General features: G+C 54.0%; 2 protein-coding genes across 6 annotated transcripts; both read left to right on the top strand.

The window, feature by feature from the left end:
- Positions 1-9,337: 9,337 nt before the first annotated feature.
- Positions 9,338-103,928, top strand: FAM178B (family with sequence similarity 178 member B). The gene is made up of 15 exons (XM_065928870.1): positions 9,338-9,577; positions 10,361-10,372; positions 10,567-10,628; positions 18,832-18,984; positions 26,731-26,836; positions 30,133-30,217; positions 51,178-51,292; positions 58,894-58,975; positions 59,221-59,397; positions 59,605-59,702; positions 72,272-72,359; positions 83,759-83,884; positions 100,582-100,659; positions 100,965-101,117; positions 102,754-103,928. Exons 1-15 carry the CDS (start codon positions 9,338-9,340, stop codon positions 102,784-102,786), a joined length of 1,608 nt encoding a protein of 535 aa, XP_065784942.1. The 3' UTR covers positions 102,787-103,928.
- Positions 103,929-107,787: 3,859 nt separating this feature from the next.
- SEMA4C (semaphorin 4C) lies at positions 107,788-117,165 on the top strand. Of its 5 annotated transcripts, none has more exons than XM_065929769.1 (15): positions 107,788-108,145; positions 110,096-110,241; positions 111,698-111,846; positions 112,167-112,229; positions 112,363-112,461; positions 112,534-112,630; positions 112,748-112,864; positions 112,948-113,099; positions 113,185-113,360; positions 113,645-113,789; positions 113,888-114,110; positions 114,238-114,350; positions 115,320-115,477; positions 115,566-115,636; positions 115,765-117,165. In XM_065929769.1, the coding sequence occupies exons 2-15, from the start codon at positions 110,133-110,135 to the stop codon at positions 116,592-116,594; spliced, it is 2,502 nt and encodes an 833-aa protein (XP_065785841.1). In that variant the 5' UTR covers positions 107,788-108,145; positions 110,096-110,132; the 3' UTR covers positions 116,595-117,165. The 5 variants fall into 5 exon arrangements, with proteins under 5 accessions (XP_065785841.1, XP_065785839.1, XP_065785842.1 ...); XM_065929767.1 differs by having other exon boundaries at positions 110,093-110,241; positions 115,765-117,164; XM_065929770.1 differs by lacking the exon at positions 107,788-108,145 and adding an exon at positions 108,380-108,832 and having other exon boundaries at positions 110,093-110,241.
- Positions 117,166-118,589: the final 1,424 nt, after the last annotated feature.

The raw sequence follows: 118,589 nt of genomic DNA on the forward strand, positions 1-118,589 counted from the left end.
TCATCTTGCTTCATCTTTCCCATTTTGAGCTGAGTCCTTGCTGATGGCAGCCTCTGCCCTGACTTAACATTCCTGAGCTATTAAATATTTGTTTAAAAAGACAGATATAAAGCATGGTGTTAGGAATATGGCATCTTGAAGAAGTGATCTTCATAAGAAGCACAGTTATATTCTGAGTTAATCTTGGATTTCTTTATATACCAAAGGCTCAAAACACTTTGGTACCTATAATTATTTGGCCTGGCAGTCACGTTTTAAGACAGATTGTTTTATTTTTCTTGTAGCCTGGAAAGTAAAAACAAAAAGAGTGAGGTGATGTACTGAAATCACACATGAGAGCATGCTGAAGAGTGGGAGAGGCTGGGAACAGAGGCCGAACATTAAAAGCTTTGGGCTTGGGTTTGAAGGACTTGGGGAGGCACTAACCCTGCAGTGGGGTGTGTTTGGAAGATGGAACCCCAGTTCCTGGGCTGGACTGGGGAGGAGGGAGCATGGCTGGACCAGGGGCCCATGCTCTAAGATGATTTCCTTTTAAAAACATTTATGTATTTGGCCACGTCAGGTCTTAGTTGTGGCATGCAGGATCTTCGATATTCGTTGTAGCATTCAGTGTCTTTAGCTGCGGCACGTGGGAGCTTGTTACCTTACCAGGGATTGAACCCAAGGCCCCTGCCTTGGGAACCTGGAGTCTTAGCCACTGGACTACCAGGGAATTCCCTAAGATGGTTTTCTTAACCTGGAAAGAATATGTGTGAGAACGAGGAGGAACAGGCCCTGGATGTTGGGTGGTTGGGGCTTGGGAGGGAGATAATCAGAATTAAAGTTTAGGCATTAAGTGTGTCTCCCTGTTTGACTGGCGCAGGGCCCTGACATCATCGCTTTTGTTCCCCCGTGCGTTCCTGTCTCGACACCTAGTACGCAGTGCTTGGAGCCTGGTGACTAACCATAATTATCCTTTTAATTGATTCTGGAATGCATCTTTGTTCACATTTTCACAGCTCGATGTTGAACTGGGTCCCGTGGTGGATGGTGACTTCCTTTGTGCCGTCGTTCACTTGGCAGCTTCTTATGTTTCTTTGTTGAACAGAAAGTCATGGTGCTTTTCTGTTTCTTAGGCACACCGAGCAACACGTGAGATCTTAGTTCTCTGACCAGGGAGACCAGGGATCAAACCAGTGCCCCCTGGTTTGTCTCAACCACTAGACCACCAGGGAAGTCCCCACAGGGCTTTTAAAATCAGAATTATCTTAGCTCCGATGAGTTGCAGTTTTCAGAGTTGGAGATTCAGGCCGAATGACCCCTTGTTAGACTGTACCATGGCTCACTTCTTCATTGAAGATGCTGGTGTTTTTAAGGAACTGGAGGGAGGGGGTTGCTAGAAGCCAGGAGCAACAGGTACAAGCATGAAAATGTATTCCTTTGCAGGTTGGAGAGGGAAGAAACAGCCGGTGGATGTGTCTCCTTTACAGGGAAAATTGGACTGCCATGCAACCACTGGCAGTGCATTAGCTTTGAGTGACAGGTGTTCTGCGGCAACCAGGCTTAGCTGCCCATTGGGCAGGTGGCCCTAGCCCACGAGCCTGCTCACAGCCAGCCAATCTGAATACATCTGTTGGGGCAGTGGGGCCCAGGCTCCATCATCTGCTGGAGTCTTGGTGACCCTGGGTTTGTCTCTTGGCAGTCACCTCCCACTGCTGCAAGTTCAAGGGCAGAGACCTTCTCTTCCCCTTCTTTGATGTCTGAGGGCTCAACACAAGGCCTGATGCATCAGACATGCTAAATTGGGTTTACTGAGTGGAACTGTACTGGACACGTTGGGGCAGGTTGTCTTCCAGCGCCCAGGTCAGCCTTCATCCCGTAGGAATCATGTTCTGGGCCAAGACTCTGTTCACGGTCCTCAGTCCTCCGTGCAGCTACTTTGTGGGCTGCTGAGTTTGTGAGCGAACCTGGAGGCTGTCTTTCTCTCCAGCCCTCATCTTTCTTATTTCTAACTCTCAGTTTTCAGAATGAGCTTTTGGGACTTCTTAGTCCATTTATGGGCTTCCCTCGTGACGCAGCAGTAAAAGGAAAAAAAAAAAAAACAACCCGCTTGCCAATGCAGAAGAATTGGGTTGGATCCCTGGGTCAGCAAGATCCCCTGGAGAAGGAAATGGCAACCCACTCCTGTATTCTTGCCTGGAGACCCGCATGGATAGAGGAGCCTGGTGGGCTACAGTCCGTGGGGTTGCAGAAAGAGTCAGACATGACTAAGTGACTAAAAAAACATAGCGAAAGTCCACTTATACATTTTAGAACCTGCTTCTGTGTCAGCTCACTTGGTGACTTTGTCTCCAGAGAGCCTGACTAGTTAAACCGCAGAAGAGCAGGATTCCAGCTGGTGTAGCAGGTTGTCTGTGCTGGGTTTGGTGTTTGAGCAGATGAGCAGGTCCCAGCCTGGGGAGAGCTACAGACAGGAGTGAGACTGTCCTGGAAACATGGGCCAAAGTTCATCTTCTTCTTTGTCTTCAGAGAAGACATGAGCTGACCCCAGGGCCCTCCAGATCTGCCCACCTTGATCCTGCCCCCACCCCATGTCCTGGGTGACCTTGTGTGCGTCTTCTAGAATGAGATGCTTTGAGCATGCCAACCGTCTTTTCTCAGCTTGCACCAGATTGTCTGCAGGTGGCTTGTACAGAAGTGGAGACTTTGAGGAGAGGTGATCTCTGTCTTCTTTGGCTGCCTTTCGAGCCTTCAGGGGAGGCTTACACTTTGCCTGAGAATGCAGCCACCTCCGGTGCCACCACCAGTTTGCTGGGTTTTTTGTTTGTTTTGTTTTTTAATCTCTGAAGAGGACTCTGAGGATGTTTTAGTGGTAAGTGTCTGATGATGGAAGAACTGACTCATTGGAAAAGACCCTGATGCTGGGGAAGATTGATGGCAGGAGGAGAAGGGGACGACAGAGGATGAGATGGTTGAATGGCATCACCGACCCTATGGACATGAGTTTGAGTAACCTCCCGGAGTTGGTGATGGACAGGAAAGCCTGGTGTGCTGCAGTCCATGGGGTCCCAAAGAGTTGAACATGACTGAATGACTGAACTGTCTGATGATCTTCCAGTTTCTGTTTGATTTGTGAGAAGTACTGGTTATTACTGTGGGGTTCCCTGGTAGTTCAATGGTAAAAGAATCTGCCTGCAAATGCAGGAGACACAGGAGACTTGGGTTTGATGCCTGGGTCAGGGAGAGCCCCTGCATCCACTCCAGTATTCCTGCCTGGAGAATCCCATGGACAGAGGAGCCTGGTAGGCTATAGTCCATGGGGTCAGAAAGAGTCAGACACGACTGAAGGGATTGAGCACACTGCATACACAGTGGTTGTTACTGTAAGATCTTTGCAAAATGTGAAGTCATTTAAAAACAAACACTAGTTTTCAACCGTCCCCGTAAAAATTGAGATGAGAATCCTCAATTGATGCTGAAACTAGGAAGTGAAAGTATCATGAGAAAGAGGGTGTTTACATAGTCTCAGAGGATCTTTTCATAAGATGTTGACTAATTACAGCAAAAAGAAAATGGTGATATGGTGGTGGAGATACCTGGCAGATATCAGCTTCGTCAGGAGATGAAAGTTATTAATAGCAACATCAGTAATGGAACAAATTGACATCTGTGCATTCTGATATGAGGCTCTGAAAAGGACATACCACTGCATCTGTATGTTCCTGCCCCAGACATATAATCTGAATCCAGTCATGAGAAAGTGTCACATAAACCCAAATGTATAGAATCTACAAAGTAGTCAGTACTCTTCAATGGTGTCAAGATCATATAAGTACACACACACATGCACACACACATGTTAGAGGTAGTGATAAAGCAAACATAATGAAATATTAACATTGAAGGGATTTGGATGCAGGTCATGTGGAATTCTTCGTCTCATTCATTTAATTTTGACTGCGCTGGGTCTTCACTGCTGCACTCGGGCTTTCTTCAGTTGCGATGAGCAGGGGCTACTCTCCAGTTGCGGCGCACAGGCGTCTCCTTACGGCGGCTCCTGTTGCAGAGCGAGGGCTTCAGGCACGTGGGCTTCCGTGGTTGCGGTGCATGGGCATAGTTGCCCTGAGGCGTGCGGAATCTTCCCAGACTAGGGATCAAACATGTGTCCCCTGCCTTGTCAGGTGGATTCTCAACCGCTTGGCCCATCAGGGAGGTCCCACCCATTCTACCTCTTGGTAATCGTTTGACCTTTTCTAACACAAATGAACATACCTATTCCTGTGACCCATCAATTTGACACCTAGGTGCATACTCAACAGAAATGCGTGTGGCTGGGTATGAGGGTATGTGGCTGTGTGTGTACAAAATGCAAGTGTAACAATGTTCATGGAAGCATTATTCATAGTGGTCAAAACCTGAAAACAGTGAATATGTCCGTCTGGAGTAGAAGAGTTGAGCCTGTATTCATACAATGAAACACTGCAGAGCAATGAAAACATGGCACTGAACAAAACAAGCCTGACACAAAAGAATCCACACTGTGTGATTCATTTGCACATTATTCAAAAAACGGGCAGACAAATCTGTGGTGTTGAGCAGAGGATGGCGTCCTGACTGGGAGGGAGTGTGAGGAGGACTCTGGGGTGCTGGTATATGCTATTTTTTGGACCTGTGTCGTGGTTACCTTGGCGTGCCTGGTGGGTCACTGGTAAAGAAGCCCCCTGCCAATGCAGGAGACATAGGTTTGATCCCTGGGTCGTCAAGATCCCCTGGAGAAAGAATTCTCTGGTATTCTTGCCTGGGAAATCCCATGGACAAAGGAGCCTGGTGGGCTGTAGTTCATAGGGTCTCGAAAGAGTCGGACACGACTTAAGCAACTAAGCAACAGCGACAACAACATGGTTACCTGGGTGTGTGTACTTGGTGAAAGTCCATCAAGCTGTATTCCCACTGTGGTTCCCTTGTCTGCATGTATATTGTCCGTTCAAGTTGATTCATTTTATTTGTGCCTAGAATGTACACAATATGATATGCAATGTTTAATATATTGCATATCACGAAGGACTGAACTGTGCCCGTCTCCCCCCCAAGTCCTTGCATTGAAGCCTTCACCCCCAGTGTGATGTTATTTGGAAATGGGGCCTTTGGGAGGAAACTAGGGTTAGATTAGGTCATGAGGGTGGGACCCCATGCTGCAGTTAGTGACCTTAGCAAAGGAAGAGACCAGAGCCCACACTTAGGTTCACTTTCTCTCCCACTCCCTGTCCCATGAGTCCATAAAAGAGAGGTCAAGAGAGATGGCAGTCCCGCCACAAAGCTCAAGAAAAGCCCTCGGAATGCAACCTGCCCTGCCAGCACCTGGATCTGCCACTTCCAGCCTCCAGAGCCGTGAGGAATAAATCTGTGGTTTAAGCAACCCCCAGCCTATGGTATTTTGTTAAGGCCGCCAAAGCTGACACATAAATGTACAATAGCATTGACCACCTAGTTTTTTTTTTTTTTTTTTTTCTCTTTTGGCTGCACTGCGTCTTTGTTGTGATGTGTGGCTTCTCTTGTTGCACGTGGGCTCAGCGGCTGTGGCACTCATTCTCTAGTTGTGATGTGTGGACTCTTCTCGTTGCAACATGTGGGCTTAGTTGCCCCAAGGCATGCGGGAATCTTAGCTCCCTGAACAGGGATCGAACCCACGTCCCGTGCATTGGAAGGGAGATTCTCAACCACAGGACGACCAGGGAAGTCCACCTAGTTTTCTGAGCTTCCTTCTGGGCTTGGCCCTGGGCTGGGCACTGGAGTATGGAGATGAGATTTCCTCTGTGCACTCAGGTGATGCAGGAAGAGCAAGGACCCCCCATCCCACCCCACCTCAGTGTGGGGATGAAAGTGCAGTTTCCTCACTCATCAGGATGGCGCACCCCTTGGCAACCGCATCATCTTCCCATCCAGAGCCCTGAACTGCTGAGCTGTCAGGGACCAGAATGAGCTGCTTGTCGTGATCTTGAAAGTGGAATGGCAGAAGCCAGTGACTCTGGACTGGAACAAAGGCTGTGCTGTGTCTCCTAAACTTAGTGAGCTCTGCATTGTTAGGAAGACACAGAAAGCACTTGTGCTCAGAAAAGAAACCAATTTGAAAGGGAGAACATAGCCTCCCCCTCCCACCCCCTCACCCCCCAGCCCCTCATTGCACACAGCTTTTTAAGTGGAATTGGTCTCCTTGTATCAGCAGTTTCTGATTCTTTTTATATTTTATCTTATCATCTCCATGGACTTCTGAGCACCAAAGCATTTGCTTGGTTTGGGGCAGTTTTCTTGTCATTAGATATTATAATGCAGTAACTCTGGAAATAAGAGTTGGCTGTTGCCATTGGCTATGAGTGGTAGTGTTCATGTAATGACTTTTCAAAACTATTTTTGTAAGTGAAAGTTGCCCAGTCATGTCCGATTCTTTGCGACCCCATGGACTATATAGTCCATGGAATTCTCCAGGCAAGAATACTGGAGTGGTAACCTTTCCCTTCTATAGGGGATCTTCCCAATCCAGGGACTAAACCCAGGTCTCCTGCACTGTAGGCAGTTTCTTTACCATCTGAGCCACCAGTGAAGCCCAAAAGACAATTATTTTGTTGTATGTGGTCACCAAAGTCACTGTTCCTTTAGCTTTATGGCCAGCTGGCGATTTTATAGATTTCCTGAAATGCCTAGAGCCCAAACAATGACGAAACTCTTCCAGGCTCTGCAGATTGGTTCTGAGTTGGAATCTCCCTTCAACACTTAGCCAGGCCTTTGGTAACTCTGCCTCACCCTTCAATCCCTGATTATGTGGAGCCTAATGAGCAGTCTCAGTGGTAAAGAGTCTGCCTGCCAATGTAGGAGACACAGGTTTAACCCCTGGGTCAGGAACATCTCCTGACGGAAATGGCAACCCACTCCAGTATTCTTGCCTAGAAAATCCCAAGGTTAGAGGAGCCTAGTGGGCTATAGTCTATGGGGCTGCAAAAGAGTTGGACACAATTCTTGTGTTGTTGTTGACCAAACAACAATAACAACAATGAACAGAGATGAAAGCTTATGGGTTTCTCAAGTCTTTCATTGGCATGTCTTAGTCCTGGGCGTGCATGTGGCTTTCTAGACACTCTGCTTTACATGGGGACTATTTATTTATTTTAGAAATTTGGAATACTTTTCTGTTTGGAATTTTCTCATTTTCTCTCACTTGCTCTCTCTCTCTTTTTTTTTTTTTGTTAACTTATATTTTAGTTATTAATCCGTTTTTTTTTTTTTTTTTTGGCCATATGACACTGGCATGTGGGATGTTAGTTCCAACACTGGAGATGGAACCCATGCCCCCTGCGTTGGAAGTGAGGCATCTTAACCACTGGATCACCCAGGAAGTCCCATGCTAGCTTTTAAAACTTCTTTCTCTCTCCATCATCTCCTACCCAGCCCTTCATTTTCCGACCGCTAGGTCTCTCTGGCCACTTGTGCCGCCTGTCAGTTCCCTGCCCCGGTGGCTGAGACTGGTAGACTTATCTTTACGTGACTTCAACAGATGCCACCCAGGACACTCCAGCCCTAAGACAGTTCCAGTGGGGGAGTGGGTGTGCAGCAAAAGCAAAACCCTGAGTTGATTCTTTGGGGAGCTGCAAAACAGGTCAAACACACAACCACCGTTCTTCAAGAACAAAGTTTGTGTTGCCTCGCTGGCACCAGCAAGCCACACCACTCTTGCCGCCCCCACCACTGCCCCTAAGCTGGGCGCTGGGGGTGTTGGGAAGGTCAGATCAAAAGGCAGATCACAGACTTACTGACATCTAGCAGATCCTGCTTCTTTTAACACTCCCTTCATCATTGTTAGTTTTTTATTAGATTTCAAGAGTTCCATAAGTGTTGGTCCTGACGGGTTTTTCCAGCTTAATTATTGCATTTGTGGAGGGACAGATTTCCAGGGTTCCTGACTGCCTGATTTGAACATCTCGCAGTGATTTTTGTATCGTTTGATTGCTCTAGAAAGAATACTCCAGTTAGACAGTGCTAACAGTCATGCATGTCTTCATAGCCATGCCAGCATTTGTTGTTACAAATTTTTAAGTTTTTGATTGTTTTCTTATTATTGAGTAATACTTCATAGTCATATTGATTTAGGTTTCTTTTATTATTGTTGAGTTTGAACCCTTGCTGAATGAGTGAGTGAGCTTTTTTTGTAAACTGTCATTTCCTTTGATCATTAGTCATTCAGACATTAGCCTTTCATCTGTGTTTCAGGTTGTCTGAGCCCAGGCCTGCCGTGATGAGAGATGTCTGTGTATGTGGCTAGGTCCACCTTAGCTGAGGACAGGCAGCTGCTAACACAGGAGGAGGCTTATTGGAGCCCCGGGGTCTCTTGAAATCATTCATTCATTCATCCAACAGAAATGCACCTAGCCTACCATGTGCCAAGTCTGTGCTGATGCTGGGGAGATGGCAGGAACCAGATAGCCCTGTCCAGCCCCCTCTTAACAACACCCTCACAGGGGTGACACCAAGCAAGCAAAATGCACAGGATGTCGTTTCATGTTTATTTTTTTGGCCATTTTGCATGGCGTATGGGATCTTAGTTCCCTGACCAGGGATCAAGCCCACGCCCCCTGCGTCGGAAACACAGAGTCTTAACCACTGGCACCATCAGGAAAGTCCCAGTATATCGTTTTAGAATATGGCCTTTCCTCGGGGCTGTGCTGGTTTTCATTTCATACAGGTTTTAAAAATGTTGATGTCTGTACACTTGGCATCGCGTCCTTGAAATGAGAGGTCGGGTGGAGCCTCCTTGACCTGAACAACTTGATGTTCTTGGAGCACGTGCTGGGTCCCTGGTGTGGAGCTGGAGGAGGGCAGTTCCTTCCCGGGCACTCGGGGGCCCAGGGTCTTCCTCTCAAGCGCTCGGCCCTTTTGAAGGCTAGCCTCACCTGACAGGTGGTTCCTTCCAGGATAAAACTCCCAGTGGCTTGCTGATGGCTGGGCCCGAGAAGGCAGTGCTAGACCTTCCTTGGAGAGAAGGTAGGTATCTCTCACCTGTGCAGGTGAAGCCCTTCTGAGGTTTGGGACCATGAGGGAGTGGGAAACCCAGTTGATAGGCTCCCCTTCCTTGCTGCCCGCTCCTCGGTCTGAGTGGCCCGGGGGCTGGGAAGGTGGTGGGCCACTGGGGACACTGCAGCTCTCTGTCCCATCCACAGACGTCCAGGCCACCACCACCGGGCCCATCCTCCTGCCCAGCCTGAAGGGCAGCTGCTTTGACCATCCCCTGTACCAGGGGCTTCCGCACCCCACCCGGCGCCTCTGCAGTCCCACCTCTGCTCCAGCCCCCAGGTCGTCAAAAAAGCCCAAGATGCAGGCCGCCGGGAACACGTTCCCCAATGACTGGAGCCCGCCGCCTGTGGAGTTCCTGAACCTGAGGGTCCCACAGGCCAACGCGGGGGACCTAGCCCCAAGGCCTCGGGGCCTGAGGAGGCTGGCTCACCAGTACCCCGAGGTGTCAGAGCAGGAGCCCCAGGACCTGGATCGACTAGGAGGCCTGGCCTCACTGAAGGAGCCATTCTGGACCATGGCAGGGACCAGCCCAGAGGCTGCAACTCCCGGGATGGGTGCCCACACCTCGGTAAGCCAGGGGCCTCCCCTCCTTGCCACCCCTCTCTGGCCACTTCTCCAGAGTCATCACCAGGCCATCCCTCCGTGGCCACTCCTCTTCAGCCACACCCCAACTACCCTCCTTCGGGCCCCTCCCCTTGACCACAGCTTGTTCTCCACACCCTCTGACCTCTCCCCAGCCCCTGGCCCTTGTGATTGGGAGCTTGGGCCCCCGAGGCTGGGCTGTCTCCCCTTTCTGCCCCTAACTCCTGACAGAAATGCTTGGGGTGGTGCGGGGCCCCTCAAGGCTTTCGCAGCCAAGGTTGAGGTCATGGATCTGGGCTAAGTCAGGCACAAAGCCTCAGGCTAACTGTGGTCCAGCGACTTGGGAATTCCAAAGTGGAAACTTCAGTGATGAACTTCAAACTGGGAAAAACCCGTGGTCGCTGGGAGGACTTTGGGGACGTTTGAGCGCCAGTAGATCCAGAAAATGTATTCTAAGAATAAGACCTATTTATTTGTAATAGCCCAGGATTGCCAATAACCAAAATGCTTATCACTAGGGAACTAGTAAATTACGTCATTATCGTACTTCAGAATACCATGGAAGTGGTGTCTTTTAAATTATCTCTTTAGTATTGATATGGAATGACCCTGAAGACACACTGTTAATTGAGAATCAGAGCTCAGTACAGAATAGCAGGTATACTGCACTACCATTTGTGTTGAAGGAGAGTCTGATGCGTTCCTGATTGCTTCTCCTTGTGAACAGGGTCTCCAGCAGGGGACACCTGAGGTCACCCGGGGGCCAGGGGTGCAGGTGAGGCGAAGTCCTCGTGCTGTGCGCCCTTATGTTTTCCAACGGTTTTAATCAAGCAAGTGTACTACCTGTTCAGAGAAGTAAGCTAAATAGAAGGCTTAACATTGATCAGTCTTTTTTTTCTCCTTCTGTCTTTGTCTTTGACGCCCATTCCCGCATGGTTTCGCCAGCTTGCCTCTGGGAGCTCAGGGTGCTATGTCAACAGCTTGGATTACTTACTGCGGGAGAAGAGGTGAGCGGGGAGGGTCTTCATTTCTTTGAGGTTAGTGGTAATATTACAGTGCTCGGACTCGGACTCAGAGCAAATTCCTCCCAGGATAAAGCAGCCTACTCCCCTCCCTGCCTCAGCGTGCCTCGCAAGTGAGTGCCCCGTGTGCCCTGGTGAATAACCAGCGCTCGGAATGGTAGGGGGTCAGAGGACAGCTTCTCCGAGGCAGAGGGTGCTGGACCGGACCACGTACAGAGACCTCGCTGCTGGTCCTCTCTTCACCTGAGCACCGTTCTGCCCGATTCATGCCAGTCTGGGGCTCATTCAGCTCCCATGCAAGGGTTTGAGGGAAGTGGGGGGAATAGACAGCCTTGATGCCGAGACGTGCAGCCCGACACTGGCTCTGACAGTGCCGGGGGTCAGAGGGAGGTGTACGGAGCTGGCCTTTCCGCTCGCCCTGTCCCAGGCCAGCCCCTAAGCAGTTTTCCTGTAGTACTTGGTCTAGTTCAGCTGCCCTCCCTCTGGCGTTACAGTGAGCCTGTCTCACATAGAAGTAGGTTTCTTTTTTCCTTTCTTTTAAAAAAGGTTTGTTTAGTTGCAGCTATGCTCTGGGTCTTCACTGTTGCTCACGGGCTTTCTCTGGTTGAGGTGAGCAGGGGCTCCTCTCGCGTTTCGGTGAGCCAGCCTCTCACTGCGGTGGCCTCTCTTGTTGCAGAGCACGGGCCCCAGGGCACTCGGGCTTCAGGAGCTGGGGCTCCCGGGCTCCAGAGCGCAGGCTCAGTAGTTGTGGCACATGGGCTTAGTTGTCCTGCAGCATGTGGGGTCTTCCTGGGCCAGGGATCGAACCCGTGTGCCCGGCATTGGCAGGTGGATTCTTTATCACTGAGCTGCCAGGGAAGCCTGAAGTTGATTTCTTAAAGCAAAAGTCACATGGGATCAGAACCAGAATCCCTTAGGAAGGCACAGAGGGTGGTGGAAGCCAGTACAAGTGCTCTTTCTCCCCTGGGAAGCAGGTGACGTGGTCGGCTTGCACCGAGGTCCTGTCTGCAGTGAAGACACTAGAATCCCACTCCTCCATTGTCCGTGAGGACTGGAGTGGCCAGGGCACAGGTGGACTTCACCCTGGACCTGCTCTTAGTCTGACGGGAGCGCATTGTCCACAGGCTTATTGTCTGTGTCCTCTTCCCATCTCTCACGTTGTTTTTGCTCAGTGCCTGCACACTGCCTTTGTGGAAGGTACACGTAGAAACAGGCAGTGCTGTTGTCGGATGCTCGGGTTCTTATCGGAATAACATCTCATTGGCCTCTGTTTTTCCCACCCCCGTGTTCTTGCCCCACTGGAGAGGGTTAAACACATGTGTGGCATGCATTATCCTATTTCCCCCTGGAAACTGAACGCACTGATTCTAGTATTTCACAGCCCAGGTGGCGCTGGTGGTAAAGAATCTACCTGTCAGTGCAGGAGACGCAAGAGAAACAGGTTCAATCCCTGGGTTGGGAAGATCTCCTGGAATAGCAAATGGCAATCCACCCCAGTATTCTTGCCTGGAGAATCCCATGGACAGAGGAGACCTCCAAGAGTCGGGACACAGCTGAGTGACTGAGCACACACACAGAGGGGGCCGAAAAAGGGGCATCTAACTCAGCCTGAAGGTTAGGACAGGATCCTCAGGGGGATCCTTGTCCTTGGACCGTGCAGGATTAGATTTGGGAGGGCAATGGGAGCGACCACAGGTTTAAAGGCATGTAGGACAGACGATGCTGGGACTGGAATACTGTGTCAGAGTGTGGGCGCAGGCCAGAGCAGGAGCTGCAACCAAGATGTGAACCGGGGCCTCGTGAACACAAGGTCAAGTCACGGATGGGTTTCAAGAAGGTCAGGATGTATTTTCCCATGTATTTAAGAGAGACTGCCCAGGCGGCACTGTGGAGAATGGACAGGAAGTGTGAGAGGGAGGAAGAGAGTGGTGGTAAGCTGGCTCCTGTGGGACCTGTCGCCCTGGGTGACTGGGGCCTGTGCTGGGACGAGGAATTCAGAATTGGGCACCTGAGGTCCAAGGGCTGTCCACCTTCGGCTAGAAATCATCCAGCTAGCCCAGTCCAAGACGGCGGCTGGGCAGGAGACAAAACCTTTGAGAACCAGGGACCTGTGGGCAAAGCCAGGGTGAGCCCACAGCGGGCAGGGCCGATGGCTGGAGGGGTAGGGCGCCCAGGGCTCCCTCAGCAGCCGGAGGGAATGAGAACGCAGAAGGTCGAAGCTGGAACTGATGCCCCTCGGGGTTTGTGTGTGGTCAGGGCAGAAGGTGAGGGAGCTGATTTCTGCAAAATAATGGTCGGCTCATAGGGCCTGCAGTGGGGTTGGCAGAAAGGGGAGGTGAGGCACTCAGGGCTTACAGGAAGAAACAGACTGAGGGGCAAGCACGTGTAGGAGGGAAGGAGCAGGCCCGGGGGAGCTGTGGGCACAGGGGCTGCTCCTGGTCAGGGAAGCTGGGCCCAGGAGGAGCAGAAGGGCAAGGCCCAGGCCCCAGTGTGGTGGTGTTCAGTTGCTCAGTCGTGTCCGACTCTTTGTGACCCAATGGACCGCTGCACGCCAGGCTTCCCTGTCCATCTCCAACTGCGAGAGTTTACCCAACCTCATGTCGATTGAGTCGGTGATGCCATCCAACCATCTCATCCTCTGCTGCCCCATTCTCCTCCTGCCCTCAATCTTTGCCAGCATCAGGGTCTTTTCCAACGAGGCAGCTCTTCACACTGAAATTGTGTGGTGTAAGTTGCCGTCCTTCAGGCCCTCTCCCCTACCCCCACCCCCGTTGCTGGAATCTGAGTTTGAGAGCTTCTGTGCAGGGACAGGGCCCTGGGCTCCCAGGTCCCTTGCCCAGGCCTGGCCGTGCACCAGGAGGCCCTTGGGGCCCTGTGATGGAGCGGGATGAACAGGCCCTGGGCCGACCCTGGTTGACACCTCTCACCTCCTTGCAGGGAGCAGGAGCAAGAGAAGCTACTTCTTCTGGACTGTGCTGATCTCAGAGCCTTGGATCTTAATGAAGACAAAGTGCTGCTCACACCTGAGCACAGGTAGGGGGGTGGGGACAGGTGGGGGGAGCAGGCAGCCTCAGGAGGGAGGCTCTGCCCACTCAGGGCCCAGTCCACACACCCGCCTCTCCAGACAGAGGGTTTCAGTGCTGACCTGTTCTTTGTTTTGGACAGCTGCTTTCTTTTTTAATATTTGTCTATTTGGCTATGCTGAGTCTTATTTGCGACCTGTGGGATCTTTGATATTTGTTGCGTCGTGCGACCCACTACAGCCTGCTTGCCTGGGAAATTCTATGGACAGAGGAGGTCACAGAAGAGTTGGACACGACTGAGCGCAGCTGAGCACACACACAGGCACGTGGGATCTTTAGTTGTGATACGTGGGATCGAGTTCCCTGACCAGGGATTGAACCTGGGCCTCCCTTCACTAGGAGCACGGAGTTTTAGTCCCTGGACCATTTCACCCAGCGGTTTGTGTGCTGTTGATGGGTTCTCAAACTGCCTCCTCCTCGTAACCCCACATCTGTTCATTAATTCGAGAAATATTTATTCTCTCATGTGTCAGGGTCTAGTGTGGGCCTTTGAGGACACACAGGTATAAAACATGGCCTGTTCTTCCCTGACTGTCTGCCCAAACTCGGACCAGATCTCAAGCCACAGTCTAAAAGAACACTGCTTTTGAATGAGAGAGTACAGTCACCTGACACTTTTGTCCTCCTCTGTGTGGGGAAGGGAAGTGGCTTCTGTCAGAGGTATCATCTGGGCTGGAATCTCCTGGCCTATTGGCTGGAACCAGGGCGGGATTCCTCTATACCATGGAGATGCCCAAGGACACAGTTGAATCCATCTTCAGGGCCCCCGGTCTTCCATTCATCCGTTTGTCTATCCGTCTTTCTCTCCATTTGTTCGTCTATCCAATAAGCATCTATTATGTGCCAACTTTGCATCAGGCTCTGTGGAGATGGTGAAGGACAGGGAAGCCTGGCATGCTGTAGTCCATTGGGTCACAGAGAGTCAGACACGACTTAGCGACTGAACAACGACCTGCAGACACCCTGGGGTAGGACAGGAACAGAGCCAGACCGAGGTCTTTGCCCGCGTGCTGCTCCGGGTCAGGGCCAGAAACCAGCAGTGCGGTGGTGAGTGCAGGAAGCTGGACACCAGTGCTGCTGGGAAAGGATACAGTGGGCGTCAGCGGTGTTGGGGTGCTGTGAGAGCTGGGCGATGGGTCAGGGACTCCGAGAGCAGATAAGTTTTCAGCAGAGTCCTGGAGATGGCGAGGGGTGGCCCTGGGAGGGCCTTGCCGTGGGAGCAGTGAGGAGGGGGCGGAGGTGGGGAGTGGAGGTTGGGGGGCTGCGTGAAACTGGCTGCCACTCATCTGAGCTGGGTCTGCTGCTACTGCGTCCAGGGTAGACTGGTGGGGGTACAGGGGGCCATGGTAGTGATCCAAGAGAGTGAGGACAGGTGAGGAGGAGGAGGCACATTCTGGGTAGACTTTCAGGCTAGAACTGACGGGGTTTGCCGACGAGCTGGGTGGGGCCGTGGGACAGAGAGGAATCAGAGTGGACCCCCCGAATTGAGGCCTGAGCAGATGGATAGTCGGGGTTGACTCTAATTGGGGAGGGCTGAGTGACGCAGGCCGGGGGTGGTGGCAGGCACGGGAACAAGTGTTCACTTGTGGGACCCCTGGGGCGAGACCAAGACAAGGACCTCCTTGTCTGGAGAGACCAGCTTGGGAATCACCATGTGTAGGTGACATTTAAAACCGCAAAACCAGATGAGATCACCAGGGAAGGCGGTGTCGAGAGAACGGCTGAGGGCGCAGCCTGAAGGTCACGGTGACCTGGACAGGAGCCTCCCCGGTGGGTGACCAGGGGCGAGCCTGCCTGGACTAGGTTCAGAGGAGACGGAGACTGGGCGACAGCTGAGGGGGAAAGTGGAGCCAGGACAGATCCTTCTGTCTGTCTGTCTGTCTGCCTGCCTGCCTTCCTTTCCCTTCTTCCTTCCCGCCCTCCTTCCCCTCCCTCCCTCAGGAACCGCGTGCCCCCATGTGACCCAGGGGCAGGCTGGTCCACACGCCCTGGACTGTCTGCCTGTCCAGGCTTCGCCTTCTCTGTGTGTCCGGGTGACGTCATTCAGGCCTGAGCTGGGCGGTCTGGTTGGAATGCCCACACTGAGTCAGCATCCTGTGTCCACCCACACACACAGACTCCCCGGGGCCCCCTCTCTCAGGACCCCGTATGGTTCCCCCTCAGATCGGGGCTCAGCAGGTTGTCTGTAAAGCGTATGAGCTGTAAATAGTTCCTTCTGGCTCCGAGGGCCTTTGCAGCCTGCTTGGCTGTGCTGCTTGGAAGCAATGGCGAGCTTGCTTGTGTGGCAGCAAAAGCCTCATTTATTGAAATGGGCAGGAGGAGGCCACTGCTGCTGACCCTTGGCCTGGATTAGGGACCTCTGCCTCCTAATTGGTGGTCCAGAATCCACCTCTAATGCAGGAGAGGCGGGTTCGATCCCTGGGTTGGGAAGATCCCCTGGAGGAGGAAATGGCAACCCATGCCAGTATTCTTGCCTAGAGAATCCATGGACAGAGGAGCCTGGCGGGCTGCAGTCCACGGGGTCACAGAGAGTCAGACTAAAGAACTAAGCTGCAGCTGCCCTGTAGCTGGTCCCTGTCTCCACATGCTGCCCAGAGGCAGGGAAAGGATGCCTGACGGCCACGCGGTGCCTCTGGCACGTGGAATCAGCAGGTTTGGGCTGAGGCTTTGAAGGCATCATGAGTAATGAAGCAGTTTTCTCTCTCTGTCAGGGCTGGGGATTCGCTTCCCAGGGTCCCCACTCCCTGGACGGAGAGCCTTGGAAGTAAGTGGTTTGAGACATCTCTGTAACCTGGATAATCTCTCTAGCTCTTTCCCTTCCTCCCGAGTGCATCCAGGATTTTGGAAGTTGTGGCCTGGATGCTTTTAAAATTCCCCACAGAAAGGGAGTTAACCTGGGCAGCTGGTGCTCCAGGCTTTGGAATTGCTGATAGTCCTCTGGGCACATGACCTTTTCAAGTAGTACTCTGAGACAGCCTCTGCTGACAACAGCCACTTTGAGGTGGTGGTTTTGATGTGCGATCATCTTGATGGGTCAGTTCGGTTCTCTGCTTCAAAGAAAATTACTCACTGATGTACAAAGCCCGGCAGCCTCTTCCATCCCTGAGTGGGGCCAGGGCTGGGTGGGAGGGGCCATGCAGGAGTACAGGTCCAGAAGGGGTGAGGCCCAGGCCGGGGGGCTGGCCCCCATCTGGTGGACAGGTCGCCTGTGACCAGAAGTCACGTAACCCCCCACCCTTGCCCGGCAGAGAAAGGCCCACAGTCATCCCGAGCCGATCAGCTGCTCCTGCTCCAAGGGTAGCCTGTGTCTTGAACAGACAACATCCTGCATTCTCTAGTCCTTAAAGTTAAAAGCCCTTTATGTGTGTGCCAGTGTCAGGGAGGGGAGGATATTTATACCACAGCATCATCCTTTATCCTCACTTCTGGGCTGCACAGGAAGTCCTCAATTAGAGTCATCTCAGAGCTCTTAATAATGCACATACATTGTATTTAATATCACAGAACTCCCTTTGAGCGATGGTTTGGGGTCATGAGCCGAGAGCTTTTTACAGATGAATCTGGTTCTTACAGAGTTTTAATAATCTATACTTTTTCTAAAATTATAAAAGCAGCCTAGGCAGCCGTTGTTGTTCTGTCACTCAGTCGTGTCCAACTCTTTGCGGACATAGGAAGCCGTAGAGACTCAAAAACTCAAATGGCTAATAAATTAACAAAACATTTGTTATGGTGGTTTGCTGAGATTGTTTCCGAAGTGTGTGAGATCAGAATCCACCCGGTTTTCCGATGTAATTCCCATCTGTTGTGCCGTTTCATCCTTAGGATGACCTTCCTTACCTTGGGTCACTTGGCCAGAGAGTGACAGGTTTCCTCTGGCAGCTGGTGGGCCCCCAGCTCAGCTTGTCCACCTCCGGTGCTGGCTGCTGGGTCCCAGAGAACTCACAGGAGCCCCTGGCTGTGTCCCCTCCGTGTTTACTGTCTCAGGGCCCAGCTGGCAGTCTGGGTACCGGCCTTCCTCTGATGAGAAGAAGGGGTGCAGTGCCTGTGGCTTGCTTTATTTTGTTATTATTACTGTGGAGTGTATGTTATGTTAGTGCAGAATCAAGCCAAACACTGTTGTTTGAAGTAAACAGGAAATGTCTCCCCTTCCTTCCCCTCCCCCATCCTGTTCCCTCGGGATGACCCTGGACCATGGTTGGGTGTGTCAGATGTGTGCAGGCTGCTGTGTGTGTCTAAGAACAGGTGTGCATGTCTGTTTACCTGCAGCACACACACACCCACTCTTGCTGTTCTGTGGCTTGCTGTGTTCACCCACTGCCTTCTGTATAAGGGAGACCCTTCCGTCCTGCACCGCGCTGCGACTGGCCTTGTTCTGAGGAACACTCTGCCCCTCCTCCCTTAGACACATCCCCGTAGAGCTGGAACGTGTCCCCCTTCTTCTGCCTGTTCCTTCCCTATCTGTGGGGCCTAGCTCTGGTTCACTAAATGACTCTCCGAGCAGGGCGGGCCTGGCCCTCGGCATTTCGCAGGCTTGCTGGGGAGTCCTCCTGCTCAGGAGGCTTTGAGCATGCTGCTCAGAGAAAGAGCCCTGGCTCCCTCATGGTGGTGCAGGGGCCCTCCCGGACCTGCCGCACGCACCCGGGGCTTCTCTCCCACGCCTCTCCCAGTGCCGTGTGGCCGCTCTGGGGCTGGTCCACTCGCTGGAGGGCCTCGCTGTGATCGCGTTACACTGTCCTGGCCGAGCATGGGCAGCCCACACCTGCCTTGTGCTTGAGCACCTGGCACCTGCAGGCGTGGCACCCAGTGGGCCTTGGCGCAGAGCCCACAAGTAGGGCAGGATTTGGGGCCGGGACTTTCGGCTCCTGCACCGAGGCCCTGAGAGAGGGGTTGGGGTCCAACAGGGGGTGGGGGAGGAGAGAGCCCCTTTGTCTGCACGTGGCGGGCTCTCCCTCCGTCAGCAGGTGGCGCTGTGCCCCCGGTCTGGTTCCCACCGGGCGGGGGCTGCGGGGCGGGGGCAGCCATCTGGCCTTCCCTGGCCTCCCTCCAGACTGCAGACAAGGTGCGCCTGCTGATGCCCGGCTCTCCCCTGCCCCTTGATTTGCCAGGAAGCTGGTGGAGAGGTTCTCCGTGCCCCTGCAGGTCATCCCAGCAGTGCATCCGGGCGAACCCGTGTTTCTCCCCAGGCGCCACCCCGTGCCCTGCCTCCTGGACAGTTCACAGCTGAAGCCACGGAGCCCCCTGGAAAAGCTGTTCCTCAGGTAAACATCCGTGCGGCTTGACCAGGCCCCTCCCTCGAGGAACGCAGTGGCGAGGACCACCCCAGAGGAGGCCGTCGGAAGCTGTGTTTTGCCGGTGTGGGTATGTCAGCCTTTAGGGAAATACGCAGGACACACGTGTCTGCGTGTGGTGTTGTCTCCACTAACTTGGATGTATATCCTATACAGAGTCTTACCCTGTAGTGGATATTTGACATCTGTCATGTGCTGCTTTTCCCTTCCTGTGGCCCCGTCGCGTGGTCAGACTCATCGCACGTGCCTTCGGGGTTATGTCTCTGTCAGCACTGGGGCCACTTTCCTGGCTGTCCAGCAGTTTCCCAGAGCCCGTCATCCCTTCCTCTCTTCCTCCTGGAAAGTTTGTCCCCGGCCACAAGTACAGCTCAGCATAACATGAGGACAGCTGCCCTGGTCCTCTTTCGGTGGGACTTGTTCACAATCATCACAAAGCCCCTGACTGTGTTTGGTTCTTTTAGGGGATTTGTTAAAACTTTACCGCAATAACATGCAACTCTTGGATTGTGAGTTCACATGTCTAAGGATAAGAGCGAGAAAGCCTGCAGGATTGAGCCCATCAGCCCTCCACTGCGGGCTGGCGCCCTGCTGTGCCCCGGCCACTTGGGAGATGAAGGTGAGACCACCTGACCGCTCCCCACAGCCCATAAGGCACATGGAGGTTAAGGACACATTAGGATTAGAACACAAGAACCTTGTTCTCTTTTCCGACTAGCCCATCTTATTTTATAACAGAAAAATAACGGTGCTTTGATGTGTTTCCTTTAAAGCTTTTTATCATGGAAAGTTTCAAACACACATAGAAGTAAAGGGTACCTATGTGTACCTACCAGTCAGCACCGGTTACTGACTCGGAGCCGGTCTTGCTTCTTCTGTATACCTACCCACTCACACTGTCCCCTCAAGATCATTTTTAAGCAAGTCCCAGACATATAGAATTTAATTCTTTAAGTCCTTCAATCTGGGTTTCTAAAATACTCTCTTTAGACATAACTTCAATACGTTATTACGCTTAAAGAATATAGGCACATCTTAATATCATACATATCGATCAGCATTCAGATTTCTGTGATTGCTTCTAAGTGGCTTTTTTTAATACATTGTTGAAATAAAAATCTAAATATAAGGCCCAAATGTTGCAATTAGACCAATGTTGAGATTATACCTCACTTGTCATTGATGCCTGACATATTTATCCGTTTTTTTCATTTTTCTCCACATGTAGGTGGTTTCCAACTTCCCCCCATAGTAAACAGTGTGGTGGAGAGTGTCCTTATACAAAAACATTTGTCAGTGGTCCTGGAATAGATCTCTGGATGTGATGTGAGATGACTGGGTCTTAGGGTATGGACATTGGTAAAATTTCCCATTGCCAAATTGAAAATATATCTAGGGACTTCTCTGGTGGTCCAGTGGCTAAGACTCCGAGCTCTCAATGCAGGGGGCCCTGGGTTTGTTCCCCGGTCAGGGAGCTGGATCCCACATGTTGCAACTAAAGATCCTACATGCCACAACTAAATTAGCCTAGGGCAGCCAAATAAATAAATACTTTTTAAAAAGCAAATGTATCTCATAAAGAGATGATGAAAAGGGGGCAGGGGAAGAAATGAAGGGAACAACGACAGATAGTGGAGGCACAGAGACAGAGAAGCGGCTGGACCGGGAGGACATAGCAGGGGAGAGGCAGGGGACTTCCTGAGCTGTTTCTCCTCGGGATTTGGGGCCAACAGCAGGTGTTCTCTCCCGGGCTGGATGGCGGGCAGAAAGTGTGTGACAGAGGAGATGGCCCGTGGCGTGGTGGCCTGGGATCAGAGCAGCTGTGCCAAATGGGGCTAGGTGGCCGGCCAGCCTCTTGGAGCGGAGAGTCCAGACCCTCCTCCCTCAAGTTTGCTAACGAAGCAGAGCGGAGATGGGGCCTGGGGCCAGGAATGTCCGTGCCCTGCCCGAGGCCAGGTCAGGGGACACCTGCCAGGCGCTGGGGAAGGGCCACTTCCTGAAGGTCGCCCTTTAGCCTGTGGGTCATCCTTTATTTCCTGTTTGTGCCAAAGACCTCAAGTCGAGACCGAGAGTGGGAATTACTAGCCGTTCAGTAATTAGTGCACTGTGGGCAGCCAGAAGCGCAAGGACAGAGGGAGAGGAGGTCACTGCATCTCTCAGAGCAGTGTGGCTCAGCTTCTCACCTTTCAGAAAGGGAGTCTCACTCTGTGAGGTTGCAGGTGACTCTCAACCTCCTCATTAGACTCCTCTGTGTTTTTACACTTCTTGTAATCATTAGTGGTTTGGGGGGAGAATGAATTCAGTTTTAAAAAATCACTTCTTGGGCTTGCATGGTGGCTCAGTGGTAAAGAATCTGCCTACCAATGCAGGGGATGCAGGTTCAATCCCTGGAAGTTCCCCTGGAGAAGGAAATGGCTACCCACTCCAATGTTCTCACCTGGGAAATCCCATGGACAGAGCGGCCTAATGGGCTAGAGTCCATGGGGTTGCAAAGAGTCGGACACAGTGCTGAATGAACGAAAAGTATACAAAAGTAAAAAATCACTTCTTGAAGTAGATTCACCTCTGCTTGCTGTCTGGTGAAGAGGGATGTTATCTTTCCACTGTACAAAGTGGGAAATGTTGGCACAGGTTAAGCCAGCAGTTCATCTCAGAGCAAGAGCAGGCAGTCTCGGTGTCTGACCCAGGCTGGTCCTCCCGGGTTGGACCTACACAGGTTTACATGGGCCTCTCCTGCCTGAGTAGAGGAGTACATCAAGGCTGTATGTTGTCACCCTGCTTATTTAACTTATATGCAGAGTACATCATGAGAAACACTGGGCTGGAAGCACAAACTGGAATCAAGATTGCCGGGAGAAATATCAATAACCTCTGATATATGATACCACCCTTATGGCAGAGAGTGAAAAACTAAAGAACTTCTTGATGAAAGTGAAAGAGGAGAGTGAAAAAGTTGGCTTAAAGCTCAACATTCAGAAAACTAAGATTGTGGCATCTGGTCCCATCACTTCATGGCAGATAGATGGGGAAACAGTGGAAACAGTGGCTGACTTTATTTTTGGGGCTCCAAAATCACTGCAGATGGTGATTGCAACCATGAAATTAAAACACGCTTACTCCTTGAAAGGAAAGTTATGACCAACCTAGACAGCGTATTAAAAACCAGAGACATTACTTTGTCAACAAAGGTCCATCTAGTCAAGGCTATGGTTTTTCCAGTGATCATGTATGAATGTGAGAGTTGGACTGTAAGAAATCTGAGCGCCAAAGAATTGATGCTTTTGAACTGTGGTGTTGGAGAAACCTCTTGAGAGTCCCTTGGACTGCAAGGAGATCCAACCAGTCCATCCTAAAGGAGATCAGTCCTGGGTGTTCATTGGAAGGACAGATGTTGAAGCTGAAACTCCAATATTTTGGCCTGATTTGAAGAGCTGACTCATTTGAAAAGACCATGATGCTGGGAAAGATTGAGGGCAGGAGAAGAAGGGGGCGACAGAGGATGAGATGGTTGGATGGCATCACTGACTCAATGGAAATGAGTTTGGGTGAACTCCGGGAGTTGGTAATGGATAGGGAGGCCTGGCGTGCTGCTGCAGTTCATGGGGTTGCAAAGGGTCGGATATGACTGAGCAACTGAACTGAACTAAACTGAACTCCTCCCTGAACTGCAGCTATAGGACCAGAGGTGGCCTGGACCATCCTCTCTCATTTGTCACCCTGCTGGACGTGTGACCTCAGGTCGCTTCCCTGGGACCAAAGTCACATGCTGCTGTGACAGAAGCTGGTACGGAGCGGGGGAGGGGGGAGGGGAGGAGGAGGGAGGCTGAACTCTTTCCTCCTCCCCTGACAGCAGTTCAGCGGGAAATCCAAGCCTCATGACCGGGCCTATGCCCCAGGGCAGTTCTAAGACAGGAACCAGGGCCTCAGGGGTGGAGCTTGCCCTCAGAAGCACCCTGGGTCCTCCTCGTTCCCCCCCTCCACCCCAGTGTGGGTGGGGTGTCAGGACCCACCCTTGTCCTCTGGGTGCACCTGCCGTTTGCGCTTTGCTCTCAGGATGCCGGGGACGCCAGTGGGGCCCTTCCTCGGCAGTGGCTTCAGCAGGCGGGGGCGGGGTGGGTCCGAGTTCAGTGATGTAAATGGTGCTCAAGCATCAGACCTCCCTGAGGCCCAGGCCCCAGCTCCTGTTTTGCCAAGACCTCCTTCTCGTCTTCCTGGCAGGCAGGGGAAGACTGGGTGAAATAAATCCAGGAGCAGGGGCAGCATTCAGCCGCCCCGCTGCCTGCGCCTGCCCCCCAAATCCAGAGCAAGTGGGAGTGGCCCTCCAGGCAGTTGCTGGGATCCCTGGGCTTTGGACCAGTGTGGCTCTCATTGACTTTTTTTTTTTTAAGCAGTCTTTTTTTTTTTTAACCTTTTTTACAAAATTATGTGTTTTTGTTTGGCTGTGCTGGGTCTTTGCTGCCGCACTCAGGCTTTCTCCAGGGGCCGTGCTCAGGCTCTGTCTGCAGTGGTCTCTCCTGCTGGGGAGCACGGGGCTCTCGGGCTCACGGACTCAGCAGTTACGGTGCCCGGGCTTAGTTGCTCCGTGGCACATGGCATCTTCTGGATCAGAGATCGAATCCGTGTCCCCGAATTGGCAGGTGGATTTTTAACCATTGGACCACTAGGGAAGCCCTCTGCTCACTGATTTTTAAACAAAGGCAGGAAAAAGAAGAGCACTGGGACCATTACTGGTTATTCTCCCTCAGCGTTTCACTTAAGCTTTCATCTTAGTAGCCTGGCAAAGGCGCAGAAGCTGATACCCTCTAAATGACGACACTCGGTGTTTATCCTTCTGCCATCACTTGGGATTACCGAGGCGTTTAGAGACTTTGTCCCCTGGGACTGCTGCCCGTAAACTAGACCAGAGATGGGGGCTGGGAGACCCTGACGTGGGCCTTCCCAGGAACACACAGCCCACGCAGAAGGTAAGCTCTGCCAGGAGCCCAGTGTGCTGACTGAGGCCAGGGCCTTTGTTCTGTGTGAGTCCCCCTTCTTGCTGATGCCCCACCCTGTACCCTCTCTTCCTTCCTTCTCTTCCTACTGCCCCGTGTCCTTGCCACCACGGCTGGGGGTTAGCACACTCTGACCGTGGCCTCTCCTCGTTGGGGTGGGGACCTCCCCTCCCTGGATCATCAGGACTGGCAGCTGCGACTTCACGCCCAGCTGGGCCTGAGCGGCATCTGCCTCCATGAGGAGGCTCTGCTCCTCCCTGCTCGCCCTGTGGCATTCTGACATTCTCAGGATAACTTCCAGCCTTGGCGCTGGCTTTGCCACAGGCACAGGCAACCACTCGGACCCAGTGTCAGCATTCTCAGTTTGTGAACCTGCCAGGGATTTTTATAAATCTAACCGCAGTGGATTCCGTAACCCGCTCACCTTCTCCCCCTGCCCCGGGGCCTCCCTACTTGCAGACTGTCCTCCTCCCTCAGATCAGGGTGGTCTCTGCCTGCCAGGGCCCTCCCTGCGCTTCCACCAAGCAAGAGGTCCCTCCTGCCATCTCTCTCTCCTTCCCCTGAAGGGTGGCAGGGCTTGCGGTCCAGCCGAGGCAAGGCAGCAGTGCCCTTTCCCCGAGCACACTCACAGGAGATTCCTTGCATCTCATCTAGCTGAATTCTTCGACAGCCATTCGCTTGCAGGCCTAGCTGGACGATGCCCTTTGCTGCCTATCTCTGACCCCTTGTCCTACACACCAAGCCTAACTCCGCAGCAGTGAACCCCGAGGCAGACCGATCCTTCCTCTGGCAGAAACCGCACTACCAAGTGTGTGGCAGAAGGGAGACATCGTCAACCGAGAGGCATCTCTCCCTCTGAGCAGCAGTTGGAAATGTGTTGATCTGAGCTGACAGGGGCTTGTAGAATCCATTCCCCTACAGAGAAGCTGGCGGGTGCCCCCTGAGCAGAATGCCAGAGCCAGCGTCGTCTTAGAGTCCCTGGAGTGTCGGCCTCCTTCCACGTGGCCCCCGGCCAGGCCCTGCCAATCTGTGAGGTCCTCCAGACTTGGCTGGCTTGGCTGTTGTCTGCATTTGAGGGGCTGTACATGAACCACACAGGCATCGCTGGGGTCAGCCCATGAACGTGGCTGTGTGACTGAGCACGTGGGGCAGAAGTGGCGTGTGCCAGCAGCCCTGGGGTACACACGTGTTTGTATGTACAAATAAAGGTCTGTTTTAGAACGGTCAGCTTCACAAACAGGAACAAAGCTGCTTTCTCCTCTGAACTTAAATGATTTGGTGGCGGGGGGTGGAGAAAAAGTACACAATTTGTAAATTGCCTGGATATGCTCAAAGAGACAGCAACTTGGCTTGGAGGAGCATCTTTGTTTTGGAGCATTCTGTTCCTGGCAGATTAAAATATGATGTCCTTTTTAAAAAGGAGGAGGAGGAGGGTGGGCTGACCGAAGAAATTTCTATCTAGAGTCATGACTTCAAATGCCATCCGAAATGTTCTTTGCCTGGATTTGGTTGTTAGCAGAATGGACATGAAGTTAACGGTTTCATTTATCTGGAATCCTTATTAGTTGCCTTTAGGACATTATCTGGAAAGAGAGCAAAGAGGCGTTCACCAGACTCAGAGAGAGTATTAGGTTGCTGTTTTTCAGTCACTAAGTCGTGTCGGACTCTGTGACTCCATGGACTTCAGCATGCCAGTCTTCTCTGTTCTCCAGGGAGAATCCTACCCCAAACCCAACTTCCCCAGAATGCCAGGAGCACAGGACAGGGGTGAAGTCCAGCACCTCCCACCAGAAGCCCTGAAATCACACGAAATATATCAACTCCTCGTTGTCCAGGGATCTAGGGTCCCATGGGTCCAGATGATCTCCTAGGATGACAGTGAGCTCAAAGCAGGGCTCCTCCCCACGCCAGCAGCTCAGGGCAGAAGGGTGAGGCCTGACAGCTCGCCATGGCCGAGTCGTGGCCCAGCAGTCGTCGCCCCAGAAGCACGGGGGGTCCCCCTGCCCCGTCAGGACCCTTGCTGTTCGCATGGTTTCCCCAGACTCCTCTGCCACCCTCAGTTATTTCCTTCCCCAGATTTCCCCATCCTGGGCCCCCGTCTGTTCTTTTCCCGTCTTCTCAGGTGTCCCCTTTGTTTTGGAAAAACACAAGATGGGGCAGACATGCTCTGTGTAACCAGACCCAGACGCCGGCCCCACGCCGCCTGGTGGGTAATCCTGTCCCCCGGCTGCAGCCGGGCTGAGGCGAGGCGCCTGGGCATGCTCTTCATCACAACCCAGACTCTTCTCAAAACTGGTCAGCACCTCAGTTTCCCCCTCCATCATGCTGGAAAAACAAACTGTGCTCCCAAGTCCTCTGTGTAAAACACTGAGAGGGGATTTCTCTGGCACTCCAGTGGTCCAGACTCAGCACTTCCACTGCCAGGCACCCGGGTTCTAGCCCTGGCGGGGAAGTGAAGATGCTGCAAGCCTGGCAGGGCAAGGCCGAAAAAAAAAAAAAAAGCAAACGACATTATGAGATGTGTTCGTGGACAGCAGATGATTCTGAATGATGCTGTGGGTTGTTTTCTGTTCCAGCAGCTGCCTGCACTGAGTGTCTTTGTCCAGAGCGGTGACCGCTTCTGGTCCCGGGGAAGCTGAAATCCGGACGCCCCCGCTCAGCCTCACTGAGAGGGTCACAGAGGAGGGTCGCCTCCCTGACCTCCCCCTCTGTCCTTCTGCCCCCGCAGCTCCTCACCGGCCCGGCAGCTCACCTTCCTGCGCCAGGGCCTCCTGAGCAGCATCTACCTGCCCGAGGGCGACCACCCCATGCCCCTGCTCCGGTGGCTGTTTCAGGTGAGGACCGCAACTGCCGCTAGGTGGCGGGAATGAGTCGGCCCAACACCGAGGGAAGGGCCGCTGGCCGGCGGGGCTGGGCCCCCATCCTCCTCCTGCCCTTGGGGGCTGCTGGGTTGGTCCTCGCTGAGGCTGGAGGAAGGAGGGAGACTTGTGATGAAGGAGTCAGGAAGGTGCAGGCCCCGGCCTGTAGCCTCACACCGGGACCCCCCAGAGTGTGTGCCTTGCAGGGTGTTGCCTCTCTGATTCCCACTCACCAGGTGCTCCCATTGTGTGCAGGCTGTTCAGGTCCCAGGTCTGGGCCCTCGTCCCACGGGCAGCGACATTGCAGGTGTGAGGGCCCTCCTGGATTTGGAGCTGGGGTGCTCGCTGTGGAGTTGTGGGTCCGCTGGAAAAGTCTGGAACAGCTGCTCTGTCTTCCCCTCCCTTCCTTTCTGGTCACTGCCAGAACATTTTGCCCTGGGGGAACATGCTTTCTGCCCTAGGCTCAGAACCTCCACATGGAGAAAGACAGTGAGGAGCGGACAGCAGGGAAAGCCTCGGCACCAGCTGCTGGGATCTGAACGCAGGGCACGGGGATGAGGCCTTGGCCCCCACTCCGGACCATCTCTGCCGGGGACAGCAGGTCCCAAGCTCCAGCTGGTCTCATTCCTGCCAGTTGGAGCCTGGACCCCAGCTGTAAATTAGAGCCGCCATGCGGGGCGGATCGTTCTTGGGACTCCTCGGCCTCAGCAGACTGGCTGCCTTCCAGAAACAGCCCTCCAGCTCTCTCTCCTTCCCGCTGGTGTGCTTCCCCACTGCCCCCCCCCCCCCCCCCCCCGCCGCTGCCCCAGGCCCCGGGTGACACAGGGGACACAGTGGTCACTCGCCCCTGTCCCGTCCGTGCGGCTTCTCTGTCCTCGCACAGCACACGACAGACACGGAGCCAGTCTGCGATGCCGGCCACAGAGGGTCCTTGTGTGACCCTGGCACGGCATGGAGGCGTGCCCGAGCCCGGCCTGGTCCCTGCCCCAGCCGCTGTTGCCTGTGGGGGGAGGGGTGCAGCAGCCGAGGACCCCCAGCCCTGCTTCTCCACCCGGTACTGTGTGACGTGGGCCGTCATTTAATAGCGGCTCCGTGTCTCCATCTCTCCCTCCGTAAGCTGGGCTCAGCAGTCCCGCGTGAAGGTCGAGTGGGGAAATCCCGTGGCCCCCTGCTCTGCCCAGGGCCTGAACGCCATCGGGAAGGAATGGTGTCAACCCAGAGGTCAGGCTCTCCATCCTCAGGAAAGAGAAACAAAAGCTGAAGTCGGATCCATGCAAAGGGTGCACCTAGCCTTGGGGACGTCTTCTCTGGGAGACCCCACCCAACATCTCTGTCTCTGGAAGGAAAGAAGGAGCAGGGCGCTGACATATGCCCCTCACGTGACCACCCTGCAGGCCTTAGGATGGGCTCTGATGCTTCACTTCCGAGGTTTAGGTTCTCTTGCCGCTTGGAACTTCCCCATGGGCAGAGGAACCTGGCGGGCTACAGTCCATAGGATCACAAAGAGTCGGACACGACTGAGTGATTGACATGCACACACATCCCAGGTAGACATGGCTCCTGTGCTTCACGCTGTTGGGGAGGACTCCAGAGAAGCACAAATCCATGGGGTATCCCCGAAGGTGCTGGGGGCCTCCTGTGAAGCTGCAGGGGTGGTTCGTGGGATCCAAGGTCAGGGATAGTGCTGGACCTCACAGGACCTGGAATCACACTGAAGACAGGTCAGAACCCTAGGACAGACTTCAGCTTCTCTCTCTGCCCAAATAAACCCTCAGGAAGAAGAGTCTAATTGACCTATGAGGGGTTAAGGGACCACCCCCAAGCAAAGGCAGCTAAGGGAGCAGGGCCATAGGGCTGCTGGGGGCCCACACACATACCTGGGATTAATGCTAGAGACAAGGGTTGGGGGTTAGACGTCTCCAACCCTGTTCCCTCAACTACATCTCCGGAAGGGTCATCCTGAGTCCCCGTGGGAACCAGTTCCTGCTGCCTGCCAGCCTCCCTACTCCTGGGGCTTTGGCGGGGTGAACAGTGGACACTGGGGGAGTAGGCTTCAGCCTTGCATGCATGCTCAGTCACTTCAGTTGTGTCCGACTCTTTCCACCCCTATGGACTGTAGCCCACCAAGCTCGTCTGTCCATGGGATTCTCCAGGCAAGAACACTGGAGTGCCATCCTCTAGGGGAACCTTCCCAACCCAGGAATTGAACCCGGGTCTCCTGCACTGCAGGTGGATTCTTTCCCGACTGAGCCACGTGGGAAGCTTAGGCTTCAGCATTAGTGCTCACCAATTATGTAAGCTCGTCTTCGGAGTTCTAGAGTGGACTTCCCAGGTGAGCCTTGGAGGCCAAAGCCTGGAAGCATACGCTGTCGCTGAATTCATGTTCTTGTTGGGGAGTGATCATGTGTTTAGCTATGAAGAAGTTAGGAGAGGAAGCGGGAGCCAGATTTCTGGTGTCTTAGATCTCGTGGAAGCAGACAGTTTTGCCTGAAGGAGGCAGCAGGTGGGGGCAGAGAGGGAAGCCGAGGAGCAAAACTAATGCAAGGGAGGTCACGGCTGGTCCTGGGCAGTGGGGCAACGGCCCTGGAATGGGGATTACTCTTTAGAGTTGTTCCAGTTGAGGCAAGGGTCCTCGCCTTGGAGCCCCTGAGTTGGCGGTTATCAGGAAGACGGCTCTGGCGGGGGGCGCGGGGGTGGTGTGTGACCTTGAATGATTTGAGTGAGGGACTCTCCTTAGACTCAGCTCAGGGCCCTCTGCCAGCAGTACCTCCCAGCCCTTGAGGATGGGAGCCCTGGTCCTGAAAGATCTCTGCAGAGTCAGAGGTCATCCATGCCTGTGAGATAAGGCGCTGACCTGGAAGCCGTGTGAGCCAACTTGACCTTGTCCAGCTTACTGTAGTTAATGCTTCTGAGCTCTTTCTCTTCCCTACACGGTTGCCTACCCTGAGGGGCATGATCGGGGCCTCAGGGAGTGAGCGGCAAAAGGAACAAGACTCCCACGCAGGGAGGTGGCTGGAGCAGGAGCTGTCAGGTCACCTAGACCTGGGGTTGGATCCTGGCTTTGCTCCTTACTTGCTGTGACCCTGGGACAGTCGCTTTTGCTCTCTGAGCTTAGTTTCATCATCTGCAAAGTGGCAGTAATGACAGCATCCTTCTATCAGGTGCATTTGTGAGGATTAAATGGGACTTGTTTAATATGGTGTAATAAAGATTTACTACTGTTACTCCATAGTGATGACCCAACTAATTTGTTTTTTTTTTTTTCCTTTTAGCTGCTGACATGGCCTCCAGAAACTTCTTCAAGAGCCTTTGGTCTCCTGTGGGACCTCAGCCTGGACGGGCTCTTTCGTCAGTCCGGTTAGTACCTGACGGAAGTGCAGGGTGGTAGCTTGCACTCTGGGCGCCCAAGCTGGCAGCCCCACCCAGTGCTCAGCACTCAGTGCCCACCCCGACTCCGCCCCTAGTCCAGCCCACAGGCAGGTGCTGGTGGGAGTGTTGCATCACTGGGGGACATGTAGACAGCAGGCCTGCTCGGGCTCTGGCTCCAGCATTGGGAAAAAGCTGAGCCAACAGGCTTCCTGCCACCTTATCTGGCCTCAGAATCACGTCACAGGGGCCAAGTCCAGGCTGACTTCACAACCTTAGGATCCCAGAACAGTCTGGAAGGGGGGTTCTCTGGATTTATGGGGACAGCTGGCCTCCAGTTTCTTACTGAGAGCGCCAGTTTGCTTGGGAGGGTTGCAGGAGCCTCTGCATCGAATCAGGGAAGCTCTCTGAGTTGGAGTCACCAAGGTGGGGGAGGTTCCTGAAGTTGAGCCCCCAGCAGCAGCCCTCCTCAGTTCCCAGGGCATTGGCGGAGCCCCGAAGTTTGGACGGGGCTAGGGGGAGAGCCTTGAGTCTGTACCTCGGTCCTGACGTGTAAGGTGTACACTTCGTCGTTTTTATACTTCTAAGATGTTCAGAGTTGCGCAGACGCAATTAATTTCCTCTTTAGTGACTGCACCTTTCCCAGCCTGTCATCATTTGGTGCCTGAACCTAGACAGTTTGGCACCAAAAAATATCATGTAACCTATTGAAAGTTGCTTACGACAGACAGAGGGAGCGACCCACAGGTGTCCAGACTGCGCCCTTGCCCACTAGCTGCAGTCCACCCACACTCCCACTAAAACACGGGAGCAGTGAGCTCTGAAGGCCGAGGTTATAGACCCACGACATGCCGTTAACCACCCCCCACCCCACCCCACCCCACCCCCAGCGGCCACCAGCCCCTTGGATTTCTGCCTCTGCCTCCTCTCCTGGAGAAGTTGGCTGAGCTGGGGGCCATCTGTCAGATGAGAGCATTCCAGACTCCTCCGGCTCCCCCCTCCCCCACGCCCCACCCCCACTCCTGGGACCCCTCTCACTGAGGTCCTCTGAATAGCGCCAGTCTCAGCTTCCTCTGCCTTTACATAACCTCTGCCCCTGCAGTCCCGGCTGCCCTTTTGCGCCCCTGGGGCCGCCTCTGCGGCTGGCCTGCCCTTTTAGGGAACAGAGGCCTCCCTTGTCCCACTCTTTCTCCTCCTCACAGTGGTATGTGTCCCCTCAGAGACACGGAGGCAGAGGGGGCGTCCCATTCCTCTCCGTTGCTTGACCACATTGTCCCTGATTCGCTCTTGTCGGGAGGGGGTGGGGCCAAGTTGGCTTTCTCGGTCCCAGTCTCAGCTCAGCTTGGAGGGCCCCCTCCACTGCAGAGCAGCTCTCCTGGCATCAGGTGTAGGGGTGGGGTGGGGGATGTCTTTTTCCCTCCCCTTGGAATAAAGATTGACCCCCAGAATGCCATGCCCAAGGTCAAGATCTTGATTGATTTGGGCAAAGGTCTGATTCACAAAAAAACTGAAAACAGGAACTGGAGTAGATATCAGTAGCCCCGCCACCCCCCCACCCCCGACTGTGTTCACAGCGGCGAACTCTCCAGGTGGCGCTAGTGGTAAAGAACCCACCTGCTGATGCCAGAGACAGAAGAGACACAGGTTTGAACCCTGGGTCAAGAAGATCCCCTGGAGGAGGGCATGGCAACTTACTCCAGTATTCTTGCCTGGAGAATCCCTTGGGCCTGGTGGGCTACAGTCCTTGGGGTTGCAAAGAATCGGACACGACTGAGGTGACTAAGCATGCACACACACATGCACGTTCACAGCAGCATTACTCACTACAGCCCAGCGAAGGAAGTGACCCAAATCCCAAACGTCCACATGCATGGATAAGCAAAATGTGGCCTATACATGCAGCAGAGTATTAATCAGTCTTAAAAAGGAAGGAGATTCTCTCACATGCTGCGACATGGATGAGCCTGGAGGACATTATGCTAAGTGAAATAAACCAGTCACACACAAAAGAACAAATATTGTAGAATTTCTCTGATGTGAAGTACCTAGAGTAGTCAAATTCATAGAGACAGACGATAGAATAGTGGTTGCCAGGGCCTGGGGGAGGGAGAATGGAAGGGTTAGTGTTTCCTGGGTATGGAATTTCAGTTTGGGAGGATGAGAAAGTTCTGCAAATGGGTAGTGATGAAGTTTGCAGAACAATGTGAATGTACTTAACACTACTGAACTGTGCACTTGAGAATGCCTAAGATGGTAATTTTTATGTTACCTGTTTTTTACATAATTTTGAGAAACAAAAGGCCAATTACAGAGTCAAGAGTCAGGTGCCAGGAGAGAATCGACCAAGAGCTGGAACTGAAAATCAGCTGCCAGTTCAGGCAGCATTCGTATGGTTAAGTTAGACCCAGGCTCGATACAAAAGGAAGCTGTGCTTCTCAGAGCTGTCAGCACCTTGAGGGGCGCTGAGTGTCCTTGTCCCCTGTGGGGGTGCTGCCCTCCGGGGTCTTTGGGTCTGTGGTGGGGATGTGAGCTTTCAAGTTGCCTAGCCTTTCTCTTGTAAAGCAGAGGGGATTTGTATGTGTGTAAATTTCTGTTTTTTCCTGGACTTTGTGGTTGACCAGAAGTTCTCCCCAGATTATCCTGGGAGAGGTCTTATTCAATTGCCTTCATCCCCGCATGCTTCCTGAGTAAGGGACAAGTCCGGGCCTCTGGCAGGAGCTGGGATCCAGGCTTCAGAGGTGACTGTCCTAGGTGTGCCCCAGGTGACTAGGGCTGAGGGCTGAGAGCCCAGAATTCGCTAGAGCGTTGGAATAAGGTGGGAATCGTCTTCCTAGATTGAGAAGCAACACACATCACCTGATGAACTTGGAGAGTGGGATATTCTGGAACACCGACATTCTTAGTGGTAGGAGTGTTTATTCATTTATTCAGCAAACAGACCTTGAGTGCTTCCCGTATATATTCAGGGACTTCACCAGAGAGCAGGAGATACAGGGATGAATAAGGCATGGTTCCTGCCCTCAGAGGGCTGACAGTCAAGTGGGAGGGGATTAAATGTCCAATTACAATAGGAGACAGAAAGGAGGGAGAGATTGAACTGTGGGGAAATTACTTCTAGCTGGATGGGGTTGGGGTGGAGGAGGTGGGAATCAGGAAGTGCTTTGTAGAAGAGGGAGCAGTTGATCGATCCATCTCTGAACAGATGTGTAGGGCAGGGATTGCAAACTTTGTTGCAGTGGGGACCAAGTGAGACCAGTAACTAGAGAGCTCCTGCCCTCTCTAAAGAGGCTGGCAGGAACCATGTTGCCACATCTCTCCATTTTCAAGAGAAGCTGTGTCTTAGTTGGGATGTGCTCAGACTAAGTAACAGGTGTCCAGTTAAGAGCAGTTTATCATCTCACATGACAGGAAATCCAGACACAGGTTGTTCCATAGTATGTTCAACAGATTTATGCTCTCAGGGCTCTGGCTTAGCTTGTGTCCCGCTTCCCACTACTCCCTGTCAAAGTTGCAAAATGACTGCTTTGCTCCAAGCATCATCATGTTCTCACAAGACAGCAGTATTCAAGGCAGAAAGGACAGGGTGATAAGAGGTCATTGCTTCTTGTACTTTTTCTCTCTTTTTGTCAGGACATCCTTTCCATTTTGTTTCATTACACAGAACTGGATCACAGGCTTTAGAGGACCCTTTTCCTGTTTTCTAACTACTGGTACCCTTTGAACATGGACTAGGTCTGAAGAATTTTCAACCTCATGAATCCTGCACCTCCAGAGTAGAGTACAGCAGATTCATTTTTTTCCAACCTCCTTGCAAATATTTGGATTTTTAGTTTTGGGATTTCCATTTAGTTCTTTATTGTTTCTTTTTTAATAGTTTCTGTTTCTTTACTGGGATTGCTTATTTGTTCACTCAATATAAGCGTATTTTCATTTACCACCTTGAGCATACTTCTAACAGCTGCTTTAAAATCTTTGTCTGCAATTCTGACAGCTGAAGCATCTAATTCATTACATGGAAAATTAAATATGGAAGTGAGTGTTTACTGGGAATGAGTCAAGAAATTGTACTGGATAAATAACTAAATCCTGGGAGTCTCAGGGCCTTTTGCGCTCAATCTCTTTATAGGATACTTTTCAGAACTGTTCATGTTCACCTGCTGACTGCAGCTCGGGTTCCCTGCCTAACCTAGAACACTCACAGGGCCATGTAGGTGAGGTGCCTGGAGCTTAAGCTTCATGAACTTTAAGGTCAGTTAGTTTCTGACATATAATAAAACTGTTTTCTGCTAATACAGCCAGAGCCTGTTGCTGTTGCTGTGACTCAGAGCTCCAGTAGCCACCCTTAGCCATTATCTACAAAGATAAATGGCATGACATGGTTCCTCTGCTGGGGGGTGGACCCACTTTCCCTGAGCAGACACAAGGTGAAACCAGAGTTCCCTTTCTAGGGACGAAGGGAAGCCTGGCACCTAGATTGACAGCCAACAGAATCTCTTGTAGCCAGAACACGCATGTGTATGTGCAGTCTCCTGCTGGTTACAAATTCAGTTAAAAGATGAAACCCAGATAACCCCCACTGTGAGCCCATCTGCAGACTATATTCGACTGAAGGTGGAACATAGTTCTACTATTTGCAGCCCTGGGCATAGCCCTGGCTGTGGAGAGATGCAGGGCAAGCTGGGAGCAGCAGGCATGAAGACGAGGAAGTGGGGAGAGTGGGCCGAGTAGGAGAAAAGACTGGACGTTTGGGGCCATCTCTTGGAGGACGGTGGGGGCCGTTGCAGGCATCTTGAAGCTTTATTAACATTTGGCAAGACCAGGACAGATGGTTGTTGCCATTGTTGTTATTTAGATACAATTCATGTGCCATATAATTCACCCTTTTAAAGTGTATGATTCAGTATGATTCGGAGCTGTTCAGCTACCACCACTGTCTAATTCCAGAACGTTTTCATCACCCCCCGGAAGAAGCCTCTTACATCAGCAGTCCCGTCCCACTCCCCTGGCAACCCCAAATATGTGTTCCGTCCCAATGGGCTTGCTTATTCCAGACAGTTCTTATACATGAAATGATATAATATGAGACCTTTTGTGCCTGCTTCTTTTACTTGGCATGTTGTTTTCAAGGTTCATGCATGTTGTAGCATGTAGTAGTACTTTATTCCTTTGACGGATGAATAATATTCCATTTTATGGATATACCGCATTTTATCCATTCATCAGTTGATGGACTATTGGGGTATTTCCACTTTGAGGCCACTGTGAATAATGCTACTGTGACGGGTAAAGAATCTGCCTGCAATGCAGGAGACACAGGAGATGCATTTAGATCCCTGGGTCGGGAAGATCCCCTGAAGGAGGAAATGGCAACCCACTCCAGTATTCTTGCCTGAAAAATCCCGTGGACAGAGGAGCCTGGCAGGCTACAGTCCATGGGGTTGCAGAGGGTCAGACACGCCTGAGCGACTAAGCACACATGAACATTCCCACACAAGTGTTTGGGGACATATGTTTTTAGTTCTCCCCGGTATATGCTTAATAGTGGAATTGATGGGTAATAGGGTGACTCTGTTTAACTTTTTGAAGGACTGCAAAACCATTTTCCTAAGGGGCTGCATCATTTTACTTTCCCACCAGCAATGTATGAGGGTTCCAATTTCTTCACATCCTTGCCGACATCTGTTATTGTCCATCTCTTGATAGGCGTCATACTAGTGGGCTTGAAGTGATATCTCATTGTGGTTTGGCCTTGCATTTCTCTGATGACTAAGGACGTAGCCACCTGTTCTTATACTTATTGCCCATTTGTGTATCTTCTTAGAGGAGGTGTCTATTCAGATGCTTCATTCGTTTTTTGATTGGATTGTTTGCATTTTTCTGTTGAGTTGCAGGAGTTCTTTATATACGCTGGATACTAGACCCCCCCTGGTAGCTCAGCTGGTAAAAGAATACTCCTGCAATGTGGGAGACCTGGGTTCAGTTCCTGGGTTGGGAAGATCCACTGGAGAAGAGATAGGCTACCCACTCCAGTATTCTTGGGCTTCCCCAGTGGCTCAGCTGGTAAGGAATCTGCCTGCAATGCAGGAGAATTGGGTTCGATCCCTGGGTTGGGAAGATCCCCTGGAGAGGGAAAGGCAACCCTCTCCAGAATTCTGGCCTGGAGAATTCCATGGACTGTATAGTCCATAGCATTGCAGAGTCAGACATGACAGCAACTTTCACTTTCACTTACAAGATACGTGATTTGCAAATATTTTCTCCCATCTTGTGGGTTATCTTTTTACTGTCTTGGTGGTGGCCTTTGATGCACAAAAGTTTTTGATTTTGGTAAAATCTAATTTAGCTCTGTTTTCTATTGTTACCTGTGCTTTTGATGTCAAACAAGATACCATTGCTTTGTCTAAGGACACATGAAGGTGTCCTCTTATGTTTTACTCTGAGAATTCTGTAGCTGTAGCCTTTCTGTTTAGGCCTTTGATCCATTTTGAGTTGATTTTTGTATACAGTGTGAGATAGGGGTCCAGCTTCAGTCTTTTTCATGTGGAGATGCTCTTGTCCCAGGATCATTTATTGAAAGGCTGTGCTTTCCCACAGTGAGTTATCTGGGCACCCTTGTTGAAAATCAGTAAATCAAAAAAAAAAAAAAAAGAAAAAGAAAATCAGTAAATCAGTTGACCATGGATATGTGAGTCTATTTCTGGACTCTCAGTTCTAGTCCATCGATACATACATAGAATTGAGAGTTCTAGTCCTAATGCGAGTGCCACAAATTCTTGATTATCATCAGTTCAATTGCTCAGTCATGTCTGACTCTTTGTGACCCCATGGACTGCAGCATGCCAGGCTTCCCTGTCCATCACCAACTCCTGGAGCTTGCTCAAACTCATGTCCGTTGAGTAGGTGATGCCATCCAACTACTTCATCTTCTGTCGTCCCCTTCTCCTCCTTCATAGCTTGTAGTCAATTTTGAAATTGGGAAGTGTGAGTTCTCCAGTTTCACTCTTTTCAAAATCATTTTAGCTATTCTGGGTCACTTGTATTTCTGTATTAATTTTAGGATTGGCTAATCAACCTCTGCCAAAAATGACAGCTGGGTTTTCCATAGTGATTGTGTTGAATCTATAAATGACTGAGAGTTACTACCATCTTAATAATATTGAGTCTATGAACATGGGCTATCTCTCCATTTCTTTAGATCTTTTTTCATTTCTTTTTAAGATTGTGTTGTAGTTTTTGGTATACAAGTCTTGCACTTTTTTGTTAAATTTATACCTACTATTTTCTTCTTTTTGATATTATCATAAGTGGGACTTTTTTCTTCATTTTCTTTTCAGATCATTCCTTGCTGGTGTGTAGAAATACAACAGAGTATTTCTGTAATGACCTTATATCCTGCAACCTTGCTGAACTCGTTTATTAACACTAATAGTTTGTTTTTTTTTAATGGCAAAGTTTGATTTTGAAAGCAAACATGTTCTTGTGCAACTAATTGCTTGGTGAGAAATGACCTCATGTGTCTTTAACAAACACGCTTCAGTCGTGCCCATGTAGCACTGGCCAGTAACCCAGGGCAAATCACACTGAGTAGGCAGCAGTGCCTGGAGAAGAGGAGCTCTGTCAGTGAGATCAAAACCCTGGACAAGAAGTAAACCACGTGTAGTTTCTTTCCCATTAGTTTTCAAGACAGTGTGGTTCGTTCTGACCTACTCATTCCATTCCCTGCCAGCTTCTGTGATAGCTGTGTAGGAGGGAGAGAATATACCAAGATAAAGCGACCCTGGCTGGGACATTCTCTGGATATTTTTTGAAGTGGGTGTGACATTTAGCTTTCAGAACAAACTTGTTTTGTTTTCATGGGCAGTGTCTTCGGAAGCTTTGTCCTGCCTCCCTTGATCTTCATGCGTTTTCCCTTTGTCCCCAGAGCTCCAGGATCGTAGTCACTGCAAGTTTGGGGCTCTCTTGGACGTGCCCCATTTTGTGGGTGACTTTCTTTTCTGTCATTGCATCCTCTCTCCTTCCTCCTTTTCAACCCTCCTTCCTTCTTGCCTCCCAGAAAATATCTATAGGATTACTTCTTATAAGAAAAATAACAGGGACTTCCCTGGTGGTCCAGCGGCTAAGACTCCGCAGCACTCCCAATTCAGGGAGCCCTGGGTTCAATCCCTGGTCGAGTAACTAGATCCCACATGCCCCAACTAAGAGTTCACATGCCACCACTAAAGATTTCAAATGCCTCGATGAAGATCAGAAGACTCCGAGTGCTGTAACTAAGATCCAGTTCAGCTAAATAAATGATTAAAAAAAAAAAAAGAAGAATGCCAAAAGATGACCAATAATCTCAGTAGCCACGAAACCTGTTTTTATTTTCTCAGAAGTGCTCTACACATCAAGCGCAGAACATTCAAATAGGACAAGAGAAAGGTATTTGAAAAGCGAACGCCAGCTCTCCACCCATTCCCCACAGCCCTCTCTTCTCCTCATAATCAACAGCTTCTTGTAATGATTTTCAGGAGCGGAATTAATGCACAATCCACTTAGTGTGTGTTCTTGTATTTACGGGTTTATTTACACCATCTTTCTTCTGTCACTTTGACATTTATCTGCAGTTGCCTCCCGTGGAGAGTTACTCTTGTAAGAGTTTCCCCATTGTCTCCCGGATGTCAGGAGAGGCCACAGGTCACACGGCACAAGTCAGGCAGGGTCTTCTCCAGAGTGGAGGGAGGTGAAACAGCCATCCCCCGCCCTGGGTATGAGAAGGAGCCAGACAGGGTCCTCTCCAGAGTGGAGGGAGATGAAACAACCCCCACCCCGGGTGTGAAAAGAAAACATCAACACTTATATTTACGTTTTAACTCATCTTTTAAAAGACAGTTTTGTTGAGGCATAATTTACATACCTTAACCTGTATGCATTCAGCATGCACCACTTACAAACAAAGCACAAACATAGACCCATAAAACTCTGACCACGATCAAAATAATAATGTCCGTTGTCCCGGGCTCTCAAGCTTTGTGGTGCCTCTTTGTCATTAATCCATCCCTCTCCCCTTTTATACCTGGGAAACTATCAATCTACTTTCTGTCACTCCAGATTAGCTTGCATTTCTTACGCGTGCACGCGTGCTAAGTCGCTTCCGTCGTGTCCGACTCTCTGCGACCCATGGACCATAGCCCGCCAGGCTCCTCTGTCCATGGGATTCTCCAGGCATTTTCCATAGTTTTGTATAAGTGGGACCATGCAGTAGGTACTGGTTATTTTATCTTGCTTCTTTCCGTTACTTTGAAGTTCACCAGCACCGTTGTGTGTATCAGTAGTTGGTTCCACTCGCCAGCTTTGTGGTGCTCCTTTGTGGGGCAGTCCCACAGCGTGTTCATCTAGGCACCGCTCGTTGGACATGCTGGTTGCTTTCAGTTTGCTGCAGCTGCTGGGTCGCTTCAGTTGTGCGGCAGCCCACCAGGCTCCGCCGTCCCTGGGATTCTCCAGGCAAGAACACTGGAGTGGGGTGCCAGTGCCTTCTCCAGGCTTTCAGTTTGGGAGCTATTAAAATAAAGTCGATAGAAATGTTCTTACCTAAGTCTGTGTGTGGACCCTTAGGGTAAACATCTCTGCGTGAATAGGCTGGGTCATATGGTCGATGTGTGTTTAAGCTGTTAAGACAGTGCTGCCCTATTTTTCTCTAAAGTTGTCGTACAGTTCCCCCCCAACCGTGCTCCAGTTGCTCCACGTCTTCCCCACCACTGGGTTCAGTCAGTCTTTTTAAGAGGTATGTAGTGGTAGCTCATTGCAGTTTAATTTGCATTTCCCTATAGCATGATGATCTTTGCATTGCCTCGGTTGCCATCTGTATATCTTCTTTGGGCTCCCCTTTGTATATCCTTCTTTGGGCTTTGGGTGGGGAAAACCATGCAGCAGGTCCGGGCTGCCTTAGGACCCAGGTGGAGTTCGGCAGTCAGGTACCAGGTTCTCACCTGAGGGGCAGGCGCTGAGCACTGAGCGTTCTTCTCAGTGTTAGCGGTGTGGTGCTGGAGAAGACACTTGAGGGACCCTTGGACCGCAAGGAGATGAAAGCAGTCACTCCTAAAGGAAGTCAGCCCTGAGTATTTACTGGAAGAGCTGAAGCTAAAGCTGAAGCTCCAATACTTTGGCCACCTGATGCAAAGAGCCAACTCATTGGAAAAGGTCCTGATGCTGGGAAAGATTAAAGGTAGGAGGAGAAGGGGACGACAGAGGATGAGATGGCTGGATGGCATCACCAACTTAATGAACATGAATTTGAGCAAATTCCAGGAGATAGTAAAGGACAGGGAAGCCTGGCGTGCTGCAGTCCATGGGGTCGCAAAGAGTCGGATACAACTTAGTGACTAAACAATAAGTGAAGCATATGTGAAGCACCTGGTATACAGTGGGCTTTCAGAATGATAGCTAGTATCAAAACCAAATATAGGAAGTTCCCTGGCCATCCAGTGGTTGAGACTCCGAGCTGCCAATGCAGGCGTTCAGTTCGTGGTGAGGAACTAAGATCCCACATGCCGTGCAGCACAACCAAAATAAATACATTTTTAATGTATTTCTTTATGAATCAGCAATCATTAGATAAACCGAAGGAGCTAAGCAGCACGAATGTTCTAAATACTCTCTGTACTTCCCCTTAATTTCTGTAGTGTTTTATTTTGGCCATTTATCTCTCACCCTATTCTCAGATGGCTGGGTTTTGTTTTTCTTTTTTCTGTTTTCTCACATGGTTTTTAAGCAATCAAAAACTTCTCGTTCTCTAGATCCGGTTGACACTGTCTGCTCTTCGCTGCCTTATGAGTTGTTCCCACTTCACCTGCTCCACCTACCACAGTGGGCCGGGTGGTCTCCCGGTGCGGGGCTGGCGGGGGGCAGGGGAAGCAGTCCATTCAGAGCCTCCTGGAGCTGAGTGGAGGCCCGGACAGCTGCGGACAGCTGCCCCTTGGGTCTCCCACAGCCTTGTTGCTTGTGGGTCACACACAGGCAGGGAGCACTTCTGTACGGGGTCCAGGGCCCACTCTGTGTTGGTATGTGGGTGCCGTTTACTCCTGAACTTCTCAGGGCAGCTGCCCCTGTCCCCAGGCCCAGAGAGACAGGCCAGGAGCCAGTTCTTTCTTAAAGACTTTTTTTTAATGTGGATTATTTTTTTTTTAAGTTTTATTCAATTTGCTACAATAGTGCTTCTGTTTTAGGATTTGTTTTTTTAGCCAGGAGGCATGTGTCATCTTAACTCACCAACCAGGGACTGAACCCACACCTCCCTGTATTCGAAGGTGAAGTCTTAACCACTGGCCCACCAGGGAAGGCCCTAGGGACCCAGTTCTGTGGGCCAGCTGCACTCAATCTCCATCCTGACCCTGATGATGCCGCACGAGTGTCATGTAGACCCAAATGGGCAGGAAGACACTTTGAGGACCACCCAGGAGACCCACCCCCTACTCCCCGGCTCCCTTGAAACTGTCATTGGCTCAGCACAGCCCCTCCAGAGTCCCCAGTTGGAATGCAGCAATAACAGTAATTCAGCTTCATAACTGAGCCTCGTTTTTGAAACATATTATTGTCTGCTGTGATGATAAATGTGATTTCATTAAGAATAAGAGCTGACTTTTCTAGAGAGCTCATGCTAGCCCCTGAACCCTGGGCTCTGCCTATCATTCAGTCACCACAGCCATCCAACAAGTAGATCCTGTCATTTTCCCATTTTACAGGTAGTCAGGGGACTTAAAGGGGCTTCCTGGGGGCCCGGATGGTAAAGAATCTTCCCACAATGTGGGAGACCCAGGTTTGATCCCTGAGTCAGGAGGATCCCCTGGAGAAGGAAATGGCACCTCACGCCAGTATTCTTATCTGGAGGACTCCATGGACAGGGGAGCCTGGCGAGCTACAGTCCATGGGGTCACAAAGAGTCAGACTCGACTGAGTGACTAACACTTTCACTTTCAGGGGGCTAGAAAGACTGAGCTTCACAGTCTTCGTATGAAGTGCACAGTCTCCTGTGTGGTTAGCCTGACCCCCGATCCAGCTCATTTTATCTTTTTCTGTGTCTCACCGCCTGTGCTCCAGCCTCACTGCCCTTCTCTCTCCCCATTTGTCCTCCTGCTACAGGGCCTTTGCACGTGTCGGTTTCTCTGCCCAGATCTCCCTTCCCACCTCCCAGCAGTTCCGTGGCTTCTGCATTTTCCACCCCTCCTCTCTGATGCTGCCTGCTGACATTGCCTCTTTAGGGTGGTCTGTGCTGCCCCCGCCCCCACCGCCTCTCCTCTGCTCTCACGCTCCTTTCCCAGCCTTCGTGGCCCTGCTTATAGCTGATGCGCGGATTGTTTGATTCATGTCATCTCTCCCAATGAGCTGTGAGCCCCAGAGCTCAGGGACCACGTCTCCGCTTGTTTTTGTTTTAGCCTTCGCTTGTGTTCCTGGCAGGTCCGAGAGCCGAGCACACAGCTGGACATGGACTAGACCCATTGAATGGGTGGATGCGTCTCAGGGACCATGTGTGTTGCCCACAGCGGACATCTGCATCCCCTCCCACCAGCTTCTCCCATCCCATGCGGTCAGTGGTTGAAGAGGCTGCCTGTCTGCCCCTCCAGCGTCGGGACACCGGGTCCGCTGGCCCCATGGGGGCCGCATTGCACATGTGCTCTGCCCTCACTCAGCCAGCATCTTCCAGGTTGATTCTGGCTGCTGCAGTTCTTAGCTATGCCTGAGCTTTACTAAGTATGGGGCTGAGGTCCGGTCCTCCAATACTGGTCTGGATGCAGCCTGGGCCGCAGGTACCTTAAAACCTCCCTAGATGATGCCACAGGCAGCTGGCTTGGGTGCAAAGATGGAAGCCCTGGGTGTGATGTGGAGCTGGGGCTTCCTTCCCTTGATTCCTCCCCTACCCCACCCACACTATCTGCCAGAGCAGGTGAGGATGCGCCCCACGGTGCCACGGCTCTTCTTAGCTCAGTGGTTCCTGAACTTGGCTGATATTAGAATCACTTGGGAATTCTTAAAAATTCTACTGCCCAAGCCACACCCATGCTAATTAAACCACAGTCACTGGGGGTGGGACACAGGCAGCAACTTTTGAAGCTGCTCCCTGATTCTAGGGACTTGTCGGGAGACAAGTCCGGGAAGCACTGTATTAGGTTCCCAGTGGGGCCCCAATCCAGAACACACCGCCGTCCCTCAGACCATAGGGCTCTACTGCTCAAGGTGCTGTGTGGGGAGATCTTTTCCTCTCTTGGTTTTGTTTTCTTAGAGCTCTTTGTGTTGTTTATTTTTTTAGAGTAGCTGTTGTTCAGTTGCTAAGTCACATCCAGCTCTTTTGCAGTCCCATGGACTATAGCCCGCCAGGCTCCTCTGTCCATGGGATTTTCCAGACAAGAGTACTGGAGTGGGTTGCCATGCCCTCCTTCAGGAGATCTTCCTGACCCAGGGATCAAACCCACATTTCCTGCCTTGCAGGCAGATTCTTTACCACTGAGCCACCTGGGAAGCCCTAAGAGTAGTTTTAGGCTTACAGAAAAATTGATGGGAAACTACAGAGTTTCCCTCTATTCCCCCACCCCAGTTTCTTTTAGTAACATCTTGCATTAGTGCAGTATAATTTGATCTATTACTGATCCATTGTTTTTTTTTAATAAATGAGAGAACTTAAAAAATTTTATTTATTTATTTGGCGCAGTAGGCTTCCCTGGTGGCTCAGATGGTGAAGAATCTGCTTGCATTGGGAGCATGGAGTCTTAGCCCTGGACCACCAGGGACGTCTCTGCTGAGCCATTATTATGAATGGAAGCTCACGGTGTGAACTGAGGTCTGCACTCTGCCGCACAGCGTATGGCGTGTGTCCATCCTGCCACGTCTCTGCCGCACAGGGTGCGTGCTTCAGTCATGTCTGACTCTGTGCAACCTTATGTGCTCCAGCCCACCAGGATCCTCTGTCCCTGGAATTCTCCAGGCAAGAATACTAGAGTGGGCTGCCATATCCTCTTCCAGGGGATCATCCTGTCCCAGGGATCAAGCCCATGTCTCCTGCGTTGGCAGGTGGATTCTTTACCACTAGCACCACTGGGGAAGACCCATCAGATAGATTAGTTTCTATCTAAAAATCCTCTGTGCTCCTCCCTCCCTCCCTACCCCTGGTAACCCCTGATCTTTTTACCATCTCTATAGTTTGCCTTTTGCAGAATATCATATAGTTGGAATCATACAGCATGTAGCCTTTTCAGACTGGCTTCTTTCTCGTACCAATGTCCATTGGACGTTTTTCCATCTTTTCATGGCTTGATTGCTTATTGCTCAGTGGGTTTCCATTGTCTGGATGTAGTTTATTCGTCTATTGAAGGACATTTTGGTGGCTTTGGTGTGTCATAGCTTTTGACAGTTATGAATAAAGCTGCAGCTTTATTCATGTGCAGTTTCTGAGTTCATCTGGATAAATAGCAAGCAGTGTGGTTGCTGAGCGGTCTGGTAAGAGCATGTTTCGTTTTGTAAGAAGCTTGTCAGGCTGTCCTCCGAATCGGTCATACCATCTTGCGCTTCCGTCATGAGTGACTGAGAGTTCCTGTTGCTCCACATACTCACGAGCATTTGGGGTCTTCTTCATTTCATTGTAGACCTCAGGACCATTCCCAAAATAGCAGGTTCAGGAATCCAAAGGTGGAGAGAACTGGTCGGCCTTGCGTTCAGGGGTGTTACTGGGAAGCTCTTTGTTTGAGTCTGAATCTGTCTCAAATTCTTGCTTTTGAAACTTAAGAGGGCAGTTTGCAGCTGCCTTCCTGACTCACACTGAGGGGGCCTGGCATCCTCACAGACAGCGCAGGGATGCATACTGAAGTGGCGAAGGGAGGAAGTGGTTGCCTGGAGGTGAGATGCAATGGCTGGCCTCTGGCAGCCATCCTGGGCCACCAGGTGGTCCCGAGAAGAGGCACCTGTGGAGTACAACAGAGCCGCAAAGTCATTGAAGATCCCACACATCAGTCAGTCCCTGCACACTGTGGCCCACCCACCTCCAAGCTTCTCTTACACCAGAAAGAAATGAAACTCCAGTTTTGTTAAGCCCAGGTGGGTTTTTTGTTTTGTTTTGGAGCTCTTTGTTACTTGCAGCTGAACCTAATTCTAGCAGATACCAGGGGTTCAGTGGTTTGGCACAGAGCAGGTCTGTCCTACACATGGGCCTGGAAGGCTCTCAGTAGTGTTACAAGACGGCGACACTGGTGTGAGTTACAGAGGGTAGCAGGGAGGAGAGGTGGCCTGGGGACAGCCTCACGTGCCCCACACACACCCTCAGCTTATGGATCAATGGACCAGGAGCTGATTGAGCCCCTGTGTGTGTGTGAATAAGTGGTATGTGTGTGGAGATGTGTGAGTGGTGTGGTATGTGTGGGCGGTGTGTATGTGTGATACGTGAACAGATGGGTATACATGTGTGTGGGGATATGTGAGTGGTGTGGTGTGTATGTGTGATACGTGAACAGATGGGTATACATGTGTGTGGGGATGTATGAGCCCTGTGTGTGTGTGTGTGTGTTGTGGGATGTGTGTGTGAATAAGTGGTTTGCATACATGTGTGTGGAGATGTGTGAGTGGTGTGGTGAGTGGATGGATGGGTGTATGTGTGTGGTGGGGGTGTGAGTGAGTGGTGTGTGTGTGCAGTGTGTGCTGAGTGGATGGATGGGTGTGTGTGTGTGTGTGGTGGGGATGTGCGTGAGTAGTTTGTGCTGAGTGGATGGATGGGGGTGTGTGTGTGTGGTGGGGGGTGTGTGAGTGGTGTGTGTGTGCAGTGTGTGGTGAGTGGATGAATGGGGGTGTGTGTGGTGGGGGGTGTGTGAGTAGTGTGTGCTGAGTGGATGGGTGTGTCTTTGTGTGGTGGGGGTGTGTGTGAGTGGTGTGTGTGTGCAGTGTGTGCTGAGTGGATGGGTGTGTGTGTGGTAGGGGGATGTGTGAGTGGTGTGTGTGTGCAGTGTGTGGCAAGTGGATGGATGGGGGCGTGTGTGTGTGGTGGGGGGTTTGTGAGTGGTGTGTGTGTGTATGATGGGGTGTGAGTGAGTGGTGTGTGCGTGTGCAGTGTGTGGCGAGTGGATGGATGGGGGCGTGTGTGTGAGTGGTGTGTGTGTGTGTGATGGGGTGTGAGTAAGTGGTGTGTGCGTGTGCAGTGTGTGCTGAGTGGATGGATGGGGGCGTGTGTGTGTGGTGGGGTGTGTGTGAGTGGTATGTGCGTGTGCAGTGTGTGGCAAGTGGATGGATGGGGGTGTGTGTGGTGGGGTGTGTGTGAGTGGTGTGTGTGTGCAGTGTGTGCTGAGTGGATGGATGGGGGCGTGTGTGTGTGGTGGGGGGTGTGTGAGTGGTGTGTGCGTGTGCAGTGTGTGGCAAATGGATGGATGGGGGTGTGTGTGGTGGGGTGTGTGTGAGTGGTGTGTGTGTGCAGTGTGTGCTGAGTGGATGGATGGGGGCATGTGTGTGTGGTGGGGGGGGTGTGAGTGGTGTGTGTGTGTGTGATGGAGTGTGAGTGGTGTGTGCGTGTGCAGTGTGTGGTGAGTGGATGGATGGGGGTGTGTGTGTGTGGTGGGGTGTGTGTGAGTGGTGTGTGCGTGTGCAGTGTGTGGCGAGTGGATGGATGGGGGCGTGTGTGTGTGGTGGGGGTGTGTGAGTGGTGTGTGTGTGTGTGGTGGGGTGTGAGTGAGTGGTGTGTGTGTGTGCAATGTGTGCTGAGTGGATGGATGGGGGTGTGTGTGTGTGGTGGGGTGTGTATGAGTGTTGTGTGTGTGTGCAGTGTGTGCTGAGTGGATGGATGGGGGAGTGTGTGTGTGGTGGGTTTGTGAGTGGTGTGTGTGTGTGTGGTGGGGTGTGAGTGAGTGGTGTGTGCGTGTGCAGTGTGTGGCGAGTGGATGGATGGGGGTGTGTGTGTGTGGTGGGGTGTGAGTGAGTGGTGTGTGTGTGTGCAGTGTGTGGCGAGTGGATGGATGGGGGTGTGTGTGTGTGGAGGGGGTACAGGCTGTGTTACGTGCAGGGAGGCTGTGGGGGGAGATGGCCTGAGCCCCAGGGTCGCAGTGAGAAGAGGGAGAGTGACGGGGCTGGCAGTGAGGGTTGCAGAGCTGAGGAGGAGCAGGAAGGAGACCAGAGCAGAGCAGGTCTGGAGGGGAGACAGGTGTGAGAGCCGGAACGGCAGCAGTGAGTGGCCTGGGTCAGGGTGCGTTCCTCGAGGCCCTGGGGTGTGGTCCTCTGGGGTGAGCCCTGAGGGCAATGAAATGCTCGTGTTTTTGGAATGTGGACTTGATGGGATTTTGTGTTTCTACCATGTATGTGGCAGATTGCTCTGATAACATCCCCTTTGCCCTGGAACCCAGGGGACAGGCCCGTCCCCTCCCCTCCCATGTCTCCCCGTCCCCACCTCGCCCTAATCCTGACCCACCCCTGGGCCTGGCACCAGCTCCAGCACCACAGGCTCCTGGCTAGACCCAGGCTTCTGCAGCGCTCTTCCTCCCGACCGTTACATCACTCTGCACCACGCTGACCCCCTCCCCTTCCTTACACGCCATTTACATCTCCTGGTACAGCGTGGTTAGCTTCCACCACATGGTCTGTTTCCTCACCAAACCTTCAGCTCCATGAGACCAGAACTTCAGTCACCTCTGTTCTCTTACTGTTTGTTGACTAAATAACTTTTTTTTTTTTAGCTGCACTGAGTCTTAGTTGTGGCTCCTGGGATCTTTGGTCTTCCTTGCTGCATGCAGGATCTTTAGTTGCCATACATGAACTCATAGTTGCAACATGTGGGATGCAACAGTTCCCTGACCAGGGACTGAACCTGGGCCCGCTGCATGGGGAGCTCGGAGTCTTAGACACTGGACCGCCAGGGAAGTCCTCTGAATAACAATTTTATGTGATGAAGGCTAGAGCTGATTGGCTAAAACCCGTGATACAGAGCAAGTTTAAATACAAAAGTGCTGAAGGAAGTTAAGTAATCCGAGTTGGGAGGATGAAAAACAGTAAGGTTTTAAGCCTCCCTTTCCCTGGTGTTTCATCGGTAAAGAATCCACCTGCAGTGCAGGAGGTGCAGTTTCAGTCCCCGGGTGGGGAAGATCCCCTGGAGGAGGAAAGGGCAGCCCACTCCGGTATTCTTGCCTGGAGAATCTCATAGAAGAGGCTGGCAGGCTGCAGTCCATGGGGTTGCAGAGTCAGACATGACTTAGTGACTAAACAACAATAAAAAAAATATGTCATGAGCCCCATGCTCGGGTGTGTGATGGGTCAGTAGCTCACGTTTCTTTGGGAATCAGCACTCCCATTTAAGGCTGATGGGGAGCTGTGGCCCTGTGGTCCTGTGGGGTCTCCGTGTCCAAAAATCGGGACCCCATCAGATGATGTCACTTGGGTCTCCCCATGGCAACACCCAGAGTGCGCATTAGCAGCTTGATTTGGGGGCAGGGTGGGCATGAACAAGGACAGATGTCTGCAGACCCTGCTCCCCTTAGGCCCCGGGTGGGACCTGGCGGGTGTGAGGAGGGGGTGCACTAACGGAGCCAGAAGAAGAGTGGCTACCTGAAGTCAAGAGGCTTCTGAGGCGCAGATGGAAAAGTTGCTCTTATTTCTGGCCTGTGCCTCTTTTCCCCGCCCCCGCCCCCCCACCTCCCCAAGCCTCCGCTCCGTCTCAGGAGAGCTTTCAGACTCAGCCTCTCAACCGAGCCCAGATGCGCTGGCTGTTGGGGCTGGCATTGGAATCAGCCCAGGGCCCCGGTGCTCCCCCGGGGGATCACCTCAGATGACCGCGCCGTGGGCGTACAGAAACCGAGTTCTTGAGACTTTTCTTCTGTGTCAGCTCTCCAGAAAACCCTCACTGGGGACGCACAGTGCTCGGGAGAAGCTGAGTGCCTGGCCTACTTACAGGCAGCGTTAATTACGGGCTCCTGGGGGCCTGTTGTCACTTAACCAGCTTCCCGGGCTGTCAGTTTGACGGGGACTGGTTTATCCTGGGGCCACCCAGACCCCTTTCTCTGGAACTTCTCCTGGCCCCTCAGCCCTGGGGGAGTGGGGCTGTGCAGTAAATGGCTGGACAGGCACACAGAAAGGGGTGAGGCCTGACTGGGCCCCAGGCCAGCGGGGTCTGCGATGCTGTCAAGGGCTTTAGAGGAGCAGAGGCACCTGCGGGGGCCACCATGGGCAGGGGCTTGGAGGCCGCAGGGGCAGGAGGCCGCAGGGGCAGGACGCCGCCGCCCAGCCGGGCCTCCCTGGGGCCGCGCCCTCGGCCGAGTCCCCTGCAGCGGGGCCCTCCCGTCCCTGGCAAGGTCCCCGGCCTCCCACACAGCCCCCTCCCACCCACTGCCCCGGCTCGGGCTCTGCTTGGGCACACAGCCCTCTCTCATTGTGTCTTGCAGCCTTCATTCTTCACAGCTTGATTGCGACTCAAGCTAGGGGTATTATTACCATTCTCTGACTTGTTAAGTTGCCCAAGAGGAAAAAAAACAAGAACGTTTTTCCTCCTCCCAGAGTCTCATTACCTATTGGGTGAGCCTCAACCGATATACGTTTCCAGAGAGAGACACTCAATGCCACCATCCCCGAAGACACGTCCCTGGCTGGGACCCAGACCCTCAGCGGGCCGCCACACAGGACGGTGGCCAAGACGCCTCAGTGCCCTGTTTCTGGCTAGACACGCCATGCTCTTTCACGCTCTCTGCCACTTCCGTCCCTTGGCCAGGCATGGGCTTTGTTTCTTACTGCCTCTGCTGTCTGCCCCCTGCCCCAGCCCCCAGTTAAGTCTCTCTCGCCTGAGCGGGTTCCCCACCTTTCACCAGCTCTGGGTTTTACGGCAACATACTCTGTTGTATTGATGTATCCACCTGGCTTCTCCGCCTCCTAGACCACAAGCTCCCTGAGGTCAAGGGGTCTCCTGGGTCACCTTTTAGTCTTTGGCAGCTGGCATGGTTCCTACAAATGGTGGGGTCCATCAAGGGGTGCCCATGGGAGGGGAGGCTCGCCCTCCACAATGGTGAAGGTTCAAGCTGGTGCTGCTCTTGGTTCTAGATTCCTGCAGCTCACCCTCCATCAGACCCTTCGTTGGTGTTCTCAAACACTGCCAGCCTGTCCTGTGACTTGTCACCAGTTTCCCTCTTAGTCGTCTGCCCCTTGGTCAGGTTTATGTAGGATGCAGTCATTCACTCCATCGTCTATCCATCCCTCCATCCATCCCGCTTCCTCCACACGCCAGCCACCCTGAGTCTGCAGGGAGGAATGGCAGGGACCTGGCCCCTGTCCTCGCGGAATGTACATTCTAACGGGGAGACACAGACAAGCGGCGAGCAGATCTGCAAATAAGATCATGTGGAGGAGGGAGAGCGAGGGGCCAGTGCGGGGGCCAGGAAACAGACTCCATCTTTTGCTTCTCTATTCTCCTAGTTTGGAAAATATCCTTAAGTTGAAGGAGGAAAGACCCTCCAGTCGTAAGGTTTTCCCCTTTTTTGAAGAGGTCAGATGATCGCTCCTGTCCTGTTAAGAAAGAATGGTCCTCAAAGCTCGAGTTTGCTGAGAAAACACCTCCAGGACTGTGGGGAGGCCCTCCGGCAGGATCAGTGCACCCGGCAACGCCCAGACATTGCCCTCAGGATGCTACTGAGAGTCCGTAGTAGGTGCCAAGCTGGACTTGGGCCTCGGTGGTGGAGAGTGCAGGGCTGGGGAGCCTCGTGTCTCCTCTCTTGTGGTTTGGAGACCTCTGGTTGGGGGCTCAGCACCTGGCTGAGCTCAGGGCAGCTGATGGAGCTGGTGAGGGCCTGTCCTCCCCAGGCCCACACGTCAAGGTGGCCATAGCCTGTAGACGGGAGAATGAGTGTCCAGGTTCCCAGAGCACCCGCGAGTGTCTGCAACCACTGAAGGCTTCACCCTCCAGGAAACTCCTGTGCCGCCCAGGAGCGCGCCCGCCCTGTTCTGCCCCCCGACCCCCGCCTTCTCTGCTCTGACAGGTGGGGACACGAGCCTGTGGTGCCCCTCACTGCAAGAGATCTCGGCCACGTTCCACAGCCTCGGAGCCCACAGCCCTGCTCTGCAGCCCCTGGGGCCCACACAGCACGCTGGGAGGTGAGTACTCCCCACTGTGGTACCCTTTCTCACATGGCCATGGCCACTGAAAGCAGTTCAAACCTATCGAATCGTGTCCATTAAACTTGTGCAGTACCAATTACACCTCAGGAAAAATGTAAAAAAAAAATGTATATATGTAACCCAAAAAGCAGACTCTTCTAAACTGGGTTGGGCAAAACATTAGGGTTTTTGTGTTACATCTTACAGAAAAACCTGAATGAACTTATCAGCCAACTGAGTACATTCATGCGCCTGATGCTCAGTCATGTCCTACTCTTTTGTGACCCCATGGACTGTAGCCCACCAGGCTCCTCTGTCCATGGGATACTCCAGGCAAGAGTACTGATGTGGGCTGCCATTTCCTTCTCCAGGGATCTTCCCAACCCAGGGACCAAACCGTGTCTGTTGCACTGGCAGGGGGATTCTTTACCACTGCGCCCCCTGGGAAGCCCACATATGCTTGCCTGGGAACACTAAAGTATTTCCTCTTCCGTAAATGTAGTACACCTGGCCGGTCACTGAACAGCGCTCCATTGACGTCGTTGTTGGTGATAGCCGGGGCTCAGTGAGCATTTTACTAGTTAGAGAAAGGAGAGATTTCTTCTGATAGTTTTTGGAAATTATGTGCATTTTTTTTAAGTTAAAAAGTCACCAGACTGGTGACTGCAGACTCCAGCCCAAAGAGGGAAGCACAGAGTCTGAGGGGCCACAGTGCGTCATACCACAGGTGATCGGCGTGTGAGTCCCCGTGCTCACAGCTCAGGGCAGCAATGGGAAGAACCAGGCACAGCCAGGTCTTACTGCCCTGGCGGCTGGCATTTGCTCCTGCCCCTTCCTGACTCACAGCTCTTGCTGCCCCTCCTCTTCCAAGACGTGTCCCAGTCCCTTTGGTCTGTCTCCAAGCCCCTCCTGATTACCTAATATCAGCTCATGGCCAGCCGGGCACAGTTTTACGTGGAAAGTCTACAATGCCCCATTTTGTGGTGTTGGAGCCCCCGTTGTGCACTGGGTTCGGGGTGGGTGGGACAGTGACGCTAACTGGTACAATACATAAATGACTCTTGTTGGATGGATGGCGGACTAGATCTGGGTTGTAAAGGCATCCGTTATAGCGCCATCCAGGCTTTTTGTTGAGACTTCTCTGAGCAGTAGGTTTGAGACTTGACTGTTTAGGGGGCTTCCCAGGTGATGCTAGTGGTGAAGAACCCACCTGTCAATGTAGGAGACATAGGAGATGCTAGTTCGATCCCTGGGTCAGGAAGATCCTCTGGAGGAGGGCATGGCAACCCACTCCAGTATTCTATTTCTGCCTGGAGAATCTCATGGACAGAGGAGCCTGGCGGGCTGCAGTCCATAGGGTTGCAGAGAGTCGGACACTGCTGAAGTAACTTAGCACACATGCATGCGCTAGTGTTTAGGACCCTGGACAGGCTGAGCCCCCTCCCTCCTGCCAACTAGCCCTGGGGCCGGCTGTGGTGGGCGGACGTGCCTCTAGGGCACGGCCAGAGCTTTCTCAAGAACCTGTTGCACCACTGTGTTTGGTAATTGTCTGCCAAGCCAAACCAGACCAAACCGCCCTCGCTCTGCTATAAATACCCTGTGCTTGTGCCAGCCTGTCCTGCCCCTCCCCGCCCCCGCCCCCCCCTCGTTCGTACCAGGTGTAATAAGTTACTTGCCTCTTCCCCAACGCGGAGCTTCAATTGACTCACCTTCTAGGAGGAAATCAGGGAGAGAATTACACTCAGAAAAAACAAATATCCATGAAGGGGAGGGCCCGGAGGGGCTGAGGATTCAGAGGAGCAATTTCCGACCACTTGGAAAGGGGTGCACACCTGGTGTCCACTTGGAAAGTATGAGGTGGCCCTAGAGGCTCTTAACCTCCCTGTTTACTCTGCAAAGAGCCACACCCCCTAACTTCCCCCTTCCCCCAGGGCCAGGTGATCTGTGGAAGTGTGGCCATTTCAATGCATCATTTAACGTACTTCAGGATGGCTCACTTGAGCGATAAAGCATCTGCCTGCAATGCAGGAGACTCAGGAGACCGGAGTTCCATCCCTGGGTTGGAAAGATCCCCTGGAGGAGGAAAGGGCAATCTGTTTCAGTATTCTTGCCTGGAGAATCCCATGGACAGAGGAGCCTGGTGGGCTACAGTCTATGGGGTCGCAAAGAATCAGACACAGCTGAGCAACTGAGCACGCTAGCACAAATACTTGAGAGCGAAACCCCAGCACAAAGGCTTCCAGCTTCTCAGCACCCTGTGGGAGCAAGGCAGGGCCCTGTGGTCCTAGGGCAAGGCCCAGAGTGCCGTGGCCCCAGACAGCTGTTCTGACACCCCTGCCCCTTTCCTTGGGCCCCCCACCTTGGGATGGCTGCTGGCACACGCTCTCCACTGAGGATTCAAAACTGGCCCAGAGCATCTGGCCAATGGATTGCCCCTTTAAGATTGCCCCCCTGTACAGATTGCAGCTCTATAAGAGGGGCTGGGACCACCCGCCAAGCCACTCAGCCTAGAGGCGTTCATTTGGGAATATGCCTCCTTTCAAGAAGCAAACAGGTCCAGGAGAGACCGCTCCCATGACTTCCCTGGGGTGGGGGATGGTGAAGTGCTGGCTTGCTTCTGTGTTTGGGAAACTCGGGGTGTCTCAGGGTTGGAAGATTCTTCTAGAGCAGTCAGGGAACATCAAGAAAGTTCTGGCATCTCCTCCACCAAGGCTGTGGCATCCTTCACAGCTCCATGGGCCACAAGAGCATCTTCGGGACAGGCGCTCCTCTCTGCATCGTCCTCATCCTCAGAAGCTCATCCCGTGTCCCTTAGTTCCGCACCAGGTGCCTCTCTGTTGACCTCCAGGGATGTCCCCATCCAGGGCTCCTCTGAGGCACCCACACGCTATCATGGCCGAGACTGGAAATGAGGGCACATGTGAGCCCATGGCTTGGCCATCTCTCCAGTCTCTACAAGAAAGACGGGTCTCTCACTGGCTGTTCCTAATCTCAGATTTCCTTGAAGCTCATCACCATCTCATCGAATGCTTCAAGATTTTCTTCTAGAAGGAAACAGCCCTGCTGCTGCCAGACCACGTGCATTGTCTGACGTCTGCTTTATTGCAGATAGAGTTGCCCTCTGCCCTGTGATGAGCCTGGGGAGGGAGACAGCCAGCAGAGGAGGAACCAGAGTGTGAACGCTTGGACAGGAAGCAGACGAGCGCCTGAGCATCCTCAGAGGGGACCAGTGCCACACTCAGCTATACAGACTGTTCATCAGGTGTCCCTGGTCTCACCTGGAAAGAGAGGGAGCGGTGGCTGGTCCCCTGGGCTGCTCCCTGACTGCGAAGCCCAGAGGAAGAGCCCTGGTCAGGTCGTGGGTGTGTGTGCACGCTTAGTTGTGTCCAACTCTTTTGCGACCCCCTGGACTGTAGCCTACCAGGCTTCTTTGTCCATGGAACTGTCCAGGCAAGAACACTGGAGTAGGTTGCCGTTTCCTACCCAAGGGGATCTTCCTGACCCAGGGATCGAACTCCCAGCTCTTGTGTCTCCTGGACTGGCAGGCAGATGCTTTACCACTGCGCCACCTAGGAAGCCCCAGATCACAGGTCCAGCCACTGAAGACCAGCAGCCCGCTGCTGTTGCCTGGGGCTGGTAGCCTTCATCCACTGGGTTCCCTGAGAGGGAAGCCTGGTGCAGAGGCCAATGGGCTAAATAAATGACAATCAATCCATTGAAAGGGCATCCTGTCAAGTGTGGGGGCAGTTGCCTTGGGACAGAGTAATTGGATCCAGGTAAAAGTTGCTCCCCTCCCCGCCGTCCCCCATTAGCTCAGCATCGATTCCTCTTCATTGCCTTGACCTCGGTCACTAGAGCCCAGCTGACAGCTCTGGTCTGGTTTAGCAGTGCCAGCCCGAGAGTGCGCCCTGCCCACAGGCTGTGTGGTGGGCCCCTGACCCCCAGCTAGACTCTCGGTTTTACCGTCTTCCCAAGGAGAAGAAGCAGAGGGTCACTTTCACTTTATTTTTTTTTCTCAAATAGTAACAGGGGAAAACAAATATAGAAGCCGACACGCTTCTCTTAAGAGTGGAGAACAACACCTTTGCAACCCAAACTATAGCTCCTGGGTGCTGGCCATGGGCCAGGAACCCTAACTCTGCCAGGCCGGTGTCAAGGCTGGGGCTGGAGGTGGGGGTAGGGGAAAGCTGCTTTGCTGGTGGGGCTGGTGGTGGGACCCTCAACTCGATTCCAACCTGCTGAGTCCAGGAGAGGAGTGGACTCCTTAGACTGTGAATTCCTCTTCTCCGCGGCGGAGGCCTAGGGATCAGCCGATGCCACTTCCCAGAATAGCAGTCTCAGATGCCACGTTCCAGGCGAGCGGCTCCTCAGAGAGGCAGGCAGGGAAGGGGAACCCGTTACGTTGCCTGCTGGCTGTTCCCAGCAGAGGCAGCCTGGGGAGACACTGGGGCACAGTGCACTGGGGGTGGGTGGTTGGGGGGGTGGGTAGCAGGGAGGCTATGTATCCTTCCCACTTGGAAAGCCTGGCATTCTGTCCATCCCCAGGAGGAGAGACCCTTGTCACAGACACACTTCCCTTCCCCAGCTCCGAGAAGATGAGTCACCAGCCCACAGTTTCTGCCCTCTTTCTCCCCCTGGCAGCACGGAGCTGTCTGAGAGCCACCTCCACTTGGGCAGAGTCACAAAGCTGGCTCTGAGGCTTCCCGCCTCTTCGGGCAATCTAAAAGCGTTCCCTCCCATGCTTGCATGGCCCCACGCAGGCTCACGGACAGGTATAAGCCAGGACTCCCCTGCGACTCTGACACAGGCCCAGTGCATGAGCCCCAGTCTCCCCCGTCTGTTCGTGTTCTCTGGCCTCGCAAATGCTGAGGAAGAGTGGCCTGGAGAATGGCCCAGCCCAGGCCTATCTAGGCCTCGCCCCACCCCTCCACTCCAGCAGTGATTTTTGACACCGACTTCCTGGGTGCCTAGAGACAGCATTTTTCTTCCCTCTCCGAGAAGCAACATAGACAAGTAAAGAAGAGCAGAGCCTGTTCACTGGAGCATCTGGGAACCGTGGCCAGGGCGGCGACCCCAGAGGCTGTTACTGTTGGCAGTGTTGTCCTCGTCACTGATGACTTCAATTGTAGGGAGTCCCTTGTTATCAGGAACTCCAAGCTAGTTAGTAAGATTGCAGGAGTGGAAGAGACGGCAAAGGGAGACTTGTCATAAAGTCATCCTACTTGGATTTCCCTGGTGGTCCAGTGTTTAGGAATCTGCCTGCCAATGCAGGGGGACATGGGTTCAATCCCTGGTCCAGCAAGATTCCGCATGCCATGGGGCAGCTGAGCCAGTGTACCACAACTACTGGGCCGGTGCTCTCAAGCCTGTGAACTGCACCTACTGAAGCCTGTGCCACGAGCCTGTGCTCTGCGTGAGAGAAGCCACCGCAATGAGAAGCCCACGCCCTGCAAGGAAGACCCGGCACAGCCAAAAATAAATAGCAAATTAAGTTTTGAAAAGCCACCTCACTTATTTGATGCCAACAATACACACGTGGCCAGAGAAAGAGCATCGTTGAGTAAGGACACCCCAGCTCGGCATGTCACCTGCGGAGCGTGTGGCAGGCCTGTGCAGAGGGTGATGTGAGTCTGCTGTGCTGCCAGCAGCTGCCTCCCTGTAGGGCTCTCGCCAAACTGTGCGTGACTCTGGTCTTTAAAGAGGGTGTTTTAAATGTGACCCTGGCCTCTGGCTTCATCCAGGCTGTTTGCTAAGAGGAATCTGGCCATGCCAGGCTTGTCTGTGGACAGCATGGTAGTGGAACACCTTTGGAGGGGTTATTGAAGATCTCTTTCAGTCTAATTTCACCTTACTTGCAGACTTTGGAAGCTAACCTGACATGAGCTACAGCGGAGTGTACTTTTCCGTTTATGCACAGACTCACCATACCTGTGTGGACAAAGAATGCTTTTAAATGAATTTCCTTTATTTTACTTACGTATTTATGTTTGTTTGTTTTTAGCTGCACTTGGTCTTTGTTGCTGCCAGCAGGGTTTCTCCAGTCGTGGCGAGTGGGGGCTACTCTGTAGTTGCAGTGTGCAGGCTTCTCATTGTTGGGGAGCTCGGGCTCTGGGCACAGGCTTCAGTAGTCGTGGTGCCTAATTGCTCTGCAGCATGTGGGATTTTCCCAGACCAGGGATTGAACCCTTGTCCCCTCCATTGCAAGGCAGAATCTTAACTGCTGGACCACCAAGGAAACTCTAAACAATGCTTTTGAGGAAGACTTTGCAGGAAGCATTGGAGTATGATTTTTCAGGCTTCCAAGCCCCAGAAAACTAAAGCTGGGGGCCCTCCTGGAGTGACAGTGTCGAGATGCCAGCCCCCGAGAGGCACCGGTGACTCCACAAGCTGGTGTTCACCCCTTGTGCAGCTGTCTCCCACCCTGAGTCAGACTGGCCCACGTGGCCAGGGGAGACCACAGAGGCAATGTCACCTCCAAGGTTAGGTTCTAAAAGGTTGCAGGGCATCTCCTCTCTGTCAGATCACTCACTTTAGAGAAAGTTGGGGCAAGTTAGGGGACCCTGGGGTGAAGCTCCATGGAAGGACTGAGGCCGGTGACCCCCAAGTGACCTGAGAAGCAGTTCCTCCAGGCCAGTCAAGCCTATGCTGACAGCAGGCACCCCCCCCACGAAAGCCTAGGGGGCAGCCTCCCCAGAGACCCTTAGTTAGAGCCCCCTGGCTAAGCTGCTTCTGGATTCCTGACCCTCGGAAACTGCACAGGATAATATGTATTGGTTGTTTTTAAGCCTCTCCATTTGGGGGGAGTAATTTGTTACATAGCAGTGGATGACCTTTTCATTGTGTTCATGACAGTGACATTTTATTGTCTTGGGCTTTAAAATCATTGCAGATGGTAACTGCAGCCACAAAATTAAGATGCTTGCTCTTTGGAAGAAAAGCTATGACAAACCTAGACAGCGTATTAAAAAGCAAAGACATCACTTTGCCAACAAAGATTCATATAGTCAAAGCTGTGGTTTTTCCGATAGTCATGTATGGATGTGATAGTTGGACTATAAAGAAAGTTGAGTGTCGAAGAATTGATGCTTTTGAACTGTGGTGTTGGAGAAGACTCATGAGAGTCCCTTGGACAGCACGGAGGCCCAACTAGTCCATCCTAAAGGAAATCAGTCCTGAATATTCATTGGAAAGACTGATGCTGAAGCTGAAACTCCAATACTTTGGCCACCTGATGCGAAGAGCTGACTCATTGGAAAAGACCCTGATACTGGGAAAGATTGAGGGCAGGCGGAGAAGGGGACAACAGAGGATGAGATTATTGGATGGCATCACCGATTCAATGGACATGAGTTTGGGTAAACTCCGGGAGCTGGTGATGGACAGGGAGGCCTGGCATGCTACAGTCCTTGGGGTCACAAGAGTTGGACACGACTGAGCGACTGGACAAGTGAAAGACCTGCGCACACAGGGCACTGGGGCCCTGGGTTGAATGGATCATCCGAGAACTCTCTTCTCCAGCAGCACGGCCTCCCCCTCTGCCTCAGTTCTTCCCTTGTACCTGCCTCTGACTGCTTCCCTTCGTTTTTGTCTTACGTTAGCGAGGCCAGCCTGAGCCGCAGTGAACAGCAGGACACCCTCCAGGAGATGGCGTTGGACAGCAGCCTGAACTACATCTGTAAGGTGAGTCCCACCCAGACCCACTCAGCATCAGATTCAGTGGCTCCCACTGGGCACCGTCACAGGCACTTTGCTGACTGCCAGGATCGATGCTGCAGAAGCTGGCTCCCTCCACGCCTGTGCCTGCCCCTGACGACCCCGGGAGGCTCGACTTCAGGCCTTGTTGCTTTTCTCAGCTCCTTCCTAGCACAGTTGGGGGCTCACAGTGCCAGGGAGGCACCCCTGCCCTCGCGCTCTCTCCTCTCCAGTTCCTGACACTGTGCGCGCTGGCCCAGCCAGGGGCCTACACCGACCAGGACCTTCTGGACCTGATTGGGCTGCTGTGCCGTGCTGGCCTGGACACCAGACTCCGCCTGCTGCCCAGGACCGACCTCCAGCAGCTCCTGCTGCAGCTCCTGGAGAGCATCCGCGAGTGGCCGGAACAGGTGCTGTGGGCCCCTGAGTCAAAGCCTCAGCCTCACCTCTGAGGCCCCCAAGGAGGGACCACGCTGCTCCAGCGGTCCTCCCCTGACCTGGCCTCCGTGACCCTCCCTCTGCTCTCCGGGCCTCCCTGCTGAGTGGGCTGGCAGGGCGGTCAGGGTAGGAGGCGCCTGCCTCTGGAAAGCCCACCTGGATGCCCTCTCACCCCGCAGCTCCGGCAGCTGTGCTGGGCCCTGAGTCGAGCGTCCGGTCACCACCACAACCTGCTGGCACTTGTGCAGCTCTTCCTGGACGTGAGCCCCCGGAGCAGGTGGGTACCACTCCACCTCCATCTCCCCGCCCTCTGAGGCTCATCCCCACCCCGGTGACGCCCTGTGGAGTGTGGGGGAAGTCCCCAAGGCCTCCCCTTCATGCCCAATGTCAAAAACCCAGGAGCAAGAACTAAAAATACAACTCACTAATGACTTCATTACCAAATGGGAAAAAAAGCCTCATTTTCTTAACATGGTCTTATTAGCAAAACAATTGCCTTGTGCAATTAGCCTCAGACTCAGCAGCATCCCCATCTGCCTTCCAGACTGCTCCCTCCCCAGTCCTCATGGAGGTAGGGTTCCTCCTCGCCATTCAGACGTTAGCTGCACAGTGTCCCCTCATCAATCCCCTTGGCGCCTCCCTCTCAAACTCTCCAATCATTATTCTATTTTCTGCGCAGCACTGATCTCGGCCAGAAATTTCTTTATATTTGTTTCCCTTTTTTTTAAATTTATTTGTGGCTGCGCTGGGTCTCCTTGCTGAAAGAGGGCTTTCTCTAGATGCGGTGAGCAGGCTTCTCATTGTGGTGGCTTCTCTTGTTGCAGAGCACAGGCTCTAGGGGCTCAAACATCAGCAGTTGCAGCCCGAAGGCTCAGTAGTTGCGGCGCATGGACATATTTGCCCTGAGGCATGTGGGATCTTCCCAGACCAGGGATCAAACCCCTGTCCCCTGCACTGGCAGGCGAATTCCTAACTGCTGGACCACCGAGGAGGTCCTGCTTGCTCCTTGTTCGTGGCTGCCTCTCGTCCTCATCCCCTCCAGTGAGCAGGCCCCTTACTGGGGTCACTGTCGTATCACCCCTCATCCAGAACAGAGCCTGGCACACTGTTGGCACTTTGTAAATTCTTCTTGAATGAATGAATGTGCCAAACAAACTTAGCCTGCAGGAAGATAAGAACCAATTTTCTGTACCTACTCCAGGCTCCCTTCTCCCCTCCTTCCTTCTCCCACTTGAGGGCACAGCCCAGGGAGTCCCTCTCGCTGCCCCGTGCAGGCCTCTCCCCACGTTCCCTCCTCTCCTCTCTAGGTCTATTTGCAGCTGCTCCTACCTAGAATGGCCCTTCCCTGGCGGCACGGCGGTAAAGAATCTGCCTGCCAGTGCAGGAGACCTGGGTTCGATCCCTGGGTCAAGCAGATGCCCTGGAGAAGGAAATGGCAACCCACTCCAGTATTCTTGCCTAGAGAACCCATGGCCAGAGGAGCCTGGCGGGCTACAGTCCATGGGGTGGTGAAGAGTCAGACACAACTCAGCAACTAAAGAAAAACCATCACCACCTAGAATGACACCTCTTCCCACCTTCCAACCAGGCTGTCCTGGATCCCCTCCAGGGTGAGCCGAAGCTTTCACAGACAGTCCCAGCTCCTCCTTCGCAGCCTGTCTGCTCTGCGGCTGCACCGGATTGTCATGGCTCTGCTTGGCCTTGCTCCCCATCGCCTGCACTGAGAAGTGCGGAGGGCTGAGCCTGGCCTCCAGGGCCCCTTGTGCTCCAGCTCAGGCCATGTGGTTTGTTTGTTGTTTTCACTTTGACATGTATGTATATTTACTTACATGTATGTAAGTGTGGCTATATACTGGCAGACCTCATTTGATTGCGCTTCACAAATACTCCATTTTTCCCAAGTGAAGCTTTGTGGCGACCCTGCATTGAGCGAGTCTGTTAGTGTCATTTCCCAACAGTATCTGCTCACTTCATGTCTCTGTGTCACATTTTGGTAGTTCTCAAAATACTGCAAGCTTTTTCCTTATTATTATATTTGTGATGATGGTCTGTGATCAGTGATCTTGGATATTACTACTGTGAAAAGATTAGGACTCACTCTCTGAAGGCTCAGATGATAGAGTTTTTTAACAATGGAATGTTTTTAATTAAGATAGGTACATTATTATTTCAGATGTAATGCTGTTGCACACTAATAGACTACAGAATTAATACAATTTTTGAAAAAAATTTATTGAATTATAGTTGAGTTGCAATGTTTTGTTTACTAATAATTTCTGCTTCACAGAAAAGTGACTCAGTTATACCTATGTATATTCTTCTTCATACTCTTTTTCATTATGGTTTATTGCAAGATATTAAATATATATACTGAGCTATACAGTAGAACCTTGTTTATCCATCCCACATATAACAGTTTGTTTCTGCTAATCCCAGACTTCCAGTACTTCCCTCCCCCCAGCTTCCTCCCACTTGGCAAACATAAGTTTGTTCTCTATGTCTGTGAGTCTGTTTTTGTTTGGTAGATATGTTTATTTGTGTCATATTTTAGATTCCACATAAAGTGATATCATATGGCGTTTGCCTTTCTCTTTCTGATTTACATCACTTAGTGTGGTAATTCTAGGACCATCCATGTTACTGCAAATGGCATCATTTCATTCTTTTTTATGGCTGAGTAGTATCCATTGTATATGTGTACCATATCTTCTTTCTCTACTCATCTATTGATGGACATTTAGATTGTTTCCATGTCTTGGCTATTGTAAATAGTTCTGCCATTATCATAAGGGTCCATGTATCTTTTCCAGTTATAGTTTTGTCTGGATATATCCCCAGGAATGGAATTGGTGGATCATTTGGAAACTCTATTTTTAGTTTTCTGAGGAACCTTCATGCTGTTTTCCATAGTGGCTGCACCAATTTACATTCCCACCAACTGTGTAGGAGAGTTCTATTTTCTCCACACCCCCTCCAACATTTATTGTTTGCAGAATTGCTAATGATGGCCATTATAACTGGTGTGAAGCAATACCTTGTTGTTTTGATTTGCATTTCTCCAATAATTAGCAATATTTACTATCTTTTCATGTGCCTATTTGCCATCTGTATATCTTCTTTGGAGAAATGCCTTATTTAGATCTTCAGCCCATTTTTCGATTGGATTGTTTGGGAGTTTTTTGTTATTGAATTATAGGAGCTGTGTGTATATTTTGGAAATTAAACCCTTGCCAATCACATCATTTGCAAATATTTTCTCCTGTAATGTAGGTTTAAGAACAACTTTTTATATGCACTGGAAAATCAAAAAATTCATGTGACTTGATTTATTGTAGTATTCGCTTTATTGTGGTGGTCTGGAACCAAACTTGTAATTTCTCCAAGGTGTGCCTGAACATAAGTGTGTGTGTATGTGAGATGAACTGCATTATTTTCCATAGCTGCATAGTATTCCCTGGTTGTGCACACAGCCGTTCCCTGGTTATGATATTTGTCCAGTATGCAAGCTTGTGCATCTAAGCAAATACTTCAATAGGATAAGTTCTTTGAAGCTGCAATCCTGAAGTATGAATATTTAAAATTTCGTCTCCAAAAAAGAAGCTGTACTAATTAATAATAGACGTGAAAATGCCTGTTTATCCACACTCTTATTAACACTCTCATTCTCAGTGTTGCTTTTAAGTTTTAGTTACTCTGGTAAGTGAAAAGTCTCATCCTGTGATTCTAATTTTCATTTCCCTGGTTGCCAGTGAAACTGAGAATCTTTTTCTGTGTTTCCTTTGGTGTAAATTGTCTCTTGATATTACTCACCCATTTTTCTATCTGGTAATTTTTCTTCTTCTTTTTTACATGTTTATTTATTTGGCTGCATCTCATCTTAGTTGAGTCATGTGGGATCTTCACTGCATCACCTTTTGTTGCAGCTCATGGACTCTCTAGTTGTGGTATGAAGACTCAATAGTTGCAGCGTCGGGCTTAGGTGCTCTGCAGCATGTGGAATCTTAGTTCCCCAACCAGGGATCAAACCTGTATCCCCTGCATGGCAAGGCAGACTCTTAACCACTGGACCACCAGGAAGTCCCTCTTCTTCTTAATTATATTGATTTGTAAGTTGCTTAGTACATATGTTTTGGGCACCATGTTTTCTCCTAAGCCTGTAAATTGTCTTTTTTAAACCTTTGTGTTTATCGTTTCACAAAATGATTATTTTTGCTTTTTCAGTAAACTTTTCATTTCAGAATAGCTTCAGATTTTCAGAAAAGTTACCATGCATAGTACAGAGGGTTGATTTGTAATTGACTTTTTCTAGCTTGAAAAGGAAGGCCTTCCCCACCCCAAGAGCATAAAAATATTGTGTTCTATTTTCCTTCAGTACTTATATAACTTTGTTTCTCTTGGCTCCTAATCCCATCTGGAATCCATTTTTTGTAGGTACAAAACAGGGATCTAACTTGATGTTTTTCCCCACCCTCAAAGAGCCAGTGACCCAACACCAATTCTCTTCAGTCTTAATAATCCGTCACTTCCCAAAAGATTTGAAACTGCTTTTGTCATATCCTGAATTTATGACATCCTTCATCTGTTAGCCAAACTGCGATTTCAGGTTCCAGGAGTCAGTGTCTTTCGGAGGGCGTCTGTTTGGAGCTCCCTTGCCCTTGGCAGATGCTTCTTGAATACTCAGAGTGAATATCGTGGAACAGACATACCTGCTTTCGAACAGACACTCCAAGTAGGGTAAACCCTGCTGTTGAGCACTTTGCTGAGAAAGAGGGCTCCTCACCAGGGTGGATATTATTTATTCATTTATTTAGAATTTGTATTTCTTTTTTCTAAATAGATAAAGCACTCCAATTGGACAAAATTTAACAAGGACCAGGAAGCGCCTCTAGAAAACGCACCCGTCCGCCTGCCCCCACGCCTGTGCCACCCAGCCTGTCCCCATGTCTCATCTGCTCTTGCATACAGCTTGTCCTCCCCGCCCCTCTTTCCACTTCAGCGCAGGTTTTGGCAGCCGTTCCACACTGGATCGGAAAGAGCTCCTAACTCTCTTCCACAGCTGCCCTGTGTTTCCTGTGGTCTTAGTTAGCTGCCCCCTCCCCTCACCATGCCCCCGTGTTGGTGGCCTTGTCCCCTCCCTCGCAGGCGGCTGCCCCGCTGGGCTCAGACCAACCCTGGGGAGGAGGGCGTATTATTGTACGAGGGCTGCCACTATCTCTGCCGAATAGTTAAGCACAAAAGATCAAGAACACTCACCAACACTGGTGTGATGCCCGCGCTCTCCCCGACCTCCTCAACCAAGGATGTGCTGTTATGCTGAAGGCAAAGTGGAGCTTAGCAGTGAAAAATGAGAGTAAAAAGCAGCCCCTTCTCCCACAACCGTCGCGTCTCCACGTCACCCTCCAAGGCTGGCCGCAACTTATAGTCTCCAATCTCTTGCCAGTTTGACCGTCCCCATGCTGCCCTGCGGCGGGATCTTGCTTCTGGTGCACATCTGGCCCTGTCACTCCTTCGCTTAAAATCCTTCGGACTTCTATGCCCAGGATGAAATTCAAACAGCCCTGCCTGGTGCACTAGGGCCTTCCTGCCTGCTTGTCACGTCCCTCCACGTTCCCCAGCCCCCCGGCCCCTGCAGGCTCCCACACTCCAGTCCTATCCTGAAGCTGTGCCGCTACACAAACCCACGAGGAGCAGTTGTCTCCGACGTTTCAACGCCTGTTCCCTCGTTGCCGAAAAGCCTCTTTGCCTGGTCGACGCTTTCTCACCCCCAAGACTAGGCTCTGAGGAGGCAGCTTCTCTTTGTAGAAACCTCCGGATGCAGAAACTTGGTTGTTGGTGCCCCCTTGGAATGTGAGCATCCTGAGGACAGGGACTGTGACTTCGAACTCTGGGTCCCTGGAATCCTGGTCCAGAAGAGGGAGCTTGCTTGTGGAGAGCTGGCTTCTGAAGGGCAGACTTCAAAAAGCAGAGAGAGCAAGAATTTTTCAGTAGCAGACTCCAAAGACAAAGTGGCTCATCTGGGCCAGTAGATCCTACAGTAAGACTTTGGACATGGATTGCAAATGGACCCAGTGAGGGAAAAAGCAGGAAGTATTAATATCTAGAGACAGCAAGGTCTGCACCCAAAGCTCATCATGCATGATCTCTGATCTTGAACGATATGGAAGAGAGAAGGAAGGGGACACAGGCAAGGCACATGGAAAAATAACATGAACCCGACGAACCGGTGACAGCTCTTTTGGGAATAACTAAAGCCCACAGAAGGAGCTTCTGTATAATTTTTTTTTTTCTGCTGCACTGAGAGGTATATGGGATCTTAGTTCCCTGACCAGAGATCAAACCCACACCCCCTGCAATGGAAGTATGGAGTCCTAACCACTGGACTACCTGGGACGTCTCCTGTGTAGTTATTCGTGATGCCAGGAGGCCTCTTCTGGGTTGACAGGGAAATGATAACCCTGGTGAAGAGAGAACAACACCACGTAATTCATGTTTTGTTTCTGTTTTCTTTTGTGAAGGAGCCTAATTTTTCATCTGGACTGGAGTATTGATCAAAGGGGACTGCAGCCTGTAACAGCAGGGGGAGACCGGATGGCAGCATCTAACTGGGTGGGATGAGTTGAGGTCCCCTTCACGTATGTCTGTCCTGCACGATGTGGGGGAGCCCTGACTCCACAGAGACCTCTGGGGAAGGGAGAGCTCCCCGGGGGATGAAGAAGAAGGGTGCTCTTCTTCATTCAGCTCTGTGGACTTGACGTGTTCCTCAACAGAACTCCCCAGGGGAAAGCTTGTGAGCACATACATAGAAAAGGAAGCCCTGCTTTCTAGGATTCCTAAGAATAAATCATACCAGCCTAGCCTCATTTAGTTTTTGATAGGCTAAGCAGAATACCCTGGAGAGGGCTGTCTGGGTTCTGTAGGGCATTTGATGGAGACGAATATCCTATCTTGCCATAACATAGCAAGCTGAAGCGTGGGCTGAAGAGTGATGTCCAGTTAGACGGACTCATTGTCAGAAGGTGCCACTGGCCATCAGAGTCTGCCTGGAGGATAGGTCTGGGCGGCACCCAGAGCTCTGTCTCCATTGACAGGTTGGCCAGCACAGACCCAAGGTCTTGAACGAGGCCATTAACAGAACAGTGGTCGGGTTCATGCATAACATGAAGGCAACTGACAGCAAAGATCCTCGAAGATCTCAAAAGACCATAACGATGGGCTGAGTGGGAGAGACCGAGCCGCACAGTGGAGAACAGGGTCTAGGAAATGGGATTTGACAGCCAGACGTGAGAACTAGACTTTGGACTCAACCTGTCAAGAGCGTAGCGTTGAGGGGCTCCCCCCAAAATAAGGGTCCACTTCAGTTCTGAGCGCCTTGCTTAATGAGAATGTCAGCAACCTCAAGGGCTTTCAGAAGAGGCCACCCAGAACGGCAAAGATTCCCGAAGACAGAGAAGAGTAGCTTGTTGCGCTCAGGGGAAGGGATAGTGTGTGAAGTATGGCGACTTTTTAAATAATTGTTTATTTGACTGTGCTGCGTCTTAGTTGCAGCACATGGAATCTAATTTCCTGACCAGGGATCAAACCCAGGCCCCCTGCTCTGGGAGCGCAGAGTCTTAGCCACCGGACCACCAGGGAAGTCCCTGGCGACTTTTCTCCAAGTATGTGGAGGCCCTGACTGAATGGACGGATATGCGGGTCCCAGGACATGAGACCAGGTGACTTTTCAGGTGTTTTTAGGGGTCTAGGTTTCATCATCATACCAGAAAGAGAGAAAGAGAGGGAGGGAGGAGGGGAGAGAGGAGGCTGGCAGTCCGGATGTGACTGTCTGAGTGAACCTGGTTCTTGTTTGGTTGTGATGTACACGCAGGAGAGAACATGTCAGAAGTGGACACTGCACTGCGCCAGGTGTCTGTGCAGCCACCACTGCGTCACCAGCCAGAAAGTCACCTGCTCCCCTAGAAGGTCCCTGGACCTGTCCCAGGCATGGCCTCTGCAAAAAAAGCCACTTCGGCAGCTTTCATCCCGTGGATTTGTTGTGCTGGGCTTCAGACTCAGGTCCCAGTGGGACCGTACAGGGTTCTGTTTCGTATCTGGCTCCCCTGGCATGGCCAGCACTTGTGGGCGTCAGTCATGGCAAAGCCAGCAATCATAGCTCCTTGGCGTTGCCCGGTGGGAGCCCCCTGCATGGGTCCGAGGCTGTCTGCATGCCGCCTTCTCTTCCTGTCCGTCCTGTGCTGTGTCCATGTTTGTGAGTGCCCCAGGGGGTGTGAGATGCCTGGGCAGACGGCTGAGGAGGCGACCCCCACCTGTGAGCCCAGGCCCCCATCTGCCTGCCTGGGTGACACGTGCTCACATGCAAGACAGGAGACTCCAGGGGAAGGACTGAGGGGCAGGTGGCATGAGAGCAGGCAGTGCCAGGTGAGGTGGCCTGAGCGGCCCGGGAGGGGTAGGCCCGCCGACACCCCGGGGCAGGGTGCTGGGCAGTGTTTCCACCACGAACCGGCCCGCTGTGGTTGCTTCCTGAACTGCCCTGGAGACACGGAAAAGGCCGTTCACACCTTTGGCCAGATGCCTGATGGCCTTCCCGGGCAGTTCAGCTTCAGCAGGGCCCGGTTCCCGTCTGAAGGGGCTGCGTTGACCTGTGTGGTGGTCCTGGCATCGTCCTGGCCCACGCGGGCTTGGGGCCTTTGCTGCTCCCCCGAGCCCCAGCAGGCTTCCCCTCGCAGGAGCTGAGGGGAGAGGGGCTGGAGGCTGGGAAGCAGCGCCTGCGCTCCACGTCCCACTGGGCTCTGTTGTCGGTTTGGAAAAGTCGTTTCCAAACCTCCCGGCGCCTTAGGCCCCTCCGCGTGCTGATCCAGCGTCCTGGTCTTGCAGCGGCCCACGGGGGTGGAGAAGGCAGGCCGCTGCAGGGGCCTGGCCTGGTGTGAGCGCAGTGGGCTGAGCCCGTTGCCTTATATGACAGTAGCTGGGAAGGTTCCAGGGCCTTCTGCGTCCTCCTTTGTCCGCCTGTTTTGAGTTGCCTGTTTTGAGTTCCCGGGAGGCCTCCCGGGTGGGGTCAACCTCCGCAGAGCCGCAGGCCTCGCCCCACTCCCACCCCCTTCTCCACCCCCCACCCCTGCTTGCGCCCTGCGCAGTTTGGGTGGTGTTTGGGCTGAGTCTTGGCTTTCCCTCCTCTGTCCAGTAACTTCTCAGTGTAAAATTGAAAACCGGTCCTGTCTCCCTGTCTGTGTGTCCCAGTGGGAGCTGAGAGGGCAGGGGACTGGTTTAGAAGGCAGAGCAGGGCCGTGGGGATGAAAGGCAAGCAGGGAATGCCGCCCTCTGATGCGGGTTTCTTTCATCCATTCGCCCCCTCGGTGCTCTTTCTTGTGCTTTTCTCTTTATTTTTCACCCCCGGACAACAGCTCTGTCCGCCTCTTCCCTCCTGGAACCAGACCTGGCTCTGCCTGCACCCCCATCCAGGGTCGGCCTCTCCCCTCCCGCTGTGGGCAAGAGCGCTCCCAAAGGCTCGGGTTTGGGTTAATGAAGCCCAGGTGCTGGACTTCTGACTCCCGCTGCAAGTTCGCCCCGCAGCAGCGGCTGGAGGGGCTGGAGGGTCCGTCTACCTCCCACAGTGCTCTGGCCCAGCTGCTTCCGGGCCAGGCTTGGGGGGAACAGCTGGAGAGCAGCTTCTGGCCGACAGTGCGGCGATGGTGGGCGGAGCCCAGGGAGAGACGGGGTGGAGCTCCGGATGTGGGGCGGGGCCCTGCCTGCCTTCACCCGTCGGAGGCTGGTATGAGGGGGGCGCTGGAAGAGGGTCTTCTGCTTTCTGTCACTTGGCGGAGTCCATGTGGGATTACCTCTCCCCAGGACTCAGGTGGTCGGTGGGAACACTGGCGCGCTCTGCAGAGGGAACCGGGGTCAGAGAGGGCCCCGCGCTGCCTAATGGCAGCCCTTCCCAGTCCAGGATGGCCGATCCCTCTCAGGGAGGCCAGATGCAACACAAAGATCACATGGGAGGAACTTATGCTAAGGAATTATTCCTTGTCTGTGGCATATTATTATTCCTTATCTATAAGGAATTCAAATTTAACTGGGCATCTTATATCATCCTATAACTCCGGGAGATAGTGAGGGACAGGGAGGCCGGCTTGCTGCCAGTCCATGGGGTCACAGAGTTGGACACCACTTAGCGACTGAAGGACCACCACTACCTATATTTTCATTGGCTAAATTGGGCAATCCTTACCCACCCCCACCCCGCTGGACTGCTTTAAGTAATCGTTTTATTGAGTTGGAGCGTACAAACAGAACACCGACTGTAAATGTGTGCTCAGCGAGTTTTCACAAGTCCAACACATGCAGCACCCAGAACGAGAGGAGGAGATTCCCTGGTGGTCCAGCGGTTAGGGCTCATCACTTTTCAGTGCTGGGCACAGGTTCAATCCCTGGTCGGGGAACTAAGATCCTGCAAGCCATGTGGTGCGACCAGAAAAAAAAACCCCAAAATGCGAACAGAACTAGCAGGATCCCCGTTTTTGCAGGCTCAGTCCTGCCCCCCCCCCCAAGTACTTCTTTAGGGAAATGTCATTTCCGAAGGCTGTCTGCAGCTAACCGTCCCCATGTGCCACCCTTCTGTTCCTTGTGGGGTCCTTCCAGGATAGGGGTGGGGGTGCCCGTGGGGTCCCTCCAGCAGTGTTGCTACTCGAGGGAATGTCTCCTCTATGGAGCTGGTTCTGACCCAAGTGTTTTCCACCACGTTCCTTTGGTTTCCTCCGGCCCTAGGACCTCACCTTTGCTTCCCCTGGAGTTAAGAGATTGTGACCACATTAGAATCCATGTCAGGGGCTGACCTCTGCTGCCCGTGGGGGCCACAAGTGTGTGGAAGTGTGAGGAAGATGTAACCCCCCACCCCTCCTCCCGTCGCCCCCTCCAACCTCTCCTGGCCACTGCCACCCCCAGTCCCATCCTCTGGTCTCTACTCCCCTCTTCTAACCCTTTACTCACCCCAGCCCTCAGGGACCCATGAAAGCCAGAGCCCGACTAAGTCAAAGATCTCTCTTCGTAAATGTCACATTGCACTAGAAAATATGTGGGTTATTTTCACATATCTTTTGATACTGATTTCTAATGTAATTCCACTGATAACAGACTCTATGATTTTAATACCTTTAGACCATGAAAATTTTGCACCTTGTTTTATGTCCCTGGATATGTTCCAGTATCTCCTTGTTAATAGTCTATGGAAACTTGAATAGAATTTGTATCCTACTTGTGTGAAAATTATGTAAATCTTAATTCTATTGAATTGGTTCGTGGTGTTTTCAGGTCTACTGTATCCCTCTACTTTTCTGTATATCCCTTCTATTAATTTTTGAGAATTTGATATTGAATCTCTGATTTAAAATCTTAATCTACTTAAAAATAATTGTAATAATAGTGGTGGTGGTGGTGGTGGTGGTTTAGTCACCAAGTCATGTCCAACTCTCTGTGACCCCATAGACTGTAGCCCGCCAGGCTCCTCTGTGGAATTCTCCGGTCAAGAATACTAGAGTGTGTTGCCATTTTCTTCTCTAAGGAATCTTCCCGACCCAGGCATCAAACCCTGGTCACCTGTGTTGCAGGTGGATTCTTTACTACTGAACTACCAGGGAAGCCCCAATATATTGTGGCTGCTGCTGCTGCTAAGTCGCTTCAGTCGTGTCCAACTCTGTTCGACCTTTTAGACGGCAGCCCACCAGACTCCTTTGTCCACAGGATTCTCTAGGCAAGAAGACTAGAGTGGGTTGCCATTTCCTTTTCCAAATATATCATGGAGCTATATGTAACTTTGTTCTGTATTTTCCAAGTCTCCTGTAAATGTGTTATCATATTTTCATAATTTAAAAAATAAAATAGAGAAAAAATTCAGAGCCATAAACATTAGCACCTGAAATCCCCATTATAAGGCTTTACTCCAGAAGAGAACCGGTACCCGCTCCACCCTGAGGAAATCAGTCAGGACTGGCGCTAGACTTAGAAGCACAGCTCAGACTTGCTGAAGAAGCAAAGGGGACTTTATTGGCTGAGCTACCCGACCCACCGACTGCATGGGTCTGGGAGTTGGAGGCTTCAGGCAGGGAGGGCTCTGTCTCTACTTGCTTCATCCTCCAGCCTCCCCCACTGCTGCCCCAGCCCCACCGAGAGGCAGGGTGGCCGCCAGTGACTGTAGGAGCCCCTCCCAGCAGAGCAGTGGCCCTGCTGGAAGAGAACGCACTCTACTGGTCCCAGCCGAGACCCCGAGGCCCCTTCGCGGTGGCTTGAACTCAGGGGCTGATGAGCCAGGCTCGGCTCACGTGCCCGCCTGGGAAACTGAATCTGGGCTGGGGGTGGAAGTGAAGGGACTCTCCAAAGAAAAGTCACTGAATACTGGGTGGGAAAAAAACAACAAAATGTGGCCTCACCAGCCCCGGTCACGCACCTCCTACCACCTCCCAGGACTGAAAGATCTTAACGCTGCAAAGGAAAAAAAAGACAATGGTCTCTACAGAAGTGAATGCACGGTATCTCTGTGTAGCACAGACCTATATAGAAAAAAAACTAAGAAGAAAAGAACCACTATGCTAGCCTCTGAAATCACCACCTTTTTCTTCATTAATTATTCTCTTTTGCTTATTTTTAAACTTTCCCATCTGGCATGTTTTTTATGACTTCTAAAATATATCATAAATGCTGGAAACCAAAGGAGAAAGCTGAAATTCCCCAGACAGAGGGGCCCTTCCCTGCTCACCTTTCCATGTGTGTCCTACACTTCCCTGCCCACCTCCAGACCTGAACCCCCACCCCCCCTCACAGGGTACACCCCCTCAGTCTCTCTTGCCCCTTCTCCCACAGGCAGCTTCGAGGCCAGCTCAGCCTCCTGATCATGGCGCGGCTGCTGAACCAGCAAGAGAGGCTCCCTCTCTGGCAGGAGAAGACCCAGGTAAGTGTTTGCCTCAAGCATCCTCTGCGGGCTGGGGGAACCTGGCCAGCCCCTCCTGCCATTTTTCCTGAAGGTTGGGAGCCTCAGGCCAGGGGAGTTCAAGGTGGGTTTGCATTTTTTGCTCACATCCTTGCATCTAACAGTCACTTTCAGCACGCCTACTCTGTGCCAGCCACTGAGGATAAAGCAATGAGCTGGGAGCAGGTATTGCTTTTTTTCTAAGCTGTGGTAAAATATACATAAGATTTACTATTTTAACTTTCTTTTTTTTTTTTCTACTACCTTAACAATTTGTGTGTGTGTGTGTGTGTTAGTTACTCAGTCGTATTCAGCTCTTTGCGTCCCATGGGCTGCAGCCCTGCCAGGCTTCTCTGTCCATGGAATTTTCCAGGCAAGAATACTGGAGTGGGGTGCCATTCTCTTCCTCAGAAGATCTTCCCGACGTAGGGATCGTACCCAGGTCTCCTGCACTGCAGGCAGATATTTAACTGTCTGGGCCGCCAAGGAATATTTATTCATTTGCCTGCACCGGGCCTTAGTTACAGATGCTGGATCTTTTTTTTTCCCCCTCCAAACTTTAAACTTTTTATTTTATACTGGGGTGTAGCCGATTAACAATGTTGTGATAGTTTCTGGTGAACAGCAGAGGGACCCAGCCATACATATAGACGTACCCATTCTCCCCCAAAGTCCCCTCCCAGCCAGGTAACCACATAACATTAAGCAGAGTTCCATGTGCTATACAGGGGGTCCTTACTGGTTATCCATTTTAAATATAGCACTGTGTACAAATTCATCCCAAACTCCCTAACTGTCCCTTCCCCCCCAGCAACTGCATGCAGGATCTTTAATTGCAGCATGCAGGATCTAGTTCCCTGGACAGGGATTGAACCCAGGTCCTTTGCCTTGGGAGCTTGGAGTCTTAGCCACTTAGCACCAGGGAAGTCCCCATCTTAGCAGTTTTAAGTGCAGAGCTCTAACCATTCTGAAGGACCACCATCCATCTCCCAAACAGAAACTGCACCTGCTGACCTCCGACTCCCATTCCCTCCTCCCCAGCCCCGGCGTCTGTGACATTTATAGGTGGAAGAGCAACAAAGGTGAACACTGCCCGCTGTCAGTGGCCCTTCTGCCCCATGTCAGGCATGCTGGGCACAGTAGTGGAGGAAGGGTCTTCTTTCCTCTTCCCTCTTCTCTCCAGAAAGCTCTGATTGCAACCTCCTTGCAGTATGCAGGATCTAGAGAGCAGTGGTTTAGGAGCCCTGGAGGCAGTGTGGGTCACAACCAGCCCAGGGTGTAGGGTCGGGGGAGGCCTGGGGGGCCTGGGGGGGTTGAGAATGCTCTTACCTGCCTCCAACCCCAGTGGTCTCCCTGGAGCCCATAAGACTTGCCGGGGACAGCTGAGCCATCCAGCTCCACCATACGAGCCAGGAGAGGCAGTGCCAGGGAAGGGCTTAGTCTATAGTCACTGGAGGTACACAAGGCAAGGCGGCATCACCCCTTAGCCAGAGTGCCGGGAGAATGTTCTGGACCCTCCTGGGGTGGGGTGGCCTAAGACACAAGTCACAGTGCGGGAGCTCAGAAAGGTGACCAGTTGGGTGGGCTCATCCAAGTGGGCCCTGGCTTTGCCCTGGCTGCCCCCTCTGCCTTTCACGCATTTTCCCCAAAGACTTAGAAGCTTGGCAGGAGCTTCTGGTCCTGGTCCAGTTCCAGTTGAAGTGTCACCTCCTCCAGGAAGCCTTTCCTGACCACCCAACCCAAAGTGCCCTGGCATCAGCACCCTGTTTGAAAGTACTCATGGTGCTCACCTGGCTTCCCTGGTAGCTCAGCTGGTAAAGGATTCGCCTACAGGAGACCTAGGTTCGATCCCTGGGTCGGGAAGATCCCCTGGAGAAGGGAATGGCAACCCTCTCCAGTATTCTTGCCTGGAGAATCCCATGGACAGAGGAGCCTGGTGGGCTACAGTTCATGGGGTCACAGAGAATCGGATATGGCTGAGCGACCAAGCACACACAACACATGATGCTCACCTCCTGGATTTTTAAAAATTTGTTCAGGGTCTATGTTACACACATCCAGACACACACACCCCCAACAGCAGCTCCCCGAGTGCATGGACCAAAGGGTTTGTGCTCACTCTTGCTTGTCAGCTCCTAGCACAGTACCTGGCACACACAGGACCTCAGCACACACTTGTGGGCTGAGGGAACCCAGGGCTGAGTTCCAGGGTGTTCAAGGGATGGTTCCCCAGGCAGAGAGCTTGGGAAGGACAGTGAGGAGTTGAGGGGTGGCCTGCACACAGGGCCTGATGACAGAGCCCTTCTGCAAGAAAGAGGATGGAGGGACCAGACAGGGGCAGGGCAGGCAGAGATGCAGTGGGAGCGAGATCAGTGGTCCCAGGAGGCCCCAGGGGACGGGGCAGCCTAGTAGGCAAGCATTTCAGGGCAGCCTCTGAACTCTGCAGAGAAGGGAGAGCAGGTGAGAGGCCAGAGAGGAAAAGGCAGGACCGGCCGCAGGTGGTGGGTGGGAGTAGCCACCTTCTGGCGGCACTTCGCAGCGACCAGGAAAACACAGGCGGGCTAGGGCTTCAGGGTCAGGTCAAGGCTTGGGGGTTGTTTTGATTTGTTTTTTGGCTGGAGCTTGTGCAGGGGAGGGTGTGGGGAGCGTGATGAAGGCCGGAGAGGGTGAGGAGAGTGGTGTGGGGGAGAGCTGGGGGTCTGGGCCTGGAGGGGACCCGCAGGGGAGGCAGGTGAGCAGGGCTGGTGGGGCGGGAGGCCTGCCTCCCCCCGGGAGAGCTGGCCTGGGCGCTCCCAGCCTGTCCAGCCAGGTCCAGCCCTGTGCCTGTGGGTCCCAGCTCCAGGGCCGTCCTGCCACACCATTCACCCACCTGCCCGCATGCCCACCATGCATTCATGAAACCCCAGTGGTGCGCCTCTCGTGTGCAGGCTCCGCACCCGGAGATGACCTCAAAAGAGAGGCTGTGAGTGAGCCAGGCTGAGGACACAAGGACTGATTCTGGCCCAGGCAGCCAAGTGGCTTCCAGAGACATCCTGAACCAGGTCTTGAAGAATGAATCAGTACTTGTGCAGAGGAGCAGAGACCATCAGTAGGCGGGCAGCACAGCACGTGCAGACCCACGCCAGATGGAAGGGGAGACGGACCGGCTGGGGCCTGCCTCAGCCGTCCCTCCTGTGCACTTCCCCGTGTGTCCTCCCTGCAAGCCCAGGGCTGCCGCGCAGCCTCCTCCCAGGTCTCCGGGTGCAAGCGCTCCCCTTTCCAGTTGGGCCTGTCAGATGGTTCCTTAGGAGACGCGCCTCCAAAGGGTCACCTCGAGCCCACAGCCACCCGTGTCCCGCCCACATGCTTCCTTTCCCCACTTCTCCTCCAAGCCCTGGCTGCCAGGACTGCCCAGGCCCTCCTCACAGGCCAGCCTGGCCACCCTTTGCACATGACTTTGTGCCCAGGGCACTTCTTCCTTTCTACCCATCACATTGCAACCAGAGTGGTGGCTCTAACGTGCACGGAGCACAGCTGAGCCCCAGAGCCCCGTACAGGACTCGCCTCTCGCAGCAGGCCCAGGCGGTCAGGTCTGGTTCTGTTGTTGTTCAGTCGCTCCGTCATGGCCCACTCTTCGCAACCCCATGGACTGAGACACACCAGGCTTCCCTGTCTTTCACTGTCTACTGGACTTTGCTCAAATTCATGCCCATTGAGTCAGTGATGCCATCCACGTTTATAGATAGGGACACGGAGGCAGATTCAACTAGGAAATTTCTCAGGGTCACGAGGTGGGAGAACCGTGAAGCTAAGATGCAAAACCCAGGTGCCCTGACTCCAGAGTCTGCGCCCCTGACCCCTGCCGTGTGCCATCTCTGCTTGTCCAGCCCCTTCCTCCTCGGCTCCCATTGTGGGGACAGCCTAAACCACACCTGCTGCTTCATGCTGATGTGCCCAGCTGGTGCCTTGAACTCTGGTCCCGGACGGCAGACAGGAGGACAAGGGCCAGCCCTCCCGCTCCCTTCACCCATATATACATGCTTGATTTTTGCTGCTGTTGTTTAGTCACTAAGTCATGTCTGACTCTCTTGCGACCTCCATGGACTGTAGCCCTCCAGGCTGCTCTGTCCATGGGATTTCCTAGGCAAGAGTACTGGAGTGGGTTGCCATTTCCTCCTCCGAGGGATCTTCGCAACCCAGGGATTGAACCTCTGTCTTACTTGCTTGATAAACCTTAGCAGTTGATTCACCATGAAGGGCAGTTCAAGAGGTGAGAACGGGCTCACCAGAGGAGAGGATCTGGGGTGAGTGCCCAGGCAGGGGCTTTTGGGGCATTGCTGGGCAGGAGGAGCCCCCAGTGCCTAGATGGGTTGCATTTCTGTCTGAGTCTGCAGCCTAAGGCCCCAGGAGCAGAAGCAGGTGCTGGAGAACTGAATCTGAGGGACAGGACTTCTGTAGGTTGTCAGAATGCAACAACCCCAAGGCTTGCATCTTCCAGGAGAGTCTTAGGATCAAACTGCTTCTCTCTTGCTGTTCCTGCGAATCCTGAGAATATCCCAGAAACAGCAGGGTTTGGACCCCAGGCACTAGTGTGCTCCAGACACAGCTCAGGGCGTGGAAGATACAGCCCTGAACAGAGCTCAGTCCCTCCCTCCTTGAACTCAGCGGGAGACAGACACAGGCACCAAGAGAGAAGGAAATCTTTGGCATCCCAGATGGTGCTAAGTGCTGCGGAGAAAAATAAAGCCAGATAAAGAGGAGAAGGGAGTGTTGGGAGAAGACGCTACTTTATAGTAGTGAACAGAAAAGGGGACATCTGAGCACAGACCTGAAGAAATCACACAGGTTTTTTGGGGGAAGAACATTCCAGGCAGAGGGAACAGCATGTGTAAAGGCCCTGGGGCAGACAAAGGCCTCTTAGGTTAGAGAAAAAGAAAGGCCAGTGTGGCTGGAGCAGAGGGCTGAGGGTGGAGTAAGAGGAGTTGAGGTCAGAGGGGTAAGTGGGGACTCAGATGGGAGCTTGACTTCCATGCCAAAGTGGAGAGCTGCTGGAAGGTTTTGATAACAGGAAAGACATAACTTGTTTTATAAAAATCTTTTACTATTACATTGGCTGCTGCATTGAGACTAGATTGTTAGGGGTTGGGTGTATGCATGCTGAGTCACTTCAGTCATGTCCGACTCCATGTCAGTACGTGGACCGTAGCCTGCCAGCCTCCTCTGTCCATGGAATTCTCCAGGCAAGAATACTGGAGTGAGTTGCCATGCTCTCCTCTAGGAGATCTTCCAGACTCAGGGATCGAACCTGCATCCCTTTTGTCTCTTGCATCGGCAGGTAGGTTCTTTATCACTAGCGCCCCTAGGGTGGGGTAGAAGGAGACAGTTGCAGTAATCCTGGTAAGAGCTGTTGGCCATGTGGCCTGGGGAGATGGTGACGGAGGTGGTGAGCAGTGGTTAGGTTCTTGGTGTGTTTCACAAGTACAGCCAGTGGGAAGTAGAATGTAAGAGAAAGGAGATGTGGAGGGCTCCAGAACCTGTGCAACTGGCAGGATGGAGAAGCCCTTAACTAAGACAGGCAAGACACAGGCAGAACAGGTTTGGAGAGAAATCGGGAGTTTCTTTCTTATCCCAGGTCACCTCTTGCAACACCATAAGCCTCTTTTGTCAAGCCATGACTTCCAGCCTGGAGTTCGGAAAATATAGGCTTCAAATGGCTAAAATCAAAAGGACCAAAGAGTTGCATCTACTATGGAAAGATCACCTGCAGACCTGACCTGCTATTCATTTATTCATTCACTTAGCAAATACTTATTAAGCATATACAGTAGTCCCTGCTATCCATGGGAGATACAGTTCAAGCTGCTTGTGGGCGCCTGACTGCACCAGGTCATAGTTGGAGCATGCAAACTCTTAGTTGTGGCATATGGGATCTAGTTCCCTGACCTGGGATCGAACCCCATGCCCCTTGCATTGAGAACCCTGTTTTAGCCTCTGGACCACTAGAGAAGTCCCACAGATTGCTTATTTCTGGAATTTTCCGTTTAACATTTTCAGATCTTGGTTGACCACAGGTACCTGAAACCATGGAAAGTGAAACTTTGGATAAGGAGGCACAGTTGTGTCAGGTACCATTGCTCTACTAGGCTCTGGGAACACTGCAGGGACCACACCTGCCCTCATGGAGCTGACGTCCTGGTAGGGGTGGGTGAGCAGGTAATCATAAACATAGCAAACAAGTAAGTGGCATCACATATCAGAAGGTGCTAGTTCAGTTCAGTCGCTCAGTCGTGTCTGACTCTTTGCAATCCCATGGACTGCAGCACGCCAGGCTTCCCTGTCCTTCACCAACTCCCAGAGCTCACTCAAACTCATGTCCATTGAGTCCTGATGCCATCCAACCATTTCATCCTCTGTCATCCCCTTCTGCTCCTGCCTTCAGTCTTTCCCAGCATCAGGGTCTTTTCAAATGATTCAGTTTTTCGCATCAGGTAGTTCAAATTGTTGGAGTTCCAGCTTCAGCCTCAGTCCTCCCGATGAATATTCAGGACTGATTTCCTTTAGGATAGACTGGTTGGACCTCCTTGATGTGCAAAGGACTCTCAAGAGTCTTCTCCAACACCACAGTTCAAAAACATCAATTCTTCAATGCTCAACTTTCTTTATAGTCCAGCTCTCACATCTATACATGACTACTGGAAAAACCATAACTTTGACTAGATGGATCTTTGTTGACAAAGTAATGTCTCTGCTTTTTAATATGCTGTCTAGGTTGGTCATAACTTTTCTTGCAAGGAGCAAGCATCTTTTAATTTCATGGCTACAGTCACCATCTGCAGTGATTTTGGAGCCCCCAAAAATAAAGTCTCTTACTATTTCCATTGTTTCCCCATCTATTTGCCATGAAGTGATGGGACCAGATGCTATGATCTTAGTTTTCTGAACGTTGAGTTTTAAACCACCTTTTTCACTCTCCTCTTTCACTTTCATCAAGAGGCTCTTTAGTTCTTCTTCACTTTCTGCCATAAGGGTGGTGTCATCTGCATATCTGAGGTTATTGATATTTCTCCCAGCAGTCTTGATTCCAGCTTGTGCTTCATCCAGTCCAGCATTTCTCATGATGTACTCTGCATATAAGTTAAATAAGCAGGGTGACAATATACAACCTTGATGTACTCCTTTTCCAGTTTGGAACTAGACTGTTGTTCCATGTCCAGTTCTGACTGTTACTTCTTGACCTGAATACAGGTTTCTCAAGAGGCAGGTCAGGTGGTCTGGTATTCCCATCTCTTTAAGAATTTTCCACAGTTTGTTGTGATCCACACAGTCAAAGTCTTTGGCATAGTCAATAAAGCAGAAGTAGATGTTTTTCTGGAACTCTCTCACTTTTTCGATGATCCAACGGATGTTGGCAATTTGATCTCTGGTTCGTCTGCCTTTTCTAAATCTAGCTTGAACATCTGGAAGTTTATGGTTCACATACTGCTGAAGCCTGGCTTGGAGAATTTTGAGCATTACTTTGCTAGCATGTGAGATGAGTGCAATCGTGCGGTAGTTTTAGCATTCTTTGACATTGTCTTTGGTAAAGCGTCTGCTTACAATGCGGGAGGCCCGGGTTCAATCCCTGGGTTGGGAAGATCTCCTGGAGAAGGAAATGGCAACCCACTCCAGTATTCTTGCCAGGAAAATCCCATGGACAGAGCAGCCTGGTGGGCTATAGTCCAAGGGGTCGCAATGAGTCGGACACGACTGAGCAACTTCACTTCACTTCTTTGGGATTAGAATGAAAACTCACCTTTTCCAGTCCTGTGGCCACTGCTGAGTTGTCCAAATTTGCTGGCATATTGAATGCAGCACTTTCACAACATCATCTTTTAGGATTTGGAATAGCTCAACTGGAATTCCATCACATCCACTAGCTTTGTTCGTAGTGATGCTTCCTAAGGCCCACTTGACTTCGCACTCCAGGATGTCTGGCTCTATGTGAGTGATCACACCATCGTGATGATCTGGGTCATGAAGATCTGTTTTGTATAGTTCTTCTGCATATTCTTGCCACTTCTTCTTAATATTTTCTGCTTCTGTTAGGTCCATACCATTTCTGTCCTTTATTGTGCCCATCTTTGCATGAAGTGTTCCCTTGGTACCTCTAACTTTCTTGAAGAGATCTCTAGTCTTTCCCATTCTATTGTTTTCCTCTATTTCTTTGCATTGATCACTGAGGAAGGCTTTCTTAACTCTCCTTGCTGTTCTTTGGAATTCTGCATTCAGATGGGAATATCTTTCCTTTTCTCCTTTGCCTTTCGCTTCTCTTCTTTTCACAACTATTTGTAAGGCCTCCTCAGACACCCATTTTGCCTTTTTGTGTTTCTTTTTCTTGGGGGTGGTCTTGATCCCTGTCTCCTGTCCAGTGTCAGAAGGTGCTAACTGCTTGGGAAACAAAAGTCATGCCTGGAAGGGGATTAGCAAGTGCAGTTGCTGTGGTCCCGCAGGATAGATGGGAGGGGGAGGCGGCAGAAGGGTGGAAGAAGGTAGGGGCAGCCGTGCAGTGTCGAGTCAGAAGGCCCAGGCAGGGCACAGGCTCCAGGGAGCAGCAGGGGCATCTTGGGCCTTGCAGACACTTACGTTACTGACTAGAGGATTTTTGCAGAAACTAGTTCCTGTGGCCTTTCTTTCTGATAAGTGAATATTGAAACTTCTGCAGCTCATAAAGGTCGGGTATCAACAGACATATGAATACGTCTCTGGTCAATAATGTGTTCACATCCTGGCCTTCTCCACTGAGCTAACAGAAGCAGCTGCCGGGGTCTGAGTGCAGGAGTGACCGCTCTGTGGACAGTTGCCTGGCCGGGAACAGAAGCAGCTGCCGGGGTCTGAGTGCAGGAGTGACCGCTCTGTGGACAGTTGCCTGGCCGGGAATGGTCTGCCGCCTATGGCCAGACGAACCACCGAGGCCAGTGGAGGCCTGCCTTTTTGGGTGATAGTTTGCTTCTTGCCCAGGGACGTCTGTCCTGAAGGGCTGAGTGTTTGCAGAGACAGCCCCCAGCAGTAGGGGTGGAGCGGGGATACGTGCTGGTCAGAGCCTGGCCCTGCTGGGGACCCATGCAGCCCAAATAAGTCCTCATCCCAGAGAAGGGTGTGTCTGCTGGAGAGGGACTGGCTGGGGCTGCCAGAGCTGGAAACAAAAGAGAATAAGCAATCGGAAGGCAGCAGCTTTCCACGCTGGGCAGAGTGGAGCTGTTTTCATGGAGTGAGAGGAAAAACGTGGGAGCAGCCAGCCCTCTGCCCTCTGCTCCCCTGCCTGCCGCCGCCCCCGCCCAGGGTCCCAGCCGGGGCGGAGCTGCCTGCCGGGACGGCTTCTGGGGCTGCACAGCTGTGAGCCCGGAGCAGGCAGGACTGTTTTGGAAACTATCTGCAGACTTGGAAGGCCTGAGCAAGGCAGCACAGCCCTGGTTTTGGTGAGAATCCAGATGGTGCCTGTCTTCACCCAGAACCTTCCCGCTCTGTCTCCCTGCCGCCCGCTCTCCCTTTCTGAAAGGATCAGACGCTCAGCCAAGAAGCCCTGGCCGCCTTCCAGCAGCCAAGGGCCCCAGGCCTGACTCCTAGCCCTCACCAGGCCCAGCTGCTCCTGTGGGCTGTCTCAGCCTGTGACTGGCCGAGGTGCTGAGCAGGTGTCTGCGGCTGAGCTGGGGAGGAAGCCAGGTGTGCTGGGCAGGGCTGTGATCGGGTGGGAGCTGGCCCAGGGCTTAGCCCTCGCCCTTTGGGCCAGCCTACACCTGCTACATCTGAAGAGATGGCGCCTTCGTGAACCTCCCTGGCCCCGCAGCTTTGTTCTGGGTCCTCCCTACCCAGCGCTATAGGCAGCCTCAGAGGGGCTCTAGACGTAGAGCATGCCTGCCTGCCTGCCTGCCTGCCTGCCAGCCTTCAGTCAGCCCTGGGGCAGGTGGTTGTCCTTGCTGGGGCTCAGTCGAGACTGCCCAGACCAGGTGCAAGGGCTGGGCAGGAAGGGTGGCCTGCTGCAGACACCTGACTTACGAGGCCACGTGTGCCCGTGTTCACAGAGGGTGGGCAGTTTAGGTGCAGGGCGGGGTGGCTAGCAGGTCAAGTGTCATAATAACCAAAGCCAACGTGTGGACCTCCTGGGGAGTCCCATTCCACCAAAACGACTGCATAAGGACACTGTTGAGACAGTCAGAGAAACTGAGCACAGGTATGGGGTCACAGAAGGAATGCTGGGTAGTCGTGTTGGGGAAGAGAATAATGTGATTACTTTATAAGGGGAAAAAGTCCTTATCCTCTTCTGTTAGAAGATCTTTGTGGGTAAAATGATCTGAGGTTTGGATTTGCTTTTAAATTCTCTGGAAGGAAAAAGGTTATGGGGGTGAGGGAGAATGTGATGAGTGCAGTCATCATTCACATGCAGAGATGGGCTTGGGGGCAGTTCTCAGCCTCTCTTCTTTCAAGAGCATCGAAAAACCCCGTGTTGTTCAGTTCCTAAGTCATGTCGGACCGCAGCACACCAGGCCTCCCTGTCCATCACCAACTCCCAGAGCTTACTCAAACTCATGTCCATTGAGTCGGTGATGCCATCCAACCATCTCATCCTCCGTTGTCCCCTTCTCTTGCCTTCTATCTTTCCCAGCATCAGGGTCTTTTCCTGTCAGTCAGCTCTTCGCATCAGGAGGCCAAAGTATTGATGCTTCAGCACTAGTCTTTCCGATGAATATTGAGTTGATTTCCTTTCGGATTGACAACCCCCGTAGTAACTAGTTAAATGAAAAGAGAGGGCCAGTGGGCTTGAGCAGCAGCTGCTCAGAGTTGGGAAGGTCTTGTCCGGTGGCAGAGGAGACCCTCTTTCTGGTCTTGTTTCTTCTAAACTCTGAGTGTCTGCTTAGTCCCGGGATGTGAATTAAAGCTCCGTAGGTCCTCAGTCACTTGTCTAAAGCAGTAGTCCCCAACCTTTTTGGCACCAGGGACCAGTGTTGTGGAAGACAGTTTTTCCACGGACTGGTTGGCTGTGGGGTAGGGGGGTGGTTTTCGGATGATTTGAACGCATTACATTTATTATGTACTTTATTTCTATTGTTATTACGTCGGCTCCACCTCGGATCATCGGACATTAGGTCCCAGCGGTTGGGGACCCGGGTCTCAATGACGTGCACCCCATGCCTGGCACTGCAAGCGTGTGAGCCCCTGCCCCAGGAAGAACGGCTGAGCCTGCCTCCATTTCACAGGCGGGGACGGGCTCCGAGAGGCCATGTGGCTCCTGAGGGAGAGGCGCCCCCGGTCATGGAGCCAACGGTCTGGCTGCGGAGCCCATGCCCCTGCCAGCCGGGGTCTCCCAGCCACGCATCCCGGAGGCGCCCCAAGCGCTTGTGAGTGACGGTCCCCCTTCTCCTCCCCAGCTGTCCTCGCTCTGCCAGCTCCTGGGCCTCATGAGGCCGTCATCCCTGAGGCGGTACCTGGGCCCTGAGACCGTGCTACCTGGCCAGGAGCAACAGCCAGAAGCCAGCGCCCAGCTTGACCACAAGGTGAGCACCCAGCCCCTGCCCACCTCCACCGGGGCGCCATCCAGGGATGGTAGGGCTGTCCACACAGCACAACCTCCCCAGAGCCCTGCCGCACAGGACCGAGCCCGCCAGCTGCTCCCACTGCCTCCGCAGAGCCTGTCCCTGGGCCCCTCACAGAGATGGCGCGCTGCGGGCACAGGCACGCAGGCTGGTGGGTTTTGCTGCGTCCTTTGCAGCCTGTCGTGGCTTTGGTAGAGAGGACGCAGGAACTGAATTGCTGGTGAGGGGAGTGGGATGGAGAGGAGTGCCGTGGAGAAGCAGCACAGGAAACATCCCCATGCACGAAGCTGCCTGTTTCTGGCGATCAGAGCCGAGTCCAGCTCCCTGTTCCTATTTCCTGTGGTCTTCACTGAGGCAGAGTCCTAAGCTTTCCCAGTTCTTCCGAAGTGGCTTCCCAGACCTCACTCGGCTTACCTGAAAATCACGCTTGGAGGGAGTCAGGAGCAATGAGGAGCCCCAGAGTCTGCAGGTCGTGGGGCTTGGAGTGGTCAGGCCTGTGGCCTGTGGGGTGAATGTCAAGCCGGGGTGGCTGTGTAGGGCCTTCAGGCTGGGATTCCCAAGCCGGGCTCCCTCAATGAGCCCCTCCCCAATCCCTCCATCCCTGGGGAATGGGGGATGAAGGATGCAGATAGGCTTCTTCCTAATTTCAGAAGGTGGTTAATTCCAAAAGCTCTCCTGGAGGTTGGGTGTTAATGATCAGGAGGCCAGCCTTTGGGCATCATTCTGCAAATCAGATAAGTGAATTAATTACTTAACGAACACAAATGAACTATTAAGAAGATGTGATCACCCCCAGGTGTACGCTCTTCTCCTGGAACACGGAGGGAAGGTTCTCAGCTGAACCTGACATGAGCACACTTAGGAGGCTACTGCCTCCCAGGAGAGCCTGTCTTCTTCCTGGTCCCTTTCCCCTGAATCTGGAGCCTGTTATGGAGACTGAGTCTGGTTGTTCAGGGATGGGGTGGGGAGCTTGAGAACACAGGTGAGATCAGCCCTTGGGGATGGTACGTTTGAGCAGAGCACAAGTGGGCAGGCCCCAGGCCTGGGCTAGAGAAAGGGAAGAAGTGACAAGCAGGGAAGGCTTGAGAAGGGAGAGTTGTGTCTGGTCTGGCCAAAGCACCTTGGGGCCACCCCTGGGCCTCACCTGCCTCGCAGAGGTGGTGTCATTGCCTGGCCAGAGTGTGCCATTTGGCTCATTGCATTCCAGAGCCCGTCTGGTAGGCGATGTCCCTTCAGGAGCCCGGGAAGAAAGGGGAGTAGCGGGCTCAGGGTATCCTTTTATCCTTGAGGATTGTTTTCATGCATGTAATCTTGGTGGCTCAGACGGTAAACAATCTGCCTGCAATGCAGGAGACCTGGCTTCGATCCCTGGGTCAGGAAGATCCCCTGAAGAAGGGAACAGCTACCCGCTCCAGTATTCTTGCCTGGAGAATCCCATGGACAGAGGAGCCTGGCGGGCTACAGTCCTTGGGGTGGCAAAGTGTTGGACACGACTGAGCATCTAACACACTCACACATGTGAAGGATGCTGTGAAGTGTCCCCTTGGTCGGCTGCCATATTGAAAATGACCATGTAGCTGGGAAACGCGGTGGGGGCAGGCATGTCTCGGCCAGGCGCCCCACACATGTAGGGTGTGCTGGTCTAGGGAGGCCAAGGCAGCTCTTGCATGCCTCTGTTGCAGCTTGAGCCTGTGGGATTGATCCTGGCCCAAGAGGTGGAGAGGAGGAGAGGAGAGGCAGGGCTGGTGGGGACACGGGGGTTGGACAGCAGTGTCAAGCGTCCTGATCCCCTGGGCTGGGGACTGTCTGACTGGGAGGGGCTCGGTGGGGCAGGTGACTGGGCTCCCGCCGCCCGGCCCCACTCCCCACTCAGCTGACTGACTCCCCATTAGGCCCCAGCGTGTTTCATCTTCAAAGGTGATCAGGCTGCTCACCAGCCAAAAGAAGCAGTGGCGTCATCCGCCCTGTTTTACAGGGAGTGGTGGTCGGGGCTCACTGAGCTTTTATCCCCAGAGCTCAAAGTCTCTGCCTTCTTTCTCCCTGGGATGCAGAGGGGAAACTAAGGCCAGAGAGACTCTGGCCTAAGGCAACCCAGCCTGGAGAAAAGGGGACAGGCCCTTCCCAGCACTGGGCCCCATCCCCTGGGCCCCCACTCCCTCCTGTCTAGGAGATTTCCTGCCCAGGACTACTGGGTCACAGCCCTTCTCCAGCGCTGCAGATAAACACTTCTGCCAGCTTCCATCCCACCTCCCCCATCCTGTCTCTGCCTGGGGCCTTGGCCCAGCTCCTGCTTCCCCTGGGAAGCTCCTTCCCTGGAGAGGCCGGGTGCTCAGATGCCCATGGCATGACTCTCCCTCCTCTCTGATTCCCTGGCTTTGCAGTTGTCCTTTGACTTGTCTGTCTCCCGGCTAGACTGTGGGCACAGCTGGCGTCCCAGCATCGCCTGCTATATTTGACACTAGATGATGGAATGAGTGAACAAGTGAATGAACGCAGTTGTAAGTCTCCCTGTCTGAACTCTCTTCTTCCACCCCCCTCTGGGCCTCCCACCCCTCTGCTGGAAAGCGCCCTCCCTCTGCATGCCCTCCGCCCTCAGACCAGCCTTTGCCTACAGGCCCCCTTAAATGTCCTCGTTTCATTAAGGCTACAAGAGTTGATTGCCTGGGCTTCTTCTGTGGGAGGCCCTTGACTTCAGAAGTGTCACCAGCTTATGAGAAAACCAACCACAGCCATTGTTTGTAATTATAAGCTAGTAAGGTTCCTGCCTAGTGCTTCCCAGGTGGTTTAGTGGGTAAAGAACCCACCTGCCAATGCAGGAGACACAGGAGACACGAGTTTAATCACTAGGTCGGGTAGCCCGTGGAATAGAAAATGGCAACCCACTCCAGTATTCTTGCCTGGAGAATCCCATGGACAGAGGAGCCTGGCGAGCTACTGTCCATAGGGTCACAGAGAATTGGGCACGGCTGAGCGCCTTAACGCGGCTAACAGTGTTGTGACCATCTCAGGTGTGCAGCAGAGCAGCTCGCCCATACACACATCTGCCCGCTCTCCCCAAACTCCCCCCATCCAGGCCGCCGCAGGACACTGAACAGGGTGCCCTGTGCTGCGCGGCAGGTCCTTGTTGGTGATTCGCTTTAGATACAGCAGTGTGTGCACGTCCATCCCCAAGCATCCCTCCCCCATCCTTCCCCACCAGCAACCACAAGCTCACTGTCTAAGTCTGCGAGTCTGATTCTGTTTTGTAAGTTCATTTATATCATCTCTCTGTAGATTCCACATATAAGTGATGCCATATGATATTTAAGGTGCTTTTGGATAAAGAAGTTGCTCAGCCCCTGGGTGCTTTTGGGGGGGCCTGGACTTGCCTGGTTTGAGAAGGCAGGATCTCCCAGAGAAGGATCACTGAGGTCAAAGTGGTGATCTGGAGAGCCCTGCATGTCTGAGAGGTGGGAGAGGATGTCTCAGTGCAGGCGTGTACTCTGGGAGTTGGGCTCCAGGTGCTTCCCTCTGGTCCATGGGTACCAATTCAGCAAGCGGCCAGCTTCTCCCCGGGCCTCCCTGTGTGTGAGGCTGTCCTTTCAGTTCCTGTGCAGACAGACTTCACATAACTGGACTCAGTTACCAGGATCTCCTCGGAGCCACTAGCTCAGCTGTACGGCTCAGAACCAAGGGTTTCCTGGGAGCTTTCTGTTTTCTTGTAGCCGACATGTGTAAACCATATTTGGCCAGACTTACTCACTTTTATCCAGATGACTGATGCTCTGGTCATGTTAAACCTCCGCTATGTGTGATGTTGCTATTGATGGCACTCCCCTGCCCTTTCTGGCTTCTCCCCAGGGCTACCTTCCGCATCAGTGCTACCATGAAGGAATCTGGGGTTCTGTTTTCCCCCTAAGGATTTGGAAGGTCTGTAGAACTAAGAGGGCTTCCCAGGTGGCACTAGTGGTAAAGAACCTGCCTGCCAGTGCAGGAGATGTAAGAGATGCAGGTTCGATCCCTAAGTAGAGAAGATCCCCTGGAGGAGGGCATGGCAACCCACTCCCGTATTCTTGCCTGAGAATCCCATGGACAGAGGAGCCTGGTGGGCTACAGTCCATAGAGTTGTACAGTTGGACACAACTGAGGTGACTTAGCACACACGACACATAGAACCAGGATCTTTATGGCAGGGTGGAAGTTTACCCCTTGGTTTGGTTAAATTTGGAGACTGAGGAAGCTAACCATCTCTCGTTGTGTAGAAAGAAAACTGAAGGCCATGGAACCTGTTGTCCCAGGGTTGGGGCTGCGTGGAGGCATCAGGAGCCAGTCTCGTCTCCTCCTCTGCCTCCAAGGTGCGTCCTCCTCCTGGTCTGACAGTGTTTTCATGGGACAGCCTAGGACCCACTGGAGGTTCTGCCCAGCTGCAAGGAGCCACCCCACCCAAACTGAGCCTGGCAGTTGCAGGCAGCCCCCATCAGCGTCCTCACTGAGCACGGGGCCTTCGGTCCGTGTCTGTGCTCACGAGGCTTAGGGATGGCTTGTTTATAGGAGAAGTGCGTTCATGAGGAGGTGAAGGGGCGGGGTGTTCTCTGAGCTTGGGTAATGCTCTGGGGCGAACCCCACCCCACTGCATGGATTCCTTTGAACTCAGTGCTGGGATTTCTGCACCTCTGCATATCTCCTCACATCTTCTGCAAAGGGCACGGGCCTGTCACGCATGTGTGTGTGCACATATGTCTTGTGTATGCGCGTGTGTATGTGTGTGTCCTGTGCATCCCCTGTATGTATATCTTCATGGTGCGCCCAGGCGTTAATGGAGTTGACAGACGAGTTACACCGCTTTTGCTCCTGCGCTGGCCTGTCCCTGTGTGGGGTGACCCTGCCAAGAGCAGCCTTAAGTGACTGGGGTGTGGTTGGGGAGTTTGGAGAGAGGAAGGGAGGGTGCCGCTGCCCTCCGGCTCTCCCAGCCGCCTCTGCACCCTGCAGTCTCCCGCAGGCAGTCAGCGCCAGCAAGGGGACGTGGCCTCCCTCAGGCTTGGCTGGGGACAGGCATCTAGCCCTGTGTTACCTAGAAGGACAGGTGGAGGGGGAAGCCCTCCCTCTCCCCCCACCCTCTGCCTTCTCCCCGCGGTTCCTGCCCCTTGCCCTGCACTACGGGGAAAGCCATGCCCGCAGGGCTGGGGGCCTTGATCAGGCCACGAGTAGGAGGGCTGGGAAAAACTGGCTGGTTTTGAAGAATGGGCAGTGGCTTTTCCGGACTCCTGAATCCCTCCCCTGGCTAGTCTGTTGTGGGTTCCTCCTCACTTCCTACAAAATGAGGAACATCTGACTTCTTTTGAAATAAACTTTGAACACGTGGCCTCCAGGCAGCTGACCCTAAGGGGAGGCCCGTGCCCCAGCCGCACATCACAGCCACAGACTGCGAGCCTCTTCAGAGTGGGTACCTCTGAGCATCTGAAGGCACCTGGAGCCAGGGCTGAGGCCAACTTTGATCGATTCCCAGGAATCCTGGCTTCTTTGCAAGTGTGTGAGCAGGGCTTCAAGTGAGGTTACTGAGCTGGGAGGAGAGGCGTGGATTCTGCAGGCAGCTGTTGCTAAGCCCAGCCAGCTGGCCTCCTCGGCAGCTCCTGGGCCTGCTGTCTGCCCTGCCCCACCCTGGGCTCAGCTCTCCTGAGGAGCCTCCAAGGGCCCCTCCTTCGGCTCAGTCCTCATCCCAGGCGGTGACTCTCGGCTTCTGACCTTACAGCCCACTTCCATCTCTTCCTCCTTCAAGTCCTCCTGGACAGCTCTGTGATCATCTTCCTCTTGTTCTTTCTTAGAAAAAAAGTGAACCTGAGCACCTGCCACATCACATTCAAACCCCACCATCCAAGGGCTTTGTTAGCTCACCCTACTCCATCCATGCAGTTCTTCTCCTGTGAATCAAACCGCTCCATTTGATTCCGAGCAATGGATGTCTTTCCCAGAAAGCTGCCATTCTTGGGCCGTTGTCTTTGCTCCTGCTGGTCCTCCTTCTTGGCGATGCCTGGCCCGTGTCTCTGTCCTTGGGGATCATTGCAATCTGTTTACTCAACCCCTGGCTTGTCCGCCCATTCCTTCACACGCCTGAACAGAGTCGCCTGCGACTTTGAGGGCAGGGTCTCGGGTCTAATGTGCTCACTAAAATGCCTGCCCTGAGCAGGTGCAGTCTGGTGAGGGGCCCTTCCCCATCAATGTGTACCCAGCCCTGCCCACCAGTCTTGAGAATACCAGTGGAGGAGCAGTGCCAGCTTGCAGGAGCTTAGTTCCCTAACCAAGGACCAAACCCAGGGCCCGGCAGTGAGAGCACAAGGTCCCAACCACTGGACTGCCAGGAAACTCAGCATGTGGCTTCTAAGGGCCGCGTCTAAGCAACTCGGGCTCAGCTCCCACCACCATACACCCGAGGAGGGTGGGCAGGAGGCTCCCTCACTGGCTGCGCTCGGTCGGGAGGAGACTGGCAGACCACAGCCCTCTCACCTGAGCTCCTGCTCCCCACATTTCCTATGCCAGGACCCTGCAGTGACACAAACACAATCATGTCCCGAACGACCCTGGGACAGCTCATCAGGCTTAACTGGAGCAGGGCCGAGCAGCGTCGCAAAGCTCAGTGCTGCTCTCTGCCTCTCCCGCCTCTGCTCTTCCGTGCCTTCCCAGCAGCTTTTCTGCTGCCCCAAGACATTCCAGGCTTATATCCTTCCCACTGCGACCCTTGTTTTTGTTCAGTCATCAAGTCACGTCCAGCTCTTCGAGACCCCATGGATTGTAGCACACCAGACTTCCCTGTTCCTCACCATTTCCTGGAGTTTGCCCAAATTCATGTCTGTTGAATCAGTGACACCATTCAACCATCTCATCTTCTGTTGCACTCTTCTTCTGCCTTCAGTCTTTCCCAGCATCAGGGTCTTTCCCAATGAATCAGCTGTTCTCATCAGGTGGCCAAAGTATTAGAGCTTTAGCTTCAGCATCAGTCCTTCCAAAGAGTACTCAGGGTTGATTTCCTTCAAGATTGACTGGTTTGATCTCCTTGCTGTCCAAAGGACTCTCAAGAGTCTTCTCCAGCAGCACAGTTCAAAAGCATCAATTCTTCAGAACTCAGCCTTCTTTATTGTCCAGCTCTCACATCTGTACATGACTACTGGAAAGACCATAGCCTTGACTATACAGACCTTTGTCGGCGAAGTGATGTCTCTGCTTTTTAACACACCGCCTAGGTTTGTCATAACCTTCCTCCCAGGAAGCAGTCGTCTCCTAATTTGATGGCTGCAGTCACCATCCACAGTGATTCTAGAGCCAAAGAAGAGGAAATCTGTCACTGCTTCCACCTTTTTCCCTTCTGTTCGCCATGAAGTAATGGGGTCGGATGCCATGATCTTAGTTGTTTTAATATAGAGTTTTAAGCCGACTCCCTAGCGAGGGGGAAAGAAAGAGCTTCTGTGCTAGATCCTAACAGAGTCCCAGAGTTGAGTGTTGTTGGCCTGGCTTGGGTCGTGTGCTCACCTCTCAGCCAATCACGTAGCCAGGCACATGGCGGGCCTGGACTACTGGGCTTCCTCTGGAGTCAGGGCTGAAGTCCCCGATAAGGGGCACCTTGGCCTGGGTGTCAGGGACAGGAGGCTGGGACTTGACAAAAGGAGGGGATGGGATCCTGGGCATTGGGAAACCTTAGTGTCCACAGCATCCCTCTGGTCTTCAGAGCCCATGTGGAAAGTGTAAGGAGGGAAGCACTTCCCAACAACTCAGCGAGTGACAAAGATAAGAAAGAGAAGGCAGGAAGCCACTGCTCCAAGGGGCCTCTCCAGCCCCTGGAGGAGGCCTTTACCGACACCCCGGCTGGTTTCAGGGGCTCCCCACAGTGCTGGCCCTCAGGCACTGATGCACTCATGCACACCCAGACATAGATTCTCAAACAGAGGCACCGAGAATCTCATCCCTGTCTAGGCAGCCGGCAGAGCTGGGCTTCGGTTCCAGATCCCCCAGAGATCAGAGTCTCTATCCCAGAGGAGGAGCAGGAAGGGCCGGCCAGTCCCTGCCTGTCATCTCCCCCGACCCCATGGCCAGCAAGAAACCAGAAAGAGTAGAGTAGGCTGGGTGGGAGCACTCTCTCAAGGGTCTGCCTGCAGCCCCTCGGTTCCTCCCACCTGTGGACGTTGGACGGGGGCAGATGGTCCGAGATAACCCCCTGCAGCAGATCCACAGGAACAAAAAGCCCTCGGCCTTCCGCTCTTGCCTCAGCTTGTCTTCCACAGGGCTCCCCTGGTGGCTTAGACAGTGAGGAATCTGCCTGCGACGTGGAAGACCCGGGTGCAGTCCCTGGGTCAGGAAGATCCTCTGGAGAAGGGAACAGCAACCAGCTCCAGTATTCTTGCCTGGAGAACCATGGACAGAGGAGCCTGGTGGGCTACAGTCCATAGGATCGCAAAGAGTCGGACACGACTGAGCATCTAACACTCATCTCCTTCCCACCTGGCCCCACCATGGCCCCCAGTTCCCTCCGTATCCTCACTGCTGAGCCCAGGGGTCAGGGCCACTCCGGGTCCAATTCCAAGTTCAGGATACAGCTGGAAAAGAATCCCTCTGTCCCTTTCCAGTGAGTTCAGGCTCTCAGGTCTGTGAATGCACTTCCTGTGGACAGCTAGAAGAGCAGGTGAGGGGCTCGTCTTCTGAGGAATCTGTAGAGGGGGACCCAGGCTGGGCCCTGGGGTCCTCTCACAGTTTCAGCAGAGATATCATATCACATCTCTCCGCCCAGCTGGGGCCTTGAGAGCAGCTCTCTAGGAAATGGCCATTCCTGGCAGCTGAGCCAGAAGTCCTAGTTCCACCCAGAGGCTGCCAGCCCATCTCCCATCACCCTGCTGGCCTCATCCTGCTCCTTGTTTAGGGCCCCACCCACGCCCTCGCCTAAAGAGGCGCTTTCATTTACAGAATGGGGCGTCTGGCCTTACAGGCCCCCGGGCCAAGTCTGGCAGGCCCTGTGCCTGTGACGTGTGTTCTCTGGCCTCTGCACCCTGGGCTCTCAGGGACCCCGGGCTCGGAAGAGGTGCCGTGTCATCATGTCATTTCCTAGTGATGGTGCGTGCGTCTGTGTCATTTCCTTCTCTCTGGGACTTATGACCAGTGACCTGCCCGGCTCAGAGTCACTTCCAAACTCGGCTTTCCTTTGGGTACTGTCCTCCACTTGCTGCTTCTGGGACTTACCGAAGACACGATCCAAGTTTGGTCTTGGAGCAGGAGCAGCCTGAGCAAGAAGAATAAGTCACGCGGTTAACTCGTGGGGTGGGAGAAGATAGGAAGAAATAGCATCCTACAGGTGTTGGAAGGTACCACCCTCCAGGACCGGTCCAGATGGGGCTTGCCCAGGGAAATGCATCCCCTCTTACCTTTAGCCTGTCACCTTGCAAGTAACCCTACCTCAGGATTGTTGTTTAGTTGCTAAGTCATGTCCAACTCGTGGCAACCCTGTGGACTATAGCGCACCAGGCTCCTCTGTCCGTGGGATTTTCCAAGCAAGAGTACTGGAGTGGGTTGCCATTTCCTCCTCTAGTTGTTGTTTAGCAGGGGATCTTCCCAACCCAGGGATCAAAACCCCTTCTGTGTCTCCTGCATTGGCAGGCAGATTCTTTACCTGATGAGCCATTGGGGTCGCCGAGTTGTTTCCGACTCTTTGTGACCCCATGGACTGTAGCCCGCCAGGCTCCTCTGTCCATGGGATTTCCCAGGCAAGAATACTGGAGTGGGTTGCCATTTCCTCCTCCAGGGGATCTTCCTGACCAGGGATCAAACTCACATCTCCTGCACTGCAGGTGGATTCTTTACCACTGAGCCACCAGGGAAGCCCACTTCAGGATTATTCATGACGACTTATTTTTGTTGTTATTTGCCCAGCTCCTCCTGGGGCTGTGGCCTGCAGCCCCCAGGGTTAAATCTGTTAGGAAGTACTCACAGCTTGTCCAGCTTATGGGAGCGTGTACGCACGTCTGGTTCACCCCTAAGCCTTACTGGAGACAGTCGTGCAGTCAGGGGACCTCCCTAAGCTCAGCTTCCACATCTACTGTGGCCTCTGTGGGAGCGTGCTGGGTCAGGGTACTGTGCAGTGGGGCTATGGAGTTGAGTTTGATAAATGGGAAAAGCAGTAGAGAATTTATTAGGACCCAGCTCTGGCCTTGGGTTTGAAATAGCTCAGTCTTTCCCAGACTCCACTGGTTCTAGAACCAACCTTCAGCATGTGTGTGACTCCACGGGATCAAACCCCCTGAGAGGACCCACACGTGGTAGTGATGGGACCTATGGCACAGTATTCCCCCTGGGCCCCTCGAGGTGTTCCAGCTGGGGCTGAGAGCAGAGCAGACTGCGGCTGAATGCAGGTCCCCCAGGACAGCCGCCCTCCCAGAGCCTGTGAGCATGGAGAGGCGAGCCCAGGGGAGCTGCTCTTGGGTCCTGGCACCCCAGCAGGGACCTGGGCAGCAGGTGGCTTTGGAGGCCGGCTTGCTGAACCGTGCCTGCGTGGTGTGCTCCTGGGCCCCGGCAGACTGGCTCGAAGGTCCTTGGAGTCAGTCCATCCTTCCCAGCAGGTGTTCCTCGGTCAGCCTGAGTTCTCCTACCTCCCAATCCCCAGAGCAGCCACCCCAGAGCCTGGCTGGATTGCTCCTGAAGGATCCTCCAACCAAGGGCAAGGTCACCCATACCCCACCCTCACCCAGGCCCCAGGCCGACAGCGTCTGGGGAGAAGGCTGGGTTCAAAGGGTTACCTCGGGTGAGCCTAGACTCTTGCTCAGATCCGAGGCGGGAGAAACTGTACCGTTCTCGAGGCTTCCTGGGGTATCCTGTCCCTCCCCCTCTCTGCCCTTTCTTAGGGTAAATAACCCACAGCCAGCTCCCTTGGCATTAGCTGGAGGGGAATTTTCTAAAGCATGAATTTCCTGGGAAACGTCCACCCTTTCTCCCTTTGTCTTATGACGAAAGCTCTACAAATGGAGACTTGGCCAGCTGTTCCCGGGTCGGAACTAGCTGGACCAGAAAAGGAGGCACTGGCCTTCGCCTTCCCCAGGGGGAGGACAGGGCCCGCCTCCAGGCTCTAAGCCGGGAAGGAGGCATCCAGCACAGCCCTTCTCAGAAGAGCCCGCCCACCAGACCCAGAAGATGGAAGCGGGAGGCTCCGCTGGCAGCGGTGGAAAGGGACCGTCCTTTCTTGTCAGCACTGGGTTCAGGCACGCCCCATGGCTCAGATTCTGCCTCTCCCCCAGCTGTTGACTGAGGTCTCCAGGCCCTGTTTCCCTCGGGGGCTTCCCGGCCTCCACTCACGGCTGATCTGGAGGGAGTGGGTGGCCTGATCCGTGGAGCTGGGGAGGGGCCCATTCTACAAACAAGATGTCCAGGCTTGGACGGACACAATCCCCTACCAGGGGCATGCCCCCCGCACTGCTGGTAACCCTGAAGCCACATCGACCCCTCTCCCCGCAGACACACACACACACCTGCCCTCAAGGACTTGGGCTTCCCAGGTGGCTCAGGGCTAAAGAACACGCCTGCTAACCCAAGAAACTCAGGTTTGATCCCTGGATCTGGGAAGATCCCCTGGAGAAGGAAGTGGCAACCCACTCCAGTATTCTTGCCTGGAGAATCCCAAGGAGAGAGGAGGCTGGTGGGCTGCAGTCCATGGGGTCGGGGTCGCAAAGAGTCAGGCAGGACTGAGCGACTGAACAGCAACAACAACAAACAGAGGGACCTCAGGCTGGAGGAAGGGCCCCCTGGCGCTGGCGGTCCTGGCCCTGCCGAGGCTTGGCCTCTGCCCAGCCGCCCTTCCCTACATCGTGACAGAGAAGACAGAGCCCCATGTCTCTCTGGTGCCAGCAGGACAGGATGGGGCTTGCTGAGTTCAGGAATTGGTCACAGCTCAAATGGAGCAGGAAACGCAGCCTCACACCTGGCTCTTTACTGAGCGGCCGGCCCTGTCTCCTGCACACTCCTGCCCACCCAGCCCCAGAGGGCCTCCCCCAGCCTCCCGGAGCCCCCGTTTGTGCTCCTGTTCTGACTTTCTCAGAAACAAGGCCAGGGGGAGGAGCCTGCTGGAGGCTGGGGATTCAGGAGAGTCCTGGCGGGCCCCCAGTGCCCTGGTCTGTCCCTTTGAACCAGGGGACAGACACTGCCTTACCTGTCCTCATCCTCTCAAAGCAGAGACCGTGGGTCTAGGGAGTATGAGGTGAGGAATGAGTCTAGGCGACTCTGCTGCTAACACAGTCCTCTTTACTAGAGTGCTCAGCCTGTTAGTCACGTCTGACTCTTTGCAACACCATGGACTGTAGCCCACCCAGGCTCTTCTGTCCATAGGATTCTCTAGGCAAGAATTCTGGAGTGGGTTGCCATGCCCTGCTCCAGGGGATCTTCCCAACCCAGGGATCGAACCCTGGTCTCCCACATTGCAGACAGATTCTTTACTGTCTGAGCTATCAGGGAGGCCCCCTTTTTCCTAAAGCACCACTGTCAAGACTGCTGTCTGGGTCCTGATTTCTGACCACAGGTGGTACCTTATCCCTTTCAATCAGAGCAGTCTTTCCTAAAGGGCCTCCGCTCACTTAGGCCCACCCGCAGGGGTCACCCTCATGTGCTCCCAGTCATCCTTCCAGGTAGCTGTTGTCCTTTGGAAAATCAACTTATAAAAGGTGATTTAAAGGGCTTTTCTTCAAAATTACTTATTCCTTCTTGCTGTTACTGCACCTTCGTTCAGTTCAGTTGCTCAGTCGTGTCCAGCTCTTTGCAATTTCATGGACTGCAGCATGCCAGGCTTCCCTGTCCATCACCAACTCCCAGAGCTTACTCAAACTTATGTCCATCGAGTCAGTGATGCCATCCAACCATCTCATCCTCTGTTGTACCCTTCTCCTCCTACCCTCAATCCCTCCCAGCATCAGGGTCTTTTCTAGTGAGTCAGTTCTTTGCATCAGGTGGCCAAAGTATTGGAGTTTCAGCTTCAACATCAGTCTTTCCAATGAATATTCAGGACTGATTTCCTTTAGGATGGACTCGTTGGATCTCCTTGCAGTCCAAGAGACTCTCAACAGTCTTCTCCAACACCACAGTTCAAAAGCATCAGTTCTTCAGTGCTCAACTTTCTTTATAGTCCAGCTCTCACATCCATACATGACCACTGGAAAAACCATAGCTTTGACTAGACGGATCTTTGTTAGCAAAGTAATGTCTCTGCTTTTTAATATGCTGTCTAGATTGTTCATAGCTTTCCTTCCAAGGAGCAAGTGTCTTTTAATTTCATGGCTGCAGTCACCATCCGCAGTGATTTTGGAGCCCAAAAAAATAGACTCTCACTGTTTCCATTGTTTCCCCATCTATTTGCCATGAAGTGATTGGACCGAATGCCATGATCATAGTTTTCTGAATGTTGAGTTTTAAGCCAACTTTTTCACTCTCCTCTTTCACTTTCATCAAGAGACTCTTTTTTTTTTCTTTTGCTTTCTGCCATAAGGGTGGTGTCATCTGCATATCTGAAGTTATATTCCAGCTTGTGCTTCATTCAGCATTTCTCATGATGTACCCTGCATAGAAGTTAAATAAGCAGGGTGACAATAAAGGCAAAGGAAAAAAGGAAAGAATGCAGAGCTCCAAAGAATAGCAAGGAGAGATAAGAAAGCCTTCCTCAGTGATCAATGCAAAGAAATAGAGAAAAACAATAGAATGGGAAAGACTAGAGATCTCTTCAAGAAAATTAGAGATACCAAGGGAACATTTCTTGCAAAGATGGGCACAATAAAGGACAGAAATGGTATGGACCTAACAGAAGCAGAAGATATTAAGAAGAGGTGGCAAGAATATGCAGAAGAACTATACAAAAAAGATCTTCATGACCCATATAATCAGATGGTATGTTCAATCACCTATAGCCAGACATCCTGGAATGTGAAGTCAGGTGAGCCTTAGGAATCATCACTACAAACAAAGCTAGTGGAGGTGATGGAATTCCAGCTGAGCTGTTTCAAATCCTAAAAGATGATGCTGTGAAAGTGCTGCACTCAATATGCCAGCAAATTTGGACAATTCAGCAGTGGCCACAGGACTGGAAAAGGTCAGCTTTCCTTCTAATCCCTCACCTTCCCCCCCTGCCAAAAAAAAGCCCCATATTCAGGATCGTATTCCTGGGATTTTCCCTCCAGATTCAATGATGGGAATCGGCATGAGAATGAAATTGTGAAACCTGGTTTTTTTTTTCCGCTCAGTAATTCCCCACTGCATAGACTTCCCTCCAGGGCTTTCCTCAGATCCCAGACCCACCCTCACCACGCCTCCCAGCCAGAAAGATAGTCCTGAGAGGAGTGGGGGGTCTGGGGCAAGGGGGAAGGCGGGCCAGAGCCTCCACCTGAGCCAATGGTCCAGCTGGCATTTCACCTGTAAACAAGTAAATGTTTACAAGCCTGAGGTCCTCTCTGCCCTCTGCCACACCCCCTCCCCAGCTTGCCCCCTCCCAGCCACCCTCCCTCCAGACATTGCCCCTGGTTGTTTTCCTTGGCTTCTTCCCCTTCTCAGCTTCTCCCTTCACTTGTTCAAAGCTCCTCTCCAAGACCAGCCTCAGGCTCCATGCTTTCCAAGGTTTCGGCCCTCTTCCCCGCCCCACACCCACCCCAGACCCAACTGGACACAGTCGGTTATAATTGGCATTGTCCCTTTTAACATTAATTTAAAATTTTTCATTATATTCTGATTATATGAGGAAAGCACACACAGTGTAAAGAAATAATCTTTAAAAAAAGAGATAAAGGCGGAACTGTAATTCTGAGTGGTGGTTCCACTTGGGTGGATTCTATCCCAACAGATACTGCATTCCCCGCGTGCCCCCTAACCCCCCATCCCCCACCGCGTGGCCTCCCTGCTCCAAAGCAGCACTGAGTGACCTCTGCTGCCCACCGTCTGACCCCTCTGCCGCCAGCCAGCCCTGTTCCCAGGGCGTCCTTCCCTCCCTCTGCTCCAGCCCAGTTGGTTCCCCAGCTACAGTCAGTCCCCCAGAAGTGAGCCAGGGCTCGGCTTCTTGCATCAGCCCCTGGGGTCTGTCTGTTGGTGTGATTCCTGCCCCCTCAGGGCCATCTTCGCCTCAAATCCTACTGCTCCTCTGGGGCCTGGTTGGGTTTAGTCACTTCCTCCCCGAAGCCTTTGGAACTGCACACCATCACCATGACCTCCTGCCCCGAACGGTGGAAGGACCCTTTCTCCTCCAGGGCCAAGGCAAAGCCGAGTTTCATTGAGTATTTACAGACCAGACAATTGCCTTCCTGAAGTCCCTTTTCCCCTAGCGTCTGGGTGTTTGCGGCAGTGTCTTAGTCAGGGTACAGCGTCTGGTACACAGGCCTGAGCCTGCTCTCTGGGGCTGGGGTGGCGGGAGAGAGCCATTTGCCAGGACTGCAGAGCTCAGGAGTTGCGAATGCCCTGGGCCTCCGAGGGCAAGGCCAGGCTGGGGATGGGGCATCCAGCAGATGGAGCTGGCTAGGCAGGCTGGATCGTCCCCCAACCCCGCCCCCGGGGGCATCACGACCTGGAGGCATACCCCGTAGGCTCCTACTTTTCCCTCCTGCCAGGTGTCAAGTCCCAAGCCGGCCAGCCCAGGGCCTCAGCCACCTGCGGGCCTCAGCTGTTGTGCTAAAGAACAGGCTGGGTCCTGGGCAGCACAGGTGCTGCTGGAGGAGTGGGGCGGGTGGCCTGTCCTCGGGATTTTGCACATGGTGTTTGAGCGGGAGAAGAGTGTCTGGTGACCTCAGACATGGCTCCAGCTTCTGCCCCAAGGAGGCCGCTGGCACTGTGCAAAGAGGCTGTCACTATTTCTGGGGCACCGCCAGATGCTGTAAAGGGGGAGGGTGATAAGGGCAGGGGAAGTGGGGGAACAGGGGAACCTCGGCTGACTCTGAGCTCCCACCCCATTATCACCAAGCCGGAGCCCGACTGGCCATCTCTGGCGCCTGCCTCTCCCCTCCCAGCACAGCCTCGGGGTGGGTTATCTGCCCGGGGCACCACGGTGGGGTGTTTCCTGCCACCCTTCCTATCTTAGAAGGAGCCTGAAGGGGACGAGGCCATGGGCACCTCTGAGTGGGGGAGGGGCGTGCCCGCTGGGTGCCAGGAGTCGGCTGTCTTCACAGCAGGAGCCTCGCCCATCTTCGGGACAGGCACTCCCCACTCTTCATTCTCTCTGTGCAGCAGGTGAATGTCCCATAAACAAATGGGCCCCAACAGCCTCCAAGGGCACCAGGGGATCAAAGCATCCTCTTATCAGATAGAACTGGCCTGGATCCTGCCTTCACCCCTTGCTGTCCAGGGGGCAAGAGCAAAGGCATGAGTAGGTGGGTGAGGGGGCAAATGCTCAACCAGACTTCCTTCCCTCTGCGCCTCCTCGGGTCAGCACAGCAGGAGTGTCCGGACTGACCCGCACATCTGTCTGTGAAGGGGTGTCCACTGGAGCCCCAGGGCTGGGGGACAGTGTGAATTTCCAGGTGGCAGAGATTTCTTCCTTTTCTGAAGGGAGAGAGGACGGTCATTCATCAGGCCCTAGAGAGCGTTGGGTGAGTGGGGCCCAGAGCCCTCTTGGAAGACGCCTCCCGGACACTGTGGGCACAGGAAACGCAGGCTGGGCTTGCACAGTGGAGTCAAGGAAGCCCGTCTCTCCTCAGGTCTGCTACCTGTGCCACAGCCTCCTGACCCTGGCCGGGGTGGTGGTCAGCTGCCAGGACATTACTCCAGACCGATGGGTGAGTCTCCCGAGAGGGGCTGGGCTGGGGCTGGCGGTGGAGGAGCCCAGCCCACTGCCAGGAACTGGAAAGAGTGGGAGGCAGAGAAAAAAGCAGGCCTGGGGGAGCTGGCCTCATCCTCCTCCCAGCAGGCTTTCCGAAGGGATACTGACCCATGCCCCTGGTTGCCCATGCTTCCCCTCCCTTTCCTGCCCCACTGCTGAGCAGTCACTCAAACCCATCCTCCTCTTTCTCTGACTCCGTGCCCCCCCCCAACCCCGTGGCCTGCCCTCCCTGCCCTCCCTGCCCTCCCATGGCCTCTGCAGGGAGAGCTGCAGTTGCTCTGCATGCAGTTGGACCGCCACATCAACACCCATATCCGGGAGAGCCCCCAGGCCATGTATTGGACCACACTCAAGGACCTAGCTGCCCAGACCCACATCCGCTGGCAGGAGCTGCTGGCACACCGCCAACCCCAGGTGCTGCCCCCACCCCACCCGCCCCCAGGCTTGGAAGGGGAGGGAAGTGGTCAGTTGACTGACCAGAGCCCGCAGAGTGTCTACCCCCTCTGCAGCTGCCAGGCTTCTGGCTGGGAGATGGGGGGAGAGAGCAGTGGGGGGTTAGAGGGGGAGATGCATCCTCGGTGGACCATCATCTTTCTTATCAAGGGTCAAACGCCCAGGGTGGGGGTGCAGTGAGGGGGACACAGACAAGCTGACTCCTGGGTAAAGGCAAAGAGAATCTTCACCCCAGAGAGAGGGGGGCGCCTAGAGCAGAGGGCTGCCAGGAAGGGACACCAGAGGCCCCAGCTGTCCACCCTCTGCCCAGCTGTCCTGCAGGCCACTCTGCTGGGAGGAACACACCCAGGCGGCCCTGGTTCCTCCCAATTTTTGTAGCAACCACCCTGCGCTCCTGATTTTCTCAGACTCTCTGTGTAATAATTGTTCATTTGCTCAGTCATGTCGAACTCTTTGCATGTGACCCCATGGGCTGCAGCAAGCCAGGTATTCCTATCCTTCACTATCTCCCAGAGTTTGGTCGAACTCATGCCCATTGAGTAAGTGATGCCATCCAACCATCTCATCCTCTGTCGTCCCCTTCTCCCACCTTCAATCTTTCACAGCATCAGGGTCTTTTCAAATGAGTCAGCTCTTCACATCAGGTGGCCAAAGTATTGGAGCTTCAGCTTCAGCATCAGTCCTTCCAATTAATATTCAGGGTTGATTTCCTATAGGATTGACTTGTGATAATATTCATAGCTAATATTTATTGAATAAAGATCCTCTTCTACATGAATCCACATAACTGCCCCCCTCTGTGAGGCAGGTATTGTTGTGATCCCATTTTACAGATGGACAAGCTAGCCAAGAGTCGCTGAGAGGTTAAATAGCTTGCTTCATCACGCAGGCTGTGGCTTGCAAATATCAAGACCAGGGCACCAAGCCAGCCTGATTTGCACGCCTGCAGAATTAAGCACGGTCCAGCCCCTCTCTGGCAGTCTGGCTTCTGGCCTCTGTCGGTTCCTCCAACAAGCAGCCGTCCCACCCCCAGCCCCTGATAGAGATGAGCTGGGTCTCCTAAGAACTGTCTCCAACTCCCCTCACACTGCTCCTGAGTCCCCAACTTTCCTTTCCCTCCATGCCCCACCCCTCAGCGGCCCGTAACCTCTGACTTGGGGCTGACACATCAGCCACAGGCTGTGGCTTGGGTCTCAGATTGCACAAGTCTCTGAGAAAGCTGGAAAGCAAACCTCACCCTCCACCCCTGAGGAACTAGATCACACTGGTCTCTGGTGGGAAGCGGTGTGCTTGTCATGAAAAGAAGGAAAAATGATTCGCGGCCTGGCCGAGCCAGGGCCCGGCCCCAGCTTCCTCTCACACTGCCCCGGGCCTGCAAGCTGGCAGTAGAAGGAAGCAAGGCAGAGCTGTGGTCGGGTGGTCTGTTGACCTGCCGCGTCCTCGCCTGGACAGGAGCCCCCGGAGCCTTATGACTTAGCGAGTGGCACAGAGGAGGCGTTGGTGGATGTGCAAGGGGCGCTGGGGAGTCAGGGAACCTCAGGTCCGTGGGCCCCACCTGGGCCCAGACCGTCACACTGTGTTTTGCTCTTTGCCACAGGCCCAGTACTTCAGCCTCTGGGAAGACGTCTAGTGGAGCAGGGCAAGAGTGGCCCAGCGCTCCTGGCTCTGGCAAGAAGCAAACACGGCCTAGGTAACTGGAGGCATGAAGAATGGGGGCCAGGGGAAGACCAAGCAGTGGAAGCAAGTGCCTGCCTCCCCCGCTGCCCTGAGGCCGGCTGGGCAAGGGTTCTGCCTCTCACGTCTCCAGCCCTTCCCCATGTCTCCGCTCCCCAAGGCCATAGTCTCCAAAACTCTGGTTTCCCTGGGCCTCCCGAGCCCTCCAGCCACCATCCTCCCCACCCTCCTCCACTTCTCCGTGTCACTTGTGTGAGGGTTCTTGGTGCACACTAAAGCCTCAGCATCAGTAACCTCCAGTCCCTTACTGAGGGCTGGGCCCAGTGTCCAGTTTCCTGATTTCTCTGCTTGTGCTTTGCAGAATTCTCACCCGGAGCCAGTTGTATGACTGGGTCTTAGGCCCCGGCCTGCCCCCTGCAGCAGAGGACTGTTTATTAAACCTTCAGGGTTTATGAACAGTCTTGGCTATGGCCTGAACGCTGTCAGAAACCCCGGGAGCAGGGGTGGGGAACATCAGTTTGGACCAGTCTGAAACCATCCCCCTGCTGCCACTGGGGAAGAGCCATGGGGTGAAATGGTAGATGAGGCCTGTAATTACCCTTAATTTGGTTTATTGTTGAGCTCTGAAATCAACTTCCAGACTTAGGAGTTGGCAGCGGGGGTGGTTAGTTCCCAATACTTTTTGTTTTCTCTTAGCCTTACCCACGATCAGGTTTTGTGGGCCCTGATCCCTGAAGGGGTGCTAGATGTCTTCGACCTGCTCCCTCTGAGAGCAGGTATCTTTCGGTACCCCCAGGATATCCATGGGTATCACTTTCTCTCTCTGCCCTGAGAATCCGTTGCTAGTCCCTGGCCCTTCCTGAGCCTTTCTAGGTTGGAAGTGGTTTTGCAGGGGCCACAGGGGTTGGAGAGGAAGAACCAGAGGTTGGACCCTGCACACTGGGCCCGTGCCCATGATCAGCTCAGCCCCTAGTGTCTGCCAGCGTTCACCACGGCTGTGCTTGTGACTTTTTCTGTTTATTTGTCCCTCTCCTTTGTTCTGTCATGCCAAGTTAAGGCCGGTTAAGTAGGAGAGAGACTCCCCCAAAATAAAGGACCTTCCAGTCCAAGTGCCTCAATTTGTAGACCCGAAGGGCAGCCCATCACTCCCTGGGCCTGTTAGAGGTCCTCACTGGGTCCCCACAATGCTGGGAGCTGGTGTGTGGGCTCAATCGTTTAGTTGCATTGGACTCTTTGCGACCCTATGGACTAGCTCACCAGGCTCCTCTGTCCATGGGATTCTCCAGGCAAGAATACTGGAGTGGGTTGTCATTCCCTATTCCAGAGGATCTTCCCAACCCAGGGATCGAACCTGCGTCTTTTGCATCTCCTGCATTGGCAGGTGTGTTCTTTACCGCTGCACCACCTGGGAAGCTGCTGGGAGTCAGGGACATCCATAATTCAAAGGGCACAAACTCACAGCAGGGTGCCAGGCACCATGCAGGTTGTCTCCCTGCCTCTCTGCCTTTGCCAGGTGAGAGGTAGAGAAGCTCTCTGCCAGGGAGGCTTGGAGGCCCAGGCAGCTTGCCTGGGAGTTCTAGTTTCTTTTCCTGGCCATGTCACAGGCCCCCTCGGCCAGGGCGCCGCTGAGGCCCCAGCAGCATCAGATAGGCCTGAGATCCTCCGATAACAGAGCGGAGGCTGCGCCACCTCTTTCAGCCCCCTTCAGGGCGGCCCCGGCTCCTGACACCACACATCCTGGCGGTTAATGCTTGGCTATTCAGTTTGCTCTGGAAACCTGGAAATCACCTGTGAAATTTCCCTTCTTTGTTCTCGCTGCCAAGGGAGGCCTAGGAAGCTGAAGCGGGGATTTTTCCAATTTCTCGAAGCTGCCCCTACTGGGCTCAGAGAAAGGGTTCGAGCTGTCCAGCTCAAGAACCGTTCCTCTCCAGGCCGGATTCTTGTGCACTGCCCCCTCCTCTCAAACACATTTATCCCCGAGAGAGAAATAGATACCAAGTAGAGAGGAGGTGTGGGTGACAGCTCAGGCCCTCCAGAGGCCTCCCCGTAACCTGAGCAGAGGTGTGCACTTTGAGGTCACCCAAGGGCGTGCGGTATCACCCGGGACGTGTAACGGGCCCTATCTGGAACTGGCTTGGAGCTGACCAGATCTTCTAAAATCAGTCTAGGACTGGTGAAAGAGTCAGCCTCCTTGAGGCCAAAAATTCAGTGATGCTGGCAACTTCACCATTCACCCTTTCCAGATCCCTGAGCGCCTGGGAAAAGGCTGGGGGATATCCTGATGGAGGCCACTGGAAACGCAGCATCCGGGGCTGTGATGACGGATGCTTTCCTGCTTCCTTCGGTGATGGTGGCAGGGAGGGGCTGGAAGGGAAGGGCTTCCCAGGTGGACAGCTTTGATAACCCTCCTTCAGGAGGAAGTGGAGGGAGGAAGTCCTTTTCCTCTGTCCCCACTCACCTCGGTCCCCAGGCCCCCAGATCCCTGAAGGGTGGCTGACCCAGGCTGTTTCATTTCCCCACTGTGGGTTGACAGCAGCTCCTGACTTCCTTGGAAGTTGGCCAAGCAGTGTGGACTAGAGAATCCCACTGTGAACCCTGGGCCCCCCTCCTGGCAAAAGGCAACCTCTGGCGAGCTGGAGTTAAAAGGAAGGGGCACTATGGCGGGTGACCGAGACATGGGGACAAGGGGGGCCTAGCTATCTAGATAAGACTTCCAGATCTGTCTCTAGGGGCCAGCATGAGCTGCCAGTGGGTCCTTAGGGAACCTGGCGGGGGAGGGGGCGGGCATTTAGCACATCTGCCTTTTCTTGGCCACAAGCGGTTGAACACATAGGGTAAGTAAGAGGGTCTGTCAAGGCCTAAGGCATGAATGCTGGGCCCCTTCCATACGAGTGTGGTCAGTCACTTCAGTTGCACTTCAGTCTGACTCTGCACGACCTCATGGACTGCAGCCCACCAGCCTCCTCTGTCAATGGGATTTTCCAGGCAAGAATACTGGAGTGGATTGCCATGCCCTCCTCCAAGGGTCTTGCTGACCCAGAGATCCATCCCATATCTCCTGCATTGGCAGGCGAATTCTGTACCATCTGAGCCACCAGGGAAACCCTCATTTTAAAGTATGAATCACCAGCAAATAGTCATGCAGGAAACTTTATCCCCTGCCCACCCACCCACGGAAAAGGCGAGCACTGGAAAGGAACAGAATCTAGCAGGAAATGAGCAAGGTAGAAAAGGGGAGCTGGCAAGGAGCGTTTGAAAGGGAAGGCCTCTGTGATGAGGAACCAAGAAGCCCGCCTCGAGCTACAGAAGACGCCCCTGCCAGTGAAACCAAACCTCCCTTCTTTCCACTGGGGCCAGTCTCGCAGGTGGGGCCAGAAGCTCAGGTCTTGGCCTGGTAACCCTCACGCATAGAGGTGAAGGAAGACAGCAGGAAACGAAGTGTCCATGGCCTAAAAGTTGTCAGGCTATCCCGTAACTTAGTGGAAAGATGGGATCAGGAGTCTTAAGGCCTGATTTAACATTCTGACCTTGGGCAGGTTATGCCTTTCTGACACTCATCTGATCTATAAAATGAGAGAAGCATTTGTAAAGGGCGGTCATGAGGGCAGAGTGAAGGCAGGTTGCAAAGTCTAAAGCACAGACCCAAATGTGAGGGTTCCTGCCTGTAGGTTTACCTGCCCTTAAATTAAGGAAGCAGGGTCTAACTGGGACAAGGGGGTCGCACATCTTCTCCCACCCTGTCAACTGGAACAGAGCCTTCCCTGCCCACCCCTGCTGATTCACTGGCTTACCCCCTATCTCCATTATCTCCAAGGCCTCAGGTTTTTTTTTTTTTTTTTTTTTTTTCTTCTTTTTTTCTGGTGCAAAGGAGCTGGGAAATGTGGCTCTGGCCAGTGCAGGAGAAGGGGCCTTTATGTATACCAGCAAAGACCCAATTGTTACTGAATCCAAACTGGGCTGCTTTTCCCAATTATCTCCACTACTCTTCTGGTCTCCACTTTTTCTGATGCCAAGTTTTAACCCAGAACAAAAGCTCCTGTCGGGACTGATTTATAATCCAGATCTGCTGACAAGGCCCTAAAGGGTCCCTCCCCTCCAGGGCTGCACCATGCTTAAAGTTACCACCCAAGCCACTGGGCCGCCAGTCTCTTCACCTCTGCCCTTTGCCCCTAGCCAGGAGATGGCATCTGTCTCCAGGTCCCAGTGGGGTGGCCTCCCTGGGGTTCCTCTGTTCACCTGCCCAGCTCAGAGGACTAGCTGGCAAGGACAGTCCAGCGCCACCCAGGAGGCCAGAGCTACAGGGTACTTCTAGGAGCGGCTGTGGGCGGAGGCTGAGTCCTTCTCCAGCTTGGCTCCCCTCAGTCCCTTTCATCTGAACATCAGGGCTCATGTCACTTGTTATTCAGCCTTCTAGCAGCATCAGAAGGAGTCATTTCCTGAGGGTAAGCTCAGCGCAACTGGAGTCGAGGGTGGTTTCGCCCGGATCAGGACGAGGGGGTCGCTGAGCGGGTCCCTTCTTCTGGAGCGTGAGAAACTAGAGGCACAATGTCTCAGGAGATTTGGGGCGGGGGGGGGGGGGGGCTCGTCTTCCTGGCTGGTGAGGCCCGTTCCGGTCTGATCGCAGGGGTCAGTGGGAGTTGAAGGAAAGAAACAGAATCGGGGGCCAAAAGACAGACCACTCTGGTGCGCCCCAAAGAGAAGCCTGGGATACTCTCCAGGAGGTGGCCTGCCTGCCTTCGTTTCAGTAACCATAGTGTGGGGAGCCTCTTAGACCCCTTCCCGAGCCGGGCTGCCTAGCCCGCACGGTTGACTTTGGGGGACACTTCGGAAAAACCGGGTGAGTCCGCGACACCCCCCCTGCTACGGCCCGATGTCCCTCCCCCGCCCCACCTCCCGGCGCGGTGGCGCAGATCTCTGCTGCTGGACGCGGGGCGGCCCGGCACCGGGAGGGGCGGGGGTCCGAGCCCCCAGGCCGGGAACAGGGAGGCGTGCGGGTCGCAGCCCCCTCCGGGGCGGGCCTTCGCGTCCCGCCCCCGGCCTCCGACGACAGCCCCCACCCCGCCTGACGTCAGGGGGGAGGTGGCGGAGAGCCTCGGCAGCAGTGGAGAAAGAGCCGGCGCCCGCCGCGGTGGCGCGGGGAGCCCGAGCCCAGGGGCGCCGAGCTGAGCCGGGCCGAGGGGCGGTGGCAAGAGGGGCAGCGGAGCAGGGCGGGCGGGCGCGCGCGGGCGGGCAGGCGGCGGCGCGCGGGCAGAGGCGGACCGTGGTCGGAGCCGAACGCGAGGGCGGCGCCCAGAGATTCAAGCAGCGAAGAAGAGGTGAGTGAGGCCGGGGTTGCACGGAGCCGGAGCCAAGAGCTCTCCGGGGCCGCCGCTTTGTCCCCAGACTCGAGCAGGGGACGCCGCACGCGTGAGGGACAGGGTCTGGGGGCGCAGGGAGGGGCGGCGGCCGGGACAGCTGTCCGCCCGAGCGCCTCCCTGCGCCCCCCGCGGGCTGCTTCGCGGGGGCTCGGGAGCGGGGCTAGCGGCGCCCGCAGCCCCAGGGTCCGGAGGCACGGACTGGCCAGGGGGAACGGGGCTCAGGGTGCGGGGGGTCCCTCGTACTGTCCGGTCCGCGATCTTTTCCAGGCCCCCGAACTGCCCCCGGCTCCCCCACCCCCGACGGAAAGTTTGGGGCGGGCCTGGACGGAGGCCGATGTTATGAGATCGGATTTCCCTGCCGCGGCCCCCGGCCGCGCGCCCGCTCCGCTGGGGAGGCGGGCTGTCCTGGAAAGCCAGGCTCCGGAGCCGCGCCGCCCAGTCCCCGGCTGGAGCGCTCGCCCTGCAGCTGCTGGGGAGCCGTCCGCGGCCCGCCGCTCGGGGTGGGCAAGGGTGGGGGGCGCGCCGCCGGGACCCCCGCACCCCTCTACACACCTCCACCCCCGGGGCTGCCCGTTTCCCCCGCCCTGGGAGGAGCAGTGCCGGGGGAGCCTCGGAGCGCGCTGCGGGGTCCGGCCTGGGCCTGGGGTAAGGAACCAAGGGAAGGCTGGGGGTGTGTTGGGGGGGTGAGCGCATCCCCGCCCCCCCTCCTCCCCCCGCCATCCTTCCCGCGCTGGGGAACTGGGCCGACAGGGGGCGTCCGTCGGTCGGGCTCCGCCACGCTCCCAGCGCCTCCGCTTTGTTTGCATTCAAATCCCCGGAGCTGGGGGAGGGGAGAATCGAGGGGAACCCAGGACGGGGTCCCGACTGGACCCTTTGCTTCGGGGTGAACAGATCCTCAGCTTCTGTGTCTCTGTGCCCTGGAGGGCCGGGACAGAGGAAATTAATCCAGATGGCCTGCCCCGGCTGGGGTCCCGGCGCAATCCCTGAGTTGGGAAGGCTCATCAGACCCCGGGAGAGCGCAGCAGGCGCTGGCCCTGCTCCGGGCGCCCTCGCGGTCCAGGAGGGAACCCCCGACGCTCCCCACCAGGCCCTCACTTCCCCCCGCCCCCGCCTGAAAGCGCCGCCGGGAAGATCCCTGATGAGACCAGAGATTTGTCCCGCGGCCCCTCAGCCCAAGGGCTGGTGTCTCCTAGGAGGCTGTGCGTGGAACAGGATGAAGCCCGGGTCCTTTACACGCCCATCCCATTCCACTTCCTGCCTGCCTTCTTGGGCAACAAAAGGGCCTCGGGAAGCAGGGGGCCCCTCCAGCTCCCGGCCCCACTTCAGCCCTGTGATATGGAATGGGGTTTTGGGCTCTGCCCGGCTATTGTCTGCGCTGGGGGAGGGGAGAGGCTGGACCGCGACCCCCGCAGGCCTGATGCACCGAGTCCTCCCTGGGGGGCTTTTCCTACCGCCTGCCCCACTTACAGGTTCATCCCCTTTGGGCTGGCTGGAGCCCCAGTAGGGCCAGGTCCTGATCGCATAGGTTATTTTAAGAAATCCTTCGAATCTGTCAGGCCCGAGTGGGGGAGGAGGGTCCTCTCTTTATTTTCTTAAACAACTTCCTGTCGAGGAGAAGTGGGGGAGGGCCGGAGGATCTTTGAGTGTCCACTCTTCCAGCTGACTCAGCTCTCCCCGTCCCCTCAGGGAGACCCCTTGGTCCTTTGGAAGCTGTGGGGAAGAGGCCAGGTGTGGGAGGGGACTAGGTCGCTGCTCCCGGGGCTGGGGCAGTGGGGGGAGCCCCGGGGAGGCCTGGTCAGATCTTCTCTCCTCACTGCCTCCTGGCCCGGCTTGTGTGGGCCCCCTTCCGGTCTGTTTTCTCTGGATGTGACTCTGACCCTTTCTTTTCCCTTTCTTTTCCCCCAGCAGGGCAGCTGGCCTGGAGCTCAGAGCTGGGGCGTGTGCCATGGCCCCACACTGGGCCGTCTGGCTGCTGGTAGTGGAGCTGTGGGGCCTGGGCCTTGGGGCTGAGGTGTGGTGGAACCTGGTACCCCGGAAGACGGTATCTTCTGGGGGTGAGTGTCTGAAGGCTGGGGAGCAGGCGGCCAGGAGGGACTGCTGGGGGAAGAGGGGTGCTAAGGAATTGCCTTCTGGAACGTCTGGCTTTATTCTGCAGTTGGGCGCAAGGCCCTGATGAATGTGACACAACTTTCTAAGAAATGTGAGTGAGTGGCTCTAGGAACCCAGAACTGGTCGTCCAGGCCAGGATCTGGGGCGGCCCTCCTTATGCTTAGGACTTGACTGCCTTGTTATCCAAGAGTGACCATTCTGCATCTCTCTCCCTACATCTCACTTCTGGAATTATCCCTAGTACTGAGAGCCTAAAGAGGGAAACCTGAGCCAAGATAAACACGAAGCAAAGGGTGTTACCACCCACTCCCAGGTCTTCAAGCTCTGTGCCCCCAGGAGCCCCCTTAGCAACCCTGATATGATAAGACTCCCCCCTCCTGCTGACCTGATCCTCTGACGGCCCCGGACGGGGTGTGTGTGCACATGCTCCTGTGGGGAGGGCTCAGTGAGCCTGACAGCCCTCTGCGCACACACTCCTGTATGCAGAGGTGATGTCAGGTGTTTGCGTCGTGCGCTCTGGGGACCTGGGATGAGCTCACCTCCCACAGGCTCCTCTCAGTGCTAACGAAGCCCTCCCTTGCTGGTCTGTGTTTGGGCCCGTCGTTGGCTCCAAACACTAAGGATGGTTTAGGGGGACCCTGAGGACAGTCCAGCAGCTATTTTGGGGGTTGACGTAGGAATCCTGTGGCTACATGAATGTCGTGGCCCCGTGCTCGACGGATGGCGACAGGTCTCCCCAGCCCCAAGGCTGCAGCAGCATCTCTGGCCCCCAGCCTCTGCTTTCCTCCGCCCTCCCTGCCCTGGTCTCCCAACCTGATTCCATCTCCACATCCCATGGCCGGCTCTGCTTGTACCCCTAGCAGCCTGCATTTGGGACCCACTGGAGGGAAGGGTTCTCTAAGACAAGGAATGCTCGCAACTTCCGTCCATCCTGCCTGGCTGGATCAGGGGCCAGTGCGAGGCTGGACCCTGGTGGGGGCAGTGTGCAACAGAGCAGAGAAGGAAGCCTCAGCGGAGGAAGCGGGGGCGGCGGGGCGTGGGGCAGCGGGATGGGGAGGTGGCGACTGACCCTGAGAGTGAGAGCCATCAGTCTGATGGTTTCCTCTGGCCGGAAGCTGTGGCTGAGATATCCTTCCTTCCTCCTCTCCAGCCCAGATTTGCCTCCCTGGGTGGGGAAAGCCAGGGAGGCCTGGGTGGAGCTGTCAGAGTCAAAAGCCTATTCAGAAAATGCCCTTTATTGCTGGTCAGAGGAGCTTGGCTGGCATCTGCTTGTGGGGTGCTGGCTCTAATGTGCAGTGAGCACTGCATAGAGGAGGGCTAATTCTAGGGGAGAGGGCATGCCTGGAGTCCCAGGAAGGTCCACTTACCCCAGCCCTGGTCACTCCGGCCTTGTCCCTGCAGAGCTAGCCACAGTGGTGCGGCGCTTCTCCCAGACGGGCATCCAGGACTTTCTGACCCTGACCCTGACCGAGCAGACGGGGCTCCTGTACGTCGGGGCCCGGGAGGCCCTGTTTGCCTTCAGTGTGGAGGCTCTGGAGCTGCAAGGAGTGGTGAGAGGTGGGGGAGCGGGAGGCACACGGGGGTGAGAGGCAGGACCTGGGGGCTTCGCTTGGACAGGCTGTCCCCTCGGCTTGGCCGCCCCCACCCTTCTCCCTGGTGAGCATGTCGCTTCGCCCGCGAGTCTGCAGTACTCGCTGGGACCGCTGCGCTGGGGTAGCTGGGGCTCTGGTCCTCTCTGGAATAAGCTCCCAGAGAGTGGGGACACTGTCTTCTCACTTGGTGTCCCCATGTTGCTGCCACAAGCCGCACTGATGACACATGCTTGGTGCGTACCTGCAGCGATGCTGACCCGTTCCCTCCCTATCCTCAGATCTCATGGGAGGCGCCAGCTGAGAAGAAGGCTGAGTGTATCCAGAAAGGGAAGAGTAACCAGGTTGGCTCTCTGGGACCTGCTGGGGGGTGGGGGGTGCATGGGGCACGCTCTTTCTGCTCCGTCCCGGGGTCTGGGCCCCGGGGTCCCTGTGTTCCGGACACTCAGACTTTAACAGGTGCCTCTCTGTCCCCAGACGGAGTGTTTCAACTTCATCCGCTTCCTACAGCCATATAACACATCCCACCTGTACGCGTGCGGTACCTATGCCTTCCAGCCCAAGTGCACCTACATTGTGAGTGCTGCTCCTCTCCCCAGCCCCAGGCCTGGCCCTGTTGCATTCTCATGGCCTTGTCCCTACCCCTAGGACATGCTCACCTTCACCCTGGAGCGGAGCGAGTTTGAGGACGGCAAGGGCAAGTGCCCCTATGACCCGGCCAAGGGCCACACCGGCCTCCTTGTGGGTGAGTGACTGTCTCATTGCAGGTTGGGATTCCCTAGGACTTGTTCCCACTCTGGGACCACCTGACTTGAGTGTCTGCACCTCGCTTCTGCATGAGCTGACCCCGTGTCTCTTGTAGACGGTGAGCTGTACTCGGCCACGCTCAACAATTTCCTGGGCACGGAGCCAGTCATCCTGCGGAACATGGGACCCCATCATGCCATGAAGACGGAGTACCTGGCCTTCTGGCTCAACGGTGAGCCCTGAGAAGCCAGCTGGGTGTGGGAGGCGCCTGGAGGGCCCGATGTCCGGGCTGACCCTCCTCCCCTTCCCCCCCAGAACCTCATTTTGTGGGGTCCGCCTACGTCCCGGAGAGTGTGGGCAGCTACACGGGGGACGACGACAAGGTGTACTTCTTCTTCAGCGAGCGCGCAGTGGAATATGACTGCTATGCCGAGCAGGTGGTGGCCCGAGTGGCCCGCGTCTGCAAGGTACAGATCGCCGAGGCGGGCAGCCCTGGGTGCCCGGCCGCCCGGCGGGGCTGACCGGCCGTGGTGTCCCCTTGCCATCTGCCAGGGCGACGTGGGGGGCGCGCGGACGCTGCAGAGGAAGTGGACCACGTTTCTGAAGGCACGGCTGGTGTGCTCCGCGCCTGACTGGCAGCTCTACTTCAACCGGCTGCAGGCGCTGCACACGCTGCAGGACGCCTCCTGGCAAAACACCACCTTCTTCGGGGTTTTCCGGGCGCGGTGGTGAGCTGGCCAGGAGCCCGCGGGGGTGGGGGGGAGCAGGTCCATGGGCTAGGGATGGTTGAAGGGGCAGGCCTTTGGGGGAGGTCCTGGGGGTCAAGGAGGGTGTTGGGCTCCTGCCCTTTCCACCACCCTTCCGTGAGCGGTGCCCCCAGGGGCACTTTGAGCTGCCACCACACCACATGTGGCCATGGCCTTCTGGCGCTTGGGCCCTCCCTTTCTGCTGCACGCCCTGAGCTGTGGGCACCCCAGCTATGACCCTTGGGGTCCCTCCCTTGCTGTGACAGGGGCGACATGGACCTGTCGGCAGTCTGCGAGTACCAGCTGGAGGAGATCCAGAAGGTGTTCGAGGGGCCCTACAAGGAGTACCACGAGCAGGCCCAGAAGTGGGGCCGCTACACGGACCCTGTCCCAACCCCGCGGCCCGGCTCGGTGAGTCGTCCCAGGCAGGGATGCGTGCGCGTGTTCTCTGCTCTGGTGCCTTCCCCTCTGGGCTGACAGCTGCCCCCCAAACCCTGCCCACCCCCTAGTGCATCAACAACTGGCACCGACGCCACGGCTACACCAGTTCCTTGGAGCTGCCCGACAACATCCTCAACTTCATCAAGAAGCACCCCCTGATGGAGGAGCAGGTGAGGCCTCGATGGGGCCGCCCCCTGCTGGTGAAGAAGAATGCCAACCTCACCCACCTGGTGGCCGACCGGGTCTTGGGGCTTGACGGGGCCACCTACACAGTGCTGTTCATCGGCACAGGTGGGTATGGGTGTGGCAGCTTGGGGCTAGGCCAAGGCCTGCGTGCCCGAGGCAGGGAGATCCAGAGACAGCCCCAGCCCAGGACCCTGCTGCCTTTTCCTGACCCCTGTTCCCCTGACGCCCACAGGAGACGGCTGGCTGCTCAAGGCCGTGAGCCTGGGGCCCTGGGTTCACCTGATCGAGGAGCTGCAGCTGTTTGACCAGGAGCCTGTGGAGAGCCTGGTCCTGTCCCGGAGCAAGGTGACCATCAGGCCCCACCCACCGTGTCCCCCACGGCCCCCAGTCCAGGGGCGGGGAGATGTCCAAGAGGAGCGAGAACGCTCCTGGAATCTGCACTCTGCAGGCGTCCTATCTTCTATACAGCCCGGTCCTGACGGCGCTTGGCAGCAGTTTTCAGGCCCCTCGGGGGGACCGTGCTGCCGCCCGCCGGGCCTCGTGCCACTCTGGCTCCTGACGCCCTCGTGTCGTCTCCTTGCCTGCCAGCCCCGACCCCCGGCTCAGTCAGCAGTTCCCTGAAGTGCTGCTCGAAGCTTCCCTTCCCCAGCCTCTCTGCCTGTGTGTCTGTGGCACTTTGACCTGCTTGGCTTTTCCCAACTCTGGAGGCTCAGGTTGTTCCCAGAACGGGGAATCCTGGCAGAAGGAAAGCCTGTAGTTGCAGAAACACACGGATTGGCGATCTCCATTGAAACAGAGGAAAACGCCTTATGCTTTGCTGGTGCTATTGTGAGGCTGACGGGATCTGCGGAAACTGAATTTCCTGCGCTATTTATATTCTTCGGGAGCCGTGTGTGTGTGTGTGAGAGTGTATGTGTGTGAGAGAGTGTATGTGTGTATTTGAGAGTGTGTGTGAGTGTGGGGGGGACTGTGTGTGTGTGTATGAGGGTGAGTGGGTGTGAGTGGGTGAGTTTGTGTATGTGCTGTGAGTGTGAGAAAGTGTGTACATGGCTGTGAGTGAGCAAGCACAAAGATACTTCTCGGCCTCACAGGTCTGCTGTTCGTTTCTAACAAGGTCACGGCTGTAAGGGGCTTAGGATTGCTCCTGGCTTATAGTAAGCCCTCCATGCCTTCCCAGCCCTCAGACTTCCCGCCTTGGGACGTGCGCACAGCCCACTTCCTGCTCCTGCCCCGGCGCCCCGGCAGTCATCCAGGCCCCCCGCCCTGGGCCGCGTCGGGCCCTGGCTCAGCCTCCCTCCTGTGCTTCTCTGGCAGAAGCTGCTCTTCGCGGGCTCCCGCTCCCAGCTGGTGCAGCTGCCCCCAGCCGACTGCATGAAGTACCGCTCCTGTGCTGACTGTGTGCTCGCCCGGGACCCCTACTGTGCCTGGAACGCCAACAGCAGCCGCTGCGTGGCCGTGGGCGGTCACTCTGGGTGAGGGGGGCTTCTGCGTGTGCGGGGACCAGTGGGGAGGGCAGGTGGCTGGAGCCGGGACGCTGACGGATCCCTCTTTCCCCGCCAGGTCCCTGCTGATCCAGCACGTGACGGTCTCAGATACCTCGAACATCTGTAATTTCCGGGGCAGTAAGAAAGGTGAGCTGTTGTCTTAGTCTTTCTTCCAGGGTGTACGGGCCTCGGGGCACCAGAACTGGGGTGTCCATGTCCCCCCTTGGCCTGGGCTTCTTGCACCCCACTGACTCTCGTTTTCTCTGCCGCTGCAGTCAGGCTCACGCCCAAAAACATCACGGTGGTGGCGGGCACAGATCTGGTGCTGCCCTGCCGTCTCTCCTCCAACCTCGCCCACGCCCGCTGGACCTTCGGGGGCCGCGACCTGCCCGCGGAGCAGCCTGGCTCCTTCCTCTACGACGCCCGGCTGCAGGCCCTGGTGGTGATGGCTGCCCAACCCCGCCACGCGGGCGCCTACCACTGCTTCTCGGAGGAGCAAGGGGCCCGGCTGGCTGCCGAAGGCTACCTCGTGGCCGTGGTGGCGGGCCCGTCGGTGACGCTGGAGGCGCGGGCCCCGCTGGAGAACCTGGGGCTGGTATGGCTGGCTGTGGTGGCCCTGGGCGCCGTCTGCCTGGTGCTGCTGCTGCTGGTTCTGTCCCTGCGCCGGCGGCTGCGCGAGGAGCTGGAGAAAGGTGCCAAGGCGGCCGAGAGGACCCTGGTGTACCCGCTGGAGCTGCCCAAGGAGCCCACCGGCGCCCCCTTCCGGCCCGGCCCCGAGGCGGACGAGAAGCTCTGGGACCCTGTAGGCTACTACTACTCGGACGGTTCCCTCAAGATCGTGCCTGGCCACGCCCGCTGCCAGCCCGGCGGCGGGCCCCCCTCGCCGCCCCCCGGCATCCCCGGCCAGCCCCTGCCTTCTCCCACGCGGCTGCACCTGGGAGGTGGCCGGAACTCCAACGCCAACGGCTACGTGCGTCTCCAGCTGGGAGGGGAGGACCGGGGCGGCCTCGCGCATCCTCTGCCCGAGCTGGCGGACGAACTGAGGCGTAAACTGCAGCAGCGCCAGCCGCTGCCGGACTCCAACCCTGAGGAGTCCTCCGTATGAGAGGGCCCCGCCGGCGGCAGCCTGAGAGGCACGCCCCCTACGTTTTTGCACAGGCACCAACTACCTCAGGGACATGGCGTGGGCAACCTGCCCTGCCTGGCACGCCCGGCCATGAGGACCTGCTCTGTCAGCACGGGCATGCCACTTGCTGTGGCTTACCGGGGCAGCGGCCTCGCAGAGGGCACCTTCCTCCTCTGCGAGAGACTGTGAAGCACGGACGCGAGGGACCCCAACAGCCAAAACCTTTCAAGGCAGGAGTTGCAGGTGTGGGTGTGTTTGTGGACACGTGTGTGAATGTAGATGTGTGCACATACGTACTTATGTTCGTTCGTGTGTGTGTGTGTGTGTGTGTGTGTGTGTGTGTGTGTGTATGTGTATGTAGTCTTCCTGTTTCTGTCAAGTCTTCCCTTGGCCTGGGGTCCTCCTGGTGGGTCATTGGAGCTATGAAGGGGAAGGGGTCGTATCACTTTGCCTCTCCTGCCCCCACCTGTCCCCAGCAGGGGGCAGCCATGTACATATGGGGGTGGGCTGGGCAGGGTGCTGGGCCCCTTTGTGGGAATCAGGGCTCTGGGGTGGGGCCTGGTCCTGCTCCCAGGGCTATGAATGTTTTCAGGGTGGGGGGTGGGGAGATGAAGCCTCCTGTGTGTTTGGGGTAAGGGTTGGGAGGGGCCCCCCACTTGGCCCTGGGGTTCAGTGGTATTTTATACTTGTCCTCCCTGGCAGGGCTGGGAAAGGTTGTGTTTGGGGGGGGGGAGGGAAGGCGAGAGGGGTGGGCATGCTGTGGATCTGGCATATCCTCTCCCAGCCCTAGGAGGAGGGCTCCCAGCAGTGTAACTTATTGTGTCCCCGCGTATTTATTTGTTGTAAATATTTGAGTATTTTTATATTGATAAATAAAATGGAGAAAATGAAACCATTCCTGTCGTGGAGATAAGACACTTGGGCTGAAACCTGGGTGCCCAGAGGGAGGCTCCCTCACTCCTGTCCACCCTCACAAACCACAGCCTCTTGTGCCGTCACCCTCAGTCCGCCCCTTCAGGGGTCCCCCTCCGGCTTGTGCCCCTCTCTAGAGAGGGGTCCAGAGGCCAGGCTCCAGTGTTTTCCCACAGTGGTGGGTCGGCCTGGGAACCAGACCAGGGCCACAGCCTCTGGGGAGCCAACCATGGCTTCTGGCCAAAGGGAGAAGTCAGGGCTTGGGGAACAGAACCAGTAGAGGGGAGGGGCCTGGCTTCCCAGTCCTCTGGGAAGGGGAAAAGGGAGTGGGGGCCGTGGAGAGGAACTTCCTAGAAGCAGCTTAAACTTGTGCGGACTGGCTCGTGTGAGGACGGGGCTCCCCACCAGTTTAGGGGAAGAATGATTACTTTGCGCCTTTATGCTCCAGGAATGTTAGTCTTGAATGCTTCAGGTAACCATGCAACATGGGAACTTCACTGCCTCCAGTAGGCACCGAGCCCCTTTGCTATATAGGAAGGAGCCTGCCCAGGGCCAAGATACTCTTAAGAAAACCAGGACCTAGCCTGGCTTCTCTAATTCACGCCCACACACAGGCAGTGGAAATGAAGAGTGACCGGTCTGGGGGGGCCTGCTGTGGCCGGAACAACCTGCTGCCAGCGTCCTGCTGTAATAGAGGCCTAGCATCTGCTGATTCGAGCAGCTAGCTTCCTGCATGGTCAGTAACCCACGGCCGAAGGAAGTTGATTCAGTAAATTAGGTGCCCACTGCGGGGATGACCGTTCCAATTTCTTTTCCCTGCCCCGCCCCAGCCCCTACCCCGGGCCTACTCGCTTTCAGGAACCAATACAAGTTGTAGCCATCTGCCTCCCACGGCATTTCAAGAAGTGGACAGCAGGGACGAGTGGAAGGAGGGGGTCTTGGCCTTTCAACTGATCACCGCGCGGCCGTGGGGACCCATCAACCTGAGCCCGAGATGGTGGGGGAAAGAGGTGGGGAAGGGCCTTGGGGCCCGCCTGGTGACCCCCGACCCTGGGGATCCCG

The sequence above is a fragment of the Muntiacus reevesi genome, chromosome 3 (genome assembly GCF_963930625.1).
Source record: "Muntiacus reevesi chromosome 3, mMunRee1.1, whole genome shotgun sequence".
Lineage (NCBI taxonomy): Eukaryota > Metazoa > Chordata > Mammalia > Artiodactyla > Cervidae > Muntiacus > Muntiacus reevesi.

What these genes read in the sequence shown, in the direction of transcription:
- FAM178B (XM_065928870.1), top strand. Translation starts at nt 9,338, where the DNA reads ATGCAGGCCGCCGGGAACACGTTCCCCAATGACTGGAGCCCGCCGCCT. An exon ending in TCCGCGAGTGGCCGGAACAG is followed by an intron (nt 59,398 to 59,604) that starts GTGCTGTGGGCC and finishes CTCACCCCGCAG; the next exon opens with CTCCGGCAGCTGTGCTGGGC. An exon ending in GCGCCCAGCTTGACCACAAG is followed by an intron (nt 83,885 to 100,581) that starts GTGAGCACCCAG and finishes GTCTCTCCTCAG; the next exon opens with GTCTGCTACCTGTGCCACAG.
- SEMA4C (XM_065929769.1), top strand. Translation starts at nt 110,133, where the DNA reads ATGGCCCCACACTGGGCCGTCTGGCTGCTGGTAGTGGAGCTGTGGGGC. An exon ending in CCTGGCCTTCTGGCTCAACG is followed by an intron (nt 112,865 to 112,947) that starts GTGAGCCCTGAG and finishes CTTCCCCCCCAG; the next exon opens with AACCTCATTTTGTGGGGTCC. An exon ending in CAACCCCGCGGCCCGGCTCG is followed by an intron (nt 113,790 to 113,887) that starts GTGAGTCGTCCC and finishes CCCACCCCCTAG; the next exon opens with TGCATCAACAACTGGCACCG.